The sequence below is a fragment of the Xenopus laevis genome, chromosome 7L (assembly GCF_017654675.1).
Source record: "Xenopus laevis strain J_2021 chromosome 7L, Xenopus_laevis_v10.1, whole genome shotgun sequence".
In the NCBI taxonomy this organism is placed as follows: domain Eukaryota; kingdom Metazoa; phylum Chordata; class Amphibia; order Anura; family Pipidae; genus Xenopus; species Xenopus laevis.
The window spans coordinates 125040857-125150637 of record NC_054383.1 but is presented as its reverse complement, the minus strand read 5'-3'; the positions used below and the strand labels follow the sequence as shown (position 1 = coordinate 125150637).

The window sequence follows — 109781 nt, the reverse complement described above, 5'->3', positions numbered from 1 at the left end:
ATGGCCTCTGTGCTTCAGTGGCTGCGACCAAAAAAAACAGAATATTTTCTGCATTTATATGGCATATTTTTTCTGGCCTCTGTGCTTCAGTGGCTGTGACAAAAAAATGAATATTTTCAGCATTTATATGGCATATTTTTTCTGGCTTCTGTGCTTCAGTGGCTGCGACCAAAAAAAACAGAATATTTTCTGCATTTATATGGCATATTTTTTCTGGCCTCTGTGCTTCAGTGGCTGTGACAAAAAAATGAATATTTTCAGCATTTATATGGCATATTTTTTCTGGCCTCTGTGCTTCAGTGGCTGCGACAAAAAAAACAGAATATTTTCAGCATTTATATGGCATATTTTTTATGGCCTCTGTGCTTCAGTGGCTGCGACCAAAAAAATTGAATATTTTCAGCATTTATATGGCATATTTTTTCTGGCCTCTGTGCTTCAGTGTCTGCGACAAAAAAAATTTATATTGTTAGCATTTATATGGCATATTTTTCCTGGCCTCTGTGCTGCAGTGGCTGCGACCAAAAAAAATTAATATTGTTTGCATTTATATGGCATATTTTTTTCTGGCCTCTGTGCTGCAGTGGCTGCAACAAAAAAAAATTAATATTGTTTGCATTTATATGGCATATTTTTTCTGGCCTCTGTGCTGCAGTGGCTGCGACAAAAAAAAATTAATATTTTCAGCATTTATATGGCATATTGTTTCTGGACTTCTGGTTCAGTGGCTGCGACAAAAAAAACATAATTTTTCAGGAAAGTACACATGCCTAATTTTTCAGGGTTCTGCAACAGTGGCAAAATCGCATCTTTTATGGTCACCGCAGGTGATCAATAAAGTAGACCAAAACTGGGCCCACACTGCAGAATCAGTGTTTTTGGTTCACTTCACTGTACATTGAATTACCTCTGCCTGACCGTGCACGTGCGCACAAGCACGGTGACTGCTAAACACACCACTACAGAAATATTGCCACCAACAGGACGAACATCCTGGAGGTGACAAGCAACTAGTAATTAAAAACTATTATTTGCTCACTTGACGGTATCATTCATTAAAGCTCTTTGCGTCTTTTTGCGTTGCAGTAAGCACCGCGTTTCGTCTTTGCGTGTGAACAGGCTGTAACCTTTACACGACTTGATTGGCATGTAGACGCCGGACGTTTTAAAGCATTTTATTACACAGGTTTAGAAATGTAGTGTGATTTCTGCCCTTTACAGCACAAAACGCAGCGCTGTGTCAACAATGGATTTTTTAGAAACATTTTTGCCCTTGATCCCCCTCTGGCATGGCACTGTCCAGGTCGTTGCACCCTTTAAACAACTTTAAAATCATTTTTCTGGCCAGAAATGTCTTTTCTAGCTTTTAAAATTCGCCTTCCCATTGAAGTCTATGGGGTTCGCGACGTTCGCGAACCGTTCGCATTTTTGACGCAAGTTCGCGAATATGTTCGCGAACTTTTTTTCCGACGTTCGCTACATCCCTAAAGGTATTTTGGCACCCTAGGCAAGGGCTTCAATCAGTGCCCCCCCACCTGGTCCTACATTACCATTTGCCACCTTACCATTCATATTGCCCCCTGTACCTGTGCCAGTAGCCATTGTGTTGCCTCATGTACCTGTGCCAGCACCTATAATATTACCCCCATTTGTACCTGTGCCAACGGCAGTCAATCACTCAGATTGCCCCCAAACCCCCAATCTGTACCTGTGCCAGCATAAGACAAAACATCCATCATAGTGTTAACCCAGTCTGTAATTATGCCAGCAGCAGCCAAAAAAATCCATCATTTTGCCCCTAATTTGTACCTGTGCCAGCAGGAGCCAAAAATCTATCATATTGCCCCCAAATATGTATCTGTGCCAGCAGCTGCCAAGAGGGAGGTGGGGAGTGCCCGCAGTACAAATCATGGGCAAGAGGGGGATGGAATAGGTGGTTTATAAAATTGTTAAACTATTAAAGGCCAAGCAAACTAGGTTTAAAAAAAAGAAAAAAAAATCCCCTTAAAAGTGCGCCCCCATCATGACTGCACCCTAGGCGGGCGCTTCCTCTGCCTACCCCTAGTTCCGGCCCTGGGGTTGTTCACCTTTGAGTGGCCCACATAACACAGAAACCCCTAATATACCCATTATAGTTACCTGTTTCTTCAAAAAGTATAAATAAATGCCAGTTTCTATGCTGAAATCCAGCTGTATAACAGTTCTTCTCTTTCTGCATCATTTGAAATCCTGGCAGGGAATGAGGGACTAAACACTGATGTTACAAATTGTACCAACTTCTCCACAGCTTACAGACAGCATGCAGGAACTACATAACCCACAATGCATTGCACTGTGATGTTCCTTTCCTTATTGAAATCACGTGTGCAGGGAATTGTGGGGTTTGGAGGATGCAGGCTGAGGACAGATGGCTGTTGATACAAAGTAACAGTAGTCAGCCAGCTCAGCAAAGTAGTCAGAGAGATCAGCAGCAGAGCAGGGGGCTAGGCTTAGGGAACTGTTCCAAAGCATTAAAAATCATGAAAAGTCTGCATATTTTTTAATTGATATATATTGCAAAGTTGCTTCAAATTATGTTTACTTTTCAAACAGCTTAAAGGGCACCAATCATGACCAAAATCATTTACTAAGTAAATACACTATGTGAAAGTTCAAGAAATCCGATTTTTAAAACAGTTAGAATTGTTTGTATAATGTAAATGATCAGCTCACTATTCCTTCTGCAAGATCTCCCCTATCTCCCCTATCTCCCCTGCAGTTCTAGCTGAGGCAGCCATCTTGGATTTCACTGGCTCCTCCTACCTATATCTTCCCAGCCAACTGTAGCTCTGAAATCTCGCACATGCTCAGTTCAAATTCCTTGTTTGCTTATCAACCCTTCTAAGCTATTTTCAAATCAGCCAAACCTGTGTGTTAGCTGCTGTACAGTAGTGCTGCCACCTGCTGGAAGTTAGCAGGTGGCAGCACTTCTAGTGGATACTTCTAGTGGAGGAGTTTACTAAAACAAGGCATTCTGGGTAGAATACTCAAAGCAGTGTTACAATCTGAGCATGCTCCTGAAATTTGCACATTAGAGTCTCTGTTAGAGTCTCAATATGGCCTCCCTCAGTGAAAGAACCCATTTGACAAAGTAAGGGATTTTTTTAAAACCTGCAGTTTTTTCAAAAAACTATATATGTAGTTTGATTAAACGTGTTTAGCTTGTACTGGTCAGATTGTTAATATGTGTTTGATTTTGGCTGTGATAGGTGCCCTTTAAGTTATGTTTTTGTGGCTTTCCCCTTTAAGATAACTTAAAGGTGAACAACCCCTTTACATGGGAGCTCTGGTTCTGACTCTTGAAACAATGTAGCAAAAGTCAGTTCTACTCCATTAATTCCATGACTTTTTGGGAGCTACTGATGTTCACCATCTGATTCTATCCCTGTGCGTCCTGATTCCATTCTGCCCTGTGGTTTAACTTTACTATTGTAATAAAGGAACACAGAATGGAGGATGGTTCCCATTTGTCAGTGCCATCAAAGTAAGGGGCAGTGCAGCAGAGGGTGTCCCCAAAAACACAAGAGTGATGCACTGGTCACAAATAGAGCAGGGCTTGAGGTGGATTGGGCAGAGTTTGGGTGGATTACGCTAGGGGTTGATCATAAGGGGGTGTTGCTGGGGCAGTTCAGGGGTTATAACCATGCACTGGGGGAGTTGGGGTCACATTCTATATGCATACCTCTCAACATTTTGGAAATAGAAAGAGGGGCAGAAAAAAAATTCTGCACATAGTAAGGTGAGTTTTCTTGCCCACTCCCATTTTTGTGGCCACACCCCCTAATTACCACGTCAGTTTTTCAAAACTTCTGTGGTTTTTATGTGTTATTACAAGTGACCTGTATCTTAAATTGTTACAAAGTTTCTACGTATCTATTCTGGGCTGTCTGTCAAAAGCTAATTAAAGGATAAGTAAACATTAAAAATAAGTGAATGTAAAATTGATGAGGGGGCTTTTATTAGCACTTTTGCAATGTACAGTCATTATTTATTTATTTCTAATTCCAGGATATTAAAGGATACATGTACGGTTAACTTGAATTCATTTTGTTACAGTGGCGCCACCTGCTGGCCATTTTCTGACCTGACCACCAAGTAGTCAAGAAAGTTGTCAGGAGAAAGAAAGAGACTGCTCTGATGTTTCTCTGCTTAGGAAAGATTTGAGAAAGGTTTCTGATTTTTTTTTCCTAAGCAGAAGAACATCAGAGCAGCCTCTTTCTTTCTTCTTGAAACTTCCTTGACTACTTGGTGGTCAGACTGGTCGGAAAATGACCAGCAGGTGGTGCCGTTGTAACAAAATTAATTCAAGTTAACCGTATATGTATCCTTTAATATATGGGAATTTTAAATAACTGATGAACTAATAATTAGGGAGGGCCCTGCTTTTTTACAAGCATGGGGACCCCCGATTACTAATAACAGCCCTGCATCTCGAAGTGATCTGATCAACAGACCAATAATTCAGATTGAAGATCTACGATCCTTTCAATGGATCAGGGTTCCCATTGTTTATGTGCACATGGCTGAGAGACCTCAATGAAATTAACCAAAAATGCATGTTGCATAAAGCATAGTATTTATTACATTTATAGCCAACCTTTACTCTGCAGATACATGTAACCGGGCTATTTAAACTGTATAAACATGAAATCGACTCAGCGGGTACCCCTACATTATTGATAAGGCTATAGCCAAGTCCTGAGCCTGGATCCACTTTGCCTTTAGTGTGGGTTCCGTGCCTGGAGCAAATGAGTGGATTTACCTGGTTATCACCTCCCGGTGCAACAGACAGAGCTTGACAGCTTATTGGCAAATACAGAAAGGAGGAAATAAGTGAGAAGTATTTGTTCTCTGTGATATTTTCGTTACAAAGTGCTAGCAAAGGAATGCAGGCCTTTGGGGGGCACATCGGGGTTCCTCCTCTTTGTGGTATGCTGCTGGGTGAGGTTGAAAACAGAACACGTAGCACTGAAGTTCAGCGTCAGAAGCAAGTCTTACATAAGGTCTGTGCGTAATGAAAGCAAGAGAATAGACGTTCCTACTTCCATTTGTGATGCTAAAGGGCAAATAATCATGATTTTAATGGCTGGAATAAGTGTGAAGCAACGCAATGTATATTGGTGAAATACAAGGTAACTGGTGGTCCATCCTAGGTCCTAGTATTATGCCAGATATACATACAGGTATGGGACCTGTTATTCAGAATTCTTGGGACCTGGGGTTTTCCAGATAAGGGATCTTTCCATAATTTGGATCTCCATATCTTCAGTCTGCTAAAAAACAAAATTTCAATATTAATTAACCCAGTAGAATTGTTTTGCCTCCAATAGGGATTAATTATATCTTAGTTTGGATAAAGTACAAGGAACAGGTATGGGAAATGTTATCCAGAATGCTCGGGACCTGGAGGTTTTCCGGATAAGAGATCTTTCCATAATTTGGATCTCCCTACATTTAATCTGCTAGAAAATCATTTCAATTGCAATTAACCCAGTAGAATTGTTTTGCCTCCAATAGGGATTAATTATATCTTAGTTTGGATAAAGTACAAGGAACAGGTATGGGAGCTGTTATCCAGAATGCTCGGGACCTGGAGGTTTTCCGGATAAGGGATCTTTCCATAATTTGGATCTCCCTACATTTAATCTGCTAGAAAATCATTTCAATTGCAATTAACCCAGTAGAATTGTTTTGCCTCCAATAGGGATTAATTATATCTTAGTTTGGATAAAGTACAAGGAACAGGTATGGGACCTGTTGTCCAGAATGTTCAGGACCTGTGGTTTTCCGGATAATGGATCTTTCCCTAATTTGCATCATTATACCTTAAGTCTACTAGAAAATCATGTAAACATTAAGGGGCCAATTCACCAAGCTCGAGTGAAGGATTCGAAGTAAAATTTCGAAGTGTTTTTTGGCTACTTCGACCTCCAACTTCGATTAGACTTCGAATCGAAGGATTCGAACTAAAAATCGTTCGACTATTCGACTATTCGATAGTCGAAGTTCTGTCTCTTTCAAAAAAAACGTCGACCCCCTAGTTCGCCATCTAAAACCTACCGAACTCAATGTTATCCTATGGGGAAGGTCCCCATAGGCTTGCCTAAGTTTTTTTCGATTCGAAGGATTTAATTGTTCGATCGAACGATTTTTCGTTCGATCAAACTAATTGTGGAAAATCGAAGTGCTCCTAGTAGAGGCAGTTCGATGAGATTAGTCGCCCCGAAGAAGAGGAGATTTATCGCCGGGAGACTAAATCTCCCCAAATCTGAGTGTGTGTCTCTGCCCTTAACTCTGATAAACTTCTTAGTAAAATCCAATTTTCATAGATGGGGTATATGCAAAAACATGAGAAAATTAAAGGGGTTGTTCACCTTCGAGTTAGCTTTTAGTAAGATGTAGTGAGTAATATTCTGGCACAATTTGCAATTGGTTTTCCTTTTTTATTATTTGTGGTTTTTGAGTTGTTTAGCTTTTTATTCAGCAATTTGGTCAGTCGTGTCACACAATCCACACGTTTTCTTATAAGAGAATATCATTTATTCAATAGAAAAATAGTTCAGAGTGTACCAGACGTATATCTGCATCTATACCTATACACGGCGAGTCTTTCAAACGGTGCCATCTAGTGGCGGAGCGAAGGGGCATGGTTTCAGGTGTAGATAATCTTGTACAGATGAGACATTTAACCATCCAACCCCTTCTTATACCTATCTAATGTATCAGCCTGTAAAACTGATTCAGGGAGACAATTCCACATGTTCACAGCTCTCACTGTAACAAACCCCTTCCCAATATTTAGGCGGAACCTCTTTTCTTCTAATCAGAATGGGTGACCTTGTGTCAGCTGGAAAGTCCTACTGGTAAATAAAGCATTAGAGAGATTATTATATGACCCCCTTATATATTTATACATAGTTATCATATCTCCCCTTAAGAGCCTCTTCTCCAGTTTGAACATCCCCAATTTGGCCAGTCTTTCCTCATAGCTAAGATTTTCAATACCTTTTACCAGCTTAGTTGCCCTTCGCTGTACCCTCTCTAATACAATAATGTCCTGTTTGAGTGATGGAGACCAAAACTGTACGGCATATTCTAGATGGGACCTTACAAGTGCTCTATACAGTGGAAGAATGACCCCTCCTCCCGTGACTCTATGCCCCTTTTAATACAGCTCAAGACCTTATTTGCCCTTGATGCTGCTGACTGGCATTGCTTGCTACAGCCAAGTTTATTATCTACAAATTCTCTAAGGTCCTTTTCCATAATGGATTTGCCTAGTGCAGTCCCATTAAGGGTATAAGTGGATATTTTTACATCCCAGGTGCATGACTTTACATTTATCAACATTGAATCTCATTTGCCACTTAGCTGCCCAGATTGCCAGTTTGTCAAGATAATGTTGCAAGTGCCACATCCTGGATGGAATTAATTGGGCTGATAGTTTTGTGTCATCTGCAAACACTGATACATTACTTACAATACCCTCCCCTTAATGAACAAGTTAAATAAAAGTGGCCCCAATACTGAGCCCTGAGGGACCCCACTAAGAACCTTACTCCAAGTAGAGAATGTCCCATTAACAACCACCCTCTGTACCCGATCCTGTAGCCAGTTTCCTATCCATGTGCAAACGACTTCATCAAGCCCAACAGACCTTAATTTAGAAAGCAGTCGTTTGTGGGGCACAGTATCAAACGCTTTGGCAAAATCCAAATAGATCACATATACTGCCCCCCACTGTCCAGCATCTTACTTACCTCATCATAAAAAGCAATCAAATTCGTCTGACATGACCTATTCTTCATAAAGCCATGCTGATTGCTGCTCATAATGCCATTGGCTAGGACAACATTTTGAATGTGATCCCTTAACAAGCCTTCAAATAATTTGCCCACCACAGATGTCAAACTTACTGGCCTATAATTTAGCTTTTTATTCAGCAGCTCTCCAGTTTGCAGTCTAGTTGCTGAGGTCCAAATGACCCTAGCAACCATGCATTGATTTAAATAAGAGACTGGAATATGAGCAGGAGAGGCCTGAATAGAAAGATGAGTAATACAAGTAGCAATTACAATACATGTGTAGCTTTACAGAACATTTGTTTTTTTTTAATTCAGAAGAAGAAGGCAAATAATTCAAAAACTATAGCACATAAAAAATGAAGACCAATTGAAAAGTTGCTTTTTTGTTTTATAACATACTAAAAGTTAACTGAAAGGTGAACTGAAAGGTGAACCACCCCTTTAAGAAAGCAAAATCTTCATTCACGTGATCATTCATTTTGGAGCAATTCATGGGCTTATATATATACTAATACACAAAAGCCATGAATATCTTGTAAATTATATCCTTATAAACGGTGAGTTCTGATGTCATCAGTTATAAACGGTGAGTTCTGATGTCATTTCTGTCACATGACTCACTGAAACTTGTGTATTATAATAAATAAAGTACCCCCAGTTTCAAAATATGAGGATATTAGAAGTTACCTCGGAGTTCCATGACCTGTATAAAAACACTCGGCCTTTGGTCTCGTGTTTTTATATGGTCATGAAACTCCTCGGTAACTTATAATATCCTTGTATTTTAAAAAAGGGGGTACTTTATTCACTATATATATATATATATATATATATATATATATATATATATATATATATATATTTGTTTCCCTGTATATATGGGACGTTCTGGAACATGGGCAGGCAGCCTAGGAGAAGTCCGACACTGTGATCCAAAAGCACATCTGTCCATTACATAAGATACTTTTCATGTTTCCATTCTCCTCCTTCTTTACTCAGGGTCTTGCGGCTCTAGTTGGTGGGCCTGTGGTGTTGCCATGGTTACACAGTGTCTCCGAGCAGCACACTGTACTTGTCCATCCTGGTAAAAGGAAATGTGGGTAGAGGCCCTGGCAGAAGGCCTGGGTGGCACATCCGCTCATCAGAATGTTGTCTGGAGAGGGGCCTGGGGGAAAAAGAGTGGACAATGTCAGATATGAGGGATGGAGGGCACACGGAACAACAACAATAACCCAATGCACATGGTCATAAGGAATTCAGATGGAATAAATCTGGTGGGGTTACTAATACCTACCTACCAGGGCAATGCCATGCAAACCCTTGAAATGGTGGAGGAGTCTAGAACTGTTCCCTTAAAGGAGCAATAACAACAAAAAATGAAAGTGTTTAAAGTAATGTAATGTAGTGTTGCCCTGCACTGGTAAAACTGTTTGCTTCAGAAACACTACTATAGTTTATATAAAGAAGCTGCAGTGTAGCCATGGGGGCAGCCATTCAAGCACAGGATACACAGTAGATAACAGATAAGTACTACTATAGTTTATATAAACAAGCTGCTGTGTAGCCATGGGGGCAGCCATTCAAGCACAGGATACACAGTAGATAACAGATAAGTTCATAAGAATCCCATTGTATACTACAGAGGTTTATCTGCTGTGTATCCTGTGCTTGAATGGCTGCCCCCATGGCTACACGGCAGCTTGTTTATATAAACTATAGTAGTACTTATCTGTTATCTACTGTGTATCCTGTGCATGAATGGCTGCCCCCATGGCTACACAGCAGCTTGTTTATATAAACTATAGTAGTACTTATCTGTTATCTACTGTGTATCCTGTGCTTGAATGGCTGCCCCCATGGCTACACAGCAATTTATTTATATAAACTATAGTAGTGTTTCTATAGTAAACGCACCAGTTTTACCAGTGCAGGGCAACACTACATAATATTGTCATTCCTTTAGAACACTTTTAATTTTTTGGTGTTACTGTTCCTTTAAAAGACCAGTAACCCCAAAAAGTTCCCACTTTTCTTTGCGATGGGTTTACTCTGCTGTATTTTCGCTGTCGTCCAAACAAAGTCCCACCCAGTCCATTGCATTTACTGGAACCTTAGCTCAAGTATATAATAACATGTCCCCATCAGACCACTTTATAAAGTGACATTTTAAGTATCAAGCATTCCAGATAAGTAATCATTTCCTTTTTCATTTTCTGGTACAACTGTACCTTTAACGGTGGGCAGGGTTGTTCCCCCTTAATGAGGGGAATGCCCTGGTGGCCAGGCTGGATGTGTGGGCAAGCCACAAAGGCTCTGGCCTAGGGCACCAAAAATCGTGGGGCGGCATGTTGCCCACTAGAAGAAGGTAGGTGAGAGGGGGTAGGAAGTTTGGGGGGTGCAAGTATGGGGGACTCAAGTGTGAGTAGGGTTGCCAACTTTCCCCCCTTGGAACTCCGGGCAGGGAAATGACATCATGTGGGCGGGGCGATGATGTTGTGGGCGGGGTGGCGACGTATGGGTAGGGCAGCTGGCAGAACTATGACATGGCGATTGGCAATTGGCCGATCACTGAGTCAATATTAGGGAATCCTGCCTGGTTTTCCAATTTAGGAAAACCAGGCAGGCAGCTTTGACCCAGACAGTCCTCCCAAAAACTGGGCTGTACGGGTCAAAACCGGACAGTGGTGCGAGGGGGGGTGGTGGTGTGAGCAGGCTCTGTTGGTGGCAGAACAAATAAAAGCACAAGTCTTTGTATCAATCACTTACAGTTCTGGACTGGGATTTAAAAATAGGCCCTGGCATTCCAAATATACAGAGAGGGCCAAACAGCCCCCACCAGCCCTCTAAATAGTCACTTTCTACAGCAGCCCCTCTGGCATTTGCCAGAACCCACAGATCTGCCAGTTTGGGCTGATCACTTACCTATAAGATCTGCACATCGGGTCATCTCGCCCCTACAGACCATCTTGCCGACAGTTTGATGTGATGACTGGACATAACACTCCAGCCCATTCTCTGAGCCTGGCTCTGTGTCTGGGAGGAAGGAATACACATGGTTAAATGCCCGTGTGTGTCGCCAGCTTAGTAAATTGCCTGTGTCACTTTGTGGATGATGCATTTAACATGTGCTACACTTTGGGGTCTTTTTATCAAGGGTAGTGTCAACAATCTTTCTGTTCTGCTCTCTCTCAGTGTCACCATCTGCAAAACAATAGTTGTGCAATTTCTAGGGTGATTGGGGTGACCTTTCTATAGAGCTTTGTTAAATTGCCCAAATCTTTGCAATCTTAGTAAATGGTTTTGACTTTTCAGGGGTGAATTTGAAATGATCTTCTTCTACAGTATAATGGCTCATGTCACCTGTAAAATAGCCTCAGTCTCAGTCACTCAGTCTCTAACCAGTAAAGTATTCTGTGAGCAGGACAGAACCATATAATGGTCACAGCTATGCACCAACAAGTAGTGATGGGCGAATCTCTCCCGTTTTGCTTCGCCAAAAAATTCACTAATTTCCCGCAAAATTCGCAAAATGGCGAAAAATTTGTGGGAACGGAAAGTTCACGAAAAATTAGGGAAATTCAAAAGTTTTTCCAAAATATTAGCGAAATTCTGTAGTTTTCACGCAAAATCGAGCAATTCGAACCTTTTCACGAAAAAATCGAGCATTTCTAACGTTTTCATGAAATTGCGAAAATCGGCAATTGCCAGAGGCGAATTTTCACCGGCGAATTTTTTGCAAGAGATTCGCAAATTTATTCGTCGGTGGCGAAACGTGGGAATTCGCCATGAATTCATGCCTGGCGAATTTATTCGCCCATCACTACCAACAAGTTGCTACTGGAACTCTCAGCTTTTTATAGAAGAATTTGTTGGTGCATAGCTGTGACCTTAATAAGGGTCTGTCTTGCTCGCCTAGCCGAGTTTTTACTTACTTTAATAAACTCTCCTTTAATATTCATGTGGGGTGACTCCAGCGCCGATCCGCGCCTTTATGCCGCCTGAGGCGGCCTTTCGTTGCCGCCCCGACCCCTCCTCCCGGCGCTCACATTTTCTGCGCAGGAGGGGGTCGGGGCGCTGCACGACGCTAGTGCAGAGAGCGCAATTGCGCTCTCTGCACTAGAAGAGCCGAATTTCCGGGTTGAAAACCGGAAATTCGGCTCTTAGTTACCAGGAGCGGCATTTTTGCCGCCCCTGGTAACCAGGGGGGCGCTGCCGCCTGAGGCGAGTGTCTCAACTCGCCTCATTGGTGGAGCGCCCCTGGGTGACTCAATGATGATTTATATTGGGGTTACTTTTGTAATTTAAACCCCTGATTGCACAATCGGCCTAAGAACGTCCCAAGTTTATACTCCTACCTCCAGGTTGCCATGTACTTTCATTGTAAACCTCTGTGTTGTTTTTAATACTTTGTTTTTACCTTCTTAATATTAAAAAGTAACTTTTTATTCTTATTACTACTGGAATCCCAATTGAACATTGGAATTATGGTGCAATTTAGAGCCCTCACACGGTCACACCTTTTTGATTATACTCAGTCTGTTAGATGTAAAGTACAGGTATGGGAGCCGTTATCCAGAATGCTCAGGACCTGGGGTTTTCTGTATAAGGGATCTTTCCATAATTTGAATCACCATATCTTAAAGGAATTGTTCAGGGTAAAAATGAAAACTGTGTAAATAGATAGACTGTGCAAAATAAAAAAATGTATCTAATATAGTCAATTAGCCAAAAATATAATGTATAAAGGCTGGAGTGACTGGATGTCTAACACGATAGCCAGAACACTACTTCCTGCTTTTCAGCTCTCTTGGTTTCCACTGATTGGTTACCAGGCAGTAACCAATCAATGACTAGAGGGGGGACCACATGGGTCATAACTGTTGCTTTTGAATCTGAGCTGAATACTGAGGATCAATTGCAAACTCACTGAACAGTTATGTCCCATGTGGCCCCCCTTCAAGTCGCCAACTAACTCAGAGTTAGAGAGCTGAAAAGCAGGAAGTAGTGTTCTGTTCTGTTATGTTACACATCCAGCTTTTATACATTACATTCAGCTACAGTCAGCTATTTACTCAGTTTTTATTTGTCATGTCTCTCTACATGCAGAATTTGTGCAAACTGCAGTTATTTTGTTAGATTTTGTTTGTACTGGAATCAGTTATTTGAGTGAGCTCTAATACATCTGCTAGGAAAGGAGCCCCCCTATAAGACATATTGGATCTAACTGTCAATGAATATCTGACACCCAACTGCTGCATGAAGACAGAATGAAGAGAAACAGATGCTGAGAGAGCGATAGTGAAGATAAAATTATTTATTTCAGAAACAATTTAAAGTTTCTTACTTCAGTATGAGGAAGCTTATATTAAATTTTCATTTTCGCGATAGTTCCCCTTTAAAATGGAGTCTAATGGAGAGGGTGTTTGCATAACTCTGAGCTTTCGTGGTTAGTGGGGTACCGGAAAACAGATCCTATACGTGTATATTGCTATACTGAGTGTGGCACCCATAGCTATAGTTTACAATATATACACTTAAAAAAAGGCCAGCGTTACTATAAATGTTTAACCCTTAAAGTTGAGCCGTTACCTGTGAAGTGGCCATTGTTGCAGTGTGTGCCGTTGCAGCACTCGTGGTGGGACGCATAGGTGACTGGGTTGTGCCCGTTGCTAAATGCAGCCGTCCCAGGGCAGGTGGAGCTGTTGCTGCAGCTCTTTATCATGACTTTATGGGTTTCTGTGAAAAGCAATTAAATAAGATCACAGGAAAGCATCACATGGGTGTACGAGCAGTTACAGCAAGCAGCAAGCTTTACTTTCCCCAATGGCATCTGTGTAAATTTAAATGGGTTCTTCACCTATTAGTATGATATAATTTTTTATAATTGGTGGTTTTTGAGTTATTTAGCTTTTAATTCGGCAGCTCTCCAGTTTGTAATGTCATCTGGTTGCTAGGGCCAGATTACTCTAGCAACCATGCACTGATTTGAATAAGAGACTGGAATATGAATAGGAGAGGCCTGAATAGAAAATGAGTAATAAAAAGTAGCAATAACAATACATTTGTAACCTTACAGAGCATTTGTTTTTTTTAGATGGGGTCAGTGACCCCCATTTGAAAGCTGGAAAGAGTCATAAGAAGAGGGCAAATAATTAAAAAAACAAAATGAAGGCCAGTTAAAAAGTTGCTTAGAATTATCCATTTTATAACATACTAAAAGTTAACTTAAATGTGAACCACCCCATTAAAACGAGTAAACAATAAAGTCAAAATGACTAACTCTTTAATACATAAGAATATCCGCAATTGACTTTTAGGGGGTTATTTATTAAACCTCAATTTTTTCTGGTCTGGTCGGTCAGAGCGAGGAAAAAAAAATCGAGATTTATTATAAACTGATGCTGCAAAAAGCCGACAGAGGTCCTGTATAAGTCAATGGGAGAGGCACCTATCCCAAATTGAATGTATCATGGTCTTCGGTGGGTTTAGACCGAAAATCCGACCTTTTCAGGGTTTTCAGGATTTTTTTTATAAAAATTGAGTGATTTGGGAAAAAAGGCTTTAAAAATTGAGTAATTTGGGAAAAAAGGGGTAATTTTGAGTCATATCTGGTTGCTAGGGTCTCATATACCTTAGCAACCAGGTAGGGGTTTGAATGAGAGACTGGATCATGAATGGGAGAAGGACTGAATGGAAAGAGAATGGCTAAAAATAACATAATAAAATTATAACAAAGTAATCGTTTATTATGTCCCCCATTCAAAAGCTGCAAATATGTAGTAGAGGAAGGGAAATGATTTGAAAACTATAAAAATTAAACAGTGAAGACCAATTGCAAAGTTGCTAGGCATACTAACATACTAAAAGTTAAAAGCACTCAGCCTGGAGGATTAAACAGACTTACTCTAGCCTAACTGCCCTCTATATTTATTAAGAGAGATCTGATTGGCTGGGCGGCACCTACCTTTCTCCACTGCTGTAGCTATTGAGACTTGGATGCAATTCGATTTGGACGTTTCACATCGCAGGCTTGGCAGGCCACCTCCACCGCATTCCGTGGGAGATCCATTACACGCCAGGCATTCGGTACCCCACTTCTGTGCATCTGCCCCTAAATCTACGGCAGAAAATTGCTTTATGGTAAGTGACCGGAAGACAAGGGGAACATTGTGCTTTGCTGAGGGGCAAATCAAAAAATTTAAAATGCAAAAGGGTGAGGTTACACAGATTCCTCAAAAAGGGATTTCTAGATAAAAATATGTTTTATGTTGTCTTTAACCCAAGAAAAGACCAATGGCTACTGCAAACAGGTACACTCTCTGTTGATGCATCTGGCGCACAATGAATTCAGCACACCTTTCCCTGTGTGACTCTGTTTGCCAGTTACTTCAACTCCATCTGCTCCCTCCCTTTAACTTGGATCAATTGTCAGGGTTCAGGAGCGTAACCTCTGTCATCAGCTCTTCTCCATGCTCATTCCTCCACCCCTATCCCTAAAACCATAATCTTAGGGTCAGACTAAGGGACAAATTCACTAAAGGACGAAGAGCCTAACGGTAGCGTTAATTCGCTAGCGTAGTGCATTTACGGACACTGGTGTAAATTCTCGAGTTTTACTTCACACCCTAAAGCCTGGCGAATTTGCACAATGGACGTAACTACGCAAATTCACTGACGCGCGCATTTTTCTGAACGCTGCCTTTTACACGAGACTTCCTTCGCCACCTCAGACCAGGCGAAGTGCAATAGAGTAGATAGGGATTGCTTCAAAAAAAGCTGAAATTTTTTCAAAGTCCCAAAAAACACTGGTGTTTTTTCTTTTTTTATGGGTGATCGGCTGAAAAAGATCGAATTTTTGTTTGGGGCTACCCTCCTTCCCCCCTACATTTCCTAACTCATGGCACCTTAACTATACAGTGGGCACATGTGTAGGGCAAAATAAACATTTTATTTGATGTTTTGAAGGTTTCCCAGGCTTGTGTAGTGCTGCTACGTATACTTCCATTGTAAATTCAATTTGGCGCCGTATGCAAATTAAGCATCGCTAGCATAACTTCGTATTGCCTGGCGAATTAATGCTAGTGCAACTTCGCAACCTTTAGTTTCCCCTGAGTGCAACTTCGGATTTTAGTGAATTTGCGTAGCGCTGACGAAAATTCGCCTAGGGAAATGCGGCAAAGTGGACGCTGGCGCAACTACAGATCTTAGTGAATTTGCCCCTAAGGGTTAGAGTTAGGGTTACGCTGGATAATGGAAGGAACATGGAAGAGGGCTGTCCACAGATGTAAGACCCCTGAGCCCTGAAAACTCATCCAAATTACTGCAAGGGAGCAAAATAGATATGTTTGTGTCTGTATGCATTTGTCTTCTTTGTGTTCTCCCGACTGTCAGGCTGAGATAGGGAAGGATTTATTCTTGTGGATTGATTGTAGGCAGGGTTCAGCTCTGAAAGGCTCAGCTCAGAGCAATGTTCCTGCTCAGAGCTCAGTCGGGCTTACAAGCAGTGCACAAGAGAAAGCCCTGCCCCACTTTGAAGAACACAGAGAAGAAAGACTGCATGCAAAACAGGTGTTTAATTTTCAGCTGTACAGAATAGCTTTAAACACAACACAAACTGAATGACCTAAAGCTATGTGTTTTGTTTCATAATTAATTAGTAACTTGTTGTGTGGGTCAGTAATGCACATCAGGGAATACACAGTACAGGGCTGATCAACGTACATAATGTAGTTGCTAAGCTGCAGTTACCAATAGCAACGAAAACCAATTAGTTGTGATCAGTTTACTACATGTATAGGTCTGAAAAACTATTCTCTATACCAGGGATACCAAACCTTTAGAACCCGTGAGCAACATTCAGAAGTAAAATGAGTTGGGGAGCAACACTAGCATGAAAAATGTTCCTGGGTGCCAAATAAGTGATTTGATTGGTCCTTTAGTAGCCCCTATGTGGATTGTCAACCTACATTGAGGCTCTGTTTGGCAGTGCACCTGGTTTTTATACAACCAAAACTTGCCTCCAAGCCTGGAATTCGAAGCACCTGCTTTGAGGCCACTGGGAGCAACGTCCAAGGGTTTGGAGAGCAACATGTTACTCACGAGCTACTTGTTGGGGATCACTGCTCTATACCATCCCTCCAGTTCTGGTATCTGTAAGAAGGAGTCCAACTCATTGCTTTTGTGCAGTGCTAATAATGAAAACAGAGCTGACCTGGTTCCAGTTCCTTGTTGCACAGCTCTGTGTCACAGCAAAGTTTCCGCCGCTGGGTCTCAAGGTCCTTGGTACGGCCCGTCTCAGTTTTATTGCAGGCACCTGCCTTATCATCAGTGCAGCCCTTCACCAGAACCTTCACGTACAGGAATCCTGCAGCACCAGATCAAAGTGTTACCCTTCTCAAGCGAGTACAGTATGCAGGTAATGTGATATACACAGGCATCTTCATTAGATATTTGATAAGAACCAAACCAAAAGTGCAGTGGTTTTGTTACCTTGCCTTGCTAAGTGTTATAATCTCTGTTAATTTCTTTTGCTAAGGATTTAAATTCTTGCACTGATGTTAAAATGGGGCTTCAGAGAGAAACACTATGGTCTGAATGCTCTATAATAATGGTGGGTAGAATCTCTGCCATAAAGTAGATCAGAACTGCTGCTTTGTGAGAGGAAGGAAGATACTTAAAGGGGGACTGTCATGAAAATGAAAATGCAATATAAGCTTCGTCATACTGAAATGAGAAACTTTCTAAATAAAATCAATTAGAAATTCTGTACCGTTACTGAAATAATCAAGTTTGTCTTTGCATCCTTACTCTTAGCAACTGTTTCTTATTAGCCTTCTTGTTGGAGTTGGGTGTCAGATTTTCATTGACAGTTAGATCCAATATATCTTTTAGGACTCTCTTTTCTAGGAGAGGTGTTAGAGCTAACTCAAAGAACCGACTCCAGCACAAACAAAATCTAACAAAATAACTGACTTTTGCACACATTCTGCATTTAGAGAGACAGGATGTCCAGTGGTTTTAAAACAGTTACAACTTTTAGGCAACAGGAGCCCCTTAAAGGCTGCATTGGACCTAATCCAACCAAATCGTGCAGGGAGATGCTTAAATGTCGAAAATGAAGATTAACTTGATTATTCCAGAAACAGGTCAGACTTTTTATATATTTAGAACATTTCTAATTTTAGTATGATAAAGCTTATTTTAAATTTTCATTTTTGTGATAGTATCCCATTAAGTCTTTTATACTGTCCACTCCTTTTACTCTTTCAAACTCCGGCAGAAATCCTGTCTCTCCATATGCAGGATTTGTGCCTGAATCTGCTATGAAAAGGACCCTCCCCCAAAAGATAGATTACATCTCTCAATAAAAATCTGACTCCAGCTCCTGCATGAAGATAGAATGAAGAGGGACACCAACTGGGAGGTGATAGTGTAACTTGATTATTTAAAAATGGTACAGAATTTTTAATTGATCATATTTAGGATGTTTTAGTATAATGAAGCTTATATTACATTTTCATGTTCGCAATAGTTCCTCTTTAAAGCCAATTGTCCCCCAAGGAGCAGTTTGCTGGTTCTGAGATCCAGCAGTTGGCATAACATCCTTTGTTTAGGCCATTCCATAACTTTTAGTAATGAACATTGAACAGTTCACATCCCCATGGTAGAACTGAGTAGTGTAAGTAGTTGTAAGTACTCACCGCTAAGTGTAATGAGAGTGGAACTACAGTAGTGCTGACTGTTCTTGCATTCTGTACGTTTCTGCTTGTTCAGAGCGTGATCGGCAGGCCCGTTGTATTGGTAGCAATTTAGGCAGAAAACTGTAATGATAGAGACAGGGTAAAATTGCTTTACAGTTACTCAAAGTATCTGGGGGCTCGAAACGAGATCAAAAGGAAATGGGGAAACAAGAAAATATATATAGTGTAGCGTTCTTTATAAACAGATTCACAAACAAACACAAATTATCAGTGCTGTAATATTCATCCAAGGTTTAACATGCAAGTGAATACATTTCAAACATACTTTTATTTGGGTAGGAAAGAAAATTACCGGCACTCGGAACTTCATTACAAGCGGACCAGGCCCTTTGTGTCACCACTGACACGTTTCGCCGAATGGGCTTCTTCCTTGAGCGCACGAAGAAGCTCAAGGAAGAAGCCCATTTGGCAAAACGCGTCAGCGGGACAAAGCGCGCCAGGCCCTTTGTGTCACTGCTGACACGTTTCGCCGAATGGGCTTCTTCCTTGAGCGCAGGAAGAAGCTCAAGGAAGAAGCCCATTTGGCAAAACGCGTCAGCGGGACAAAGTGGGCCAGGCCCTGCTTTGTCACCGCTGACAATTTTCGCTGAATGGGCTTCTTCCTTGAGCGCAGGAAGAAGCTCAAGGAAGAAGCCCATTTGGCAAAACGCGTCAGCAGTGACGAAAGCGGAAGCTATATGGACATGCGCAGTGAGGACATCTCAGCTACTCTCAGGTTTTGGTTTTAAAACTCATTTTAAAATGGAACATTGAGGAATCTTGGGATTAACTACAAATTTACAACCAAAATTCCAATTAAACATTTGTGAGTATATTCAGCTGGCGTGTGGGTATCTCCTTTTCATTCAATTTTCCCTTTCATAAACACAGTGCACTTAGTTGATGGTTTAAAAGTATGTTTGAAATGTATTCACTGGCAAATTAAAAATTACAGCACTGATAATGTGTGTTTGTTTGTGCACAGAAGCGTGAATCTGTTTAAAAAGAACGCTACACTATATTTTCTTGTTTCCCCGTTTCCTTTTGAGGTACGATCGGTAACACTGTTTGGAACTTTATTTGACTTCGGAGCTTGGAGAGAACCTACACGTTACTGAACTGGGAAATACACTTGGTTTGGGACTTTTTTGCATTTTTTTTTCATTTTGATTTCGAAAGAAAAAGATCAGACAACTTAGCAATTAGGCAAGTTTAAGACCTTTAATTCTTCTTAATTAACATGAACACCTATTCCACTCAGCCAATACACCAGGCACCCTACCTACACACTCATTTGGCATTGTGCCTTACTAACAGAATGTGATCCTACAATCCAGTTAACAGAAGTCAATCAAGAAGCTCCTCATTTGTATCCAACTCTACCATTGTCTGAGTTTTTACCTTGACCTGCTGACTCTAATGCCCACAACATATGCCAGGGTTCCCAAACTGTGACCATGAGACAAAGATTGGTGGCTCATCCTGAAGACTGTTTAGGATGAAATATGGGGAGATACACCCAAAAGCCCAGCTTAAAGTTTACTTAGCTTAAGGGAAAGCTTATTTGCTGATAATGTAGGATATTCTATGGCTGGATTGTTATAGACCAATGTTTTCTTATATCTGTAACTTGTTATGAGTAAAGCTTGGAACTATGAACAGCACACTTAAGTTCAAGTAAAAAAATATACGTACATATAGCTGTGGATACTACAAGCTGGTCTTATATATTTACATAGTTACATAGTTGAACCAAAGACCAACGTCTATCAAGTTCAACCCTTCCAAATGAACCCCAGTGCATATATACATACACATATATATACAGACTTATCTATAAACTCACACATATAAACTATATATAACAATACATATACGAACTGTAGATTTACTGCCCAGTTCTCCAATTTAGTCCAATTTCTCAGCAGCATGCTGCATGTAACCTATAGTTTTGCACAGTTTAGTATCATCAGCAAAGACTAAGATTTAATAACCACCTCAAGGCCATAAATAGACAAATTATAAATCAAAGAGTTAAAGTGTTAAAGTACTACACTGGTCAAATCAGAAAATGTTCCATTTACCACCACTCTTTGTAATCTATCCTTCAGCCACTTCTCTATCCAAGTTCAAATATTATGTTACAGGCCAATATCTAACCTTTTGTGTGGTACTGTATCAAATGCTTCAGCAAAGTCAATCACATTCACTGCTACCCAATGTCTAGGTTCCTGTTCACCTTTACATAGAAGATAATAAAATTATTCTGGCAAGATCTGTTATGCATAAAACCATGCTGGCACAAACTCATAGTATTGTGATTTTCAGTCTATTCAAGTATTGTATCCCTTATTAAATGTTCCAAAAGCTTTTCTACCACTAATGTCAGACTAACCAGCCTATAGTGTTCAGGCTGAGAACAGGATCCCTTTTTAAAAAGTGGCACTGCATTAGCAATTCACCAGACTCTCTAAACCATACCAGATCTAAAAGAATCCTGTAAGATTAAGAGGTTTGGCAATCATAGAGCTAAGCTTGTTTAGTATCATGAGGTGAATACCCTCAAGTCCTGGACCTTTGTTTACCTTTAAATGTACAAATCTTTATTGAGTAAACCATGCATCAAAAGTTATATTAGAATTTGATTGAAAAGGAAACCTTCATTAACTGGTTCCTCAGTTGTGGTAACAGGCGAAAAATAACAGTTTAGAATCTCTGCTTTCTCCCTGGTTTCATCAACCAACTGACCCCCCTCTGATTTTAAGGGTCCCACTTCTTCTTGCTTAATTTTTTTACCCCCTTATAGAGTTGTGTTATGATCACTAATCTCTAACTGCTCAATCACTCAAATGCTAGAGATGAATTCAGTATTATTACTTATTACCAGATTTCCTTGCAGGTTCCTGAACTCCTTGAAATTTAGCATATTTACAAACCTACTAGCTTTTACTGACCTAATGACTCCAGTCAATGTCTGGATAACTGAAGTCACCCATAATAACAACTTGACCAAGTTGTGAAGCCTCTTCCATTTGTAATAGTAGCTGGGCTTCTAAATTGAATTGATTTGTTTTTGAACACCCCCGTGGCCGTGCCTTGATACATACCTACAGATAGGAGGGCACTGGTTGTGTTACACAGGAGAAGAAGCTTCATGGTGCTGTGTATTCTGGCAATGCCTCTTTGGAATGGGCTGTGGCAGGTTTTACTCCCAAATTAAATGCCATATAGCTTTATAAACAGGTCCTGCTACTCTGTACATGGGAGGATGAGGGAGGAGTGAAAACAAGGAAACTGGGCGATGGTGGGGATATTGATACCAACATGTCTGGGCCTGACACCTATTGAAGGGGTGAACCTGCTCTTTACTGAAACAACCCAAATTACACAATATGTCCTGTGCAACTTGGCTTGTAGCCACAGCAACTTAAATGGGAACTCCACACAAACATAATTTAAGCTTTTTGAAAAGTAAACATAATTTCAAGCATACATCAATTAAAAAATATGCAGACTTTTCATGATTTTTAATGGTTTGTAAAAGTTCCCTAAGCCTAGCCCCCTGCTCTCCTGCTGATCTGTCTGACTACTTTGCTGAGCTGGCTGACTACTGTTACTTTGTATCAACAGCCATCTGTCCTCAGCCTGCATCCTCCAAACCCCACAATTCCCTGCACATGTGATTTTTATAAGGAACGGAACATCACAGTGCAATGCATTGTGGGTTATGTAGTTCCTGCATGCTGTCTGTAAGTTGTTGAGAAGTTGTTACAATTTGTAACATCAGTGTTTAGTCCCTCCTTCCCTGCCAGGATTTCAAATGATGCAGAAAGAGAAGAACTGTTATACAGCTGGATTTCAGCATAGAAAATGGCATTTATTCATACTTTTTGAAGAAACAGGTAATTGTGATGGATATATTAGGGGTTTCTGTGTTATGTGGCCTCTTTATCAAATGTTGATCTGGAAGCCTAAGTTCCCCTTTAAACTCAATCCTCACATTTTTGACTGCAAGCATTACAGGGCAGAGACAAATCACAGGGGGCTTAATGCAATAAACAAGCTTGCTACTGGTCTAGAAACCCATAATAGCCAATACAATCAGCAGGAACTATTTACTGGTCAGGAGATTGAAAACTGATTGGTTGCTATGGATTTTTAAATTACCCTGTTAGTATCAGGGTTTCTGTTGTTTACATGGCACTGCAGCCTAGAGAGGTGTAATAATATGAGTTAGTGGAGTGGGAAGAATAGCACATCCTTTTATTTAAAAATAAAGGGGCTTGGGAAAGAGAAAATTAATTGAGGAATGTAACAAAATGGTATACAGGTATGGGACCTGTTACTGGGGTTTTCCGGACAAAGGATGTTTCCGTAATTTGGATCTTTACACTTTAAAGGGACAGTAACACCAAAAAATGAAAGTGTTTTAAAGGAGAAGGAAAGGTAAAAACTAAGTAAGCCTTATCAGAAAGGTCCATCTAAATATACCAGTAAACCCCAAAAGTAGCGCTGCTCTGAGTCCCCTGTCAAAAGAAACACTGCATTTCTTTCCTTCTATTGTGTACTCATGGGCTTCTGTATCAGACTTCCTGCCTTCACCTTAAACCTCATTGCCCTGGGCAAGAGCATGCTCAGTTTGCTCCTCTTCCCCCACCCCCTCCCTTCTCTACTGTAATCTGAGCCCAGAGAAGGGAGAGACTCAGACAGGAAGTGATGTCACACCACATTAATACTGCAGCTCCTATCCTAAACAAACAGAGTTTCTAGAGCTATTTACTCAGGTATGGTAAAACATTCTACAGAATAAATATAGCATTCTAGCTTGCACTATTGCAGCTAATCTATTGGCAATAAAATACCTCCGCAGCTTTCCTTCTCCTTTAAAGTAATGAAATATAATGTACTGTTGCCCTGCACTGCACGTGTTTGCTTCAGAAACACTACTATAGTTCATATAAACAAGCTGCTGTGTAGCAATGGTGGAAATTGTAAAAATGCTATATGGCACAGGTTAAATAGTGGATAACAGATAACACCATTATGTTCTACAGAGCTTATCTGCTGTGTAACCTGAGCCTTTTCTCCTTTGAATGGCTGCCCCCATTGCTACACAGCAGCTTATTTATATAAACAATAGTAGTGTTTCTGAAGCAAACGCACCAGTTTTACCAGAGTAGGGCAACACTAAATTATATTTTTATTACTTTAAAACACTAATTTTTTTGATGTTACTGTTCCTTTAAGTCTATGAGAAAGTAATGTAAACATTAAAACATTAAATAAACCCAATAGGCTGGTTTTGCTTCCAATAAGGATTAATTATATCTTAGTTGGGATCAAGTACAAGCTACTGTTTTATTATTATAGAGAAAAAGAAAATCATTTTAAAAAATTTGGACTATTTGGATAAAATGGAGTCTATGGGAGATGGTCTTTCTGTAATTCGGGGAAATAACAGGTTTCCGGATAACGGATCCCATCTTTCTGTATATAAAGTTTAGAAAGTTATGTATCCTTTCAACAAAATAAGGGGCCGATTCACTAACTTCGAGTGAAGGATTCGAAGTAAAAAAACTTCGAATTTCGAAGTGTTTTTTGGGCTACTTCGACCATCGAATGGGCTACTACGACCTTCGACTACGACTTAGAATCGAATGATTCGAACTAAAAATCATTCGACTATTCGATAGTCGAAGTACTGTATCTTTAAGAAAAAACTTCGACCCCCTAGTTCGCCATCTAAAAGCTACCGAACTCAATGTTAGCCTATTATTAACATGTATTTATATAGCGCCAACATATTGCGAAGGTCCCCATAGGCTTTCCTAAGTTTTTTTGATCGAAGGATATTCCTTCGATCGTTGGATCTAAATCCTTCGAATCGTTCGATTCAAAGGATTTTATCGTTCGATCGAAGGAATAATCCTTCGATCGTTCGATCGCACTATTTGCTCTAAAATCCTTCGACTTCGATATTCGAAGTCGAAGGATTTTAATTCCCAGTCGAATATCGAGGGTTAATTAACCCTCAATATTCGACCCTTTGTGAATCGGCCCCTAACTGTCTGTCACAGGTTTCAGATGTACCAGTTAATTTGGATATGGCTGATATGAGACAGAGAAGAGGGGTGTCCCCAGCAAAGGAGGGTTCAACAATATCTACAGATTGGACGTCCATCAATACTAATACCTAACAATTTATACATGATATAATATGTCCTTATATAACATTGTCCTTTCATTTACTTTCTTCCCCCCCAACAGATGCCCCAAGCCCATTGACCTCCTAGTTCCACACTAGAACCAGCCCTTCTCTCTTCTTACCCACATCTCTGCAGCACGAAAGCTGTCAGTAAATGCGCGCCACTTTCCATGCGATTTGCCAGCGTGGCATTAAAAGGAATAAAAGCAGTGTTCGATGTCTCTTTCTTATACATAAAACCCGCTCATAAATCTGATTTTAATTAAACAGAAAGTAATAACAGGTGCTGCTGCACATCAAGCTTTATTTAAAGGCCATTATTCTACGGAACACTAGAGTCACGATGGAGCCATCTATTATACCAAAGAGCAGGCGGCATCCCCCCCAACTTGTTGGATTTTGTGCTTGAGGGAATAAAGTGCCCTGTTTTTAAGTTTCACTTGCATCTCTTCTCCTAAAAGCTGAGATTTTTAAATTAAGGGTCTGGCCCCCTATGAGGGATACAAAGCTATGAAGAGAAAGGCTGGGCATAATGGTTTTGTTTTGGTGAGATTTGGGTGATTCCATCAGTTCTCTCCTTACCTGCAACTTTCATAGGAAGTGTGGGGCAGCCCTGAGCAAACAGTCATCCAGAAAAGAATACTTGAACCCCTAAAATTATGAAAACCACTGCCTTAAAGAAGTCTGATCACTTTTGAGTTAACTTTTAGGGGCCGATTTACTAAGGGTCGAATATCGAGGGTTAATTAACCCTCGATATTCAACTAGGAATTAAAATCCTTCGACTTCGAATATCGAAGTCGAAGGATTTAGCGCAGATAGTTCGATCGAAGAATAATTCCTTCGATCGAACGATAAAATCCTTTGAATTGAACGATTCGAAGGATTATAATCCTACGATCGAAGGAATATCCTTCGATCAAAAAAAGTTAGGCAAGCCTATGAGGACCTTCCCCATAGGCTAACATTGACTTCGGTAGCTTTTAGATGGTGAACTAGGGGGTCGAAGTTTTTTTAAAAGAGACAGTACTTCGACTATCGAATGGTCGAATAGTCGAACGATTTTTAGTTCGAATCCTTCGATTCGAAGTCGTAGTCGAAGGTTGAAGTAGCCCATTCGATGGTCGAAGTAGCCCAAAAAAAACCTTCGAAATTCAAAGTTTTTTACCTTCGAATCCTTCTCTTGAAGTTAGTGAATCGGCCCCATAGTACAATGTAGAGAGTGACATTCTGAGACAATTTGCAATTTCAGCAGTCTGGTTGGTAGGGTCAAATTACTCTTTGAATATGAGGCTGGAATCTGAATAGGAGAGGCCTGAATAAAAACACAAGTAATAAAAAAGTAGCAATAACAATACATTTGTAGCTTTACCGAGCATTTGTTTTATAGATGGGGTTAGTGACCCTTATTTGAAAGTTGGAAAGTTGGAAAGAGTCAGATAAAGAAGGCAAATAATTTAAAAAAAACGATAAAAAAAATAATGAAGACCACCTGAAAAGTTGCTTAGAATTGGCCATTCTAAAAAGTTATCTTAAAGGGGTTGTTCACCTTGAAAATAACCTTTTGTTTTCGAGAGTGATATTCTGAGACAATGTGTATTTGGTTTTCATTTTTTATTATTTGGAGTTATTATTTGTCATGGGGAAAAAAATTTTTTTCAAAATGAATCAGTTAATAGTGCTGCTCCAGCAGAATTCTGCACTGAAATCCATTTCTCAAAAGAGCAAACAGATTTATTTTATATTCAATTTTGAAATGTGACATGGGGCTAGACATATTGTGAATTTCCCAGCTGCCCCTGGTCATGTGACTTGTGCTCTGATAAACTTCAGTCACTCTTTACTGCTGTACTGCAAGTTGGAGTGATATCACCCCCCTCCCTCCCCCCCCCAGCAGCGAAACAACATAACAATGGGAAGGTAACCAGATAGCAGCTCCCTAACACAAGATAACAGCTGCCTGGTAGATCTAAGAACAACACTCAATAGTAAAACCCATGTCCCACTGAGACACATTCAGTTACATTGAGAAGGAAAAACAGCAGCCTGCCAGAAAGCATTTCTCTCCTAAAGTGCAGGCACAAGTCACATGACCAGGGGCAGCTGGGAAATTGACAAAATGTCTAGCCCCATGTCAGATTTCAAATTTGAATATAAAAAAAATCTGTTTGTTCTTTTGAGAAATGGATTTCAGTGCAGAAGTCTACTGGATTAGCACTATTAACTGATGCGTTTTGAAAAAAACATGTTTTCTGATGACAGGATCCCTTTAAATTTTCCCGAAAATTTGCTTTGAGGGAAAAAAAACAGATTTTCATGATTTTTTCCTGATTTTTCACCCGAAAACACTAATTTCTTATGGAAAAATCATTTGGACTTTTCCCACTGACTTATATGTAACCTCGACAGGTCTGAGATGTTGGATTTTCTAATTCTGACCTTTCCATCCTCGGGGTTTAATAAATTCTGAAAAATTCGTGATTTTTTAAAAGTCCGATTTTATAAAAAAAAAAAAAAATCACGAATCATTGAGGATTTTTGCATTCGTTGTTTAGTAAATAACCCCCTAAAAGTTACCTTTAAGTTGAACCACCTATTTAGGAATAGTGTCCTCTCTAATACAAATATCTGAGTGTGCCTAAGGCTGGCTGTGCACCTGCCAAAGCAAAGTACTGGCTGACCCTGTCAATGTGAATTTTCTGTCCCGTGCCCGGGGGTTGAGTCACACATACACCACACCTCTCTATTCACACGGGCAGACTTGTCAATAAGAAGAGCAGGGTTGGGAGGCTAAAAACCTGACACCGAAACTGTTACTCATAGATATCAAAAGAGATTAACCTTTAGAGGAAAATGCTAATTATATGTATATTGGGGACATACAGACAGCTGGCCGTATCTGTCGCTACAGGTCTGGGAAGATTTCAAAGTAGGTTTGGACTTGGAGGGCCTCATTTCCCATACTGGGTGCAAACTGCAAAAAAATTAAATATATTATAATGACACTTGGGATGTATGTGCATATTTGCTTATAGAAGAAACCTGCTGTTGCATTAAACATAGGTGGTTCCGTGCCGACAGTAGGCTATTCATTTACTGCCTCTTTAATAGAAAATATGATACTACAAGTAAGGGACCTGTTAAAATGCTCAGGACCAGGGTTTTCCGGATAATGGATCTTTCCGTAATTTGGATCTTCATACCTTAATCTACTAGAAAATCATGTAGACATTAAATAAGCCCAATAGGCTGGTTCTGCCTCCAATAAGGATTAATTATATCTTTGGATCAAGTACAAACTACTGTTTTATTATCACAGAGAAAAAGGAAATGGTTTTTAAACATTCAGAATATTTGAATTAAATAGGGTCTATGGGAGGCTGCTTTTCCGTAATTCTGAGCTTTCTGGATAACGGTTTTCCAGATAACGGATCCCATTACTACTGTACTACAAATAAACAGCTAATGCCCTATTTCAATTCAAATGGGAAATATACCTTATTAGTGATGCTTTGGGACAAGTTTTTTAAATGGGAAGTTTTACCCCCGAACATAGAATTTTCTTTACAGTATATTTAAATCTCTTTATTTCTCACTGATAATATTGGGCCTGTGTTAAGCCTCAGTTAATTTGTTTGTCACAGTTCTGAGCAATTGGAATATTTGGATAGCATGCAGTCTATGGGAAACTGCTTTTCCATAAGTCTGAGCTTTCTGGATAACAGGTTTCCGGATAACAGATCCTATACCTGTATTGGCCCTGCAATACAATCCCACAGACTTGCCTTTGGATCTTTGCTGGTCATATGCTATAAGAACTCCGTGCTGGGAGGCAGACAGCCTTAGTAATTGTGTATTTTCCTGCATAGGAACATACAGAAAAGTTTCTGACACAGAAACGATTTACAGTAATTCCCCTTTAGAAAATTGCCTGTGTGAACCATAAACTCCCATCCTCAGCATTAAAGAGCAACTTAATCTAATCCACACATTAATGTGAGCACAATGTCTACTATAATTAGTTTATTATATGAGATGAAAAGTGGGAGCGACAGACCCCTTAAAGGACAAGGAAAGTTAAACTATAGAAGTAGCTAGAAATGTTGTACATGATGTTTTGTGCTTCTGTAACAGCCCAAGGCAACCACAGCCCTTTAACAGTAAAGATCTGTGTCTCCAAAGATGCCCCAGTAGCTCCCCATCTTCTTTTCTGCTGATTCACTGCACATGCTCTGTGCTGCTGTCACTTACTGAGCTTAGGGACCCACTCACAATATACAGTACACATTGAATAGAAATGTCACAATATAAGGCTAAGTAATTAATACAGATAATTACTACATGGCAGCACAGAAACCAGTGCAATTAGCATCAGAATTTAATAATCAGCAAACCTGTAGCATCAGCTTATATTACAGGGGAAGCTCATTTTCTGCTGGATAATTAGTGACGAGCCCTAAGCTTAGCTTCTCAACAGCCAATCAGAGCCCACTGAGCATGTGAGTGTCACAGACACTTTCCAAGATGGTGACCCCCTGTGACAAGTTTGAAGTCCTGGATCATTGCTGCTATTGACAAGCTGAAACTTTAGGCTGGTGCAATAAATTCAGTATAATAAAACATGGCATTTTTAGCCCTATTCATTTTTAGGGTTTAGTTCTCCTTTAAGGGCAGAGACAGAAGATTCGGGGAGAATTAGTCACACGGCGACAAAGCGTCTCTTCTCCGGGCGACTAATCTCCCCCCGAACTGCCTCCCTGCCGTCTAGAGTCTAAATCATCAGCGGGATGATACTCGGAGCGCTTCGTTTTTTGAAGTCGCCCGAAGTTTCCTCGTGAGGCAAAAAATGTAATCACAAAGATGAAAATTTAATATGAGCTTCAACTTGCTGAAATAAGAAATGATCTAAATATAATCAATTAAAAATCCCTTTAACGTTGGCAGGGGGAGCTCCTGTTACACATTAGCGGCGTAAAAATGCTAATATCATGAAATCTATTTAAAAAAAATAGTCACAGCAATTTGTTTAGTGCATCTCTTCTTTCAGGTAATTCATCACTAAATGCAGTAATATGATTCCTGTAATCCTCCCAAACTCTCCAATAAAAAAAAAGGACAAAAGTATTTTAACAGTTTTATTCATCAGTGCAAGCGCATGGGAAGCTTTGCAATAAAAGCCAAAAGATGCCCGGCCATTGGCAGCCTCAGCGAGTCATTCCCATTCGCTTACTAATAAAGTTTTACAGTTGCAGACATAAAGCTTTAGATTAATGGCAGTTGTATAGGATGGACTGGTAACATGCCCGGCCTGCCCCAACAGAGTATTTCCATCTCAGCTGCTTGATAAAGTTGTATTTATAAAGTGCCATGCATAAATGAGATAAGGGGTTTAACGGGGGCTTATGTAGAGGTGCAAAGTTGCTCCAGGTATACTATAGTAACCTGTATTAGACTATTAACTGCTATCTTGTTGCTATAGGTTACTAGTGCAAAGTTTTCTCCACTTCAGTAGCCCATAGCAACCAACGTAGGGATGCACCTAGGATCCGGTATTCAGCCAGGATTCGGAATCCTCATGCCTGGCCGAATCAAATCCTTAAAATCACACAAATAAGGAAGTGATACAATTTTTAACCGTGTCCTCAGCGGTTCTCTTTCACCCTTCTCGCCCCTAATTTCCATATGCAAATTAGGATTCTGATGTGGTTCGGTATTCAGCCAAATCTTTCATGAAGGATTCAGGGGTTCAGCACAAAATTGTGGATTTGGTGCATCCCTAAACCAATCAGATGCTTTGTGTGTTCTACTTGCACTAGACCAATAACTGTTGGCTTGGCTTACTGGATCTGATAGAACAGCTGAACCCAGAGGCATAACTAGAGATTAATATGCCCCATTAATATGGCTATCCCAAAAGCCACTGGGTCTGCTTTCTCTATTGTGATGCCTCTGTTTGCACTACTTACTATACTCCCCAGTAGGAATGCTTAGTTTATTAGTTCAGTTCATGGGGTCAGAATTGAACTTCAGAGCCTTTTCCAGCACTCGCTGGGCATCTTCTGCCATGCCCTCCAAGCAGCGACCCAGCACACTATAGTTGGCATGGAAAGCGATTCCTCCCGTAGCAAGAGGACCCAAGAGAGGGAAGCGATGAAGAATGACTCCTGCTACTTCTAGACCAAGGCCAGTGGCAGTGCCAAGCATCTTGCCAACTAACTCCCGAGTCACCCCCTTTCCTGCAGGACTGTGGATTTCTAACATAAGACTAGCTACAGGCACCCCATATTGTTGGGATAGAGAGGCAATGGAACTGGCATCCAGCCCCAGCTCCTGACGGTAAGTGTCTAGCCTGGCAGTCAGCAAAGACATGTCACATGCTATGGCTACTCCAGGAACTGGCACACAAGCCACCAGGCTTGAAAGCAGAGCCACCTTCCAGATCTCATGAGCAAGTGCATCTTTCTTTTTCTGGATGACTTCAGCAGAAAGGTTTGGGAGAGAGAGCATGAAAGCACGAGACTTATGGGTGGACAGTTGCTTCTCCAGGTTCCCTAGCAATCTATGGAATTCCGGCCCTGGGAGTTTAGTCGGGCAAAGAACAAAAACCTCATTTTTTCCTCTTTCCTCTTCCATTGGAATTACTTCTTCACAGGCTTGTATAAGGAAGACCTTCTTTCCCTCCTTTTTGAGCTCCGAGAGTAAAGATTTGAAGTTATCGGTGGCCTCTGTTCCATTAGTCACTAGCAGAAATATAAAGTCATAGTGGTTGATATTTACATGTTCTAAGTAATCTTTAACCTGAAATTCATGTTTCTCCAGGCCTGGTAGGTCCCATAGACTTGCCTTTGGGTATTTGAGACTTGGATACTCAATTGGGCCTTCTGGATCTTTCTCATGAGCTGAACCATCTTCCTCATCTCCAACTCCTCTCAGTGCATTAAGGAGAGAGTGACGGACGCTACATTCACCTCCTTCAAAAGCAAAGTCAATGCGGGTGTCAAGCAGAGTGTCCAGACTGTTCTGGATAAATCTGACCATCTCTGGGATTCCTCCTCTTTCTAGAGCAGACTGCAGTTCTGAAATCTCCTTGTCTCCGATCACCTCGTACCCCTGCTGGAGCAGTGAGAGTGGCCTAAATACAAAGAGAAGGAAGAAGAACATGGGGTCAATAGAACAAAGGTTTAGAGGAAACCAAGTACCATATATTTGATGGAAGTGTGCAGTAATTTCAGCAGGTACTCTCACCTCTTAGAAACTTAACTAAAACTGGGTCAACCAATGAAAATTAGAGAGAGTTGATAACTAAGCTTTTATAGGAGAAATTGAGACTAGTCCAGTTGCCGGCTGTGGTTCAATTTGTCCGTGGTGGGTCAGACTTTGTACAGGGCCTCCATGAGCTCATAAAATGGTTACAGATAACAGGCAAACACTGGTGTATCAGCAGTTCAGCTATAGCTCCAAGAAAATCTTAGATATTTTCATCAGAATATCACCCTAATTGACCTTTCAGAAGAGCTAATAGGCCTCATCCCCAAAATCATTTTCTAACTGGTCTCCTACCTTGGCTTTTAGGGGTATCTAGGAGAGCAAATGTGCATTAGCTCCAAATGCTGCTCTAACTGGTTTCCTTGCTTGGCTTTCAGGGTTATCTAGGAGAGTAAATACACATTCTCCCCAACTCTTGTCCATGCTTGTTACTCGTACTGGCCTCTGACCTATGGGTTCTGGGAATCTAGGAAAGCAAACAGGCCGTATCCTTAAATGTTACTCTAACTGGCCTCCGACCTAGGGGTTCTCGGTATCTAGCAAAGCAAACAGGCCGTATCCTTAAATGTTACTCTAACTGGCCTCCGAGTCCGACCTAGGGGTTCTGGGTATCTAGGAAAGCAAACAGGCCGTATCCTTAAATGTTACTCTAACTAGCTTCCGACCTAGGGGTTCTGGGTATCTAGGAAAGCAAACAAGCATCTAGGAGATCAAAAAGGCAGTATCCTCATGGATAGGGCTACACAGGGCCTGAATCAGCCTGCTAAAGTCAACAGGCCGATTACAGCCCCTTACCACAAGCAGTATCCTTTTCTTCTTTTTGGTTTGGAACCCTTGTGTTGGCTCCGATGTAAACACACTACACGGATTTTGAAGTGAAATGTGACGTCTTGAGATTCTTTGCTGAAATCCCTCAAGTGTGTTTGTGCCGGAGCAGACCTAAGGGCTCCGGACCCGAAAGAAGAAGAGGATACTGCTTGTGGTGAGGGGCTAATTTTGGCCCTAGCCCAAACCTTACTCTAACTGGCCTCCGACCTAAGGTTCCTGGGTATCAAACAGGTATTGTCCCAAAATCTGCCCCTCCCTGGCTTCCAATTTCTGCTAGAAATTACTGCCAATACCAGTCTCTGCTCTCCTGCCTGCTGTATCATGTTGCACGTTTACTTTCCAGCCATCTGATGACTTTCAGTTCTTTCTCTGCTGCAGTCGCTGACATTAGATCATACTTGACACCAAATCACATGTTGTGTAAAAGCAGAGAACATCCATCCATCTGAGTTAGATAATGTGTCAGACAGTAAACACAGACTCGTAACTGTAGCCTGAACTGTGACAAACAAACTGAGGCAGAACACAGGCCCAATATTATCAGTTAGAAATATACTGTAAAGAAAATTCTATGTTCAGGGGCAAAACTTCCCATGTCAAAAAACTGGAGGGTCAACTTCTCCCAAAGCATCACTCTGCACTAATGAGGTATAATTCCCATTTGAATTGAAATAGGGCATTTGCTGTTTAATTGTAGTACAGGTAATGGATCCGTTATCTGGAAACCCGTTATCCAGAAAGCTCCGAATTACAGAATGGATGTCTCCCATAGACACCATTTTATCCAAATAATCCAAATTTTATTTTTCTCTGTAAAAATAAAACAGTAGCTTGTACTTGATCCAAACTAAGATACTTTCATTGATCCCTGAAGAAGTCACGATTTTGGGTTTGAATCTACATTATTCCCAACCAATGAGCTGATGTTGCCTACGATATTGTAATTGCAATCATTTTTAATAAAAATCAGTTATAAAAAGGAGATTACACTAGGGAAGCGCACCCTTCTTTTATCTTGTATTTTAGACATGTTTCCGATTGACCATCCGTTTTTTTGGACAGGCAGCGCCCAGTGACGGAGAGACTACAACGAGAGTACACCTTACTGGGATTTTCGGATTCCTAATTGAACTATTAATCGAGTCCTTGGCTCGAAGAGACTTGGTTTGAATTTGGGATTGCACAAGACTTGTTGCGTTTTTTCGATTTCATTTTAGTAGCGATGCACCGAACATAGGATTCTGCCTTTTTCAGCAGGATTTGGATTCAGCCAAATCCTTCTGGCGGCCAAACCAAATCCTAATTTGCATATGCAAATTAGGGGCAGGGAGGGAAATCACGTGTCTTTTTGTCCCAAAACAATGAAGTAAAACATTTTTCCCCTTCCCACCCCTAATTTGCATATGCAAATTAAGGTTCGGATTCTGTTCGGTATTTGGCCGAATCTTTCACGAAGGATTCGGGGGTTCGGCCAAATCCAAAATAGTGGATTCAATGCATCCCTACATTTTAGTTAAGTCTTAGCGCCCCTTAATTATTGAATATATGGTGCTTTTCTTAGTTTTGTTGCCCTGGTAGGTTCATCATCTGTATAATTTTGAACTGCTGCTTGTCCAGATTTCAGATTTCTGTCCTGATTGTTGCACAATCACAGAGCGCTGCATCAGAGCCCTGACCCCCCATTCTGCACCTCCAAACCCTCATCATGCCCCTAACGTCATCAATTCTGCCACACCCTGTCTGGAACATCAACCTAAATTAAATAATAAATACAATATAACAACAGAATATGGAGAACTAGCCCCAGGGAGCTGAATTCCAAACATAGGTGCTAAATTGCACAAGAGCATTTAACCCTAGCAACCAATCAGATCTTTGTGGACTGCTGAAAGCGGACTGGTTGCTTTTGGCATCTGCACTTGTACAGTTTAGCAGCCATATTTGTAAATCACCCATCCCCCAGTCTTTACTGACTAAAGGTGCTGAGAATAACAGTTTATCATAATAAAGGGGGTAAAGGCAGCAGGTACCCCTCCATGCTATGGTGATTTACTTAGCAGTATTGCAGCTGATGAAGCAATATATCAGGAGCAGCAAAACATATCCCAGAATCAGACAGGGACTGTAGTACAACCTGGAGGAACATGAATACATTGATTGGGCCTGCAGCCATTAGCTCACTAGCAAGCAAATGAAAGAGGAGAACACAAATAATACATCAAAGGGAAATAATAGGGTTTCTCCTGTAGAACATTCTGTGAAACTCTCATTATTCACTTCATGTTCCTGGGTGGCAGAAAAAATGGTGGGTTGTTCGGAGAACAGAGCAAATTAGTCAAATAGTTCTAAACACCTTATTATTGAATGAAACGCTTAGAGCCGGCACTGGGTTAGTGCTGTTATTCTGCCGCCTGCTGTGAATCTTATACCGGTGCCGGAGCCATAAATTTGCCTGTAATTCTCAGTAACTTGAAATTCACAAGGGCTCATTTACGAACACAGTCAAATTTCTCTCAGTGCGGTAACCCATAGCAACCAATCGGAGGTTTCCCTTCCATTGTTTCGCTTGCAATTTTTGCTCAAAGCGGACTCCTGATTGGTTGCTACACTGAGCTAATTGAACCAGTGTTAATGAGGCAATACAGTTCCATACCCCCGGTCTATTCTAAACACTGTTCAGTTTAATTTCTATAGGATTTGCCCTAATCCTTTTGGCTCAAGGCTGATGTAATTTTGCACATATCTGAATATGAATTCGATTCAGATTTGGTATTTGTCCAAATCTTTTTGTTGATGATTTGGTAACATCATTGTGGATTCCCTAAAATTGGTGTATATCAGATCTGGCATCAAACATGGCAGTTTGTTAAAGGAACAGTAACACCAAAAATAATGGAATTAAAGGAATGCCAATATAATGTACTGTTGCCCTGCACTGGTAAAACTGGTGTGGTTGCTTCTGAAAAGCAACTGTAGGTTATATATACAAGCTGCTGTGTAGCCATGGGGGCAGCCATTCAAGCACAGGATACACAGTAGATAACAGATAAGTACTACTATAGTTTATATAAACAAGCTGCTGTGTAGCCATGGGAGCAGCCATTCAAGCACAGGATACACAGTAGATAACAGATAAGTACTACTATAGTTTATATAAACAAGCTGCAGTGTAGCCATGGGGCAGCCATTCGGCACAGTATACACAGCAGATCACAGATAAGTACTACTATAGTTTATATAAACAAGCTGCTGTGTAGCCATGGGGGCAGTCATTCAAGCACAGGATATACAATAGATAACGGATAAGTACTACTATAGTTTATATAAACATGCTGCTGTGTAGCCATGAGAGCAGCCATTCAAGCACAGGGTACACAGTAGATAACAGATAAGTACTACTATAGTTTATATAAACAAGCTGCTGTGTAGCCATGGGAGCAGCCATTCAAGCACAGGATACACAGTAGATAACAGATAAGTGCTAAAGCATCGTATTGTATAGTACAGAGCTTATCTCTTATCTGCCGTGTATCCTGTGCCTTTTCTCCTTTTTTTCAGCTTGAATGGCTGCCCCCGTGGCTACACAGCAGCTTGTTTATATCAACTATAGTAGTACTTATCTGTTATCTACTGTGTATCCTGTGTTTGAATGGCTGCCCCCATGGCTACACAGCAGCTTGTTTATATAAACTATAGTAGAACTTGGAAGCAAACACACCAGTTTTACCAGTGCATCACAACAGTACATTATATTTTTATTACTTTAAAACACTTTCATTTATTGTGTTACTGTTCCTTTAATGTTGAATTTAAAGGACAGAGAAACCCCTTGCCAAATGGGTTTGGCTCTATCTTCAAAGATCATGCTGGATCTGCTGGCATAGCCCCTTCCAGTGTCGTCTTCACTCATGGGTGTATACCCCTGCATATATAATTAGCTTTTATTTTCTATAGTCCAGAATCCAGAAACACAAATACACATGAAAACTTACCTCCCGCACATTCTGGCGGTCTCCTCTATTACTGCCTTTAATCCTGCAGTATCCAGTTTCCATGGCTCATAGCCGGACACCAGAAACAGCCGGATCTCCCCTTCTTGTATCAGGTCACTAAAAGGCTGGAGGGTGACTGAGCACAATGACTGCAGAGCTTCCTCCCGAATAAACATCTCCTTCATCCTCCTCTTCAGGGTGTGCAAATCACAATCCACCTGGCTGCGCACCAGACATAGCTTTTTCCCTTGGGAGAGAGCACTGTGGGCTAAATCTATATGGACAGCTGAAAACTGCCCATTAGTGACCAGCAGCAGGAGGTCGGCCTCCGAAATCCACTTTTCAGGAGATCCATCTTCCAGGGGCAACTCCCAGAGGCTCAAACCAGGATGAGATGGGTGAATGTACAGTAAGGGCCCTCCGGGTCTTGTTGGGTGCAGGGAGGCCGCATTGGAGTGCGGGTGGCTTTCAGTCAGGCCCAGGAGAGCCTGGATCAAAACGGTTTTACCAACACCAGGACTACCTGCAACTGCCACTGAGAACTCGCAGCACTCCTCTGTGATGGATGCGGGATTCTTAGTGCCAATTAGACAGGGGTCGTCCTCAGATAACCTTAACTCACTGAGGGTCTCCATCACCTGTTAGAGGGGGAAACATACATCACAAGATCTAATTCTGGGTGCATGGGATACACATTATACAAAGATGAAAAAATACAATATGTAATTAAACTAAAGTAGTGCCCATTAAACGAGGACATGAGCTCATTGCCCTCAACTCAATCAAACCACCCATGATTCCTCCATTCTGGTTATAAACTGTGTCATAATAAGATATGTCTGGAAGTCAAGCTATGTAATAGCTGGGGAAGGTAGTTTCAGCCAAAGGCAATTAAATATGTGCTTTTTAAAGGCCAGAGCTGTATAATGCTGCCTTCTAATTGGCTGATGTGGCTTACAAGACTACGGAAATGGTTGGGGGAAGGGGGTATCAGGTTGATAAGAGGATGAGATGAAGGGTGTACAGGGGAAAGTAAAATATAAAGTGAAGTGCCAGAAAGAGGCATGAAACGCGTCAGGTGACTTAACATGTCATAGGGTAGGAGTACATCTGTAATGGATGCCAGTTTGTTGTTTTAATCACCCCAATAAAGCTGGATATTTGATATTATTCTACACGTGTGGTTTTCTCAACCACTATATCCCCTATACATGATGTCTAATGGAATGGAGACCAGCACGAGGAAACCCACACACTGTTGAGAATGGGCACAATGGAGGAGTGGCCCTTAGGGCACGGACATGTGAGTTTTTCTTCTAATCTAAATGTACAGGGGAAAGGACATATTGGGGATTAGCAGGTGTGTCGCGGAGATGAGAGGATGGAGGGCAGGTTGGGGGCAGGGTGTATAGGGGAGATGAGAAGTTGGGAGGCAGGGTGTATAGGGGAGATGAGAGGTTGGGAGGCAGGGTGTATAGGGGAGATGAGAGGTTGGGGGCAAGGTGTATAGGGGAGATGAGAGGTTGGGGGGCAGTTTGTATAGGGGAGATGAGAGGTTGGGGGGCAAGGTGTATAGGGGAGATGAGAGGTTGGGGGGCAGGGTCTATAGGAGAGATGAGAGGTTGGGGGGCAAAGTGTATAGGGGAGATGAGAGGTTGGGGGTAAGGGGCTATAGGGGAGATGAGAGGTTGGGGGCAAGGTGTATAGGGGAGATGAGAGGTTGGGGGGCAGTTTGTATAGGGGAGATGAGAGGTTGGGGGGCAAGGTGTATAGGGGAGATGAGAGGTTGGGGGGCAGGGTCTATAGGAGAGATGAGAGGTTGGGGGGCAAAGTGTATAGGGGAGATGAGAGGTTGGGGGTAAGGGGCTATAGGGGAGATGAGAGGTTGGGGGCCAGGTGTATAGAGAAGATGTGAGGTTGGGGGGCAGGTGTATAGGGGAGATGAGAGGTTGGGGGGCAAGGTGTATAGGGGAGATGAGAGGTTGGGGGGCAAGGTGTATAGGGGAGATGAGAGGTTGGGGGCCAGGTGTATAGAGAAGATGTGAGGTTGGGGGGCCAGGTGTATAGAGAAGATGTGAGGTTGGGGGGCAAGGTGTATAGGGGAGATGAGAGGTTGGGGGCCGGGTGTATAGGGAAGATGAGAGGTTGGGGGCAGGGTCTATAGGGGGAGATGTGAGGTTGGGGGGCAAGGTGTATAGGGGAGATGAGAGGTTGGGGGCCGGGTCTATAGGTGAGATGAGAGGTTGGGGGGCAGGGTGTATAGGGGAGATGAGAGGTTGGGGGGCCGGGTGTATAGGGGAGATGAGAGGTTGGGGGGCAGAGTGTATAGGGGAGACGCTGCAGATTGTACCTATGACACAGGAGGTGTCGCGTTACTCCCAATAAAGTCGATGTCCCCGGGTGAGTAAACGCCAGGCCTCTGTTCCCCGGTGTGACAGCCGCACTTGCGTTGTGTGTTGTTCACCAGCTGATTCCCCGCCCCCTCACGTGTCTGTGTTTGGATCCCGCCTCCCTGCAGTGACACTGATTGTGCGGCCCCGGCCCAGACACCCAAACACTCGGGTACAACAGCCTCACCCCGGGATGGAGCAGAACAGCGTGTCCGGAATAGAACAGGTCAGTCAGTCTCTCTCACAACCCCATGATTTCCTCCCACCGTCCCGAGGTGTAAACTCCTCCTGACATTTCTATCCGTGACCCCATTACCTGTCCAAACGCCGAACTACAGTTTCCCTCACGCAGGGGATGCTGGGAATTGTTGTTATAAAGACTGAAAATTCTGCTGCGTTTTCTCTTTATGTGGCCTGTCCTTCCTGTTATGTATCACTGCGTCATCACATCCTGTCACTGCTCTCCGCCCCTTTCTCCTGTCACTACCTCTTGGGGTTCCCCAGCATCACTGACCCCTCATTCTGTCTGACACCCTATAACCCACATACTGTCTGACACCCTATAACCCACATACTGTCTGACACCCTGTAACCCATACAGTGACACCCTATAACCCATACAGTCTGACACTCTATAACCCACACTGTGACACCCTATAACTCACACTGTCTGACACCCTATAACCCATAAATACCCTATAACTCACACTGTCTGATACCCTACAACTCATACTGACACCCTATAACCCACACTGTTTGACACCCTATAACCCACACTGTGACACCCTATAACCCACATACTGTCTGACACCCTATAACCCACACTGTTTGACACCCTATAACCCACACTGTGACACCCTATAACCCACATACTGTCTGACACCCTATAACCCACACTGTCTGACACCCTATAACCCACACTGTTTGACACCCTATAACCCACACTGTGACACCCTATAACTCACACTGTCTGACACCCTATAACCCATAAATACCCTATAACTCACACTGTCTGACACCCTATAATCCATACTGACACCATATAACCCATACTGTCTGACACCCTATAACTCACACTGTTTGACACCCTATAACCCACACTGTCTGACACCCTATAACTCACAATGTCTGACACCCTATAACTCACACTGTCTGACACCCTATAATCCATACTGTCTGACACCTGTGGGGAATCGCTCTTTAGGGTAAGGCCACACTAAGCGATAGCGCGGCGATTTGACTCGCCGCGACTATTCGCCGCGACTTTTAATCCTCAATCGCTGGTGAAACTTTGGCGCTGGCGTCTATGGGGAATCGCTGCGTAAAAACACACGCGGCGATCTTTTTTCTATTGTCGCTCGAAATCGCCTCGCTAGGCGATTTTGCGCGATTTCCCATAGACGCCAGCGCCAAAGTTTCGCCAGCGATTGAGGATTAAAAGTCGCGGCGAATAGTCGCGGCGAGTCAAATCGCCGCGCTATCGCTTAGTGTGGCCTTACCCTTAGGTAGTAGCAGCAGCAACTCCTTTCACACAGACAGTAGACAGGTTTCCAGCTGATCTCACGTGTGCATTTATTTAACACAGCAGCTTAAACACCAACATAGCAGCTCATACCCTTTGGGAAGGCAGTAAACAGAAATAATCCATCTGTACTGATAAATGAAAATGTCCTTTTCCCAAAGGTCCCACAGTCTCACACTTGAGCAATATAAGTCCAGCAAACAAAACTAACTGTTAACTCACAGTCCTTTGGAGATTCCTGGTGCTTTTCTCCTGGAAGCAGCCGCTCCCCAAACACTTAAGGCAGTAGCTGGTAGCCAGTCCTTGCTACCAGATAACTTGTCTCTTTCTGGAAACTTGTGCCCAGCAATAAAAGTCCTTATGCTTTAAACACAGGTAACATGCAGTTACTATGCAAACTTTTAACACAGCCCTCCAGTAGCTCTCCTTTCTCTCTCTCTCTCCCCCCACCTTTTTACTCCAGGTGAGGCTAATCACCTCCCTGCTACTCAGTGCCTCATTTTCACATCCCTCTGCACTGCTTCATAGAGAATTCTGGGAGGGATATTCTTTCCATCTAGGATTTTCCCAACCATGCTACATGCTATAAACCCATACTGTCTGACACCCTATAACTCACACTGTCTGACACCCTATAACTCACACTGTCTGACACCCTATAACTCACACTGTCTGACACCCTATAACTCACACTATCTGACACGCTATAACCCATACTGTCTGACACCCCAAGATCACTGACCCACACTGACTGTCAGTACATTACCTTAAAGGGGTTGTTCACCCAGTTTGCCAGGTCTAATTTCCAAAACCAGCCAAAAACCAGCTATAAAACCAGCCCAAAACTAGCCAAGAGGCACTTCATAAGTAGCCCAAACAATAGTGAAAAAAAAAGTCTAAAAAAAAAATTCAATTTATGTGAAAATACGCATTTTTCAAATTTTCACTGATTTGCAAATTGTCCACCTTTTATTATGATGCGGAGAGTGATATTGTGTGACAATTTGCAATTTGTTTTCATTACCCAAATGACCCTAGCAACCATGCACTGATTTGAATAAGAGACTGGAATATGAATAGGAGAGGGGCTGAATGGAAAGATGAGCAATAACGAATAGTGATGACAATATATTTGTAGCTGAAAGAGTCAGACAAAGAAGGCAAATAATTCTAAAACTATAATGTATAAATAATAAAGACCAAAAGAAAAGATGCTTAGAATTTGACATTCTGTATCATACTAAGAGTTAATTTCAAGGCGAACCACCCCTTTAACAGTAACCTTCAGTCCTTGCTGGCAGGAAATACTAAAATCACTGTTCCTCCATATTGATTAATAATCAGAATATACAGACTGCACTGGGTCCTTTGTTGTCATGTAATCTAATGTGGATTTTATAGTTTTTGTATTGTTTAAAACTTTCTCCAACTCTGCAGAACCAGTGGCTGCAGCAAAATAATCCTCCAAATAGAATCCCAGTTTATCTGTTTAAATCTGGCTTCATGATCTTTGTCCCTGCAGCTGGAGTTGGAAACAGTAAAGGGGATGTAAAGGCAAAAATAAAATCCAATACAAATCTCTACACAGTCGCCGACTGCTCAACAGAGAAACAAACAAAGCTGCTTGAGTTCTGCATGGCTGGGAAGTAAGGCGGAGGCTCCCCCTGCTGTTCATAAGTATGATTGTTTCCCTGCAGAGCAGTTAGGGACCGTCTGACAATTCCAATCCACAGCAGTAAATGAAGGGAGAATTTTACTGCATACAGTCAGGTTTCTTATAAAAACAGTACACATTTTTTAATTAAAGTATATTGGAGATAGGTTTCTTTTTAATTACAGAAAGTAAAAATGGGATTTTATTTTTTTGCCTTTAAATGCCCTTTAAAGATGAACAATATATATATATAATGTTTATGTGCGTGTTTGGTTCTCAGAACCCTTCCAGTGCTTCAGTGTACACTATTCTGTACCTCTGTATCTTTATATGCCTTGATATATGCCAGTACATCTCCTTGCCCAGTTAGTTGTGCTTATCTAGTGATCAGTGCTAATCTGTACCATAAACAGTCTCTCTACGTCCCCTACAATCTTTACTCCCACCCAAGATTATTATCACACGCAGATCTATATCAAATCTGCAACCTTTGTCCTTTCCCGTATTGTCTTGCAAGATCTGTATCTTATTACTTAAGCTTATTACTGTTCCCTTTCCTTATCCTGCTCATCCATTAATAATCAATAGATCTCAGTGTGAGTGCTCAGTTCTGATCCCCCCTGCTGCTCTAACCTTGTGATTCTCTTCTGTGTTTTGTAACTCCAGGCTGCAGACATGACCGATACTCAGATCCCTGCGATTGCTGCATCTGGACCCCCCGATCCCTTTTCACTTCCGGAGTCCCTGAATTTCAGCGTTGCCATCATAGGACCCAAGGGGTCAGGAAAGAGTACACTGGCCCGGGCTTTGGCCCACCAAACCGAGCAGTTCAGCAGTGGGTTCCTGGAGTCATACTTTAAAGGAGAAGAAGGATCCCATGAGGTTTCCAAGTATCCTTATCCCCCTCTGCCCAATGTCACAGTCCTTGACTACCCTGGATACACGGCTACAGACTCTGTAGCCTCTTACCTAGATGGGATTAAGCTAGACTCTGTGCAGTACCTCCTGGTGACTGTAGGGGGAGCTATATCTGATACTGAGCTGCAACTCCTAGGAACACTCAAGCAGAAGGGGAAGCAGCACTGTATGGTCCAGACTCACACTGACTTGCTTCTGCACACAGAGAAGAGACGTCAGGGGAAGAGTTACTGGAGAGGGCAGACACTGCAGGGAATGAAGAGCAGAGTGGAGGAAGATTTAGGGGGAGCTGGGCTACAAGGATGCAGGGCATTCCTTCTCTCTGCCCTAGAACCCCAAAGCTTTGACTTTCCGGCCATGAAGGATTACATGGAGGGCGAAATCCTGCAGTGGCCAAGGTGAGAATCTGTTTGCGTTTTTACTTCAACATGGGCTGTCCTTAAAGGGGAACAATCGGGAAAATTAAAATGTAATATGTTTCAGCATACTGAGTTAAAGTGGACCTTTCACCCAGACACAAAATCTGTATAATAAAAGTCCTTTTCAAATTAAACATCAAATCCAATTTCTATTATTTATTAAAGCATTCATAGCTCATTTAAAAATCTTAACTGTCAATCAAATATTGTCTGCCACTCATCTATGCCATGGGCATAGAGGCGGGGCAGACAATTACTTTCACTTTCCATTCAGCACTTCCTACATGTCACTGCTCTCCACACATTCCCCCGTTCTCTTTACCATTTAATTGTGTAACCAGGACATGGGGATGGACATCGGGTCCCCATTCTGGTGCACAAACAAGATTCTGAGATGATACAAGGCTTGTCTTAATAACAGTGTGCACAAAATGGCTGCTGCCTGCTAGCTATAATTATGAATTCCCAGACTGAAGGAAACAAGATTCAAATAATTTATATAGTGTAATTAAAGTTCATTTTGCTTGACTAATGTGATAAAATAGGATTTTGAATAATTTTTTTGGTTGACGGGTCCCCTTTAAAAAACGTAATTACAATTGATTAAATATTTATCATCGTTTTTGAAATAATCAAGTTTATCTTCACTTTCCCTCTCTCAGCATCTGTTTCACTTCATTCTGTCTTCATTTAGGAGTTGGGTGTCAGATAATCAGTTAGATCCAATATAACTTTAAAGTTATTTAGAGCTCATTCAAAAATGATTCCAGTACAAACAAAATCTAACAAAATAACTGCCTTTTGCACAAATCCTGCATGAAGAGAGACATGATGTCTGGTGATTTTAATAGAGTGAGCTCTAATACATCTTCTAGGCAAAAGGAAGCCCCCCTATAAGATATATTGGATCTAACTGTCAATGATTATCTGACACCAACTGCTGCATGAAGAGAGAATGAAGAGAAACAGATGCTGAGAGAGGAATAGTGAAGATAACTCGATTATTTCAGAAACAATGCAGAATATTTAATTGATTGTATTTAGAACGTTTCTTATTTCATTATGCTGAAGCTTATATTACATTTTCATGTTTGCGCTAGTTCCCCTTTAGTATCCCATATAACAGACATCACGCTGGATCTTTATATTCACTATCCCTCTCTCAGCATCTGTTTCTCTTCATTCTATCTTCATGCAGCAGTTGGGTGTCAGTTATTCATTGACAGTTAGATCCAATATATCTTATAGGGGGGGCTCCTTTCCATGCAGATATATTGGAGCTCATTCAAATAACTGATTCCAGAACAAACAAAATCGGACAAAATAACTGCCTTTTACAGAAATCCTGCATGTAGAGAGACATGATGTCTGGTGATTTTAATAGAGTGAGCTCTAATACATCTTCTAGGCAAAATGAGTCCCCCTATAAGATATATTGGATCATTCATCTGACACCCAACTCCTGAATGAAGACAGACTGAAGAGAAACAGATGCTGAGAGCGGAATAGTGAACATAAACTTGATTATTTCATAAACAGTACAGAATTTTTAATTGTATTTCATTCTTATTTCAGTATGCTGAAGCTTATATTAAATTTTCATTTTCGCGATAGTTCCCCTTTAAAAGTTATTGTCTATTCCTGCCATCAGTGAGGTTCTTCAGTCAGGGGCACTATGCCATGAGGCGAGGCAAAGATGCAATTCGGTGGTGAAAAAGGGTGCTGTTTGCTGGGTTGGTAAAGTTTGGGCAGTTATGGGTGTGGTTTTAACATATTTGTGGATTAGGGGTGTGACCACATGTACCAATGCCATTTTCCATTGGGGCCCTGTTCTACTTGTTCAGACCCCACCACCTTTGTGACTGGTGGGATAATACTTGGGGAATGGGCCCCTTTAGTACTGATGGCGACCCTGCATGAAAGGATAATTAAGGATAATGAATTTCAAAATCACTAAGGGTGCCAATTAGTTAGAAACACCCCAGAGATTCTAATTAGAAAACCCAAAGCATCACAAGTCTATAACCAGGGCCATCATGGGGGGACAGGAGATACTCTTGTCCCGGGCCCGGATGGTTTGGGGAGTTAAAGGGGGCCCAGCTGTGCTGCACTTAATTGAATAACCAGGCCCCTGCCATCAGTGAGCTGCAGACTTCGGAAGGGAGAGTGGGCTAGAGTTCATATGACTGTATCTTGCTTCCTGTGCTGTGATTCGCCATGAAGTGTAAGTCCCGGTAAAGCCGCATGGGGATTGGATGGGTGAAGTTTGAACCACCCCTCTACTTTATCCAATCAGAGCACAGGAAACTGAAGAGACTGGCATCTGAACTCCTGGCTAAGGGCAGGGGCACACGGGCTGATTCAAGGAAGATTTAGTCGCCAATCTCCCCGAACTGCCTTACCCGTGCCTTCGCCTGCTATAAAGAGAAAACGCCAGCGCAAGGGCACTTGCAGCTCTTCAATTTCCGAAGTCCTCCGAAGTTGCCTCGCGAGGGAACTTCAGGTGACATCGGAAATCGAAGTGCCGCAAGTGCATTGGCGCAGGCGATTTTTCACTTTAGCAGGCGGAAGGCAGTTCGGGGAGATTGTCGCCCCGAAGAAGAGGCGATTTAGTCGCCAGGCAACTGAATCTGCCCGTGTGCCCTGCCCTCAGGTAAGTGCAGTTTTCTTTTAACTTGTAGGGGCCCTGACCAATTGTTTTTTTTTATATTAATAACTCGTAGGGGCCCTTACCACTAATGCTTTTTTTTAATAACTTGGGGCCCTGTCTCATGCTAGAAGCTGATCTGGTAGGGAAATGGTTTGACAGGTTTTGCAGTGTAGGAAAACGCAAGATTCTGTGGTATAACTAGTTATGGAACAAAGAGATTCTCTAATTAGACAAGTGCTGCTGTTCCGATCCGCATCGAGTGGGATCAAAGACTTTATTTAATGATCATTTTCTAAATGTGCCTTAAGCCTGGTATTATCAGCTATTCGATTTCTACAAGAATGACGTTTTGGTGAGATATTCTCTATAACAATGAGATCGATAGTACGGTCAATAAAGATGCTGAGCTTTTTTTTCCCCCCCATCATCCACAGGGGTTGGCAGAAGGGTTATATTAGCTAATGATCTATTCAGTGATCTTCAAACTGTTGCCATCCATTTTCAGAATGTTACTTCTTTTTGCAGGTCAGTTGAAGACAACACGGAGAACCAATGGCAGGAGCTGGTGTCTGTATTTGAGATGCCGTGTGATCAAGAGGGGCTGGTGGAGTTCCCACCCTATCTCAGCATCTTGTTAGACATTCCTCCCCCTGTGCCTGCTATTGTGGGTGTGGCAGGCAGCAATAAAGAGACCATTCTCCATGGTCTTTCTGATCCACCCATATCGGGACTTTTGATAAAAGCCCTCCCAGGGCCCGGCAGCCCACCGCTGCCTGTTGAACAGTATCTGCAAAACTTACAGCTAGAATCATGTGATGTCTATCTGATTGTAGAGTCTGGGCTGGACAATAGCTTCCGTGCCACCTTGGTGGAGGCATTGGTTGCGGCCGGCAAGCATTGTATGCTGATTGGTGGAGAAGGAAACCACAGTGGTGGAGAGAAGAAACCTGGGCACGATGATGAAGGAAAGCGAGGTGCAACTGATCTGTCAGGGCTGAAGGTTGCTTTGGAAAAAGGGGCACCTCAATTGGTAAGAGAGAGACTATTGCATTGTCTTCCCTCTATAGTAGCACAGTTAGTTAGGAGAGAGCAGAGGAGGATTATGATGGGGGTGTATGACCTATGTCTGGATGTATGCACCAAGGCATTTTATGGGCAAATCCCACAAGCCCTTTCCTCACTTTCTGCAGCTCTGTCCTCTTTCCGTTCTCGGTTTGGTCTGGACGAAGATTCCATTTCACGAATAGCTCAGGTAACTGGGTGCTCTGCTGAGGATTTACACTCTGAAATCCACTGCCCCCTGGCATTGCCCCTGAGCACTGATCAGTTGCAGCAAATGGTGTCCCAGCCTCTGTCACTATCTGAATTAGTGTGGAGTTACGTCCCCATCTGGGGTGGGACGGAGACGGCACCCACCCTTTCTTCAGAGCGCACTTACAGGCTGCTGGTTGAGAGTGTATTTGGGATGGCACAAGATGCAGAGAGAGTGCTGCTCCGGGGTTGCACAAAGCAAAAAGGGACTAAAGAGAGTGCCGTCACCTGTCACTGGCCCTGTATTTGAAGATCTACTGTTACAAGAACAACTCGCTTCTCGTTGCCTTTGTCTGAGCTGAGTAACATAGACCCCAATGCTTCTTGGTCTTTTCTTGTGAGCATGCAACTTGGCACAATAAGGAAACTGCCATCGAGTTTCCTCGCACCACTTTTGCAAATATATGGTTATTCAAACATATCGTGGCTAAGTAGCTAAGAATTAGACTAGAGGTTCTATGTGTGTTTCTGGAAGCTCGTAATATATTAAGATTATTAACACTGAAGCTCAATTCCATGCCTTGAAGACCTGCCTGTCTCCCATACCTATCCCTTCCATCCAACTGCCCCCATCACATGGCAAGTCTTTTGTTTCTGGAAGCTCGTAATATGTTCTTGTACTAAAGCTTAAAGGAATACTGTCATGGGAATGTTTTTTTCAAAACGCATGAGTTAATAGTGCTGCTCCAGCAGAATTCTGCACTAAAATCCATTTCGCTAAAGAGCAAACAGTTTTTTTTATATTTTATTTTGAAATCTGACATGGGGCTAGACATATTGACAGTTTCCTAGCTGCCCCCAGTCATGTGACTTGTGCTCTGATAAACTTCAGTCACTCTTTACTGCTGTACCTCAAGTTGGACTAATATCACCCCTCCCTTTCCCCCCCAGCAGCCTAACAACAGAACAATGGGAAGGTAACCAGATAGCAGCTCCCTAACAGCTGCCTGGTAGATCTAAGAACAACACTCAGTAGTAAAATCCAGGTCCCACTGCGACACATTCAGTTACATTGAGTATGAGAATCAACAAAAGCAGTTCCATCCTAAAGTGCTGGCTCTTTCTGAAAGCACATGACCTGAGATGCACCTACACACCAATATTACAACTAAAAAAATACACTTGCTGGTTCAGGAATGAAATTTTATATTGTAGAGTGAATTATTTGCAGTGTAAACAGTGTCATTTAGAAATAAAAACGACATCATAAAAATCATGACAGAATCCCTTTAGGATTATTAACACCACAGTACAATACCAAGCCATGAATACCTGCCTGTCTTTCATAACTATCCCCATCCCTTCCTTCCAACTGCCCCATCACATGACAAGTCTTGGGCACAAGGCACAGAGTTACAATGAATGAGTTTGTAATGAAATTCAGAAGTCGCTGATGACAAAAGAGGTTTAAATGCAGTGGGAGACTGAGCCACCAATACCTTCCTTGACTTCAGCTCTGAAGAGAAGACATGACCTGTCACACACTTGATGGCAGACAGCAATATTTGTGTGTCAGTGACAGGACAGCAAGCTGGAGACACATGGAGGCAACACGGTTCTGTGAGGGCTGACTGACGAGACACCCGCTTCACTATATAATAACGATAATTTATCAAATCAGGAATTGGATCTCAATGCTTTCCTACTGCTGAATAAATCCAGTGAATACTCCAGGTTGTGGGTCACTGCTATAGATACCAACAGAGTAAGCATATACAGTATGTGCATGGTCAAAAGTTGGAACCGCAAACTACTGAAGGAGCACTCCCTGGCACCACCGGCACCGGCTTATGTTAGGTACCAGAGAACTGTGTTTATATGCTTTGTGTTGCACGTGGCATAGTGCTAATAAATAACCTTTCGTTTCATTTTGTGAAATGTGATTCTTTATTGATGCCACACTCGTTCCTCACTCATGGTGCAGGGGGGATAAAATAAAGCCTGACCCGTGTGATTTTTCTTTATTCTATTCCACATGCCTGGCCTGCTCCATTCCTTGTGCTTTATATTTCCTTTTCTCCTCTCCATATGCTGTAAAGGTATGGGACCTCTTATCCAGGACCTGGGGTTTTCCGAATAACGGATCTTTCTGTAATTTGGATCTACATTCCTTAAAGGGCATGTAAAGGCAAAAAAATAAAATCCCATTTTTACTTTCTTTAATGAAAAACAAACCTATCTCCAATATACTTTAATTAAAAAATGTGTACCGGTTTTATAAGAAACCTGACTGTATGCAGTGAAATCCCCCCTTCATTTACTGCTGTGGATAGGAATTGTCAGACGGTCCCTAACTGCTCTGCAGGGAAACAATCATACTTATGAACAGCAGGGGGAGCCCCCCGTCTTACTTCCTAGCCATGCAGAACTCAAGCAGCTTTGTTTGTTTCCCTGTAGAGCAGTCGGCAAATGTGTAAAGATTTGTATTGGATTTTATTTTTGCCTTTAAATCCCCTTTACTGTTTCCAACTCCAGCTGCAGGGACAAAGTCCATGGAGCCAGTTTTAAACAGATAAACTGGGATTCTTTTTGCTGCAGCCACTGGTTCTTCAGAGTCGGAGAAAGTTTGTATTAAACAATACAAAAACTATAAAATCCACATTAGATTACATGACAACACAGGACCCAGTGCAGTCTGCCTATTCTGATTATTAATCAGTCTTGCTGTAACGACTTCTGGCAGATATTATTTGACTTGTGCTGTTTTGATCATTTATGATGATCCCTAAGCAGCCCAGACCTCACTGAGCATGTGCGTAGACTTGGTCTTGCAAAGAGGTTTAACAAAGTTACAAGATGGTGACTCCCTGTGGCCAACTTTGAAAGCATAAATCATTTGTTTGATTAGGCTTGTGGTGCAGTAAGTTCATGATTATGTGTAGTATACAAAATACAGTATTTCTAGCCTTATTCTATTTTAGACTTTACTTCCCCTTTAAGTCTACTAGAAAATCATGTAAACAGCAAATAAACCCAATAGGTTTTGCTTCCAATAAGGATTAATTATATCTTAGTTGGGATCAAGTACAAGGTACCGGGTTGGGCCAAGTCGACCAGGAGCCCTAGGAAACCCAGCAGCAACCTCTCCCCAGGCGTGTTTGCGCACCATGACGTTGAGGGCAGGGACAAAGGGAAGGGCCAGAGTCTGAAGAGAGTGTCAGTCGGGGAGTGGAAAAGTGACAGAGAGGAAGGCAGAGCAGCAGAGGGAAGCAACTACAAACTAGGTGTAGGTAGTACAGGTAACTACACAGCACCCCCCTATGGTTGCACCCTAGGCAGGTGCCTCTTCTGCCTAACCCTAGTTCTGGCCGTGCAAGGTACTGTTTTATTATTACAGAGAAAAAGAAAATCAATTTTAAAATATGGATAAAATGGAGTCTATGTGGGAGACAGCCTTTCTATAATTTGGAGCTTCCCGGATAAAGGGTTTCTGGATAACATCCCATAACTGAATTTTAAAGGAGAAGGTAGGGTTAAAACTAAGTAAGCCTTATGAGAAAGGTCCAACTAAATATAACCGTAAACCCTCAAAGTAATGCTGCTCTGAGTCAAAAGAAACACAGTATTTCTTTCCTTCTATTGTGTACTCATGGGCTTCTGTATCAGACTTCCTGTTTTCAGCTTAAACCTCCAGGGCAGGGCTTGAGCATGCTCAGTTTGCTCCCCTTACTTTTTTAAAAAAAAAATTCCTAGGTTTTTTTTTTAAAAAAAATAAATTTAAACTTGTTTTTTATTGAATATTTTTGCGACAATACAGAATAATTAACAGAAAGAAAATAAAGAATTGACTTACAACACACTGCTTTTTCTTATGCTTACATGCATGCACTACAAACATGGAAATTTGATTATGACCAACCAAGATAGATAGACATAGATGTTATTATGACTGCTGATGCTCAGTGTTTGCCAATTTTTGTGTCTCTAGCCAAGGACCCCATATTGCCTAGAATTTGTCCGGACAGCCTCTGGCTAAGTATATCACTTTCTGGAAGGGGAGTATTTTTTCCTCCCTTTCGTGCTGTAATCTGAGCCTAGCGCTAGAGACAGGAAGTGATGTCATACCATGCTAATATGGCAGCTGCTAAACTAAACAAACAGAACACTTCTAGAGCTGTTTACTCAGGTATGGTAAAGCATTCTTCAGAATAAATATAGCTTTCCAGCTTGCACTATTGTGGCTAATCTATTGGCAATAAATTGCATCGGTAGCTTTCCTTCTCCTTTAAAGACTCAATTTTAGTGATGGGCGAATTTATTCGCCAGGCGCGAATTCGCGGCGAATTTGCGCGATTCGCCGCCAGCGAATAAATTCGCTAAACTCCCGCAAAAATTCGTGGCAAAAATTCGCCGGCGTCAAAAAAAAATTTTGCGAAAAAACGGACGCCGGCGTCAAAAACGGGCGCCGGCGTCAAAAACGAGACGCCGGCGCCGTTTCGCGCAAATTCGCCCATCACTACATTTCCCTTTGTTCTGCTCATACCTCATTTCCATACTCTTAGCTGCACATTCCTCCATACTCCATCTTTCTCATTTCTATTCTCTCTTTTTGCCTTTTTTCTATTTCTCTTCCTCAGTTCTACACCTCTAATCTGCTCGTTCCTCCTTTCCACCTTCCTCTTTGCTAATTCCTCTCTTCCTTTTCCCCGTCTTGCTTTCCATTTATTTTCTTCAGCCCCCACATTCTCAGTCTCTCTCCCCTCCTTTCCACCTTTCTCTCTTCTGCTCATTTCTTCTTTTTTTAATCTCCACTCCAACTTCTTTCCATCTGTTCCATTCTATTTATGCAGTTCTGTCCCATTAGCTCCATAAACCTGAATAGGTTAAGCCAGGAATAAGGATTCTAGAATCCTCTCATCTGGTGGGGAAAACACTGTTCCCCTAGAATGACTTCTAAGACGGTTTGTTCCATGCCCTTGACTTTGTGGTATACACGTATAACCAGAATTCATTTCACACATGGCTGACTCTGCATTAGGCATGTTCAACGTGTGACCCTACAGCTGTTGTTAAGCTCCAGCTCCCACCATTCCATCAACCATGAGTGAAATTTGCATTCTTATAGAGAAGGTGCACTCTAGGGGGAATACAAGCTGCCCTTATTGCGGAACTATTCTGCAGCATTCAAAACTATACAATATGGAAACCCAGATTGTTTTTGATTGATTTCATGTCCCTCAGACTAACATCACATGAGAAGATATGATGTAAGTAACTGAACCTCAAAGAAAGTTGGCCAAATGTGAATGCACCAGAACTGCATGTAGATTTACAGTCAAAAACACAGTAGCCCACAGCAACTGTTCTAAATACATACTGTATGCTCTGTGTCAGTGCTCTCCAACTTCTGTGCCAATTTTTCTGGTCTCTGTAGTGAAGGGATAAAAATGAAAGGCAGTGTTGACCACGCCCTGTTTTTAAAACCAACCCCACTTTAAACCACACTCATGTTACCTCAAGAACTTTTGAGACCATTTCAACATTAATGGTGGTAGTACACCAAAAAACCAAATGATTGGCACTCATTGGATATCGTTATATCCATATGCCTCCTCCTCCTCCTCTGTGGATAACACAATGCCCCCCCAGCACATGATTAAACACCTTATGGGCTGCTAACAGATTTCCAAAAGCTAACAACCCTACAAGGCTTACGTCCCACAGGTAGAGTAGGCAGGGTCGGACTGGGGGGCCCAAGGCCCACCGGGGCTGCTGTCCAGGGCCCCCCCTTGGACCCCTCTGGTGCAGTGGTGCGACGCCGTTCGTGTGCGCACCACTGCACTTTTCCCGGTGTCCCGCCGGCCCAGTCCGACCCTAAAAATAGGCAACATATAGCGAGCGTAGGGCAGGCAGAGTATGACACACACAGGGAGCATAGGACAGGCAGAGTATGACACACACAGGGAGCATAGGGGAGGCAGAGTATGACACACACAGGGAGCATAGGACAGGCAGAGTATGCAGGGGCAATCCTGGCCCCTCCACCGCCTGAGGCAGCTGCAGTTGTTGCTGCCCCCCCTCCACCGGAAATTCGCTCTTAAAGTACCAGGAGCAGCATTTTTGCTGCCCCTGGTACCTAGCGGGGCGCTGCCGCCTGAGGCGACAGCCTCAACCCGCCTCATTGGCGAAGCCCCCCCTGAGAGTATGGCACACACAGGGAGCATAGGGAAGGCAGAGTATGGCACATGGAGCAAAGGGCAGGCAGAGTATGGCACACACACAGGGAGCATAGGGCAGGTAGAGTATGGCACACACAGGGAGCATAGGACAGGCAGAGTATGGCGCACACAGGGAGCATAAGGGAGGCAGAGTATGGCACACACAGGGAGCATAGGGAAGGCAGAGTATGGCACACACAGGGAGCATAGGACAGGCAGAGTATAGCACACACAGGGAGCATAAGGGAGGCAGAGTATGGCACACACAGGGAGCATAGGGAAGGCAGAGTATGGCACACACAGGGAGCATAGGACAGGCAGAGTATAGCACACAAAGGGAGCATAAGGGAGGCAGAGTATGGCACACACAGGGAGCATAGGGCAGGCAAATTATGGCACACTCAGGGAGCATAGGGCAGGCAGAGTATGGCACACACAGGGAGCATAGGGGAGGCAGAGTATGACACACACAGGGAGCATAGGGCAGACAGAGTATGGCACACACAGGGAGCATAGGGCAGGCAGAGTATGGCACACACAGGGAGCATAGGACAGGCAGAGTATGGCACACACAGCGAGTATAGGGGAGGCAGAGTATGGCACACACAGGGAGCATATGTCAGGCAGATGTTTGTAGCCTTCATGATGTTCAGGTTTTTTTTCGGAAACTCAATTAATTCAAGCAATTCAAGTTTTTTTTTGTCAAAAACTCGATTAATTCGAGTTTTCAGGTTCTTTACCCCAAATTCACTGATTTGAGTTTTATACATTTGATTTTTTTCAAAAATAAAAAGCCGCACAAACCTTTGATAAATAACCCCCTTAATATTACCAATTCATCCTTTCTGGCCTCAAATGAAATCCCAAAAATAACTTTTGGCATAAGGCTATATTGGTCATGGACACCTACCTTATTCCACTACAACCAAACTTTTGTTGCTGGACTACAAATCCCAGAATAATCTAACATATAATGAAGGTTGCAGCATGCTGGGAGCTATAGTCCAGCAACATCAGGGACAGGGTTGTATTCTTAAAACTTTTCCCCAAATCTTCTTAAAAGCTGATCTGTGTAAATCTGGCTTGCTGTTATTTGTTCATGTAATTGGGGTTGAAAGGCAACCCCAAAATAAAAAGTTGCACAATAAAAGAAAACATAATTCTAAGCAATTCCAATATATATTCATTACAAAATGTTATTGCTTTTAATGTTATTTGTAAAAACAATTGCTATTGAAAGCAGCGTTGTCTTAACTCCCAGTTGTTACTAAACAATGTTGCAAAAGTCTTAGTCCCCCAGCAAAGAAAGGTCTGTTAATCAGCTGCCTTGTCTTACATTGTATCAACAGTCTTAGACATCAGGACACAGAATAGAAAGGGACAAACACAAAAAAGCAATACATATACAAATAACTTAAAAAACAAAATAACATCTGTAATGAATGTATATTGCAGAGTTTCTTAGAATGTTTTTTTCTTCTATTAGGCACATTTTTATTTTGGGTTTCACTTTTTTAAGTAAAAAGTTAGGGGCATTAGTCTGGGGTAGCAGCTAGGCTGGGGGGGAGGAGGGTCTATGTGGGGTGGGGTTTTTTTTTAATAAAGGGTTTGTTTCTCTTTTAAAGGCGTTTGGTGAACACGCAATTAATGTCCAGAAGCCCAGGGGACCCTCTGGAATAGGGATGCACTGAATCCTTCTGCCCTGCCGAATCCTAATTTGCATATGCAAATTAGGGGAGGGAATCGCATGACTTTTTGTCACAAAGCAAGGAAGTAAAAAATGTTTTCCCCTTCCCCTTGCATATGCAAATTAGGATTCGTTTCGGTATTCGGCAGAATCTTTTGCGAAGGATTCGGGGATTCGGCCGAATCCAAAATAGTGGAATCGATGCATCCCTACTCTGGAATAAACATTTATGCATTTTCAAGAGCACTCAGTATGTTCAATATCTATCTATATATATCTATCTATATACTGTATAAAGCAAAAGGTAAAGATTGGCACACTTAGGGTTTGTATATTATGAAAAAAAAAGGAGAGTTTATTTGATGTTTTGAACCTAAAGCAGGACCTTCTTCAGGAACACCAAGTCTTGATGAAGGTCCTGGTTTAGGACCGATACGTCAAATAAACTCTCCTTTTTTTACATAATATACAAACCGAGTGTGTCGCTCTTTACCTTTTGCTTTACATATTTGTCACTTGGCACCCAGGTCACAGACTCTGTGGAGTGCACCTATATAACTGTGTATATATATATATATATATATATATATATATATATATAATATATATATATATATATATATATATATATATATATATATATATATATATATATATATATATATATATATATAGACAAATACAAGAGTCCTCTGCACTCAACCCATTATCAATATATTTAAGACAGAGACATTTTGTGCATACTGCTACTGAAAAATGCCTTACCCTTTAAACAAAACAGGGATTGTTTGTCCATATATTGCAATATAGTAGTAGCTAGTAAGTTGCAGGTAAAACGTATTCGTCCCTTTTATAAAATGTATAATGAAGCAATAGAATTCTTAATGAATCAGATGAAAATTGAGCATAGGACTGGCCAGATATGGGATGACTTTGACGTAGTTGGCCAGCTTAAATATATTGCAATATATGGACAAACAATCCCTGTTTTGTTTAAAGGGGAAGGCATTTTTCAGTAGCAGTATGCACAAAATGTCTCTGTCTTAAATATATTGATAATGGGTTGAGTGCAGAGGAATCTTGTATTTGTCTATATGTATTTTGTGGTCACACCCTCATTGCACCCCCGCCTAATGTTTTTAAAAACTAGTGGTGAGCACAACTTTCCCTTGTTTGTTATATATATATATATATATATATATATATATATATATATATATATATATATATATATATATATACTGACCCTGTGATCACAGCATGAGAAAGAATACAGGGAAATGAAAATGCCTAGTGAAAAACGAAAGAAAGGAAAATTCCCCTCCTAAAATAATTTAAATATTTCAGCAATGTAGCCAGGAAGCAGAAGGCATATAATGTGCTGGTATTGTAGCCCGGCCAAATGTGCCTCAGCTCGAGCTCCAATCAAGCCCAGGCCATTTATTTTCAGTGTGCTGGGCAGCTTTTCATGAGATTTACCGGATCCCATGCTAAGAAGACATTTAATGCAGTGATAGCTAATGGCTTTCTGGACAGCCTCCAAGTGCAAGTGCTGTCAGCTCACTAATAGTTAGCAATCAGAGGAAGATCAAGTTTCCATACAATAAACTGCATTTTCCACTTCAGAGCAAAATGCAGAAGCACAGAGATTGGCTTGGGCAGAGAACATCTGGGGTGGGGGGATGCATAACAGCATCCCTGGTAATAGGTAGTTAGTTGGAAGCTCTAAATTGTGCCTGCAGGGGTCTCGCTGGGATTCAATGTGATTGTCTTTGGTGAGGAGCTAGATACACTGCAAAGCTTTGTAGATGGTGGACGCAGGATACAGTTTCCTTAGGAATGAGATTAACATGCAGGCAGGGTACATATGCCTTGTAATGAGCACTGGGCAGGGTATATAATATATGTCCTGGGGAGTGAGCTGCACGCTGGATACATATCCTTGGCAATGAGATGCAGGCAGGGTATATAATATATATTCTAGGTAATGAGATGCGGGCACTGGGCAGGGTATATAATGTATATTCTTGGTAATGAGCACTGGGCAGGGTATATGATATACTGTGTATCACACAGTATACTGTTTATCTTTACTGTGAGCTGCAGGCAGAATACATATCCTTGGTAATGAGATGCGGGCACTGGGCAGGGTATACTGTATAACATATATCCTTGGTAATAAGAGCTGGGCAGGATATATCATTTATATCATTAGGAGTGAGCTGCAGGCAGAATACATATCCTTGGTAATGCGATGTAGGCACTGGGCAGGGTATATAACATATATCCTTGGTAATGAGAGCTGGGCAGGGTATATAATATATCCTTAGCAGTGAGCTGCAGGCAGAATACATATCCGTGGTAATGAGATGCGGGCTGTCTGGGCAGGGTATACTGTATAACATACTGTATAACATATATCCTTGGTAATGAGATGCGGGCACTGGGCAGGGTATACTGTATAACATATATCCTTGGTAATGAGCACTGGGGAGGGTATATAACATGTATCCTTAAGAGTGAGCTGCAGGCAGAATACATATCCTTGGTAATGAGATGTAGGCACTGGGCAGGGTATATAACATATATCCTTGGTAATAAGAGCTGGGCAGGGTATATAATATATATCCTTAGGAGTGAGCTGCAGGCAGAATACATATCCTGGGTAATGAGATGCAGGCACTGGGCAGGGTATATAATATATATCCTTGGTAATGAGTGGTGGGCAAGGTATATGACATATATCCTATCGCTGCACAATATGTTGGCGCCCTAAAAATATGTTAATAATAATGTTAATGATAAAAATAATATCCTTAGTAATGAGTGCTGGACAGGGTATATATATAATATATATCATTAGGAGTGAGTGTCCGGGGTATGTATCCTTGAAGGTGAGTATATAATATGTAACCTTGGAAATAAGCTCTGGGAATGGGAAGGAACTGGAATATGTATCCTTGAGATCTGCTGCCAGGGTAAATATACTTTGCAATGACTTTTTGCCTGCATACAGCTCATTACCGAGTATGGCTGCCAACCAGCATGTGCCACACAATGGCCAGAGTTACCAGCTTTTCAGTACTGCTGTCAGATCTCTCACTGGCAGGCAGCTGTCTCCACTCTTCATATTAACATATTTGTACAGGTGGGTTATATGTGCATACAGTGGGGGAAATAAATTGTTATACATCTGAGTCAAATATTGACCACTTGCTCCACTTACACTATGGAGGCTGCATCATGCCATGTACCCTATATGTGTGCCGTTTTATCATTCAGTGGTAGTTAGTGTTGTGTTTTTTGATTAATTAGGAGGGCAGGTTCTGTTTTGGGTATGAGATTAGAGACCTTAGAGATGGTTTGAGAGAAGAAGATGTCTTCTAAATTGATGAGTATTTTCGGAAATTATATTATATGAAAGTTTGGAGTCATATCGTAGCTCCTTTAGTAATCGATTGATTTTACCCAGATGTACTACTGATCATTATAAGATCTTTTTTACCTGCAGCTATGGCTGTTTTTAATTCTTCTCTTTCAAGCAGGTAGTTGTGTGTGTTTTGGTTATTTATGATGTGTAATGTATCATAATGTAATTATGTGTGGTTGTATTTTAAACGAGTAAACTCTGGTATAATAATTTCCTTCGGGATTAATAAAGTTTTTATCTATCTTATCTAAGTAACCAGCACCCTAATTTAAAGAAATTATGTCAACCAAACACCTGATATGGGGCTACAGACAATTCAGGACATGATGGAAGATAATATTATAGCTTTTTGTTAGCCACCTTACCCACTATCCCTCACTATTATCTGCCCCAGTAGTAATAATGATTTATTGCAGATGAAATTCAGTTTTCCTAGGATCAGAATTCTTTTTTTCCACCAGGGTCTGATTTCATTCTCTAAGACAAGCAGGCATGCTTTAGCGGAACTGTAACTAACTCATTCCCTAGGCAACAAATGAACATCCAGAGATAAGGCAGTGCCATTCTGTGCCCAAGGGCAGGACTATAAAAACCTGACCACCCAACTTCAGGGGCGTCAAGGGGTAGGGTTGCCACCATTTTTTTTCTTAGAGGTGTTGCATATCTTCCAACTGTCCCGGTTTACACAGGACAGTCCTGATTTTGACAGCTCAGCCCGCAGTCCCGGGTTTGCTACTGATATGTCTCGACATTGTCTTTGATCTCTTGCACTGAACAGCCAGAAAAAGATACAAAGTTTCTAAAACTTAATTGGCTTTTGGCAGAGATCCCAGAATACGTGGCAGCTGCACTTGGATACATTTTTAACAATTTAAGATAAGCAATGACACAACTGTAACAATTTACTATAAGCAGGTCTCTTGGGGAAACTGTGACTTGCTGCTTAAGAGCAAGGCCAGTGTAGTTTTTACATTGCGTTTTTAAAAAAGCTCCGTTGGGCGGAAATACGCCACTGAAACCACACGTGATCGTCAACATGAGTTTTTCAGCACGTAGGTTTCTTTTCCCAACATGCACTTCTCATTATTCTCGTTCTCATAATTCCGCTGGCTGGAAATAGGAACTAGAAAAGCTATTTACATGCAAAATGAAGCAGGAATAATCATCAATACGGCAAGTAATAATGTCACCGGCCTAATACGCTGTAAAAACGTATATATGTGTCATTTATCTCGCAAGAATTTGGACACCATATTTAAAGTATGCTGTGCATTAACGTAAAGTGTGGTTTTAAACTTGCAGATCCCATAGAGTCTAATGATTTGGTAGTTTCTTGAAGTATTGGCATTTCTGCGGAAAAACGCCAATACTGGTATCCCGTGGCGGATTTTGGCTTGCACGTGACCTGTGAGAATTGTCATATTGCGTGTTCCATTAGTTTCAGCGGTAGTGCAGTTTATTCGTATTTACGCCCGGCAGAGCTTTTTTAAAACGCAACGTAAAAACGCCAAAGTCTGGCTTTGCCCTAAAGGGCAATTCACCTTTATTAGCAAAACTGTAATAACACATAAAAACCACAGAAATGAGTTCTAACTTCATAACCTGCTAAGTTTTGTAAAATGAACACAATAATTATGGGGTGTGGCCACAACAATAGGCGTGGTCAACATGTATTTTTGTCCCTCCTTATCTTTCCAAAATGTTGGGAGGTATGGTCTTCTGGTCACAACTGCCTGTTTGGGTTTCAGCCTTGTGAAACCCAAACAATACTCTGGTCAATAACCGCCTCTGATATCAAAACTCCGCTCATACAAGGCAAAAACATGCCCAAATGTCATAATAATTTGGCTGGTTTCCAGTCAAATTGGGCTACTAATTTAAAGCCCAGGCAGCTTTTGAAAGTACAAACTAGCCAAGGTACAGATTCGGGCTACTTTTTGGGCCTTTGGCTGGTTTGTACTTTGGAAACTAGCCAAAGTTTTTTGTTGCCTTAATGTGCCTAACCTGCATCTGCCAATGCATGTTGGGTAATGTAGTTTTTGTTTAACAATTTGCCGACTGCCAAGTTTAATGTAAGTATAATGTAAGACTACAATACCCAGCATGCAATGGGACTGAGTTGTGTAGAAGTCAGGGGTTACCAGATTTTTGGCTCTGTACCTCAGTCTCCCGTCCCTCTTAAAGGAAAACTATAGCCCCAAAATGAATACTTGAATAACGGATAGATCAAATCAAGTGGCATATTAAAGAATCTTACCAAAGTGGAATATATATATGAGTAAATATTGCCCTTTTACATCTCTTGCCTTGAGCCACCATTTTGTGATGGTCTGTGTGCTGCCTCAGAGATCACCTGACCAGAAATACTGCAGCTCTAACTGTAACAGGAAGAGATCACCTGACCAGAAATACTGCAGCTCTAACTGTAACAGGAAGAAGTGTGGAAGCAAAAGATACAACTCTGTCTGCTAATTGGCTCATGTGACCTAACATGTATAGTTTGTTTGGTATGTTTTTATGCACCGTAAATCATACGAACCTTCATGTTTTCTATTCATGATTACCCAATTGCATATACTACTAAAAATGATATTATTATGAAAATGGTTTATTCGTGATTACCCAATTGCATATACTACTAAAAATTATATTATTATGAAAATGGTTTATTTACATGAAGCAGGGTTATATATATGAGCTGTTTTATCAGGGCCGGAACTAGGGGTAGGCAGAGAAGGCACGTGCCTAGGGCGCAAAGCTGGGGGGGCGCCAGGCATGTACCTGCTCTGTCGCCCACCCCATTGTCCGGCCCTGTCTCTCCCCGACTGCCGTGGATATTTTTTCTTAATAGCGCTTTTGCGCATGCTTGTACGTAGTTTGGCGCATGCGCGCCATAGCGCAGTTTCGCGTGTGCGCGACATAGCGCAGTTTCGCGCATGCACGCTATAGCGCCGTAACGCGCATGCACGACATAGCGCAGTTTCGTGCATGCACGCTATAGCGCCGTAACGCGCATGCGCACCACAGCACGCATTCAGCCGGCGCCGTGGCCAGCCAGGTTGCCTAGGGCGCCTGGCTGGGTTGGCCCAGCTCTGTGTTTTATGTAATATATTTTACAGAGACCTACATTGTTTGAGGGGTATAGTTTTCCTTTAAGCATTCTCAGGTGCCTTTTCTCAATTTCAGACAATTTTGGGGCAAAAATCTGTTGGCCACCAGCATGTCTAGAGACTAGAGGTTGACCTGTTTCACCAATATTTAATGAAATTGTATATGTATTAGGCCTTATGGGACCCCTATACCTCCTGGGCCCCCCTCTGTAGTTACGACCCCTAGTAAATTGTGAATCTGTCCCATTTTACTTCATGGAAAATTTGCAAATCAGTGAAAATGTTAGAAAAGCATAAATTCATTTTTTTAGACTTTTTTTTTCACTGCACATATTGTGATATTTTTGTGCTTCTTTTGAAGTGTCACTTGGCTAGTTTTGGGCTGGTTTTGTAGATGATTTTGAAAACTAGACCTGGCAACCCTGTCCCGCCCCCTTGTTTTGTTTTTGCTGAAGTCGAAGGTGACAGCCCTACGTAGGGGTGTAAAGTGCTTAGTGAGGCCTTAATGAGACATTTGAAAATGTATTAGTACAACAGGACATCTTCTAGTTTCACCGCTGCTTATTAAAACGCCATCTGGCCACTCTCTATAGTGAAACAACAAAGATGACAAACATTTGCACAAAACCAGTCAGGAAGAACCACCCGTGCCAGTTAAGCCCATCCCCCCCAATGCCAGACCCACAGCTGCTGCACAATGCAGCCTCAGTCACGTGATACGCAAACCCAACTGGATGATGTGCGATAAACGGGGCCAAATACGATACTGTGGGTTTTATTTCAGAACAGAAAGAGGCAGTATCAGGAACCTGAACAAATTAGATATATAACCTAAGCATTTACAGCCAAAACGTCATTATTTTTAATATAATTCTGTAATTCCCCAACCAAGATGGCTGTCAGGAGAGTTCAATCATGTGACCAGCCGCCTTCCTGTCTGCTAGGCTTGGAAGTCATATCACCGCCCACAACCAGGGCATCTCTCTGTGACCTGGTTGTGATGGAAACGGCGCCGTGGCCTTGACCTCATAACCCCGAGACATCCCGAAGGGACGAGGTGAGCCGAGATGTCACGTGACAAGGGCAGGCGGGTCAGGCTGTATGACGTCATTAAATAGTGATGCCTGGGGTTTGGACATTGTGGCGAATATTATAGATTTGGAAGTAGTGATTCTAGACTAGACAAAGCTCACCAATTGCTTGTTAGTGGGAAGTCCAGCTATTACTGTTATAGATAATGGCTGCTGAACTAGTTGTGGAACAGGTGGAGTGTCAGGAAAATGTTACACCCTGCAGCAGGGTCAGTCCTTGTTCTGAACTACAATTTGGATCTTGGGGGATGCTGGGATTTGTAGCTAAGAAGGACAGCTGGACATGCCACCAGTGTGAATGCTGTTTAGTTATTAAATATAGGGGGGCTGCAATATTTATTTCTCTGTCACTTCTCACTGCTGATACTAAATTATTCATTGGGTGAAAAGAAATTGGAAAAGCTTCAGTGAATCCAATGGAGGGGCCCCACAGACAACACACACATTGCCCTCAGGCAATAAAAGCACAAACAGGTGCTTTGCATAATCCAACCAAACCAGCTTCATTTTTCATCTTCTGGTTTCTTCCTAAGGGCAGGACTTAAGCCCTCTTCCCAGTTCTTTAAAGGGGTGATTCGCCTTTAAGTGAACTTTTAGTATGTTATAGAATGACTAATTCTAAGCAACTTTTCAATTGGCCCTCATTTTTTCATTTTTATAGTTTTTAATTATTTGTCTTCTTCTGGCTCTTTTCAGCTTTCAAATGGGGGTCGCTGACCCCATCCAAGTGCTCTGTAAGGCTACAAATGTATTCTTATTCATACTTTTTATTACTCATCTTGCTATTCAGACCTCTCCTATTCATTTTCCAGTCTCTTATTCAAATCAATGCATAGTTGCTAGGGTAATCTGGACCCTGAAATTGCAAACTGGGGAGCTGCTGAATAAAAAGCTAAATAACTCAAAAACCACAAATAATAGAAAATTAAACCCATTTGCAAATTGTCCTTTAATATTTCGCTCTACTGCATACTAAAAGCTAATTTATTGGTCAACAACCCCTTTTAATCATCTGGCTTCTGCTGCATTGTTTCTAAAGTCAGAACCTACAGAGACCATGGAAAGGGACAGACTGATGCCGCTTTCATTGCTGAAAAAGTATTTAGAATGACATGTTCTCTCCTTATGTAAAGTTGTGGGTTTATGTGCGATTTAAGTCTCTCTCTTTTTCTGAGTGTTTGCTGGTGTTTCTTTTAAACAAAGGAGCTGCAACAAATTAGATCCAGGTGTAACCTTTATTTGTTCCAGCGATTGTTGCTTGTTCTGATTGTTGCTAAGTAACTTGAAGGGATGTGCTCAGAGCTGTTGAAATTAAAAATGTTTAGTTTGGAAACGAGTGGGTGATGTATAGTAGCTTGCAGTCTCGGCATATGTTGAACTTTGGGTTATAAAAAAAAAAATAGTAAAACAATATAATAAAAAAAAATATTTGAAGTTTGGAAATTCTGCAACTGGATTGTTGTTATGCTGGTTATAACAAAGTTTTAGCAATGTGAATGTTGCAGTAACATACAATCAGTGCATACCTATTAACATTTTGGAAATAGAAAGAGGGACAATATTTTGACCATGCCCATTTTTGTGACCTCACCCCCTAATAACCATGTTAAATTTACAAAATTTGGCAAGTTTATGAACACATTTCTGTGTTTTTTTATGTGTTATTACATTTTTGCTAATGAAGGTGAATTGCCCTTTAAGCTGCAAATCAGTTTCCTGATTATCTTAAATTGTTACAATTGTTTATTTGCTTATCTTAAATTGTTACAAAAGTAAGTACCTTATCCACAACCTTATCTCCGACACGCTGACCATCAAGAAACAGGAAGTGCTGTCATTGTAAACTGGAAGTGACATCATTAGAAGTACTGAGAAAAGGCACACTGGCACACAAGATGCGAAATTTTTATTACCGGAAGTGCGGATCATTAGAAGTAGGCATGATCAGAAAAAAGGAGTAAAAAAAGGGAGGGCTGTCATTGTAAACCGGAAGTGATATCATTAGAAGTAGGCATGATCAGAAAAAATGAGTAACACTCGCTATTGATAAGACGCAACCCACAATCCCGGAGAACGGCCGACCCGCATCTATACCCGCTCCTGAAACATCTACCTGCAATGCGCAGAGTGCCGCAAGTTTTTGCGGGTACCCGACCCGCTGCAGGACTCTGGTTCAGTGCAGAGATCAAAGAGAAAGTCGGGACATTTCAGTAACAATCTGGGACTGCAGGTTGAGCTGTCAAAATCAGGTTGAGAAAAATGGGACAGTTGGACGTTATGTCAGTGCTTGATAGGAAAGTGCAGCCCAAACCAAACACTTTTTTTTTTTTTTTAATTGAGCCCAAGGTCAGATCCTTCTTTGTCAAAGATAGGAAAGGCCCCATATCCCTGGCCAAAGGTCAAGGAACTTCCCTTCTCCTCCTCACGTCTAGAGAAGGTCCCTTTCCCTCGGGTTTGGCTGAAGCTTCCCCCAGGGTTTCTTCAAGGATTGAACTTGATGGACTTTTTTCAACCCGATTTAACAATGTAAGGTCTCTCTTTTTTGTCTTTTCTTCAGGGAGGACTGAAACTAAATGGTTACACAGTAGGGATGTGTGGGCCGTCCCAATACAAGCAGGTTGGATGGGTTCGGGCATCCTTTCCTAGCAGATGTATTTGAGCTCTTTCAAATAACTGATTCCAGTACAAATCTTACAAAATAACTGCATTTTGCACAAATTCTGCATGTAGAGAGACATGATTTCTGCTGATTTTAATAGTCAGCTCTAATACATCTACTAGGAAAGCAAGCCCCCCTATAAGATATATTGGATCTAACTGTCAATGATTATCTGACATCCAACTGCTGCATGAAGAGAAAATGAAGAGAAACAAATGCTAAGAGAGGAAAAGTGAAGATAAACTTGGTTATTTCAGAAACAGTACAGAATTTGTAATTGATTGTATTTAGAAAGTTATTTTAGTATGCTGAGGCTTATATAAAATTTTCATTTTCACGATAGTTCCCCTTTAAGTTTTCTGGAAAGAAACAGCAGTACTGCCTCGCTTTACGTTAGGGATTCTAGCAATACACCGTCGAACAACTGAACTTTAAAATCCTTAATGAAGTCAATTGGGGGCATCAGCCTTCCTGCATTGCCCTGGGCCCCCTCATGTACTTTGGTGTTGGCAATTAAAGGGGTTTCAAGTACTGTATGTTTTTCCTTTTTTGTAGCGAAGAAGAAGACGATGGCAGAAAATCTTTAATTTCCCCTTTAATGGAAGGTGTTTGTTTGGTTCGCAGGTGCATCAGATGTTGCTGTTATCAGATGATCAGACAGCCGGGAGGCAGGAAGTGAAGATCTTCAGAACACTGTAAGATAATGTCTTTCATCTTGTCTCTCTCGCCTGTTAATGCTAGACAAATCCTCCCATATGAGAGAGAATTATGTATCCAGCTCGAGCAGGGTGAGGATTTGGAGACCTGTATCCAAACATAAATAATTGAACAGTTTAGACCACATATTTCAGTACCGCTGCAGTGGGGAGAAAATATCTCATTTGTCCCTCTCAGAATAAAAAGCTTATTTCATCTTACTTTTTTTTTCTCTTTAGAAGCAGATTTTAAGCCAACCATTATTGCTTTTTGTTTTTTTTGTTTATTTTTGATGAAAAGGTGTTCATTTCTGGTGCTGTGCAAAATAAAGCCTTGTTTTCTTCGTTCAATACTTGTACGTTTGCAACCATCTTGTTGTTTCAAAGAATAGCTTTTCCCACTCAGACGCACACACTAAAGGCAGAGATCCTCCAATCTCGGACAGCTTCTGGCTCATCGGCCTGCGGTCTAAATAGACAAATACCATATGAGGGGGCTGCGCATGGTATGGGCAACTTTATATTCTGTCTGGCTGCCAGCCCACTTCCTTATCTGCTAATGCTCCATGCCTTAGGCCTTGGACAACATATTACAAAACATAGGACAAAATTAGAAAAATGCGCAATAACTCATTTCAAACATTTATTTGTGCAAATTCACCAAAGACAATTAAATGCATAACAAACCACATGGTAATGTCTTACCCCTCCTCCTGAATACAGGGCCGGATTTCTGCCCCGGCCGCCCCTAGGCCGCGCGGTCCGACCAGGCAGCCGCGCGGTCCTAGCGCCTGCCTTCCCATCGCGCCGGCGAAAAAACGCCGGCGCAGCTGGTGTCGTTGAATGGGGACCCGAACGTCCCCATAATGCGGCTGGGCGTCATGCCGCCCCTAGGCCCGGGCCTATACGTCAAATCCGGGCCTGCCTGAATACTTTGTCAGCCACTCCCTCCTGACAGATTCCACACTCATTCTCCTGGATTTATCTTCTGCCTTTGATACTGTTAACCATTCTGTTGTAATGCAAGTTCTCCATTCAATTGGTATCCGTGATCAAGCTGCATCCTGGTTCTCTTCCTACCTTTCTGACCACTCCTTCTCTGTTTCTTTTGCAAACAAATCCTCTCCTCCTGTTCATATTAATGTGGGGGTGCCTCAGGGTTCTGTACTTGGTCCTCTGTTGTTCTCCTTGCACACTCTCTCTTTAAGAGACCTTATATCTTCATTTGGCCTTAAATATCACCTCTATGCAGATGATATTCAGATATATTTAGACACTCCCTCACTAACCTGTGATGTTCAAACCCAGACTGCCTTGTAGCTATCTCTTCCTGGATGAACCAACACCACCTCAAGCTCAACTTGGCCAAGACTGAGCTCATGGTTTTTCCACCCAAGATGAGCCCTTCTCTTCCTTTCACCATTACTATTGATGGCATGACTATTAACCCAGTTAACTCAGCATGCTGCTTAGGGGTCATCTTTGACCAGTCCCTCTCCTTCTCTAATCATATTAATAATACTGCAAAAACCTGTCGTTTCTTCCTCCGCAATATAGCCAAAATATGCCAATTTCTTTGGCAAACAACAGCCAAGACACTAATCCATGCCCTTATCTTATCCCTTTTAGACTATTGCAATCTCCTCCTAACTGGTCTTCCTGACTCCCATCTCTCTCCCCTCCAATCAATCAGGATCCTTCTGCTCTCTCCTAAAAGGGAACCTGCTCAACCCCAACTAAAATCCTTAGCATGACTGCCTGTTAAGCAAAGGATAGCATATAAAACCCTTCTACTAACATTCAAAGCCCTTCACTCCTCTGCTCCTCACTACATTTCCTCTCTTGTCTCACTATACGTTCCTGGTCGTCTTCTCCGATCTTCACAGAGCCACCTTCTCTTCACACCATCCGCATCCACTGCCACCTCTCTTCTCAAACCCTTCTATCTTGCTGATCCTTACCTCTTTCCTCCGTAAGGAATCCTCTCTTAATCGCTTCAAGAAAAAACGAAGAGTCTACCTTTTGGACGACTAGAACATTAGCCTAGTCCTGTCCCATGCCTTACCTTGTGCACTTTTTCATCTCCAATTTGTACCTGTATGTTAGCCTCCCATCCACTTAGACTGTAAGCTCTACGGGGCAGGGACCTCCTTCCCACTATGTCTCTTCATCATCATTTATTTATATAGTGCTGTCAAGATACACAGTGCTTTTACCACATAGCACTTCAGCTCTTTTTGTCCTATGATTCTGTATATATTTATAATGTGATTTGTCTCCCCCATTTATACTTTTATATATAAATATTGTACTTTTATGCACTGTACAGGGATGCGACTCCTTAACAGCGCTTTACAAATACAGTTATACATACATACATTGGGTGCTTCCTCAGAGGAGGTCTGCTTCCAGTGGGTTTGTGTCAGACACACTGGCTTGTGATCACTTGCAGCTTACAGATTCTGAAATTCCCAATGGCATCTATATTTATTACAGAACATATTAAAGCTTGTTGCTGCATTTCTTGCCTGCGCACAGATTCCAGCTGCCCTGCTTTCACTACTGCATATAAATATGCATAACCAGGTATTTTAAAAATTTTTAATGCAGAGGTCCTCTTAACCTTTTCTTAACCTTTTTTGATTTTGGGACCCCCTTTGTGGTTAGATAATTGGTAAAACATGTCTCCCTTATTTCATAACAAGGGGACAGATATATGAAATGATTTTCTCCCATGATTCAAGTAATAGCCAACAAGTAAATCAATCCTGGACATACTCATAGAACCAGTGCTCTAGATCAGAAGAAGAATCACCTTCATCAGTTTCAATCTTTTTGTCTAAATAAAACCAACCTAACTCCTAGTTGATCCAGAGGAAAAATCTCAACTCAAGCCTCTCCCATTTGCTTTACAGCCTTATGTCTACTGGAAGGATCTAGTTGTGAATAAAGTATTACATTGTCTACTGTATGGCCCCTTATATATTTATACATTGTTATCATATGGGCATGTAAAGGCAAAAAAATAAAATTCCATTTTTACTTTCTTAATGAAAAAGAAACCTATCTCCAATGTTCTTTAATTAAAAAAAGTGTACCGTTTTTATAAGAAACCTGACTGTATGCAGTGAAATTCTCCCTTCATTTACTGCTGTGGATAGGAATTGTCAGACGGCCCCTAACTGCTGGGCAGGGAAACAATCATACTTATGAACAGCAGGGGGAGCTCCCGCCTTCCCAGCCATGCAGAACTCAAGCAGCTTTGTTTATTATTGAGCAGTCGGCGACTGTGTAGATTTGTATTGGATTTTATTTTTGCCTTTACATCCCCTTTACTGTTTCCAACTCCAGCTGCAGGGACAAAGATCATGGAGTCAGATTTATACAGATAAACTGGGATTCTATTTGGAGGGTTATTTTTCTGCAGCCACTGGTTCTGCAGAGTTGGAGAAAGTTTGTTGAACAATACAAAACTATAAAATCCACATTAGATTACATGACAACACAGGACCCAGTGCAGTCTGTGTATTCTGATTATTAATCAGTCTTGCTGTATGGGCTTCTGGCAGATATTATTTAACTTGTGCTGTTTTGATAATTTATGATGACCCCTAAGCAGCAGCCCAGACCACACTGAGCATGTGCACAGTCTTGGTCTTGCAAAGATGTTTAACAAAGTTACAAGATGGTGACCCCCTGTAGCCAACTTTGAAAGCATAAATCATTTGTTTGATTAGGCTTGTGGTGCAGTAAGTTCATGTTTATGTTTAAAGAATTTCTAGCCTTATTCCATTTTAGATTTTACTTCCCCCTTTAAGCACTACTTCAGTGTAAACAACCCCAACTTGGCCAGTTTTTCATTATAATTTAGCCATTGCATCCCCTTTATCAGCTTAGTTTCTCTTCTTTGTACTTTCTCTATTTTATTATTATTTCATCATCATTATTATTATATATTTATTTATAGGGATCATACCCCCCTCATCTACCTCTTTCCATAGTAACCAAACCCAACTTATTCAGCTTTTCATTTTAGCTCTTTCTTTCCCTAATCATCTTCTTATCTTTGGGCACTATGTTATTATTATCCCTTTTGAAAACTTGAGACCAAAGCTACCCTGCATATTCTAGATTGGGCCTTTCCAGTGCCCATGAATCTATACCCTTTTGAATACAAGGAAAACCCTGCTGCTGACTGGCATTGCATTTTGGGGGTTATATATTAAAGTCCAAATACAAAAAAATTGATTTTTTTTTTAAACTATAAAATCCACATTTTTAGTGGTAAAAAATCCTTTTTTTATATATATTTATTATACTCTGAGGATGGAAAAAGTCTGAATCGGAAAATCCAGCATCTCAGACCTACCGAGGTTGTATATAAGTCAATGGGAGAGGTCCCTATCCTATTTGGAAGTTTCTGCGGTCTGCACTGGAATTAGCTCAAAAATCTGACTATTTATTTATAAAGCAAAAAATTCAAGTGATTCATGAAAAAACTCTGAAAAAAGATTTTAGCTCTATTTTTTTCAGATTTGTCCCCGAACCAATTAAAATGTACCTTTTTAATAATAAATAAGGTCCAATCATGGATTCTAGTTTGGTCAAACGTTTTTCATTAAAAAATTCAGATTTTGATAAATATGCCCATTATTGTAACAAATTATTTATCTACTGTATATAAATGTCATAGGTCGCTGCTGAAATTTTTTGGTCATTACCAGCCAATGAGTTCTAGATTGCAGGTCCTTGGCTTAGTGGATGTTGCCCAGGAACAGGCACCTGCTGACTGAGACTGCTAACTGCATGCATCGCTGACCAAATATGTATTTTGCTTCCAAGCAGATGATGGAGATTATTGTTGCAGGTTATGTACATACAATATTTTACAGTACTAAAGCATATTATATCTTGTGCTGCATTGATTTAGTGCAAGCTGGCAGATGGTGCCCGTCCATTTGTTATGTTATTCTCTTTTGCCCCCCTCATAGCAGTCTCGGTTATGCTTCATTCTTCAAACTTATGTCCTGTAGAAACATCTCTCTCTATCTCTCTCCTTGTTGCTGGTATATTGTAACAACTTACAGTGTTTTAAAGGCTTTAAAGGGAGAGAATGACTGAAGGATATTCAAGTGACAAATAATTCATTTCTAATATTTTTATTTTATTACATGAAACAAGGGTGCTACCCAGGGCTGCCATAAGAAAATCATGGGACCCCGTACGCCAAAATTTTCTGGGCTCCCTGGGCTCCACCCACCCCAGGCCAGCCCCAGACTCATTGGTAGTCAGACCCTCCCCTGCAAGTAAAAAAAAAAAAAAATCCAGATTGGTGGCAGGGACCCCCAAAAGTAAAAAAAAAATATTTTGGTGGCCAAGGGTTCCCGCTCACACAAAAAATAACTCTGGTGGCCATGGTGAAAGTTTTTTTTACTTGATTTCCGCCCCCCCCCTCTGCAAATTTTGGAAGGGAGCTAAGGATCTCACGTGCCTGCATATTCTTTTTGCTGATTGGTCACTGAAGTCTAAGTCTCGGTCAGGGCCGGACCTAGGGGTAGGCAGAGTAGGCACGTGCCTAGGGCGCAAAGCTGGGGGGGCGCCAGGCACCCCCAAGTGATTGTATTGACTTACCTGAAACCCCGGGCCGGTGCTCCTATCAACAGAAAACTGAACCGGCCCGGGGTTATACCCGTGAGCACCACGGAGCGATCCTCTTCCGTCTTTCTCTTTCTTAGCGAGGCCGAACTTTAACTAAAAAGTCGGCTTTTTCATTCTACTGCACATGCGTCTGCAGCAGGAAATTTGAAGCCAGAAGAAGCCATAGGAGAAGCGCTCTGTGGTGCTCACTGGTATAACCCTGGGCTGGTGCAGTTTTCTGCTGATAGGAGCACTGGCCCGGGGTTTCAGGTAAGTCAATACAATCACTTGGGGGTGCCAAATGTTAGGCACCCCAAGTGCTAAACAACTTTCCTTGATCCTTTAAGGCATGACGATCCAAATTATGGAAAGATCCGTTATCTGCAAAACCCCAGGTCCCAAGCATTCTGGATAATAGATCCCATACCTGTACAACTATGCCGCATGCATAATTCATATCGTGCTGTTCCTCGTTGCTAAAAATTCTGTGCGTTTTTAAGCAACTGAAATATCCTTAAAATATTTATACCGTTACTCTGTATTTCTCCCAGTCTAAGGTCACGAAAACAGTGTCTGTATAGTAAAAATCTGAGCTTTCTGATTACAAGGGCTGAATAGAGATTACTGGCATGGCAAGGCTAGGTGAGTGGTAAATAGAGGATTATAATTATTTACCTTCTAAAAAGTGCAAAAAGAAAGTTCACCTTTGGACATGTTCTATTTATCAGCTTGGTCTAACCAGGAATTTAAAATGCAGTGACTCCGGTAACAAGAAAGTAGACTGACAGGTAGATTTTATTTATAATTCATGGATGGGGGTCGCCCTGTCTGTAGGGAGTATTTTGTATGTCATTTAGATAAATCAGCACTTTATATGTTTTGTGTTAAAGTAAAAAGATGAAAATGTATTAAAGTAATAAAAATATAATGCACTGGTAAAACTGGTGTGTTTGCTTCAGAAACACTACTATTGTTTATATAAATTAGCTGCCGAGTAGCAATGGGGGCAGCCATTCAAAGGAGAAAAGGCTCAGGTTACAAAGCAGATAAACTCTGTAGAACATAATGGTTTTATCTGTTATCCACTATTTAACCTATTTAATGATACTGTGTGCCTGAATTTCCCCTCTTTTTCCTTTGTGGTTGTAGTATTTCACTACATTTTATTTGGCCACTTGTGTGCCTGTTCAGTCCTTGTCAACCAAACAACTGCATCGTTGCTAGGTTCAGTGACAATAGCAACATTATGGACGGAAGGATAAGTAAAGGCTGAAAATGAACATGGCCAGAAATGTTATGCTCTGTAAGGCTACAAATGTATTTTTGTTGATACTTTTTATTATTCAACTTTCTATTTAGGCCCTCTCCTATTCATATTCCAGTCTCTAATTCAAATCAATGCATGGTTGCTAGGGTCATTTGGACCCTAGCAACAGGATTGTTGAAATTGCAAACTGGAGAGCTGCTGAATAAAAAGCTAAATAACTCAAAAATCACAAATAATAAAAAATTAAAACCAAATGCAAATTGTCTCAGAAATCACTTTCTACATCATACTTAGTTAATGTAAAGGTGAACAACCCGTTTAATCAATTCTGATGCAGAATGCACTGGTTTCTGAGCTGCCATACAATTCAACAAGGGAATATTTCAACTTTCCCTTTTGGGCCGTAGGTAGAAAGCCAATACAAAAGCAAATAGTCTCAGTAACGTAACTAGAGGGGGGCGAGCCCTGGCGCGGGACGCGCAGCCGGGCTCCCCCCCGCCCCCTCCGTATGCTATTTTTGGATGGAATCCAGTGGCGAGCTGCTGGGGGGCCCTGAGGGGGTGCGGGCCCTGGCCCAATTGCACCCCCTGCTCCCCTGGTAATTATGCCACTGAATAGTCTGTCTGGCTTTGCTGGCTCCAGTTACTTTAACTTTTTATACCTTGTTTAAGAAAACTCGCTCTCAGTTTTGGTTAAGGGACCTGGAGATTTCACATCTGCTCAGAATAATATGATGGAAGACGTCCTGTCATTTAAGATCTGATGAATTTTTATGGGGCGCTTTAGGAACTCTTTATCTTGGGTTTTCTCTGCCCCATTGGGGATTGCACTCTTGTTCTTTCTTCCTTTTACATCCGCTTGTTTGTGTTTTTTCGGTAATTCGTGAAAAATGTGCACATGTGTGATAGTGAAATCCAGAGGGAGATGTTTATGAAATACCATACACCATACAAGCCGGGCCTTTTTCTAAATGTTCCCAGCATTGTAAGCGCTTGTTAATATTATTCTTTCTGCTTCCGCTCCCCATCAGCAATAATAATCTACCCATGGGGTTAGTTTTTTTTCTGCGTAGCTTCAGTGGCTGCAAAAATGTAAATAGCATTTTGGGTTGAGCGGAGAAGATTGCTTTCGCAGAATAAATTCATGAATTCCATCTTTGTAGCCCATGTGATACACTGGAGTGAAGGGGGGGATGAGAATAAGAACTAGGGGTTTATTTATCATGCTGGGTAGAAATAGGAGGAAAACCAGTGATATTCCCCATAGCAACCAATCAGAAATTAGATTTCAACAGTCACCTACAAGCAAAGATCTGATCTGGGCAACAACTTTGGTGATGTTTTTCACAGCATGATTAATAGGAGTACAAAAGGGGTGGTTCACCTTTAAGTTAACATGTAGTATGTTATAGAATGCCCAGTTCTAAGCAACTTTTCAATTGGTCTTGATTATTTATTTTTTATAATTTGTTAATTGTTTGCCATCTTCTTCTGACTCTTTCCAGCTTTCAAATGGGGGTCACTGACCCCATGTAAAATCAAATGCTCTGTAAAGCTACAAATGTATTGTTATTGCTACTTTTTATCACTCGTCTTTCTATTCAGGCCTCTCCTATTCATATTCCAGTCTCTTATTCAAACCAGTGCATGGTTGCTAGTGTAATTTGGACCCTAGCAACCAAATTGCTGAAATTGCAAACCGGAGAGCTGCTGAATGAAAAGCAAAATAACTCAAAAACCACAAATAATAAAAAATGAAAACCAATTGAAAATTGTCTCAGAATATCACTCTCTAAATCATACTAAAAGTTAATTTCAAGGCGAACAACCCCATTAAGATATAAAGCTATTATACCAAATAATAGTGTTAGGGCAAGTGCTTGGGTTGGCAGGCAAATAAACGTCATCAGCAACAGTGCACTGCTGGGTAGTTTTCCGATACTTAGCAATGGCCTGTGATTTTGGGGTAAATGAATGGCAGATTGAGTCACATTAAAAAGAAACCTTAGGTACATGCTTTGTCCTTTGCCACAGTGCACTACTGGGTTATTCTCCAGTGCTATGGAATAGTATAATCTCATTGGACAGATGGGCAGGCAGCTCCGGATTTCAAAATCATGCGCCCATAGGTGGTCCCGGCCTGCGATTGCACTCTAACCCACCTCTAAAAATGTGTCACCCGGGCCTTGGTAGCCTTGCCACAAATTCGGCCTGTGGGCAGGTGAGTGGTTTGGGGATAAATGGATGGCAGATTGAAGCTCTGCGCCTTTGAAGACTGGTACATACAGTATATTGTTGCATTTAGTTGTACCCTATGTAATACTGAGATTGAATTGGTCAAACTAAATGGTAGACCATTGTAGATGGGGGAAGGGGGACCAAAGTCATGTGAACAAAATGTAGCCATTGACCTTCTTCCGGATTGGAGGATGTCCCCGAAAAGCTTTGTTGCAATCCGTATCCAAACGAATAATGTAACTTGATAACTTGAAGTAACAATGTGGGTGGTGAGACTTTAGGTTCAGATCTATTGCACACAGGGAACAAATGTTTTTGGACCAAAAGTACATGTTCACGTCCTTGTGTTTAAGAGGATGGTCTCTGAGATATTTGGTATTCAGTCATCACATGTCCAAACGCATAAAGGACAAAGGCACAAATATATTTATGATACACATGAGCCATGAATATCCTGTAAATGATATCCTGATAAATAGTCTTAGTGATGTACTCCGTTATAATCGGAGTTTAGTGATGTCATTTCTGTCTTATGACTCACTGAAACTTGTGTATTGAAATAAATAAAGTACCCTCTGTTGGAAAATATGAGTATAAGTAGGATTGCCACCTTTTAGCCTGGTGGAGACTGAGCAGGGGGCGGGCCATTATGTGGAGGGGGTGGGGCCATGACATCTGGGGCAGGGCTATGAGGCAGCGATTGCCCGATCGCCATTTCAATCATAGGGAATCCAAATTAGAAAAACCGGGCAGGCAGTTTTGACTTGGGATGCCCTTCAAAATACTGGGCTGTCTGGGTCAACAACGGACAGGTGGCAACCCTATAATTTAGAAGTCACCTCGGAGTTCCATGACCTGCCTTCGGCCTCATGCTTTTATATGGTCATGGAACTCCTCTGTAACTTATAATATCCTTATATTTTACAATAGGGGGTACTTTTATATAATACACAAAAGCCATGAATATCCTGTAAATTATATCCTTATAAACGGTGAGTTCTGATGTCATCAGTTATAAACGGTGAGTTCTGATGTCATTTCTGTCACATGATTCACCGAAACTTGTGTATTATAATAAATAAAGTACCCCCAGTTGTAAAATATGAGGATATTAGAAGTTACCTCGGAGTTTCCTGACCTGTATAAAAACACTCGGCCTTCGGCCTCGTATTTTTATATGGTCATGAAACTCCTCGGTAACATAATATCCTTATATTTTACAAAAGGGGGTACTTTATTCACTATATAATGACTCCCACCAAGTCATAGGTACAGAAGGAGAAGGCCTTTAATCCATCTACAGCCATTTAAAGGAAACTCCCACACTATTATCACCCTTGTATTTCTTCCTTTGTGCTCACACACAAACCAGAGGCACGCATACATGCTAGGATTCATCAGCCAATGAATGGCTAGATCTTTTGCTCCCTCACTACTTCCTGTTAAGTATGAAACCGCATCTTATTTTCCTGTCAGATACATAGTGAGGGAGCAGATTGAACACCACAAAACTGTAGCAAAGTTAAAAGATATAAAATATGTACTGATATATGTCAGCTCTCCTTAAAAGTTTGCTCAGTGTGCTGTAACTGAGAGCTGGGTCATATAATATGTTTTCAGGGTTTTCTTTTCCTCTGCATGTTAAAGTAATATTATTGCTGTACTGTTGGGGCTAAAGCAGTGCCACTGAGGCCACATGCTGCCTGTGCGTCCCATATCCCCCATAATGAGATTGGGGCTCCCTCTGTGTCCCCCCGGGATAAATTGCTCTTCTTTTAGCCACTTTAAAGGAACAGTAACACCAAACAAATAAAGTGTCTTTACTGCTGTGTTGCACTGGTAAAACTGGCATGCTTGCTTCAGAAACACAAATATTCATATAAACAAGCTGCTGTGTAGCCATGGGGGCAGCCATTCAAGCACAGGATACACAGTAGATAACAGATAAGTACTACTATAGTTTATATAAACAAGCTGCGGTGTAGCCATGGGGGCAGCCATTCAAGCACAGGATACACAGTAGATAACAGATAAGTACTACTATAGTTTATATAAACACGCTGCGGTGTAGCCATGGGGGCAGCCATTCAAGCACAGGATACACAGTAGATAACAGATAAGTACTACTATAGTTTATATAAACAAGCTACTGTGTAGCCATGGGGGCAGCCATTCAAGCACAGGATACACAGTAGATAACAGATAAGTACTACTATAGTTTATATAAACAAGCTGCTGTGTAGCCATGGGGGCAGCCATTCAAGCACAGGATACACAGTAGATAACAGATAAGTACTACTATAGTTTATATAAACAAGCTGCTGTGTAGCCATGGGGGCAGCCATTCAAGCACAGGATACACAGTAGATAACAGATAAGTACTACTATAGCTTATATAAACAAGCTGCTGTGTAGCCATGGGGATAGCCATTCAAGCACAGGATACACAGTAGATAACAGATAAGTACTACTATAGCTTATATAAACAAGCTGCTGTGTAGCCATGGGGATAGCCATTCAAGCACAGGATACACAGTAGATAACAGATAAGTACTACTATAGCTTATATAAACAAGCTGCTGTGTAGCCATGGGGATAGCCATTCAAAGCTGAAAAAGAAGAAAAGGGATAGGGTACACAGCAGATAACAGATAAGTCTTGTAGTATACAATGGGATTTTTCAAAACGTATCTGTTATCTACTATGTTCTGTACATGAATGGCTGCTCCCATGGCTACACAGCAGCTTGTTTATATAAACTATAATTGTGTTCCTGAAGCAAACGCACCAGTTTTACCAGTGCAGGGCACTAGTACATTATTTCGTCATTCAAATTTTTTGGTGTTACTGTTCCTTTAATAGAGGCAGTTGCCCTGCACTGAACTCTTCTTCTTTCCATTTACTGTATTGTAACCTTTTCTTTTTACATAACTTTAATCGACTCAAAAAAAAAAAAAATGCAGTATTTCAGTTTGGCTGTAGGATTTTATGCTGGCAATCCCCAGGCCCTGTGAGCTTTTAATTTAAAGGCGAAGACAGTTTAATTTTTAACTAGAAAACACAGATCGATCCTACACATTGACCTAGAAAGAAAAAAAAAAAGGTACGGGGTTGACGCCGGCTGCAAAATTGCATTCTCAGACAAAACATCCTGCGGAGAGAATCCTCAGAGGTCCCGAGTAAGTCTGCCAACCCAGCAGGGAGAGCGGCAGCATTTCTAATTGGAACAGCCATTCCGGATCTTTCATTTATAAGTATAGAGTTTTACTTGCAGCACAGCACACTGTTTCTTTTGCAAACTAAAATCACAATTTTCAGGAAAAATAGGACTGAATTTCAGTTTGAGCAGTAAAACTGATTTGTAATGAATGCCTTAGCCTTGTGTGTATTTTCCTATGTGTGTGTGACCTGCCCTACTGCTTGCTTTATTAAAGTGAGATGTAAAAAAAAAAAAAAAAAACCTCCCTAGATTCCTGGCAAACAGTGGCCAAATAATCATGATTATGTTTTGAGGCTCTTAAACACGAGTGTCTTTTATTGTGCTTCTTGGCCATTCGCCCCATCAAGAAAAGCCTACAATACGTGAAGTACTGAAATTGCTCAGTATTAGGTGTCTTTAATCTTATGAGATGTAATGTGGCAGCAACTTCTGATGCTGCAAAGGTCCATCAGTAATATAAGTGCTAAAAAGCACCGGTATCAGTATGGTAACCAATAGTGACTAGGTTTGATCAGACAACTGAAAGTTAAGAAATAACACCAAAGGTCCATGGATTGCTGCACAATGTCCATCTTAAAGGAGTGGCTCACCTCTAAAGGAGAAGGAAAGACTAAAAGTAAGTAAGCTTTATCAGAAAGGTCTATATAAATACATCAGTAAACTCTCAAAGTAATGCTGCTCAGAGTCCTCTGCCAAAAGAAACACAAAATCTATTGTGTACACATGGGCTTCTGTATCAGACTTCCTGTTTTCAGCATAAACCTCTAGGGCTTGGGCTTGAGCATGCTCAGTTTGCTGGCCATACACTTATGGGCAGATTTATCTAAGTTTTTTATCTCCAAAGGTGTGGTGCCGCGATGGGTGCTTCCTTTGCACCCACCTACGCCAACCTCTTCATGGGATGGTGGGAGAGGCACCACATCTTTGGAGATACTAACCCCTTTAGACATCAAATTATTCATTTTTTTAGATATATCGATGATTGCATAGGTATATGGGACGGGGACGAACAGTCCTTGTCACTATTTATAGAGTACTGTAATTCCTTAACTCAAGGTATACAGTTTACACATGAGACTAACAGCTACTCTATACCTTTTTTGGATATTACGTTCTCAGCATTTGACGATAGGATTGAGACCACCCTGTATCGAAAACCCATTACAAGGAATACGTTATTACACGCACAGAGTGGGCACCCGAGGTCTTGCTTACGGGGTATTCCTGTGGGCCAATTCCTGAGGCTGCGGCGCATATGCTCTACCTGGGATGCTTTTCAGGAAAGAGCTATGGAGCTGTGGGATAGATTGGTGGAACGGGGATATGATTCTAGGGATATTAAGGAAGCCTATGATAAGGCTGTTATTAAAAACAGATCAGATTTGCTTAAATGCAACCATAAATATCGTTCCAGAAAATATAAACCTAAATCTAATACCCATACACTATTGAATGACCAAGAACAATCAGGGTTACGTTTCTCTACGGTATATAGCCAAGATGCTTATTATGTACAGCGCAGTATACGACGACATTGGAATATTTTGTTACAGGACCCGATTCTGAAGGATGTCTTAGATCAGTCCCCCTCTTTTGTTTTCAGGAAAGGTAAATCGTTAGCCTCCTTTCTATCTCCCAGCCTTTACAATTCAAAAGGGCCAGACTCTAGAGCTGCATGGTTGCGCTATAAAGGCACTTACAAATGTGGGAGGAGTAGGTGTAAATCTTGCACATTGTTAAACGTTTCAACGTTTTTTCACAGCACGAATACAAAAAAACAATATTCAATTAAACAATATTATAACTGCTGTTCTAAAAACATAGTTTACCTTGCCACTTGTGTCTGCGGGGCCCAGTATGTGGGTAAGACCATACGGTGTGCGGGCACTAGGTGTTTGGAACACCTATCAGCAGTTAACAGGGGGGACATTAAATCAGCAATTGCCAAACATGCTATAGAGTGTCATGATGGGGTTTCATCATTTTCTTTTCAAATAATTGATAGCCCCAAAAAGAATATTCGAGGAGGTGATAAAGATGTGGCCCTTTTAAGATTGGAAGCATATTGGATCTTCGAGTTAAAAACTATAAATACACACGGAGGACTAAATCGGGATTGGGAATTGACTTGCTTTTTCTGAATGTAGAGAGTTGACACTAGTGAACCATTAAATAAATTTAAATATTTAAACAAATTAATTTATATGAATTAATATTATTATTTAATAATTTGTATCCTTAATTATATTTATATTTATATTTAGCGTCTTGCGAGGTTTTGTTTTGTTTTGGCATATTTTGCTTTAATTAATTAATTATATATATATATGAATTAATTGAATTGAATTTGATTTGGAGATATTTGTGTAATGTTTTCATTATTTTGTCCGCCAATATATCAAATATGTGAGATATATAATGTAACATTTAACTGTTAGTTTGTTCATTAAGAAAAAATATTTTCTATCAACTTTCTTATGATTATGCATATTAGTGGTACACTTCCCTTGTTTCTTGATGTGTCTATGTGAGAAATCAAGAAGGGGTTAATGTTTTTAGAGGGTGTGACCTTTGTGCTTTTAAATGTTACCTTGTAGCCGTTACAATTTAGCTTTCTGAGGAAGTGGGTAACCACGAAACGCGTAAAAGCTATGGATTCTTGGGCTTAACATGCTATGTCATATTTTAATGTTTTCTAATAAACGGATGTTTTAATTTGCCGGTGCTCCGTGATTTCAAGATTGGGCAGATTTATCTAAGGTCAGAGGTTATTAAACAAAAAATTCGAACGTCTAATATTCAATCAAATAATCCCGACCCGAAAATTCAAATCGAAATTCCGAAAAAAAACTCGAATGTCAGGAAGGCAATTAACATATTGAAATGGTTCAACAGACCTCTGCCATTGACTTGACATGAACTCGGCAGGTTTAAGGTGGCGAATATTCGAATTAGAACTGTTTCCATGGTCGAGCGGTGATAAATTTCACTTTTCTAATTGGGGAATTAAAATTCAAATGTGTGAATTATGACACCAAAAAAAAAAAACAATTTGAATTCAGATATTCGACCCTTAATAAATATGCCCCTAATAGATCCATTCATTTGCAAGGTTTTCAGACAAGGAGATCTTTGCCAGATCTTGGGTCACCCATGTTCTAGATTACATTGATCCAACTGTTTTATGATGAGGTAAGTAAGATGCTAGACAGTGGGGGGCAGTAGATGTGATCTATTAAAGTGTTTGATACTGTGCCCCACAAACGACTGCTTTCTAAATTAAGGTCTGTTGGACTTAATAAAGTCGTTTGCAAATGGATAGGAAACTGGCTACAGGATCGGGTACAGAGGGTGGTTGTTAATGGGACATTCTCTACTTGGAGTAAGGTTCTTAGTGGGGTCCCTCAGGGCTCGGTATTGGGTCCACTTTTATTTAACTTGTTCATTAATGACTTAGGGGAGGGTATTGTAAGTAATGTATCCGTGTTTGCAGATGACACAAAACTATCCAGCCCAATTAATTCCATCCAGGATGCGGCATCCTTGCAAATGACATTTAATGTTGATAAATGTAAAGTCATGCACCTGGGATGTAAGAATATCCACTTATACCCTTAATGGGACTGCACTAGGCAAATCTTTTATGGAAAAGGACCTTGGAGTCCTTGTAGATGATAAACTTGGCTGTAAAAACCAATGCCAGTCAGCAGCATCAAGGGCAAATAAGGTCTTGAGCTGTATTAAAAGGGGCATAGATTTGTGGGAGGAGGGGATCATTCTTCCACTTTATAGAACACTGGTAAGGCCCCATCTAGAATATGCTGTACAGTTTTGGGGGTGATATGATAACTATGTATACAAATATAAGGGGATCATATAATAATCTCTCTAATGCTTTATTTACCAGTAGGTCTTTCCAGCTGACACAAGGTCACCCATTCCGATTAGAAGAAAAAAGGTCCCGCCTAAATATTTGGAAAGGGTTTGTTACAGTGAGAGCTGTGAAGATGTGGAATTGTCTCCCTGAATCAGTGGTACAGGCTGATACATTAGATAGATTTAAGAAGGGGTTGGATGGTGTTTAGCAAGTGAGGGAATACAGTGATATGGGAGATAGCTCATAGTACAAGTTGATCCAGGGACTAGTCTGATTGCCATTTTGGAGTCAGGAAGGAATTTTTCCCCCTCCGAGGCAAATTGGAGACTTCAGATGTTTTTTTTGTCTTCCTCTGGATCAACTGGCAGTTACGCAGGTTAAAAAAAGTTAAAAGGTTGAACATGTGTCTTTTTTCAACCTAACTTACTATGTTATTATGTTTGATCTCGGGCTGATGATTGAAGGCCTATAATAAAGGCCTGTAAAGACCAAGCAAGAAAGAGGCACATCATGGCAGTCCTTGTTTGATAGATATCTGACTAGATATTGGTTGGACAGGCCATCAGGAGGCCCAGTAAGTAATGGGCCAGCAAGCTGCTGACTCGGTCTGACACAACCCAGTGTATGGCCACCTTTAGTTGGCTGTCCAACTTGGACTTGTCATGTTTTGCACCCACACATTTGCAACCACATCAATGAAGAAAGGAGAGCGATTGAGAAGGTTGATGCTGGCAGATCCTTGCTTTATGTCTTTCAATAACATGTAAGTGGTTTTATTTTAAACCCCAAAGCTAAACCTGTTTCCCTCCCGACCAGGGTGATCCAGCAGAGATGTCCCTGTCACCAGAGGAGCTTTTGGATATTGCCTGGGAAGAGAAATCTGATGAGCACATGACACCAGGTGAGTGTTGCCAGCACATAATTGCCTTTTGGAACAAATAAGTAATGCCATTGGTTATTGGACCAAGTGAGTAGTTGGTTCTGGCTTGGATATGTTAAAGGAAAACTATACCCCCAAAATGAATATTTAAGCAACAGTTTATATCAAATTAAGTGGCATATTAAAGACTCTTACCAAGCTGGAATATATATTTAAGTAAATATTGCCCTTTTACATCTCTTGCCTTGACCCATCATTTCATTATGGTCTGTGTGCTGCCTCGGAGATCACCTGACCAGAAATACTACAGCTCTAACTGTAACATGAAGAAGTGTGGAAGCAAAAGACTTAACTATGTCTGTTAATTGGCTCATGTGACCTAACTTGTATGGTTTGTTTGTGTGCACCCTGAATCATGCGATCCCAGGGGGTTACGCTTATTTTTTAAAATGTCAGTTTTCTATTTATGATTACCCAATGGCACATACTACGAAATAAGTATATTATTATGAAAATTGTTTATTTACATGAAGCAGGGTTTTACATATGAGCTGTTTTATGCAATATCTTTTTATAGAGACCTACATTGTTTGAGGGGTTATAGCTTTCCTTTAACATTAAAAGGAGTGGCAAGAGGATTTCACTATGGCGCCATGTCCATTGTTGCTTTTTCTTCTTTGTGCTGAACCAACTTTGAAATGGGAGGGGCTAGAGCCAATCTATAGCCAATCAATGCATAAGAACAAAGTCCATGTATATTACTAGAACAGGCTCCAAACAACATTCTGGACTGTAATTCAGAATTTTTCCCATTCCTTTGATGCAGAATCTCCGGTGGATCATTCAGATGCCCATTTGGTGTCGGAAGACTCTCCGCCGCCTCCTTGCCCAGACTGTGGTCGAACGTTTCAAACACTGCGAGCACACAACCTTCACCGTCGCAACCATGCAGCTGACCTTTCATACACATGCAAAGACTGCGATGTGGCCCGTGCAGGAGCCATTGGGGGTAGTGACAAACCCTATTCCTGTTCTGACTGTGGGCGCCGCTTCTGTTGGCTGTTGGCTCTGCACAGTCATCATGAGCAGCAGCACACCGGCCAATGTGGATACCAGTGTTCCCAGTGTGGTAAGAAGCTGCCCAGCCAACCAGCGTTCCGCAGGCACCAGCAGGGTCACCGAAAAGACAGAGTCTGTGTGTGGTGTGGAAAGGCTTTCAACTGCTCTGCTAAGTTGTCAAGGCACATGCGAATTCACACTGGAGAAAGGCCTTATCAGTGCCAAGAATGCCCAAAGGCATTCACTCAACTGGAAACATTGCGCGTTCATCAATGGGTGCACGAAGACCCAAAACCTTACCAATGTCAGGAATGTGGACGCCGATTCCGAGGCCAGCGAACCTTTGAAAAACACAGGAATTTGCACATTTCTCGCAAGCCGCATGCATGTCCTGTATGTGGCAAAACTTTCTTCTTTTCATCACGCTATAAACGCCATCTACGCATTCACACCGGGGAGAGACCATTCCTGTGCCAGCAGTGCGGAAAGAGCTTTAATCAGCGCTCCAATTACCAACGCCACCGATTAATACATGCCGGAAAGAGACCTTTCCCCTGTAACCTATGTGATAAAAGCTTTAGTCAGGCATCCAACTATCGACGACATTTACAGACCCACAAGAGGGAACGAGGTGTATGGGGAGAAGAGGAGGATGAGGAAGAAGAGGAAGGAGATTATACCTGCACAGAATGCGGAAGGCGATTTACACAGGAGGGAAGCCTACACAAACACTATATTCAGCATGCTAGAGGGGAACTGTGAACTGCTACCAATCTGGGGGGATGTGTGGGAGTAGCAATTTATTTTCCTTCTTCTCCACAGTATAAATGCAAGATTGCACAGTGTAGTGCGTAAGGCAGGGAAGGCTAAATGCATACAAAAAGGAAAACATTGATCAACACAGATTTCCTGGAACCCTGTTTCCCAAATTAATTTAGTATCTAAGCTAAGACCAGCACCAAAGTATGATCTAACTGGGCTTGATCCTCTCCTATGCCACAACATTTATAGGGGAGAGGTTGCTCTGATTTAAGCAATGGTTTAATAGGCTTGCCCTTCCTCCCCCACCAGAGAATGATTGCCCAAACCAACACCTATTTTTAAAGGAAAGCTACCATAGCAGTTTATTGCCAATAGATTAGCCACAATAGTGCAAGCTATAACACTATATTGATTCTGTAGAATGATCTACCATACCTGAGTAAACAGCTCTAGGTATCTCTGTTTGTTTAGGATGGCAGCTGCCATATTAGCTTGGTGTGACATCACTTCCTGCCTGAGTCTCTCCCTGCTCTCATAGCTTTGGTTCAGATTACAGCAGATTTAAACTGTAAGAATGAAGTCTGATACAGAAGCCCATGTGTACACAATAGAAGGAAAGAAATGTGGTGATAGAGGATTCAGAGCAGCTTTACTGAGGGTTTACTGTTGTATTTATATAGACCTTTTTGATAAAGCTTACTTAATTTTAACTAGGGATGCACCGAATCCAGGATTAGGCCTTTTTTAGCAGGATTCGGATTCGTTCGAATTCTTCTGCCCGGCCGAATCAAATCCTAATTTGTATATGCAAAATAGAGGCGGGGAAGAAAATCACATGACTTTTTGTCACAAAACAAAGAAGTAAAAAATGTTTTTCCCTTCCCACCCCTAATTAGCAGATGCAAATTAGGATTTGGTTTGATATTTGGCAAAATCTTTTGCTAAGGATCCAAAATAGTGGATTTGGCGCATCCCTAATTTTAACCTTTCCTTCTCCTTTAAAGACATAAGACCACCATTAAAGGAATTGGTGTGGGGTTGCTAAAACCACATGGAAGTCTGGCCATTCTTCTGCAATAGAACTCTAGGCACTCTGCTGAAATATACAAAAAAGGGGGATATGTGGGAGCACTCCAAGGCCAAATAAAGATACAAATGAAGTGCAGCTGATCTGGCTACATAGACCTCAAATGCCAACAACTCCTGCCCTTGGTGTTGTAAGTTGTAGTTCACCAACATCTGGAGGGCTATAGGTTAGAAACCCAAAAGGAGAGGCTCCTACCTGCACTGTGTATAGAAAGGTTCAAGTAACAGAATTTAAAAGAAAGTTTGCTCATATATCATCATTACTGTTGCATTAAAGGGGACCCGTCACCCAAAATTTTTTTTCAAAATCCTATTTTATCACATTAGTCAAGCAAAATGAACTTTAATTGCACTATATAAATTATTTGAATCTTGCTTCCTTCAGTCTGGGATTTCAAAATGATAGCAAGCAGGCAGCAGCCATGTTGTGGACACTGTTATTAAGACAAGCCTTGTATCATCTCAGAATCTTGTTTGTGAATCAGAATGGGGGACCTGATGTCCATCCCCATACACTGGTTACACAATTAAATGGTAAAGAGAACGGGGGAATGTGTGGAGAGCAGTGACATCTAGGAAGTGCTGAATGGAAAGTGAAAGTAATTGCTTGCCCCGCCTGTATGCCACTGGCATAGAGGAGTGGCAGACAATATTTGATTGACAGCTGAGATTTTTAAATGAGCTTACAACAGCTATGAATGCTTTAATAAAAAATAGAAATTGGATTTCATGTTTAATTTGAAAAGGACTTTTATTATACAGATTTTTGTGTCTGGGTGACAGGTCCACTTTAACAAACATTGAACGGGACAAAGGAGGCCTTTTCTTGTACTTCTTATACATTTTTTGTACAATTTTCTACAATTTTATCAGCACAGGAGAGGCTTTCATTTACCTGCATATATATATTAGTGTAGGGAGCTTGTAATCGCTGCACTTTGTAGTTGCTCAGCATTTTAAAGCGCTAGCGATGCAGCCTACTCTACAATGGTAGGCCCAGATTCTGGCAAATGCTAGAGGGGCTGCTGTAAGTTGACTATTTATTGGGCTGGTGGGGGGCAGTTTGGGCCGCTGTGTACTAGAAATGCCAGGGTCGAGTTTGAATCTCAGTCCAGACCTGTGCACTGATACTGTAAAAGGCCATGTTGGAGCCTTGCCCACAATGCACCTGTTCTGTTATTCTAAAATTAAATCTGAATGCCCAAACTCTCAATGCAAGTAGGATCTTGTGCCTCTGCTGTATGGACCGCACTTACTCTGTGGGGGTCATTTATCAACACTGGGCAAATTTGCCCATGGGCAGTAACCCATGGCAACCAATCAGATTGCTGCATTCATTGTACTGCTTGCAGCTGGCTTTAAAAAGCCAATCACTGATTGGTTGCTATAGGTAACTGCCCTTGGGCAAATTTGTGATGATAAATGAGCCCAGTATTTTTTCTTTTCTCTGAAGTATTTATCGGAAGTATTATAACATAATAAACACAAAACATAAGTATTCAAGTCTCACAGGGTATGTTTCTTTATTACCAATCTGTGAGGCAATCTGCACCACAATGCACAAGAATAATAAAATCCATCTACAACATGAAGTCTTAGAAAAGGCAACACCATGTGCTTAAGGGGCGTTTCACCTTTAAATATATTATAGAATGGCTAATTCTGAGGAACTTTTCAATTGGCCTTCATTTTTTCTTTTTTTTATAGTATTTGCCGCCTTCTTCTGACTCTTTCCAGCTGTCAAATGGGGTCAGTGACCCCATCTGAAAAAACAAATGCTCTGTAAGACTACCGATGTATTGTTACTGCTACTTTTTATTACTCAACTTTCTATTCAAATTCCCCTAGCAACCATGCGTTGATTTGAATAAGAGACTGGAATATGAATAGGAGAGGTCTGAATAGAAAGATGAGTTAGAAAAGGTAACAATAACACTACATTTGTAGCTTTATAGCGCATTGGGGTCAGTGACCCCTCATTTGAAAGCTGGAAAGATTAAGAAGAAAAAGAAAGAGAAATATAAAAAAAAAAGACCAACTGAAAAGTGGCTTAGAATTGGCCCTTCTGTAGCTGTTATACAGGACACCAAAAGATGTACGTCCGAGGTGTAATTTGAAAATAGCTTGAACTGAATCCTTAATGTTTTTACATCTTTACCGTTTTTGAGTGTTTGAGTTCCTATTTACAAAAGTCTTTGACACCTTATCCCAGTACTGGAGGATTTATCTTTAGACTTCGGGGATGGGAAGAACAAAAGCAAACGCTTGTTAGGAGGTTAAAGGGGAATTCACCTTAAAATTAATCCTTTGTATAATGCAGACAGGGAAATTATAAGACAAAACCTGCTGCAATTGCTAGTATTATGTGAATTGTCTCACCTTTTCCTGCAACTCTTCTCTGATATTTAAATGGTCAGTAAATACCTATATACTTTTTCTTTTTTTCAACAAAGTAAATAAAACTCAAGTTGAACATAGTTAATTTCAATATATATATATATATATATATATATATATATATATATATATATATATATATATATTCCATTGTATTTATGATAAAGCTGTAATGAAGCATTGTTTGCTGTTACCCCTAGCTACCTCTCCTGTAATTAGCTGAGCCGTTTAAAAAAGTCTATTAAGCAGGAGTTAACCAGCACATTGGTAATCTCAGCAACCACCTCTCCAAAGCTTAAAGGTTACAGAACGCACAACTTTTTTTAAATTAAAACAACAGACAAAATGGTAGTTCACCACAAGTCCTGTTTGCTGAGCTTATGTTGAACAAGGAGGTATACTGCCCCTTTTAAACAATGACTATGTTGTGCTTAAAGGAACATGGCGACGATCCATCTGGCGGCACTCGATTTCTCCTCCCTGGCTATCTCCTATAGAAGGCATGGAGGAGAATTCGAGCGCCGCCAGATGGTTCGTCGCCATGTCGCCTTTTCAGAAGATGAGCGCAATCGGAGTATCGGTAAGATATTTCTTAATAAAGTCTTTGCGAATGTAAAGTTAAATGTGTGCTGGTGTTTTTTTTTTCGTTAAGGGTAAACTAATTTTTTATAGAAAAAATGTCATGTTACTGTTCCTTTAAAGGGATACTGTTATGGGAAAACATGTTTTTTTCAAAATGCCTCAGTTAATAGTGCTGCTCCAGCAGACTTCTGCACTGAAATCTGTTTTTCAAAAGAGAAAACTGTTTTTTTTTTTATATTTAATTTGGTAATCTGACATGGGGCTAGACATACTGTCAGGTGCCCCCAGTCGTGTAACTTGTGCCTTGATAAACTTCAGTCACTCTTTACTGCTGCCCCCAGCAGCTAAACAACAGAAAAAACGGAAGGCGACCTGATAACAGTTCCCTTGTAGATCTAAGAACAACTTTCAATAGTAAAAACCAGGTTACATTGAGTAGGAGAAACAACAGCCTGCCAGAAAGCAGCTCTTTCTGAAAGCACATGACCAGGCAAAATGACCTGAGTTGCAACTACACACCAATATTACAACTAAAAAAAATACACTTGTTGGATTAGGAATGAAATTTTATATTGTAGAGTGAATTATTTGCAGTGTAGTGTAATTTAAGAATAAAAAATGCACCATAAAAACCCTTACAGAATCCCTTTAAAGGAGAACTAAAGCTTTACTAAAACATAGGGCAGAAATATTGTACTATGTTTTGTGCTTCTGTACCAGCCCAAGGCAACCACAGCCGTTTAGCAGTAAAGATCTGTGTCTCCAAAGATGCCCCAGTAGCTCCCCATCTTCTTTTCTGCTAATTCACTGCAAATGCTCTGTGCTGCTGTCACTTACTGAGCTTAGGGACCCACTCAAAATTAGGGTTGCCACCTTTCATATTTCGATTTTTTCCCTATTAATAACATTGGGGTCAAGCATAATTTTTACCGGTCAGGTAAATACCGGCCAGGTGGCGACCCTACTCACAATATACAGTAGACATAGAATTGAAATGTAACAATATAACATAGTAAGTTAGGTTGAAAAAAAACACACGTCCATCAGGTTCAACCTTTTAACTTTTTCTAACCTGCCTAACTGCCAGTTGATCCAGAGAAAGGCCAAAACTCCATCTGAAGCCTCTCCAATTTGCCTCAGAGGGAGGAAAATTCCTTCCTGACTCCAAAATGGCAATGGGACCAGTTCCTGGATCAACTTGTACTATGAGCTATCTCCCATAACCCTGTATTCCCTCACTTGCTAAACACCATCCAACCCCTTCTTAAAGCTATCTAATGTATCAGCCTGTACCACTGATTCAGGGGGAGAATTCCACATCTTCACAGCTCTCACTGTAACAAACCCCTTCCGAATATTTAGGCGGAGCCATTTTGTGGACACTGTTATTAAGACAAGCCTTACATCATCTCAGAATGTTGTTTGTGCACCAGAATGGGAACCTGATGTCCATCCCCATGCCCTGGTTACACAATTAAATGGTGGAGAGCAGAGACATCTAGGAAGTGCTGAATGGAAAGTGAAAGTAATTGTCTGCCCCGCCTCTATGTCTAAGGCAAAGAGGCGGGGCAGGCAATATTTGATAGCTGAGATTTTTAAATTAGTTTACAATAGCTATGAATGCTTGAATAAAAAATAGAAATTTGATTTCGTGTTTAATTTGAAAAGGACTTTTTTTATACAGCTTTTTAGTTAACATAAAGGTGACCAACCACTTTAGTATCCTGAGATATGTGGCTGTGTAGTGAGCACTTCCATGGCTGTTGCTCCCAACCATCGGGGGCTGTTACATTTAAAAGTAAGGATATATTATTTTTACCCTCTGGGATATACCTGATTTCATCGACAAACTTTTTTTTTTTTTTACCTAGCTTTCATTTGTCTGTATTTTGCAATGAGCTAATGGGTGGTGTGAACCCATATAATTGAAGACCTCTAGGTTACAGCCCCCACAACTAGTCTTCCCTTCCATTTGAGGTTTAACCTGCCTATATTCCATGATGATGCCAGGGTCCCCCAAGTCAAATGTGCTTTGGTTGTGCATCCAGTTTCGCCGACAAATAAATGGCGTCTAGTAAAAAATAGCGATGAGCGAATAGATTTGTGGCGCAATTCCACATTTTGCCATCTGCAAATTTTTTCACACAAAAATTTGCAGCCACAAAAAAAAGTTGCCATAAGAAAAAAGCCCATTGACTTATGCATTTGGACAAAAAAGTCACCATAAGAAAAAACACCTATTGACTTTAATGCATTTGGAAAAAGTCGCCATAAGAAAAAACGCCCATTGACTTTAATGCATTTGGAAAAAGTCACCATAAGAAAAAACGCCCATTGACTTTAATGCATTTGGAAAAAGTTGCCATAAGAAAAAATGCCCGTTGACTTTAATGCAATTGAACAAAAAAGTCAATAAAAAAAAAGTCATAATAAAAAAAACGCCCATAGACTTTAATACATTTGGAAAAAGTCACCGTAAGAAAAAACACCCATTGACTTTAATGCATTTGGACAAAAAAGTTGCCATAAGAAAAAACGCCCGTTGACTTTAATACAATTGAATAAAAAAAGTCACCATAATAAAAAACGCCCATAGACTTTAATGCATTTGGAAAAAGTCGCCATTAGAAAAAACACCCATTGATTTTAATGCAATTGAACAAAAAAGTCACCATAAGAAAAAACGCCCATTGACTTATGCATTTAGAAAAAGTCATCATAAGAAAAAATGCCCATTGACTTTAATGCATTTGGAAAAAGTCGCCATAAGAAAAAACGCCCATACACGGACGACTTCCATGCATTTTCGGTGGATCTGACGTGATACTCCAAAACACAAGCGTCAAGTCGGATGTAACAGAAAATAAGGTAAGCAATGTTGGATGGGGTTGCATCGCTCATCTGATACGACACGATGCAGACGCTATATACTGCTTCTGCCTCCGACAACTGTGTTGGATGAACGCTGTGATCTGACTTTTGTATTTCTTACCTTATTTTCCATTGCATCCGACTTGACGCTTGTGTTTTGGCGCATTGTGTCGGATCCACCAAAAACGCATGAAAGTCATCCGTGTAATTCTACCCCTTATGAGAAAAACTGTAGCGCGCAAAAAAAATTGGCGTCCTATGACTTCAATGCGTTTTGCCGATTTTTTTCAGTTTCGCTAATTTTTCGGTGGAGTGAAAAGGGACCAATTCACTCGTCACCAGTAAAGAATTCTCAGTACCTTCAGGCCACCCTCCTCCACTCATTTCATTGGGTATCCATATGGGGGGTTACCATTTGGGGTGCGGCTTATTATTTAACAAATATACAATACACTTAAAGCTGTAGTTTCATTATTTTAAACATTTAAAATAATACAAAACAACCCATATATATGACAGGGAGTCAAGCATGAGTCGACACATCTAGTAGTGTAAGAGTAAAAGCCATAAGGGAGCGTTAATTGGACACGCCAAGGAGTAACCTATGTACGTTGGGGTTTAAGGTACAATTTGCGCCAGACTGGGTCGAGAAATAGCATGATTATCTTGTGTGGGGTTGTACAGAAACTTCCCTAATTCATGCCTCACCAGAAAGTGCCGGGTCAATATCACACCATGGACCAAAGCTGTTTTTTACTTATAATATAGGTCTTAGATCTTTTTCATGGATGAGTGGCAACCACCCATCTTCTCGTTTTGGTCACTATCCATGACCTTTTGGTTTCCCTCGAGAAAGCTTGCGGACATTGACAAACGCCGGTGCTTTAAATTATTTTTATTTTTTTCCCCAAACTTGCTGAATATATATATATATATATATATATATATATATATATATATATATATATATATATATATATATATATATATATTTTTCATATACACACAAACCACTTGCCTTAGGTTAGTTGTGATCTACATGAAGGTGGGAAGGACTTTTGAGTGGACCTTTTGGTGGAATGAATGTACAATAGACCCTAGCAGCAGACTAGAAGAAAGTGCGGATAGTTATGGATAGCTGGTAGGTTGCTGAAGGCAGAACTTTGCTTGTTGTTACCCATAGTGTAATACAAAACAACACTACTAACAGTGGAGCCCCCGTGGCTGCCCTACGGCTTATGCCTCATGCAGTGTGGTTAGAAATGCAGACACACAATGAATACTTATGTTGCCTTTTGATGAGGGTCACTCAGTGGGATGCTGAATTCTGATTGACGCCCACCGCTGTGTGATCTAATAAAGGTTCACTTTTTATAGTAAACAGCCCTCTCCCTTCCTTGCCTTGTTTGTGACTTCATATTTAGCTCTGGCACTAGACTTGACAGGTTGCTACAGAGAGAGACCAACCAGGGAGAAGGTTGGAATCAAGAATATCCTCTTAAAAACAAAAATAGAAGGCTGATTGCACTCTTCCAGTTCTTATTTTTAGCTTTTGAGGCTAAGGCTACGTGTTGATTCTATTTGCCTCATAAAAAAGAAGACATAAAAGAAATGAACTTGCTTCAGGATGGACGGAACTCTGGTTTCCGACTGACCCGTGGGACTCATTAACAGCCACAGACGCATCAACTGTCAACATATGAGGATCTGTAAGAATAATGCACACGCTAAGGAAAGATGATGGAGGTTGGAAACCAGAAAGAATTTAGAAATGAGAGTGCAAAGGCGATCAAGAGAAAGGAGTGAGTGGATGGCGTCCCTGTAAGAGAGAAGAAGTGCAAAGCTGCTAATAGAGCACCCCCTAGTTATACAGAGAACCTTTTCCACCTACAGTATCTGTAATATCTCATTTTATGTGACTTAAAGGACCAGTAACATCAACATTTTTAAAAAAAAAAAAAAAAATTGTTAGTATACAACGGAAAAAAACCCCCACAAAGACAAATTAAACGTTGAAATCGGTAAGTCTTAATTAAGAACTAACTTACCAAAACTCCGCTTGCGCTCCTCTTCAGTAAAGGCAATTTATCGTGCTGTGCTCGACTTCTCCTCCCTGCCTTCCTCATAGGAAATAGCCAGGGAGGAGAAATCGAGCGCCGCACGATGAATCGTCGCCCTGACGCCTTTTCTGAAGAGGAGCACAAGCGGAGTTTCGGTAAGTCATTTCTTAATAAAGACTTCAAAAGTTTAATTTGTCTTTGTGTTTTTTTTGTTGTTGTATACTAACGAATTTTAAATAAAAAAATTTGATGTTACTGGTCCTTTAAAGGAAACTAATTTTGTAGACAATTATGAGTAATACATAGTGCTACAAATTAATATTATCTTTAAAAATAGCCCCTCTATTGGAGCTCCCATTAGATGTTCACTGGTCCCTGTTTCAAATGAGGGGTGGGCGTGTCCTAATGATCCCTGCCAAAAGCACAGTAGGAGGGGGACAGCCAATCACAGCCCTGCAGTCACACAAGCAAAGACAGGCTTCGGTTCCCTATCAGGTCCTGTTATCTGCTGATTGGTTCCTGTCCTACAGTGCAGTGAGCCTGGGAATTCAGGGAGCAGGAAGTGGAAGAGAAAGGAGTAGGGATGGACAATTTTTTTCGCCTTGTTTCGCTGAAAAAATGATGACCATAGACTTATATGGCGTTGTGCGTCAAAATAAAAAGACGCGCGTCAAAAAAAAATTTGCCGCGCGACAAAACTTTTTTGACGCCCATAGACTTTAATGGGCATCGGCGACATTTCGCCAGCGGCGAATTTTGGGCGAAACAAAATGGGTCAAATTTACCAATCCCTACAAAGGAGGGATTATTTTGGTTTTTCCAGAAATATTCAACAAATCAGCCTGAAACACTTCTTTTTAAAGCACAATTGTTCTATAGTTAAATGAGTATAATGCACTGGTGTGTTCTTAGTTTCTAAATTTATAGAGATTTATTATATCTCAAAGCTGCTGCTTCTCTTCGAAAAATTTGCAAAACCCATTTGAAGTCAATTGGCGTTTTTTCTCTGCAAATTTTCCCACGGTGAATTATCGCCGCAGTTTCGCAAGAAAATTTGCACATGGCGAAATTCAGAATTTTGCTGCGAATCCATGGCTGGCGAATAAATTCGCTCACCACTACTGTTGACCTTTAAATTAACTTTAAGTATGATGTAGAGAGCGATTTTCATTTTTTACTAATGATTGTTTTTGAGTTATTTAGCTTTTTATTCAGCAGCTCCACCCTAGCAACCATGCAAAAAGAGACTGAAATATGAACAGGAGAGTAATACAGTACATTTGTAGCCTTACAGAGCATTTGTTTGTTAGTTGGGGTCAGTGACCCTCATTTAAGAGCTGGAAAGAGTCAAAATAAGGCAAATAAATCAAAAACTAAAAAAAAGAAAAAACGAAGGCCAATTGAAAAGCTGAAAATTCTATAACATACTGAAAGTTAACTTATAAGGTGAACCAACCCTTTAACTTATGGGCTATCATTGATAAGCAGAAATGCTTAAAGGGGAACTCTGGCTTCCAAATCAAAATTTGATAGAGGCCACATAACACAGAAACCCCTAATATACCCATCACAGTTACCTGTTCAAAAAGTATGAATAAATGCCATTTTCTATGCTGAAATCCAGCTGGTTAACAGTTCTTCTCTTTCTGCATCATTTGAAATCCTGGCAGGGAAGGAGGGACTAAACACTGATGTTACAAATTGTAACAACGTCTCCACAGCTTACAGACAGCATGCAGGAACTACATAACCCACAATGCATTGCACTGGGATGTTCTGTTCCTTATTGAAATCACATGTGCAGGGAATTGTGGGGTTTGGAGGATGCAGGCTGAGGACAGGTGGCTGTTGATACAAAGTAACAGTAGTCAGCCAACTCAGCAAAGTAGTCAGACAGATCAGCAGGAGAGCAGGGGGCTAGGCTTAGGGAACTGTCAGAAAGCATAAAAAATCATGAAAAGTCTGCATATTTTTTAAATTATATATATTGCAAAGTTGATTGAAATTATGTTTACTTTTCAAAAAGCTTAAGTTATGTTTTTGTGGAGTTCCCCTTTAATCAGATGTGTCCAAAAACTGTCCATGTTAATAAGACCAACTGTGCGAGAATCTATTCCTGTGCATTCAGCCTGTCAGTTTTATCTAGTACTGGGCCCTAGAGCAGTCATCTATAGCAGCCTGTAATAAATGTGCTTTAATTGTTATACCTGCAGTAGACGGCGCAAAGCTTATTATTGATTGGTTGGTATGGGTTCTTGCACTCACTAAATGAGTCCCAGGTGTTGCTTCCAAAAAAAAAAAAATTGTGAACGAGGCGTATGTAGTCGTTACTAATTGGTTTATACCATGTGACACATTCCAAGGGGAGGATAGGCAAGAGGACAGATCCTATTTCTAAAAAAAAATACAAAGTTTTAGTTTAGAGTAGAAGGTTTTATTAGCCAATAAACAGAAGTGTGTATTGTGTATCAGGTGGCCAATAAATCTGTATACAGTACAAATAGGACAGAGCGCAGTGGGCCCATCTTTAATTTGTCTGATTTCTGTAGCACCTGCAGGTCGGGCTGCTGTGTTATTAACAAGAGGGAAGATCACAGCCAAATGTTTATTAGTGAAGGGATTTATTGATATATTTCTATATACAAGACTATTCTTTCCGCTGCCCCCTCGGCTCACCTTCCTTCTCTCTTTCCTTTCTGTTATTTCACCGGCTCCCCATGTATTCGAGAGAAGACGCCAGCTAGCCGAGGAACATTATTATTCATCTCACAATATCACATAATAGAGCCATTCTACCATCAGACTCATTCAGTGTTTGTGTTTCCTCCAAATCTGCATAGACTCCAATCCAGATCATGTTTCTGCCCAATCTGAACTCTCTATCGGTGCAATGCTCTCCTGTATTTTGCCTGACCATAAAATGTTCCATGGTTTGTTTCCTCTGTCAATCAATTGTATGAAGATAAAAAGTTTTGGGGGCAAATTTACTTATGGTCGAACATCGAGGGTTAATTAACCCTCGATATTCGACTGTCGAAGTTAAATCCTTCAACTTCGAATATCGAAGTCGAAGGATTTAGTGCAATTTGTTCGATCGAACGAAAAATCGTTCGATTGAACGATTAAATCCTTCAAATCGTTCGATTCGAAGGATTTTTAATCCATCGATCGAACGATTTTTGTTCGACCAAAAAAAGAATGCTAAGCCTATGGGGACCTTCCCCATAGGCTAACATTGACTTCGGTAGCTTTTAGGTGGCGAACTAGGGGGTCGAAGTTTTTTCTTAAAGAGACAGTACTTCAACTTTGACAGTACTTTGTTCGATTCAAAGTTGTAGTCGAAGTAGCCCATTCCATGGTTGAAGTAGCCAAAAAAAAACATTCGAAATTCGAAGTTTTTTTTCCTCTATTCCTTAGTCTTTATGAATGTATGAATGCCGAGAAATGTTCCAGCCCATATTAACTAGGGATGCACCGAATCCACTATTTTGGATTCGGCCGAACCCCCAAATCCTTCACAAAAGATTCGGCCGAATACCGAACCGAATCTGAACCCTAATTTGCTTATGCAAATTAGGGGTGGGAAAGGAAAACATTTGTTACTTCCTTGTTTTCTGACAAAAAGTCATGCAATTTCCCTCCCTGCCCCTAATTTGCATATGCAAATTAGGATTCGGTTCGGTTAGGAAAAAGGCCGAAACCTGGCCGAATCCCGAACCGAATCCTGGATTCGTTGCATTCCCTAATATTAACATCTCACAACTGATGTGCTGTAGATAACAGAGCTGTAAATATACTCACAGAATACGTGCACATTATTATTATTATTGTATGCACATTTATTTATGTTTTTATTTTTGGCTTAATGGGGCGGTTTGCCTTTAAGTTAACTTTTAGTATATTAGTATATTAATATTTATATTTTTAGTATATTATAGAAAGACCCATTCTTAACAACTTTTCAATTGGTCCTCAATGTTTTTCATACTTTCATTTCTGAATTATTTGCCTTCTCTTTTTGACTCTTTCCAGCTGTCAAATGGGGGTCACTGACCCCATATAAAAACAAATGCTCGGTAAGGCCAGAAATGTAATTGTTACTCATCTTTCTATTCATGCCCTCTCCTATTCATATTCCAGTCTCTTATTCAAGTCAATGCATGGTTGCTAGGGGAATTCAGACCCTAGCAACCAGACTGCTAAAGCTGCAAACTGGAGAGCTGCTGAATAAAAAGCTAAATAACTCAAAAACCACAAATAATAATAAATAAAAACCAATTGCAAATTGTCTCAAAATATTACTCTCTACATCGGTGATCCCCAACCAGTAGTTCATAAGCAACATGTTTCTCTCCAACCCCTTGGATGTTGCTCTCAGTGTCCTCAAAGCAGGTGCTTATTTTTGAATTCCAGGCTTGGAGGCAAGTTTTAATTGCATAAAATCTAAGTATAGTGCCAAGCAGTGCCTCCTGTAGGCTGCCAGCCCACATCGGGGCTACCAAATAGCCAATCAGAACCCTTATTTGGCACCCCAAGGGACTTGTGTTGTTGCTCTCCAACTCTTTTTACATTTGAATGTGGCTCACAGGTAAAAAGGTTGGGGGCCTCTGCTCTACATCATACTAAACGTTAATTTGGAGAACTACAAAAAAATAGGCTAGAAAAGCAAGACATTATCAGGACATGGGGCATCTTGGATACCCCATAGCTAATGCCTTCCCCATGCCAACATTGCTGTATAAGAAGTGGGTTGAGTATGTGACTCCTTGTAGCTCCTATCCAATGTTTTTTAACCATCATCCCAGATCTCTGAGATCTTCTCTAACCATAATAGCCAAAATTCTGGGCACTTTATAGGTCTTTATAGGTTCAACTGCTGGGGGAGGTGTGTTTAGCCTAGGAGGAGGGTGTGGCTGAGTTATCTGCCTTTAGATAGAGCTGCCTTGAAGGCATCCTCCGTTCCCTATTCCTCCCTACTCCATAAACATGATGGGTTGTAAGTTGTCAATTTATTCTGGAGATCATCCCCATTGGGGGATGTTTTGAGTGGCTGCATCATGAAGTATTGATGTTTCCAGTCAACCAATGCAAAGTGGCTCATCCATTAAAGTAGAAACAAAAACTGCCTATAGCTAATGCCTTCCACATGCCAACATTGCTGAATAAAAAGTTGGTTGAGTATGTGACTTCTTGTAGCTCCTATCCAATGTTCTTCAACCATCATCCCAGGTCTCTGAGATCTTCTTCTCTAACCATAATAGCCAAAATACTGGGCACCTTGGTCTTGGGGTTCAGCTATAAACATGATGGGTTGTCAAGTCATCAATTCATTCTGGAATCATCCCCATTAGAGGATGTTTTGATTGGCGCATCATGAAGTATCGATGTTTCCAGTCAACCAATGCAAAGTGGCTCATCTGTGAAAGTAGAAACAAAACGTGCCTGTAGCTAATGCTTTCCCCATGCCAACATTGCTGTATAAGAAGTTGGTTGAGTATGTGACTCCTTGTAGCTCCTATCCAATGTTCTTCAACCATCATCCCAGGTCTCTGAGACTTTCTTCTCTAACCATAATAGCCAAAATAGGTCTTTATAGGTTCAACTATAACCATGATGGGTTGTCAAGTTGTCAACTCATTCTGAACTCACAACTCTCTTAAAGCAACTGCTTTCTAGATAACAGCATTCAAGCCTGAAATCACTCTACTTAGTTTGTCAAGACTACAGGCAGCACCAAGTCCTCCATAGCACACAAGGTACTTGTTCTTTCTGTAGACAGGTCGAGTGTGCAGGTATTTTAGGCAGCATGAATTGATGGTTTCCATAAAAACTGCAGAGAAAGCAGAAAAGTGATATTCGTACCACCGAAAAAAAGTACAATGAATAACAGGAGGTTAGTACAGATAGGCTTCTTTAACCAGACACTTGCATGAGCACGCTCTTTCTCAAGGAGATTCCTTATGGATATTTTAATTGAGTTCATGTCACAAAGCCCTCTAGTGAAGCAAAAAGTGTCAGAAGTCAATGTAAAAAAAGTATAAAGCCTTGTCAGGTCATTGCATTCACTCTTCACTTGCGCAGCAGACATCTTAATCTGATGATGTTCCTGGCACAGTGGTCACAGTTGATTGGTGCCCTGACCTCCTCATCTTCCCAATTCAATGTATTCTGCAGTGCACCCTTGCTGAAATGTTTTGGAAACTTTGTTAAGATTCTGAGAGTGAGGGGTTTTGACTGGCTTGAAGCGTGCAGATTTTACCAAGGCATTTTGAAGCTCTGGGCCATGTATTCCTATTCAGATTTCTCTCTGAATATGACTAGTTTTAACCAGCAGAGAGAGAGAGAGATCCCATTGTAACTTGTGACCTTTATGATGCACAACAACATATACACGAGTAAGTTAGGGGAGGTTCAGCATATCTGTAATTTACTTAGAGGAACCCTGAAGCCTGTCATGAGAAATTACAATATAAGACACATCAGAGCTCAGAGTTTGCTTATTGAGAGCTAAATGCAAGGAAAAGCACAAGCCAAGTCAGGAAAATGACAGACAAGATTAAATCATGGCTCTACAGCCTCTAGTCTTTAGAACTATTCTGTGCTGGTTAGAAAATATATTGCAATTTGCAAAAGTTAATTTTCTTTTAATTTCTAGCTTATATGTGTACGGCATTTAATATTATGATGGAGAGCATCCATCATGTTTGCTGTGATACTGTATATTTAAAATCATCCTTAGACCCTACCGGATCAGTAATCAAAGAATCTTATGTATTGGAGAATCATTGTTCTGCTAAGTAAGATCAATTATTGGTATATATTATATTTATATATTATATTTATAGATACAGGTATGGGACCTGTTATCCAGAATGCTTGGGACCTGGGGCTTTCCAGATAAAGGATTTTCTCTGTATTTTGGATCTCCATGCCTACTAAAAAAAGTAATTAACATGAATTAAACCCAATGGGATAGTTTTGCCTCCAATAAGGAATAGTTATGTCTTAGTAGGGGTCAAAAACAAGGAATTGTTATTATAGAGAAAAGGGAAATTATTTTTGAAGATCCCAATTATTTGATTAAATTGGGTGATTGCCATATTGTAATGTGGAGCTTCCTAGATAATGGGTTTCCGGATAGAAACCTGTATAGAATACCTGTATAAAATACTTGTGTAGAGACTGAGAAAACACCACCAGCCCAAGACTAGAGAATTTATGTACTAAGTGCAGGGAAACGTGCAAAAAACCCAAAAAAACAAGGGCAAATGACTACTGGTGGTCCTTGCTGGCTGACCCAGGTCATTGTACTCCAAGATGGTGAAGAGAGACTTTTATCTGCATTTGCAGGTGGCACTTTATTCATGGGTCATAAATATGAAGTAAGTGTCACAGCAAACAGGATATTTTAGAACAGTGTCGGACTGGGGGTCCTTGGCCCACTGGGACTGTTACCTCGGGGGCCCCCACAGAATGTCGGACTGGGAAACTAGGGGCCCACCCAAAGACCTTAGACCAGGGGCCCACTCTCAGTACTATTATTCTTCCTCTTCCTCATATTATAATCTATTAATCTATCTATTTATCCTCTTTGTTCTCATAGAAATTGGTAATGACCATGAAATAGGCCAAATGTTTAGAAGCAGGAGGGCCCACTGACACCTTGGCCCACCGTGAGTTTTCCTGGTATCCTGGTGGGCCAGTCCGACACTGTTTTAGAACATTAAAGGGATCCTGTCATCGGAAAACATGTTTTTTTTCAAAACGCATCAGTTAATAGTGCTGCTCCAGCAGAATTCTGCACTGAATCCATTTCTCAAAAGAGCAAACAGATTTTTTTATATTCAATTTTGAAATCTGACATGGGGCTAGACATATTGTCAATTTCCCAGCTGCCCCTGGTCATGTGACTTGTGCCTGCACTTTAGGAGAGAAATGCTTTCTGGCAGGCTGCTGTTTTTCCTTCTCAATGTAACTCAATGTGTTTCAGTGGGACATGGGATTTTACTATTGAGTGTTGTTCTTAGATCTACCAGGCAGCTGTTATCTTGTGTTAGGGAGGTGTTATCTGGTTACCTTCCATTGTCCTGTTGTTAGGCTGCTGGGGGGGGGGTGATATCACTCCAACTTGCAGTACAGCAGTAAAGAGTGATTGAGAGCACAAGTCACATGACATGGGGCAGCTGGGAAATTGGCAATATGTCTAGCCCCATGTCAGATTTCAAAATTTAATATAAAAAAATCTGTTTGCTCTTTTGAGAAATGGATTTCAGTGCAGAATTCTGCTGGAACAGCACTATTAACCGATTCATTTTGAAAAAAAATTTTTCCCATGACAGTATCCCTTTAAGACCTCTAGCCATTTACTTAAGTGTAGGGCAGAAGTTTGCACCATGTAAACCCTCTAGTCTTGGGGTGGTGGGGCAGCGCTTTGATAGTGATCAGAGAGAGGTCAAACAGGGTGCTTTGTGTACATTGAGGGATAGGGCGTTGCAGAGAGAGGGTGCAGCCAATCTGGCCTTTTTTTTTTCGCCAAAAATTTGCCGCCGGTGAAATGACACTGACAGCCATTAAAGTCTATGGTTGTCAAAAAATCTTTTTTATACGACACCATACAAGTCTATGGCCGTCATTTCTGCAGCGAAACAAGGCGAGTACTGTACACAGAATTTAATAAAAGAAAACAACAAAGAGATGTTATCATGAGGCAAGCAGACAGTGAACAAGAGGATAGCAGTGTAATCCTTGCAGCTGAGCCTGAATGGTATGAAAGGTGTAGATCAGAGTGGTAAGGAGCCTTCTCTAAAGCAGATGGATATGGGAGCCCGGAGATGGCGAGAAAATGTATGATTTTAAACTCGTACAAAAGGACGAGCCAAGAAAAGGCATCTGAGGCCTCAACAATTTCCGTAAATGTCAGCCTTGATGCCCAAATAAAAGGCACCAGGAAATGTATTCAGGTTTCCTTGGGGTTAATGCACCAGGCGTGATGACTAGGCCCAGTCTTTGAATGTCAGATTGGAATCTTCTCTCAGTGTCAAGAACGAGTTGGATTTTGGTCACTCAGGATGATGATAAGAGGTTGGAAGTGGAGAAACAGAATAATGTAGTGCAAGGATTTGGCATTTCGAGGCCGTGCATAAACTGGATACACAGTAGGACTTGATCAAGGAATGAGCAGAGCTGTGGTTATTATGTACACACACTGAATTGAAGAGAATGAGTCCCTCACCACCATTTATATTACAGGGGACCATAGCTGTGAGCAATAGACAAACACGCTGGCCAACCAGATGCACTTGGTGAATAATCTTATTTGAAACCCCATGTACAAAGTGAATGGCTGAAAACTGAGCACAAAATATCTTTCAATTTATATTTGTATGGCGGGCTTAAAGATTTACCATCACATTTATATTTTCACTGATTATTCTTCATTGTGCCACTTACAGTTACTTATATTTAGATATTTTATCCTGACCTATACGAATGCCTTGGAGCCGATCTCCAGGCTTTTTGCCAGCATAAGTTTCCATCATTGCTGCACAGATACACCCGGAGCCTAATTCCGCTTTATTATTTCGGACAGAGTGACTGCTTTTATAAGTCCGTTGGATGATATCCCTGCAAATTGCCTGTCTTTAAGTCCCGAGCTGCCGCTTACCTTTTAACCCAGCTTCTTCCTGTGCATAAGATTGCTTTTTGCTTTCCAGCTGACACCACTGGAGAGAATTGGTTGCTATATCGGTCCTTAGAAACGCAGGCTTCTCTATCACTCTGTATCGTTCCTAATTGTTATTTTTCTTTATTATAGAACCACCAAGGAACTATTTGTACTTTCTGTCCTGGTGTGCTGCCCTTTTTGCTATATTCTCACCTATTAGACACAGCACTACGGAAATTACAGTTAGGGATACAGGAGCCTTCAACCAAAAAGTGTTATATTAGATTTTGCATGCTCACCCAAGAGCAATGGAAATGCAGTATTCTTAGAACACATTTTGAAATCCCCTTCCTAAAATATCAGGAATTATTTCAGAGGAAGGGAAGTGGAGACTGATTCTTCAATAGTGTCCAGATTTGGAAGCAAGTCTACTGTGGGTCAATGTGAGGAACTCCAGCCCAAATTATCCAGGTGGTGTTGGTCTAGGTCTCCTAGGTTCCATCAGAGAACTTGACATCTGGGGTCCACTCTCATAGCAGTGAGATGAACACAGTGTCAAATGGTATAGAGATTATATAGGTTTATGATCAAAATTAGAAAGGTCTAATGGGAATATTTCCAGTCTGGGCCTCATTTGGAAATCTTCTGGCCAGTCCTACATGGGACACAGGTAGTACAATATAGGGCTGTCATCATAAATCATGGAGCTCTGGAAGTTAAAATTTTCTGGACCCTCCTGGTCCTCGCCCGTCCTAGCAAGTTACCCTCACAAGTTAAAAAAAAAATCATTGGTGGTCAGGGCCTCCATTCAAGTTATAAAAAAACAACAACATTTGTGGTGAACTGGAGCCCCCATGAATGGTTTTAAAAAACACTGGTGTCCAGGGTCTCCCATCAAATTTAAAACATTGACGGCCAAGGGTTTAACAAAAAAAAAAAAAAGACCATTGGTGTTCAGTGGAACTTACCTTTAAAGGTCTTCTTCATTCTCCTCTTCTTCGGGTCTATTCACCAACTTCAGCTCCTTTCGGTGGCATCTCCTCTTCTTTGCATTCAAAAATTCTTGGGAAAATACAATTGCCAGTCTATATTGGGCAACATACTACTGGGATATTGCCCCAGTCCCCAAGGCACCACTTATATATATTTCACAAAAAATATCCCGTAGCTCAAAATCCATAAAGATCTTTTTTTATTCAATTCACATAATAAAAAATGTTTACATACTGACCCCTCCACAGTCCACCATACGCGTTTCGTACCCACCAGTACTTAATCATAGGTGATCATTTCTCCTCTTCTTTGACGGCTTTTGGTGGCTTTGAAAACTCAAGGGGGGCCCGGCTAATCCAGGAAGCAAGGCTGGACCTCCCTTAAAGCTTTAAAAACCACCAGGCTTGGAACAGTTGTCCCCCTGTGGCCCCCTGATGGTGGCCCAGGTGCAATATGACTGATAAGCACATCCAGCATATCATCTGAGATGTCCTTCCTTGGGCCTATCCAACCCTTGACCAACTCAAAACTGAGACTGCCAACATGACTCTGTTTACTCCAATCTGCAGCAAGCAGTAATCTGCCAGTCGTATTGGGTTTCTAATGAAATCTAAGAATTCCTTTTATCTTGAATCTCCCAAAGAAAAAAAGGGGGGGGGGGGGAACAAGAACTGACTTTATCTTGAATTCCACATAAATTAATTTAGAAAGGCTTGTATCAAATATGCATTTTTTTATAACATCACATGGAATATTTGTTTCTGTAAATCCTTGTGATTTTGCTTCTCTGATGCTCTTAACATAATTAATTGTCTCATTAAATTCTACTCGTTAATATTCCAACAGTTTTCTCCTACTTGTCAGTGAGACCTGTGATCGGGGAAAAAGAACAGCAGGGGAAAATAGAGCCACTGAAATAACTTTGTGTAATTAGTCACAAACACACAAGGTTGCTACACAATACATTCTGTCCTGCTCCTCTTCCTCCTGGCATTAACATTTGGGTCGCTGACTGGTCTTGTGAAATGATAACATTAAATTACCTGGACTGACTCACTAGGCATCTGTCAGCAATGTTGTCCCCACAGATTTCCACCTTTCAGCCTTTCTAGGAAGCACAGAAAAATATTTGGTTGTGATGAAATACACTCTTCTACACTTTTTTTGGGAAGCTGATGAAATCAATAAATTTGGGCCTGCATGTGATATTCTGATCTCTACTACATATTAGCTTATAGGTGCCAAATTAAGGGTGACCTCTTCCCATCTAAATTTCTAGCAAATACTAAGCAGATAGAAAATTTAACTTCTCCTTTAAACTATATATATATATATATATATATATATATATGTGTGTGTGGTTTATAAATCAAAAAACGCAAATAATAAAAAATGAAAATCAGTTGAAAAATGTTTCAGAATTTCACTCTCTACATCATACTAAAGTTAGGTGAACCACCCCTTTAATGATTTATTTGTGAATCCTTCAACCTAACATTATTGTTCCAGCTGCAAACACACTTATGTGAGTCACTGACACATTTCTCCTTTGCTAATTGGCTGATTCCAGCAGTAAGATAAAAATGATTAGGCTGATGTATCACAAATACACAACGTCCTCTGCACTCAACCCATTGCAGGTAAGTTGCAGGTAAAACTGACCAGCTCCATGTTGAAGCCCCCACAATTCCCAGCTACAGTCAGGGGATCCCAGTGGTGGCTAATAAAAGGGCAACCAAGTTTGGAAGTTTTACTTTGAAAGCAGCAAGTAAGTTGCAGGTAAAACCTAGTCCCTTTGTAAAATGTATAATGAAGCAATAGAATTCTTAATGAATCAGATAAAATTAAGCATAGGACTGGCCAGATATGGGATGACTTTGACGTAGTTGGCCAGCTTAAATATATTGCAATATATGGACAAACAATCCCTGTGTTGTTTAAAGGGTAAGGCATTTTTCAGTAGCAGTATGCACAAAATGTCTCAATGTCTTAAATATATTGATAATGGGTTGAGCGCAGAGGACTCTTGTATTTGTCTATATGTATTTTGTGGTCACAGCCTCATTGCACCCCCGCCTAATGGTTTTAAATTAATTAGTGGTGAGCACAACTTTCCCTTTTTTGATATAGACACCCATGCTGCAAATGTATTTTATAGGTGTTCTACAGAGCTGATTTGACAACTGTATACCCCGTATACCTTGACATATACGCAGATACTTAGGGGCCCATTAAATCGTTCGACTATTCGACTATTCGATAGTCGAAGTACTGTCTCTTTAAAAAAAACTTCGACCCCCTACTTCGCCACCTAAAACCTACCGAAGTGCAATGTTAGTCTATGGGGAAGGTCCCCATAGGCTTTCTAATGTTTTTTTGGTCGAAGAAAAATTGTTCGATCAATGGATTAAAATCCTTCGAATTGAACGATTCGAGGGATTTAATCGTTCGATCGAACGGTTTTTCGTTTGCGGTAAAGTCGAAGGATTTACATTTGGCAGTCGAATATCGAGGGTTAATTAACCCTCGATATTTGACCTATGTAAATCTGCCCCTTAGTATCTAGAGTTTAGACAGCTGGACTGGACCAAAATGGTCGAAGCCCTCCATTTGTCAGCTATTCCGCCAGCTCCTGGGAGTAGGTGAGATGGCTGCCATTTGATATGTGCCACTCTTCCTTAAGAAAAACATCTTCAAGACATTAAAACAAATGAAGCAAACCGCATGCAGAGATTTCCCTGTTTGATCAAACCTCCAGTAAAGACTCAAACATTTCAAGTCCAATTCTGGATGATTTGCTTATTAGGGTTAAAAATAGGGATGCACCGAATCCACTATTTTGGATTCGGCCGAACCCCCGAATCCTTTGTGAAAGATTTGGCCGAATACCGAACCGAATCCAAACCCTAATTTGCATATGCAAATTAGGGGTGGGAAGGGGAAAACATTTTTTACTTCCTCGTTTTCTGACAAAAAGTCACATGATTTCCCTCCCACCCCTAATTTGCATATGCAAATTAGGGTTCGGATTCGGTTCGGCCAGGCAGAAGGATTCGGCCGAATCCAAATCCTGCTGAAAAAGGCCGAATCCTGGCCGAATCCCGAACCGAATCCTGGATTCGGTGCATCCCTAGTTAAAAATGAGATATAACTGATATCACCCCCTTCTTCTACCTCCAAGTTCAGGGTGAGGAGTATCTATGAACAAAAGGATAGAAGCTTCCTTTCTTATGTTTAAGTTCTCCTTTAAAATCTAACTTGTTGATGCCTATCTATTCCACATCCTCTATTATATGATATAAATGATCTGCTGCCATTGTTATAGGAATCCCGCTGATTGAGTTATTATGATTATTGACATGCATTCCCAGTTTATCGTGCTGAGTTCCGATGTTTATTAATAATACTAATAGGTCATTAGCCGTTATTAGCACATTCTTATGCACTCGCTGCCAGAGACTTGAGACTCCCATACAGTCTTGCCTTGAGAAATGATATCTATTTCCGTCATTGTAGTTCTAAATCTTGCATTGCGGAGAGTTTGGCAGGAGCTCGCTCTACAGGGACAGTTATACAATATGTATCAGTGCAGACAAGTGATGGTGTGTTTATGATTCACCTATTAAAGCTGCGCTATATGCCCGTAAGGAACAAGCTGCACTGTAGTAATGATGATGGAGTGAATATGGCTGGTGATCATTATGGCCCGGACCTGTAATTGTTTTTGGACCAATTCCTGTTTACACAATAAGAAGTACAAAACCATATGCTGCAGGCTGCCAAATAAATGAAAGTCTATACTTCAGTAATTTTATGGAGTTACCATTGTAGCCTATGGTGTGGGATCCTATCATCTCCCTGGTTCCTGTCTATACCATATGTCTTAAATTTCCCTTTATGTCCCAAATTCTCTTGCAGTGACAAATATATGATGGAAAAGGACCTTGAATCCTTGTAGATAATAAACTTGGCTGTAGCAAGCAATGCCAGTCAGCAGCATCAGGGGCAAATAAGGTCTTGAGCTGTATTAAAAGGGGCATAGAGTCACGGGAGGAGGGGGTCATTCTTCCACTGTATAGAGCACTTGTAAGGCCCCATCTAGAATATGCCGTACAGTTTTGGTCTCCATCACTCAAACAGGACATTATTGTATTAGAGAGGGTACAGAGAAGGGCAACTAAGCTGGTGAAAGGTATGGAAAATCTTAGCTATGAGGAAAGACTGGCTAAATTGGGGATGTTCATGGTGAAGAAGAGGCGCTTAAGGGGTGATATGATGACTATGTATAAATATATAAGGGGGTCATATAATAATCTCTCTAATGCTTTATTTACCAGTAGGTCTTTCCAACTGACATGAGGTCACCCATTCCGATTAGAAGAAAAACGGTTCCACCTTAATATTGGGAAGGGGTTTGTTACAGTGAGAGCTGTGAAGATGTGGAATTCTCTCCCTGAATCAGTGGTACAGGCTGATACATTAGATAGCTTTAAGATAGGATCTTGACAAACTGGCAATCTGGGCAGCTAAGTGGCAGATGAGATTCAATGTTGATAAATGTAAAGTCATGCACCTGGGATGTAAAAATATCCACTTATACCCTTAATGGGACTGCACTAGG

General features: G+C 41.0%; 4 protein-coding genes across 6 annotated transcripts; 2 read left to right on the top strand and 2 right to left on the bottom strand.

Moving 5' to 3' along the window:
* Positions 1-8641: 8641 nt before the first annotated feature.
* LOC108696801 (urokinase plasminogen activator surface receptor) lies at positions 8642-21852 on the bottom strand. Of its 2 annotated transcripts, XM_018226448.2 has the most exons (7): positions 21691-21849; positions 18545-18664; positions 17056-17208; positions 14809-14961; positions 13434-13580; positions 10767-10877; positions 8643-9009 (listed from the first exon to the last, which is right to left on the bottom strand). In XM_018226448.2, exons 1-7 carry the CDS (start codon positions 21737-21739, stop codon positions 8840-8842), a joined length of 903 nt encoding a protein of 300 aa, XP_018081937.1. In that variant the 5' UTR covers positions 21740-21849; the 3' UTR covers positions 8643-8839. The 2 variants fall into 2 exon arrangements, with proteins under 2 accessions (XP_018081938.1, XP_018081937.1); XM_018226449.2 differs by lacking the exon at positions 10767-10877 and having other exon boundaries at positions 8642-9009; positions 21691-21852.
* An 8057-nt stretch (positions 21853-29909) lies between these two features.
* irgq.L (immunity-related GTPase family, Q L homeolog) lies at positions 29910-39728 on the bottom strand. Of its 2 annotated transcripts, none has more exons than XM_018226444.2 (3): positions 39581-39728; positions 36875-37512; positions 29910-31920 (listed from the first exon to the last, which is right to left on the bottom strand). In XM_018226444.2, the coding sequence occupies exons 2-3, from the start codon at positions 37507-37509 to the stop codon at positions 30789-30791; spliced, it is 1767 nt and encodes a 588-aa protein (XP_018081933.1). In that variant the 5' UTR covers positions 37510-37512; positions 39581-39728; the 3' UTR covers positions 29910-30788. The 2 variants fall into 2 exon arrangements, with proteins under 2 accessions (XP_018081933.1, XP_018081934.1); XM_018226445.2 differs by lacking the exon at positions 39581-39728 and adding an exon at positions 39225-39362.
* LOC108696800 lies at positions 39363-48458 on the top strand. Its single transcript, XM_018226447.2, has 3 exons — positions 39363-39490; positions 43107-43756; positions 46953-48458. Exons 1-3 carry the CDS (start codon positions 39458-39460, stop codon positions 47986-47988), a joined length of 1719 nt encoding a protein of 572 aa, XP_018081936.1. The 5' UTR covers positions 39363-39457; the 3' UTR covers positions 47989-48458.
* A 14605-nt stretch (positions 48459-63063) lies between these two features.
* On the top strand, positions 63064-85902 carry LOC108696798 (oocyte zinc finger protein XlCOF26-like). Its single transcript, XM_018226443.2, has 4 exons — positions 63064-63180; positions 66498-66568; positions 83623-83707; positions 84513-85902. Exons 3-4 carry the CDS (start codon positions 83638-83640, stop codon positions 85505-85507), a joined length of 1065 nt encoding a protein of 354 aa, XP_018081932.1. The 5' UTR covers positions 63064-63180; positions 66498-66568; positions 83623-83637; the 3' UTR covers positions 85508-85902.
* Positions 85903-109781: the final 23879 nt, after the last annotated feature.

Excerpts from the sequence above, each read along its gene's own strand:
- LOC108696801 (XM_018226448.2), bottom strand. The coding sequence starts at position 21,739 with ATGAAGCTTCTTCTCCTGTGTAACACAACCAGTGCCCTCCTATCTGTA. Across the intron at positions 13,581-14,808 it reads AGCTACAGCAGTGGAGAAAG|AAACCCATAAAGTCATGATA; the intron begins GTAGGTGCCGCC and ends TGCTTTTCACAG. Across the intron at positions 9,010-10,766 it reads CCGATGTGCAGATCTTATAG|GCCCCTCTCCAGACAACATT; the intron begins GTAAGTGATCAG and ends TTTTTCCCCCAG.
- irgq.L (XM_018226444.2), bottom strand. The coding sequence starts at position 37,509 with ATGGAGACCCTCAGTGAGTTAAGGTTATCTGAGGACGACCCCTGTCTA. Across the intron at positions 31,921-36,874 it reads ACCGCCAGAATGTGCGGGAG|GCCACTCTCACTGCTCCAGC; the intron begins GTAAGTTTTCAT and ends CTTTGTATTTAG.
- LOC108696800 (XM_018226447.2), top strand. The coding sequence starts at position 39,458 with ATGGAGCAGAACAGCGTGTCCGGAATAGAACAG. Across the intron at positions 39,491-43,106 it reads GCGTGTCCGGAATAGAACAG|GCTGCAGACATGACCGATAC; the intron begins GTCAGTCAGTCT and ends TTGTAACTCCAG. Across the intron at positions 43,757-46,952 it reads GAAATCCTGCAGTGGCCAAG|GTCAGTTGAAGACAACACGG; the intron begins GTGAGAATCTGT and ends TTCTTTTTGCAG.
- LOC108696798 (XM_018226443.2), top strand. The coding sequence starts at position 83,638 with ATGTCCCTGTCACCAGAGGAGCTTTTGGATATTGCCTGGGAAGAGAAA. Across the intron at positions 83,708-84,512 it reads TGATGAGCACATGACACCAG|AATCTCCGGTGGATCATTCA; the intron begins GTGAGTGTTGCC and ends CCTTTGATGCAG.